The sequence below is a fragment of the Jatropha curcas genome, chromosome 11, assembly GCF_041381405.1.
Source record: "Jatropha curcas cultivar XTBG-Jc1 chromosome 11, XTBG_Jcur_1.0, whole genome shotgun sequence".
Lineage (NCBI taxonomy): Eukaryota > Viridiplantae > Streptophyta > Magnoliopsida > Malpighiales > Euphorbiaceae > Jatropha > Jatropha curcas.
This window is the reverse complement of record NC_143161.1, coordinates 6443717-6565160: the sequence shown is the minus strand read 5'-3', so window position 1 is coordinate 6565160 and position 121444 is coordinate 6443717. Positions and strand designations below refer to the sequence as shown.

The window sequence follows — 121444 nt, the reverse complement described above, 5'->3', positions numbered from 1 at the left end:
TTAGATTACTTGGATTATGTCATTAGATTATAGGTTTCAGAAGTTATCTATTAAATATTAAATTAAAAAATTAAGTTGGCCAATTAAAATATATAAAAATAAAAAAACTTCTAAAAAAAGATAAATAAAATGCTGAAAGAGAGTTACACTTTCTGTTCAGCGTTTATATGGATATATAGATAAATTACTAAATCAATTAAAAATAAGTTTTTAGTTACAGCGAGAATATTTTTGCTTCTTCTTTTTTTTTGTGAGTATTGGGAAGAGGATTTTGAACCTGAATCTATTGTCAGATCATATATGCACTTACGATTATGTTGTGCCTTCGTAATATTTTTTTACTAATTCACCAAGAATTTATTATTATAAAAAAGACCTCATAAATTGGCTTGATTTATAAAATCACCACATGCTTCAAATTTAGGCAAGTCTTATCCAAAAAGCATAATATCTTATACTTTCCTATTTTAATTTAATGTTATGTGTTTTCGAATTAGATTTATTTAGACACGGTCTGTGGACTCGTCTCATAGACCTAGTTGATAAAAGAGAAATTTTTTAAAAGTTGTTTCCATTTGATTTTTTTTTCCTTAATGAATAATTATAAATATCTTGATTTAAATAAAAAAATTATTTTTTATAGGCAAATTCATACATGGGTATTTCATGACCATACATATAAAAAAAGACAAAACAGTAACATTTAAAAAAGAAATTCTGAGAGGCTTGAGACCCGGTGTATTGCATGTATTTTGATTATGTACGAGCGACATAAATGAACATCATCTCAAGAGCAGAGAGTTCAATTATCAAAGAAGCTACTCCAAAATGAGATTTCTTAGCCTCCTAAATATTACACCACACAAATCTTTTACTATAGATTTTGATTGAATTCATTTAATGTATCTTTAGGACCTTAGATTAAACTCCTCCTTAGAAATGGTTTTGCAGTTTATAATGACTTTTCAATCTCTTGAAAGTAAAATCTTGCAGTTTAAAGACATGCGAGTTATCAATAATTATGTAATTTATGAACATTCTTAGTTCTTTTTAAATATTACTATCTCTGTTTCAAAATACTTATCACATGTGAGAAAATAGTGTGTTTCAAAATACTTGTCATATTTGTAATTTTATGGAGTAATGAATTTTTTTTTCATGTTTACCCTTTATATATGACCGATAATTATTGCTTCAAAAAACATTTTTTTTAAAAAAACTTAATAATTCATTAATAATAAATATAAGTACATCATAATATTCCGACAGGAATAAGAAATACAAATATAGAAAATTGAAATCTTCTATTTGGAGATGTTCTTGATTTTGACAGAAGAGGTTAATTTTTCAAATAAAAACTGGTTCATTTTCAAATAGGACGACAAAAGAAACCTTCCACAATATTGTCCCGAATATTATTTTTTCGAAAATTTGTTACAACTGATACCCGTAGAAGAATTTAATATACCAAACTTTAAAGGAGGAACGAGCTGCACTACCAACTTCCGTTGATAAAAAAAACTTACCTGAACTTGAAGATCTAAAATCTCCGACCACAAGCAACCAACAATCTATCTTGTCTTTCGAATTGCCTAAGAAATAAAATATCCACGTAAAACTCCTCAAAAATGAGGAATAACGCTATGAAAGAAAAGAAATTAATAACCCCGCTAAGAAAGTAGCAAAAATACGCAAGATCTATAGATTTAAGAGACTAAATTTAAATTTTGTTCTAAACGATTATAGATTTGAAAATTGTTAGAAATAAAACTAAACAAAATAAAGAAAAACGATAGAGATGAATGAAAAGAAACTACCGCTGACCAAAAAAGACAATCAGCGATGGTTTAGAAACAAAATATAAAAGAACACAAAAAAGAGAGAGCCAGAGATAGATAGCTAAGATATATTCTTTATTTTGATTCGCTTCAAAATTTTAATTTAGTGTTTAGATATATTAAAATTAAGAGTAATATAACTAATTTATTGTCACTTAAATAAATTTAATGATTTTTTTAAAGCACGAGAGATTCCAAAGGTAAGTATTTACAATTATCATCAAATTATGCTAAATAATCAAAGGATTCATAATATGGTTTGTGTAACATCCCAGGCTCTACCGAGATATTGTCCGCTTTGGGCCCCAGGCCCGCACGGTTTTGTTCCTGGGCCAGGGAACCACCTCCTAGCCCAAAACGCGTCTCGGGAACTCAAGGCCTGCTACTCCTTATGTACAGTACTTCCACCTTGTGCTTAGCCGATGTGGGATTTCGCCTAAGGTGCAGTCCCTGACATACACCCCCCCTCAGGGACTCAGCGTCCTCGCTGAGGTTTGCCCCACCACCAGCCATAGGGACAAGGCTTGGCTCTGATACCAAGTTTGTAACATCCCAGGCTCTACCGAGATATTGTCCGCTTTGGGCTCCAGGCCCGCACGGTTTTGTTCCTGGGCCAGGGAACCACCTCCTAGCCCAAAACGCGTCTCGGGAACTCAAGGCCTGCTACTCCTTATGTACAGTACTTCCACCTTGTGCTTAGCCGATGTGGGATTTCGCCTAAGGTGCAGTCCCTGACAGTTTGACTACTTTTGCGTTGACTATCAACCGACTGTAACCTTCGTCCTTTCTTCGGGCTTGGGACCGACTATGCTTTGGTTGTTTCGTATAGATTCCTTCTATTCTAAAGTAAAATATTTTTTGAAAGAAAAATTATTTGATTCTATATATATAGTACATAAAATCATGGCAACATATATATAGAAAGCGTTAATCTTCTTTTCATATTTGAGATTCTCAACTACTAGGATATATAAGAACTTCATTTGAATGATATATTCGATGATTAATAATTAATCAATGGAAATTCAAATTAAAAATTTTAACTTATCACGGTTTAAGAAAATTTAGTTTAATTAATAGAAAATTTTAATTGATGAAAAAATAAGTATTATCAAACAACTTCAAGCTTAATTAATCATATGCAAGAGCTCAATGATGAGTTTTAATATGGACTCCATATGAAAAGCCAGAATATAAATCTGAGAAGAACGAGAACCCTATTGAAGCAATAAAAAAAATTAAAGGAAAAATTATGATTTTATCAAATATATAATATTGCCTTACAATTTTTAAATACACAATTGTATCTTTATTTTTACTTTTGTTACACCGTTATATCCTTCTGTCAATTATTTATATTTTTTTCATTAAAAGTATAAATAATAATAAAAAATATTAGTAAATTTGGTAAGATACAAGGATAAAACAATATTTTTGAAGAGTAATATTACAAGTATTAGCGGAAAAAAGTAAGGAGAAAATAATAACCTTTGCTTGCCTAAAAGCCTACTACTTATTAATTAAATGTCTTCATGGAAATTAAATTATCCATTAATTATAACTAAAGCTTGCAAAGACATTCGTACACTTTTCTTGGTATTAGATTATGCTTGGCTGTTAAATCAATATTTCTATACTTTAACTGAACAAAAGCAACGAATCAAATCTCACTTTTTTTTCTTGTTTTCTCGGAAAAAGAAAGTAAATTCTCCATTTTATTTGAACACGAGAAAAAAAGGAATCAAGCAAGGAAGCAAACCGTAAGATATGGCCAATCAGGATGTTTCTCATGGTTAACAACTTTTTATGCCCCAACATCAACTCATGAATCTTGTTTGATTCACTGTATATTCTCTCCTCAACTACACCTATTCAATAATCAATGTCCATATTAAATAAGCACTATTAACAAAACTTAGACTATTTCTTTACTCAACTTATTAGGCACATAGCATTTTTTCCATAAAAATATGACATATATAACCCGCCTTGATAGCGTGAAATAACACTGCAAGTCATATAATAGGATAGTCATCTTCCTGACCCTCTAAATTAATAAAAAATTTTGTGGTTGAGAGAACTTGAACTCGAAACTTTCCACTCATGCAAGTGAAAAAACCAACCAGACCACACCTAATTGGCTACATTCAATAATTATTATTATTACTTTTAGCAATTGGAACATGTAAGGTTTTATGCAAGTCCGCTAAGTTAATTTGAAATATTACTTAACACCTATATTTAATTGTGCTATTACTCAAATTGTATGGGTAAGAAGACATAAACATGTTAACTTATGTTAAGTTTAACCCTCAACTACCCATAAGCAGCTCTTGTTAAGGCATGGAACTTCCTAATAACTGCCGTGAGTGTTGAGCTACATCTAGATTCCAAATTCTAGCAAAGGAGAAGATGGGGCACAAGTGTCTCAAAAAAAGCATATATAAACTTCCTTTTAACTATTTTGAATACGATATTAATTACAATGGAAGCAAAGAAGTTGATTCAATTGCTATACATAGCTTTATTCCATTTCTGATCACTATAAATATAGTATCATTTGCCATTGCAGCAACACAAGCTAATATAAATATATATTTCCTTCTTCTTTATCTTAAAACCCTAGAAACTTGCCCTACATCCTTAGCTAGCCATGGCCTTCCGGTCACTTCCAACTCCATCAGGCAGCGGCGGCCTTTCCCAACAACTGATCAAGGGTGACCGTAGCATGTTAGCATTGTCCGATGAAAATTCGATGCTGAAACAAATTCAGGCAACTCATGCTCCTGATGGTAGAGAATTTGATGTTAGACCTCTTCTGAACATCGTTGATGACATCCTTAGTCGTGCCACTCTTCATGGTGATAGTGCTTTGATGGTAATGTATAATTAGTTTTATAACTATTCATATATACATCAAGCTTAGTTTGGAAAATGTAAAATTTTTTAGATGACGGACCAACTTGACTCCTAAAATTCATTATACTCACAAATAGGTCAACATATTTTTATTAATTTTTACTAGTAAGTAATTGCTAGCTAATTAATCAACATTTGTGTTTATCATTAATGTAGGTTAACCAAACACATGCTGAAGTGGACGACAAGAACCGTCAAGCCAACTTTATTGCTATGCTTGAAGCATTGTCATTTGTTATAGACAGAATTGCTTCTGAGGTAAGTACTTATAAATTACTAATTAAAAAAAATATAAATTAATTATTTCGTTTTTACATTATATGATAAAAAATAAAATTACATAGACTAAAATTAATTAAATTTTCTTTAACAAAAATGAAATTTCAGATTTCTTACAAGGCTCTAAGTGGAGCAGACGCCCACGCAACAACTCTTTCATTGTTCAACATGTTATCAAGCTATTCATGGGATGCTAAGGTGGTGTTAACAATGGCAGCTTTTGCTTTGAACTATGGAGAATTCTGGCTTCTAGCACAGATTTACTCCTCAAACCCACTTGCAAAATCAATGGCGATCCTTAAGCAATTGCCTGTCATCTTAGAACACACAGGCCCTTTGAAGCCCCGCTTCGATGCGCTTAACAATCTTATTAGTGTCATGATGGATGTGACTAAGTGCATAGTTGAGTTCAAAGAATTGCCATCCTCATACATTTCTTCAGAAGTGCCTGCATTGTCTACAGCCATTGCTCATATTCCTACTGCTGTTTATTGGACCATGAGGAGTGTTGTGGCTTGTGCAACTCAAATTACTAATCTTACCACCATGGGACATGAGTACATTTTCTCTCCTTAATTCTCTTAATTAATTGTTAAAATGCAATTAGTACTAATTTTTTTGCATTTTATCAATTATTTCTGCAGGTTTGCCACCACAGAAGCATGGGAGTTATCCACCTTGGCTCATAAACTCCAAAACATACTTGAGCATCTAAGGAAGCAACTCTCTATTTGCTACCAACACATAGGTCACAATAAGGCTAACTCTCCTAAAAAAAGATATACCTTGTCCTTAATTATTTAATATAAATGAATTTGAAGTATAAATTTTGGTTTATGCAGAGGAGAAGAGGAATGTTGAGGCCTATCAAGCGCTTTTGAATCTTTTTGACACGATCCACATTGACAATATGAAGATCCTCAAGGCCTTAATATATGCAAAGGATGATATACAGCCACTTGTTGATGGCTCTACTAAGAGAAGGGTTTGCTCTTCACCTTCTAGTGTTTTATGTATATACCTAAATATTATTTGATTAATCTCAATTTGTATTTGCATATGAATATATATATATATTATAGGTTAACGTTGATGTCCTGAGGAGGAAGAATGTGCTATTGCTCATTTCTGGCCTCGACATTTCGCATGACGAACTTTCAATTCTTGAACAAATTTACAATGAATCAAGAATCCATGCAACGAGACTGGAGAGCCAGTATGAGGTGGTTTGGGTTCCTGTTGTTGATCGTACAGTTCCATATACTGATGCTATGCATAAGCAGTTTGAGTCCTTGCAAACTGTGATGCCATGGTATACAGTTTATCATCCAACATTGATTGAAAAAGTTGTGATTAGATTCATTAAGGAGGTTTGGCACTTCAGGAGAAGGCCTATTCTTGTGGTGCTTGACCCTCAGGGAAAAGTTGTATGCCCTAATGCATTACATATGATGTGGATTTGGGCAAGCAATGCTTTCCCTTTCACTAGCTACAGAGAAGAGTCTTTGTGGAAGGAAGAGACATGGAGGCTTGAGCTTCTTATTGATGGCATTGACCCAACAATTCTCAACTGGGTAATTTCACCTTTACTTTCGTTCTAAATTTATAAAATAATTAATCTGGTTTTTTCATGGAGATTTCCAAAAAGATTGATTATATGCAAAATAAGTAGTAGAAACTTTCTTGCTCAGATTAAAGAAGGAAAGTACATTTTCTTGTATGGAGGGGATGATGTTGAGTGGATAAGGAAGTTCACAAACACAGCAAGAGCAGTCGCACAGGCAGCACGCATCTCACTTGAAATGGTATATGTAGGGAAGAGTTGCAAGAGAGACAAAGTCCAAAGGATCATATCCACAATTACGGTTGAAAAGCTTAGTTATGTCTGGCAAGACCTTACAATGATTTGGTTTTTCTGGACTAGACTACAAAGCATGCTATATTCCAAGATTCAGCTAGGCAAGATTGACGAACATGACCCGATGATGCAAGAAATCAAGAAACTACTTAGCTATGACAAAGAAGGTGGCTGGGCTGTGCTAAGTAGAGGGTCTAATATTGTTGTCAATGGACATAGCACTACAGTTTTGCCTACATTGCTAGAATATGATATATGGAAGGAGAATGTGTCTCTCAAGGGATTTGATTTGTCGTTTAAAGAGCATCACGACAAGCTTCATGGTATTGCTCATCCTTGTTGTCGTTTTGAGTTTCCGAGCACCACAGGTAGGATCCCGGAGCGCCTGAAATGCCCCGAGTGCAACCGTAACATGGAGAAACATATCACCTTCCTTTGCTGCCATGAGGAGGAAACTTCAGAGCTACCTTATTAAACTATGCTGCTTTTGCTTCATTTTTTTATTGCCCATCGTTATGGCATTATTATTAAAAAATGATGTGTTATGTGTGAGGCACTTGCCACCGTTCTTTCTTCTTTGATTGCATGTTTTTGTCTTATAATAATATGATAGCCATAAGTTGGCATTTGAAGGCATAAATTAGAGTTTGTGATGTAATTTGTAATCTCTCTTTGATTATCATATATCGATTAATATAAATTTCAATGTTTTTGTTTTATGAAGCTTTGTTTCTGGTTGTTTCCTTCGTATTTTTTTAAATGTATACACATTTATTAATACGTTAAATCAAAAAAATATATATATATCAACTTTGACACTTTTGTTAAATTTGGCCAATATTTTTCGTTTTATCAATTATTATTCAAATTTATTTCTCTTTGATAATTACAGCCTCTGTTCAAAATAAAATATAAAAGTGCAGAATCATGTTTAAATTCTTATAGAATTAAGTTCATTTTAATGAATTATTAATGTGAAAATGTAAGGTTAAAAATCATTTATTTTCAATTTTTAGTGATTTTATTTTATTAAGCAATAAGCAAATCAGGGTGATTTTATTTGATACTTTCGGTTTTATTTTTTCAAAATAATTTAATTCTATTTTATTTTATTTTTTAATTAAATTTCAATTATTTAAGTTGAACTGAATTTAAATAACAAATAACTAAATAATAGAATCGAAGCAAAACTTATGTATATTATTGAAATTTTGATTAATTAGATTATTGTCATCAATTTTTTAAGGAAAAATTAAATTTCTTTTTAAATTATAGGCAAAGATTAAAACAAATGTACTTTTATTTTTAAAAACTAACTATGAATTTTTAATGTTTGATTCTGTTAATACATTGATTCATCTATTAAAAATACTATCTTTTAACTAAAAAATGAATCATTAAATTATAATTAAATAAAATTTATGATCTACGGTAACACTTTAATAATTCACTTATTTTCCATTAAAATTTTATTTGTTTTATTTTTGAAAAAAGGATCAAAATATTAATAAAATTATAATTTAAAGATTTCATAATTAGTTTTTAGAAATAGAGATATATGTGATTATGATATAGAGGCCAATTTATCTTTTTATTTTTCAATTATTTTTAAAGTTTTGACTTAATTGAATTGGAGTTTCTATGAAATTAGATTGGATTTTATTTTCCTCGCGTGTTTCGGTTTACTCACACGACACCGAATACTCCCAGCCCACACCGCTGTTGCACTTCCGCAGTCACCTCCACTTCGATGGCACTGTCAACCCTCCAAAAATTCTTCAAAAATTCACCACCTCCGTCAATAATCCTTGCTTCCCTCCGCAACCCATGTATCAACTCAACAAATCCCTCGCCACCTTCAATTATTGCGCCTCAAATCCAACAACTTAACAGCAAACCAAACGAAAACCAGACAATGAATGCCTACAAAGAAGAGAGCTTGACCCATTTTGATTCCTCGCCGTTTTCTTCGATCCATCCATTTGGGTTTTGTTCATACCCCATTTTATCAACTGGGTCTATCCAAGATGCGCCAACTAAGAACGAGGAGTCGGGAATTTGGGCTGATAGTGTGAAGAAGAAGAGGAAGAAGAAGATGAATAAGCACAAGTACAAGAAGCTGAGGAAGCGGCTTAGAAGACAGACTTAGAGTTGTTCTTTGGTATATCTTTGAGTGAGGGTTTTATTAATAATGTTAACTTTTTCTTTTTAGGGCGGGATCACTATATTTGACTTATTAGTTTTAGCGATAGTTGATTGATTTCTCTTGATAACATGCTTTTTTATGCAAAGATTAATCAAAATCTTAAATGAACAGTTCTATTTCTAGTCATTTGGCTCTAATGAGAAAGATTTTGCAGTTCAAGTTATCAGATGTATACTTTGATGTTGGATTAACTTTTAGCATTGTTGTTCGTGTAAATATGTTGAGTTAAACATTAAAAATTGGACATTTTTGGACTTCTTCGTGCTCAGGAAAGACTGATGCCTATCAAGATATATTTTAGAATGGTATTCTTGAGGGAAGCATTCAGGCCTTCTCTTTGTTATTCCAAGTATATTATAGGGTGACGGTGGAAGCTCAATTTGCTTTTTTGGGGAACTACATTCTACAATGTCAAGCTTTTTACCTTTTTCTTCTGTCTATCTGCATCTTATTTTGTTGGACACTGTAGTGTAAATGTTCTGCGTTTTCTGGTAATAGTTGAAGCCTTTATTTTGGTCAGTGCATTTTGTTGAATATTAGTGAACAAGAGATGAGAGTATGATGTCTATTACATGCAATGTGTTAAATTCCTTGAGATTCTATGGCGTAGCATGTTCAATCTGTAGAATATTTAGTCTGTATGCACACGTCGATAGGTCAATTGGCCTAACTAACAGATGGTGAGAATCTTGATCATTTTGATCAAATTTTTTACACTCTTTATCATTATTATGAGCAATAAATCCTTTGATCAAGAAGTTCCTGTTTCCTTTGTTTGAGCAGAAGGATACTGTTAGTACAGTAGCACTTAAAATTGGCAGAATAGGAGTATATGTTTATATTTCTATTAATTATGCTCAAGTAATCCTGAATTATAGCAGCATTTATTTGCTTAAGATCTTTTTTGTTCATGGTATTCTTGTTTTGTGCTTTCTAAAGGAGTGTATTTCTTTCATCCCTTGCCTATCTTAATAGTGGTTCTATATTCTCTCAGTTTGAAGGTAATACTTCAAAAGGGACTGAGAATTGCATTCTCATGCATTGAATTATGTGGAAGCAGTAGCACTGTAGCAGTGGCATTAATGGATGTACTGTAAATGCCTATATTCTGTTTTTGAATGAAGAAATTTGCTGGTTCCACTTCTATATCTTTGTAGTTTTTGTACAAATGTAACCTGTGTTTATTTTTGTAGCTCTCTGTCTGTCCCTCTTATTCTTTCACCTCTTTTTCCTCCTTTTTAAGTTATATTGGCAACATCAAGCATGGTTGTTTCCATTTGGGTTTCTTTTATTTTGACCATTCAGTGGTCGCTCTGGTAATAGAAATCAGTTTTCATGAGTACACAGGATTAGGTTGAAGCGTACATTTAGCTATTCTACTTTGTAGGATGTTTTATGAATGTTGCATCAGTTGCTTGTTAAACCAGTACTGCAATAGTTAGGTATAGTTGCTTTCTTAAAAGATATGAATTGAAATCTTGAAAATAAAACCTCATTTCGATTTAATCAGTACCTTGCATTCCTATCCAGTCATGTCAGGAAACATAATGAGATAGGTCATCACCTGTTTCTCTGGCTGTTACTCATAGATAGAAAGCCTTCTGCTTGGATATTTATGAAAGGTGTCTTCTTGGATCTTTGGAACCTAATTATGGAGCTAAAAATGATAGCAAGGCATCTCTATATTGCTTGTCTTCATTCTGGCAGTCCTGATGGCAGGAAAATCCTATCTCAATTTTTTTATTTTTTACAGACCAGTAATATTATAGAGATAAACTAAGATTCATTTGCTCAGAGAACAACTGCTTCCATTTATGAGTGAAAAATAAACTTTATTGACTATTACGTAACCTTACAAATTAGCAAGTTGCAGAAATCCATTTATGTGTGTTTTCAAAGTTGATGAGCATTTATCACACAGATAAACTCATATATCTGAGTAGTTGCTTTAGAAATAGAAATAGAATCTAAATTTCTCAGCATATACTAGGCCATAAAGTTTTGGTGAAGATGCTCTATTTGTGATTCTTTGTATTTCTCATTCTTTTTTATGCCCATTTTATAATTTGCTCCAAGCCCCACTGTTCTTGATGAAGGGGACAGCCCTAGTGATTATTAGCAAAGTCAAATTACACTGCTTGGTGCAGACCAGCACGACACAAGCTCTGCCGCCCAAAAATTGTTGGGTTATTGCTTCTGTCATGTAATCTAAATTTGGCAGAGAAATTTGAAAATTTGTACTCTTCTGCCTTGATTTAGAGCAGGGCATCAGAGGTTAGTGAACATTTTGTAATATAAACAATTAAACATGAATTTCTATATTTTGATATTCATTGGCTATGATTCTAATGTTAATCTATTTCTGATCAGTAATACCTACACGAATTAACATGTTTGCTAGCTTGTAAATAAGCCGAGCCGAATTCTGTTGAGCTCAAACTTGGTTTGGTAAAAGTATACTTAAGTTTGAGCTTATTTCATTTGCAATTTATCGTTAGAAAAGAAAGTCATCTCTTTATAAGTTTATGCTTAGACTCCTATATTAAACAAGCTCGATAAGTAGTCTTGGACTCTGTTCGACTCTGTTCTTGAGACTTATTGAATAAACTTTTTCTCAAACCGAACTGCGAGCAATTCATAAGCAACTTGATTCTTACAGTTTCGATTAATCTAGCAATACTTGATTTTGATAAGCAGGGCGATATGAACCACCCATGAATCTGAAAGAAGTTATGTGAGACATTGTTTGAACAACTTTGTTCCATAAAAGGGACATGTCTCATCATACCATCTCAACAAGAAGAAGAAAGAGTTAAGGTGAGTGAGACCCACTGCTTTTTTTGTCATTTGCTTAATATTTCAAGGACCCTATTTTCTCACAAACATCCCTTTTTATTCCTTCATCTCTCAACATCCTCTTGATTTATTTATATTTGCTCATTTATTGTATATTGAAAAGCCCTAGACTTGTCTTTGCACAATGTGTACTGCAACCAAACAAAAAAAAATGATCTATAATAGAAAATAATTTTGAAGGAAAACATTTTTCTCGGAAAATAAGTTTAAGGAGATTAGTTTATGATCTCCCTTTGGAGATTAATTTATTTTTTTCCCCTTGAAAAAAATTGTAATCTGAAAATTAGTATATGATTAGCTTTGACTGAGTGACAGCGTAATATCAGCAATCTACCTTTCGGAGATTTTTCATATCAAACTTTTTTCCTTCCTGGCTGGTTATGTTGGATTAGTTGTGTTGTGATGAGCTGGAAATCAACTCACAATTCGGTTTGGTTGCAATAAATTGCTTCAATCAAACCCAAAATTAAGGTTGCAATAAATTAGCACGCAACACTCTCTCTCTCTCTCTCTCAGAGGTCAGTTTAGTCTTTTTTTTTTTTTTTTAAATAATTTTTTTTAATTTATTAGAATGTCAAATAGATCGAAATAACATATAGATTATACATTAGGAATTGTTTTCCAGACTTACCAAATTGATGAAAAGTCTTATTATCAAGACGACTCAACTACATTAATAAAAATTGATTTATATTATTAAATAAAAAAACAAAATTAATTTCTACTAATAAGTAACAAAAAAAATTGAAAATTATAAAATAAACAAAATTTGAAATAAAATGAGAAGAAAGAATTTGAAAATTGAAATAAGTAAAAAAAAAAAAAATCAAACGTATATATGAACAAGAAAAAAGAGAGACTGAGAAAATAAAGTTAAATACTCTTAGAATGTTATTTTTAGTTTTGTATTAAATATGAAACCATTATTTCTGGGTAGCTCTTCTCAATTTCCACTTTTATTTAGGATTTAAAAATGAGATTTCTTTATGAAAAAAAAAATTAAAATCTTAATCAAAGAACGAAGAAACAAAAATATATATTTAGAGTCTTTTATAAAAAGAAAATAGTGAATGGATTTCGATTTTGAACCGCTAGCAATGCTCATTTTGTTTCATATGAAATAAAGATTGTAGTTTAACCAAGGGCCGGGTAGTAAAATAGTCTTCTACTTTTCTTGGGGAAGTAGGAAGGAGCGTTTGCGAATTGCGACTTAATTGGGTTCAAGGGATGGTACAGAAGGTGCACGTGCATGGCATTATAAGTGGTGGTCACCACTAGTTTTATAGGGATTGGAGTGGGGATTCACATGTTAAAACTTGGAGTTTAATGTCTATATTCTTGATTAAGCAACAAAAAAGAAATGGCATTTTTAGGGTCAATAAATTTTTTATTATTATTTTTCATAAAAAAATTTTAGGTTGTTTTTATGAGTTCTGCTCGATAAAATTAACTATTTTGATTATCTTCAGTTGTTTTAATAAAACACTAAAAGTTAACGTTATACGGGTTAACCTACTATATTACTGAACACTGTACAAAAATAATATTTAGCATTTTAATCATTTAAAACTAGGAGTGTATAAACTTCGGTAATCACCGATTTACCGAACCGAGCTTGTTGGAAAAATAAACTTTGGCTAAGATTTTTCTGACACTAAACATCTAATTTTTCCATTTTATTTTCAAGAGTGAACCAAACGGGTACTATTTTTGTTGAAATGGTAAGTCCCTCTCTCTTACAGAGAAAAATACACCAAACAAGGACAACAATTACACTCCAACTACTATGCTTTCTCTTCTTTTTTCTTAAATGCAAAATATATATTTACTCCCATTTTTGTATATGAAAAAGGATTTTAAGACCTCTTCTAGCTCTTACGGCATTTGTGTTTTATCTTTTTTAGGTACCATATTTGGTTTGGAAGGACCACTAGAACTAATATGGAAAGGATAAGAAATTTACAAAGTTAAGTTGATGAAGCATTGGGTAGGTGGAGTGGTTAAACCATAAGTCCTTTTGAGTAAAAACATTAAACCATGGAAAGAAAAAACTTAGAAACATATAAATTTAAATGAAGAAAGATCAAAGGTTATGATTACCTGAAAATGGTAATATGGTGAGATTGAAGGTGAAGCTGCCTCTCATGTCATTTTGGTTTTAAATTATAGGCACTGAATCCCCAAACAGCCGCCATAAACAGCTTCTTAGAATCAAATATACAACAAGAAGCCAACTTTTTCTGAAAAAGGGAAAAAAAATTAAAGAAGAACACTTATTTAGCCAACTGGCTCATAGTTATCATAAGAGGATCCAATGAATCTAGATAATCTCCCTCTCTTTTTTTTTAAGTCACCGGTATTCAGACCCTACTATTAGGAACCAACAGCCTAATTCGGCTCGGGGTTTAGACCTTATTTGGTTCAAATCGATCTATTTCCAGAAAGTTTACTTCCTCGGAAGTAGAGTTCTAGGAAAGTTACTTCCTGAGAAATATAATATAATTGTGTTTGGTTGATATATTGAAATCCCAAAAAATAAAACTAAGTTAATAAAATGTGAGATTGTAATTGACAAAAATACCCTTATCATATGTATGTATAAATAATTGAAATATTTCATAAAAAGAAAAATTATTAACCTAAAATCAATTTAATAAAACAATTTTTATACGATCTACCACCTTGTAATCAACATAACTTTTACTTACATACTATACAAAATATTGTTATAATTTTATTTATTTGGTTAACGTTATAATTACAAACAAAATAAGAATAATAATTCTCTAAAAAAATGACTAATAAAGAAAGAGCATGCGTTGAATTAGAAATACAATGTAGTAAAGTAAAAATAAAGTAATCATATTGTTGATGGACAAATACATGTAGAGTGGAAGCATATAAGGGTAAAATTGAGAATGAGAAGTTTTTGAGCGAAGGAAGTCCACTTCTTATGGGTGAGTAAGGGAAGCTACTTCCCGACTAAAGAAGTTGTATTTTTAAGTTCTCGGAAATTACACATTTTATGCCAACCAAACATGTTCAAAATATTTATTTTCTGGGAACTTCAATTCCTCTCTTTACTTACCCCCGATCAAACGTTACTTAAATCATAATTAAAGCTCATCGTCCATTCCTGCAGATGCGTTTAATGAGGATTCAACCCAAAAACTCTTCTTACCTGCCCGCCATGCATTGCCAACTGATCAGCCACACCTTGTATGTTAAATAATCTCTTTTTATTATAAGGCTAATCACTTAATAATACTTATTAAAAAAAAATTGTCTGACATCTAATTAAAGATAATTCTTATCACATTTTCCCTTTTGTTGTTTTAGTAATTGTTGTATGTTGAAATAGTTATAAAACAGTTGTTATCTGTTACTTATTAATATATTACCAATTTTAATAATTAATTATATATAGTGGTTTAAAATAAAAATATTCCGTAAAAATAGTTATCTAATTAATGTTAAATGTAAAATATTTTAAAATTTTAATTAATTATTGTTAAATGTTAGGTGTATAACTTATTATGAAACACTCTCAATATTAAATGTTAGTAGAAAAACTATAATTAACAGATTTAGGATTTTGCCCTAATTAAAACACTAATTGCTACTTTAAAAGGGTTCTACTCTCTCTTCTCAAAAAAAAAAAAAAAGTTATACTCTCCGTCTCATAACTTGTGTCGTAAATTAACTTGCATATGAATTAAGAAAATTGCGTTAATATAATTAAATTATAATTTTTGCTTCATTTTTTTTTAATATAGTCTTACATTTATATCCATAAAATTAATATGTTAATTTTATTTATATCAATATTTAATTAATGATAATATAGTAGTTTGAATATTATATTTATTGATAAATAAGCATATTAAATAAGAGTAAAATAGTAAATTTCAAATATTATTCACTTCTAAAAAAGAAATAATATGACACGGATAAGAAAGGAAAGTATAATAAAAATTATGGGAGAAGGGAGCGGTACATGATAAATAAAGAATATTTGTAATAAGATTGATGTTACTTCAGTAACAAATTTTCAGAATGAAAAAGAAGAAGCTAACAAATAATTATTTAATTGATTTTATGAATAAAAAACAACAAAATAAATGATTGATGTGTTAGTTCAAAGCAATTGGTGGTAAGTGAGTGAGTCAAACAAGGTTTTTTTCTTGGTGATCTTTTTATGTGGAAGTAATAATAATATAAAAACAAGAAGATGAAATCAAAATTTATAATGCAAATGGTTCATCAATTGTCAATCCCTAAATGAGAATCAACTTTATCCACATGGGTACATTGGTATATTGTTGTTAGGTACCAAAACCCATTTCCACTGTCCATCAAAATTTCTTGTCCACTATCCTTTATAGCATGACCCTACAAATAATTTAAGTTTAAATTCTTCTTTCTCAAGTAAAAAGCAAGTAAAAGCCTTTTCAAGTGCCCTCTAATTAGACACACCCCCCCACATTTTAAGCACCTAAATAGCTACAAGAAGAACAAAACCTCCTCTCTCTCTCTCCCTCTCTCTCTCAAAGGAAAAAGAAAAGTTTATTCTTCTGGAAATAGCAAAAAGGGGAATGCAATAGGATTTTTTTATCTAAACTAAGGTGTAGATTTCAGTCTTTCTCTTAAAACAGAGGACTATCCTTCAAGAAAACAGAGGAAACAGAGCAAAAAGAAAGTAAAAAACAGAGCAGGAGGGACAGAGAAAAGAGATGGGAGGGGTGACATCGTCCATGGCGGCGAAATTTGCCTTCTTTCCACCAAACCCACCATCATACAAGCTAGTAACAGACGAGCTCACTGGTCTTTTACTTTTGAGCCCATTTCCTCACCGCGAAAATGTTGAAATCTTGAAATTGCCTACTAGAAAAGGTACAGAGATAGTGGCAATGTATATAAGGCATCCTATGGCCAGCTCTACTCTCCTTTACTCTCATGGAAACGCTGCCGATCTGGGGCAGATGTACGAGCTCTTCATCGAATTGAGCATCCACTTGAGAGTTAATCTTATGGGGTAATATAACTGTTACTCTTACTACCTTTACCGCACAAGTTGAAGTGTTTTGATACGTGGCTTATGGAGCTTTTGAGCTTCTGGGGGAGATTTTTTGTGTTGGTTTTGTAGTTTTGGTATCTGGATTTTTGGTGTTTTTATGATTCAGATGAGTTGGCTTTGTGTTTTCTGGTTGATTTTAATTCTTGCTTTGGAATTAGTTTACAAGAAATTAGGATTTAGTTAATTATTTTTTAAGCTTCTGTCACCCTTTTTTTAATTATGATTTTCTATTTTAGCTGGAAATCTTTTAAATTAACTGAAATTGGATATTCTGTCTTTTTTTTCTTTTTATATTGTGATTATGTGTAGCTTCAAAGTTTTTCAAATACATGGACGTATACAAGGTTGTTGAAAAATTGTGTTCATAAAAAAGACCATTTAGGATGATGAAGATGGGTGGACTCTAATCGTTGTTTTCAGGCCTGGTTTTATTTTAACTCATGTCTTATGAATTTAGAAAAGCAATTGAGTTTTCTTGGCGTATCTGCAGAATTGGGGTAATTGTGGTTTACGTTGATTGCTAGTGCCTTTGATTCTGTTACTTGGTGAATTATCTCCAGCAGCATTGGAGATAGATCATTGCTCAAATGAATTAAGTGAACTAAGGTTTTAGCCCTGTTGGTAATTGATTTAATCCATGTGGTTACTCGAGTGATAGATTCTGCCAGCACCTTCAGCTAATAGCCCCTTGCTCTAGTGAAATCTGGTGATAGTGGTGCCTGAGTTTGATTGATTTTTTTTTTTTTTTTTTTTTTTTTTACCATTTCTGAAGATGCAGTACTCTATTCATATTGAATAAAATGTTATAGACATTTCTTTTATCACTGCATCTTTTTTATCAGAAGCATTTTCACAGTTTTGTATTTGCAACCTTTTTGCAGGTATGACTATTCTGGGTACGGGCAATCATCTGGAAAGGTTTGCTCTTTAAACACCTTAATACTTAATTAAAAGAAAAAAGATATTTGTTTATGAATTATCTGCAGATTTCAACCCCAGGCCCCTATCTGTGAGATACAAGTTTCATATGAAGCCCTGTTCCTGTATTGCAGCCAAGCGAGCAGCATACATATGCCGATATTGAAGCTGCATATAAGTGTCTTGAAGAAAGTTATGGCACTAAGCAGGAAGACATCATTCTTTACGGACAATCTGTTGGAAGTGGTCCCACCTTAGATCTTGCTGCTCGATTGCCTCAGTTACGGGCTGTTGTTCTTCATAGTCCCATACTTTCAGGCTTAAGAGTCATGTACCCCGTTAAGCGTACATACTGGTTTGACATTTACAAGGTAAGATATTTAATAAGCATGTTTTGTTTCATTGCTTAGCTGATGATTAAAAATTTTTATCATTTAACATAATGAACTTGTGTTTTGTCTTGTTTTTCTTTTTTCTTGCAGAATATCGACAAAATTCCACTAGTTAATTGTCCTGTTCTTATAATTCATGTAAGTGAGCTACTGCAAATCATAGAAAAATAACACAGAAGAACATCCTTAGCTCTTTTTTTTTTTTTTTTTTCCAAAAAAGTTGTATTCTTTTGCATTAGCATATAATTTTCTTAAACCTTTGTATCTTTATGTCACACTACAACAGGCACAAGTTACTTGATTTATCTCCCTCACTTGCTTATCTTTCTCTCATTATTGTTTCCTTCTTTTAAGGTGGAATGCAAATTGCATCCTGTTTGGGTCATCAGATTTAGAGTTCTGAATTGCTCGGGGAATTTGAAACTATCATCTAACCCAGAGTATATGTTAATATTCTGATTTTAGATTGTTAGTTCATCTGGGAATCTTTTTTAACTAAATGTTACTTGGTGTTCTTACATTCTAGCCATGAAATATTTTGTGGAACTTCTCCTTTCCTAGTATAGGGTTTTTGCATTATCCCATATTCTCGAATAAATTTGACATAACTGGACCTGCATTAGTCTTATTCTGCATTGATCTTATTATGGCCTATGCAGGTATGTCAAATTGAAACAAGAAGATGGCTGTTGTGTTTATGGCTTTTTTATTTTTCAGGTTTAAAGAATCACGTGCCCATTGAATGTAAATTAAGCCTTGAAGCCACATAGATTGTTTTTGACATAGACTTGAGTGAATTCCTTACTGTGAGAGCGGGTTTGTTAAGAAAAGGTAAAAATAAAAATATAAAGCATCCTTTAAGAGAAGGCATGTTGTGCCAAAACTTAACCCATACAGACCCACGGATGTCCTAATCCGCATTCCTATGCCTTTTGTTTGTACTCAGTGATAATGCAGTATGCTGGCATCACTGAGTTTTTGGTATTTCACTGCCCTGGGGATGCAAAATGATACATCTAAGTAGATCTTGTCTTGTCTGATATCTTAATATTTGAACCATTTGTTTCTATCAGCAGGTCAACAATGTAATTATTCCATTAAATATTGGAAAAACTCAAGTCCTTAAAGTCTTGTTTTTCTAAGTTTCATTTCTAAATTCTGACTCTATATGGTCATTCTCGAGGATTCATTGCATGAATTTAGATAAATAAGTTGTGATAAATAAATTGTACCATTAGCCAGTTATCTGCAATTTAGGAACCATTGTTTTATTTAAATATAGAAGAGTTCCAACGTTTAACAGTTGTCGATAAGCATAAGCTAATACTGTCATTTCTTTTTTTTGCATTTGATGTTTAGATTTAGTTTCCGAATAGTGTGTATCGTTTTTGTGATATGCTTCATATTTTGATTCTTTTGTATCTATGTGTAGGGAACTTCAGATGAAGTTGTTGATTGCTCCCATGGTAAACAACTCTGGGAACTTTGTAAAGAAAAATATGAACCACTCTGGCTCAAAGGAGGGAATCACTGTGATTTAGAGCACTTTCCAGAGTATATAAGGCATCTGAAGAAGTTCATATCAACTGTTGAGAAATCTCCTTCTCAAAGATACAGTTCAAGGAGAAGTACAAACCAATTCGAGCAAGCCCGCAAGAGCACTGATGTGTATGAGGTTTCGAGGAAAAGTACAGATCGGAGGGAGAAACCAAGGCATAGTACCGACAGACCCGAGAAACTAAAAAACCAGTCCAATCATGCTGACAAGCTCGAAAAACTCATAAGTCAGTCCAATAATGCTGATAAGTTAGAAAAATTACGGATGTCATTCGATCAACTGGAAAGGTCTCGGAGAAGTGTTGATTGCCACGAGAAGTCCCGGAAAAGCATTGACCACCAACTGGAAAGAGCACGAAAAAGTGTTGATAGGTTGGATAGAATACGAACTGGTTGATACTTTATAACCAACCAAAAAGTTATGCATGGGATTGGTGCTGTGGGCAATTTATTTGGCTTTTTATTTCCTAATTTATATGGTTTTGGGCTGCGTAATTGGCTTGTGTTGTCTCTATAATATAACTACGAGCATTAAATGAGAAAGGGTTTGGTGTTACATTGGTTTATTATCAATGGCTCTTGCAATATTTTCCATTTCATCATTTTTGCCGCTCAATAGTTTATAAGAGCAAATTGGTTTCAACTTTTTACACAGTTTTATGCTTGACAGCTCCTGGAAATTGTTGAGGCCGACCTCAATGATAATGCACTAACTGATTACAGTAGAATTTGACACATCTTGCATAAAGCTTTTTGAAACTTAAAGGCTCATCAGATTACAGCTATGCACATCACCAATTCATTTTATTGTATAACGTTGCAAAAATTATTATTCATTTTGCATAAATATTTCATGTCTACAATTTTTACTATTTGATATAACAGTAAAACAAGAAAATTAAAGGAGCATTAAGTGTTAATCTTAATTGCCTTCGACTTCAACCTTGAAGCTTCCCTAGTAGGAAGGCTGTAAGCCCGGTGAACCATCTTGCTATCTTGGAACCAAACATATCTGAAAATCCAAAATTCTACCCAACCTTTTCCTGTGCCATGACGCTCAACATAAGAAAATTATGCTGACATTTTATGCTAAAATGCGTGAAATATATTACTTTTTTCTTCAGGAAAAGTCAATAATATTGAGCTGAGCCTTCCACCAGGGCGAAGTTGGGTTTGTGCTCACTATATTCAACTATAGCAGATGGTGGAAGACGACCAATGCAGATCTCATGTACTGTTGAAAAAAGTGGAAACAACTCTAGCCATCCACGATGACTTAAAACTTCATACACCTCTCTTGCTGTTGAGACACCCTTCAGAATGTGAAACCAGTATTGAAAAGATAGTTAGCTTTAATAACTTGTTTTTGAAATCAAAGATCTGTAAGAACTTTTTTTTATAACTTCTAGGAAGAATACGCCTTTACAAGCAATGGAATGAGTTTAGCAAGTTCTTACTTGAAATGACTGCATCTACAATATGACAATAAAAGAAATTTTCCTTTCCAATATGAGTAATGCAATGTGTTTGTTGTCTTGTAGAGTGTTATGTGCTATTTATTGAATCTTAAGTGTAAAGGGTAGCATAGATATTACCATATACTTCCTATGTATAAATAGATGTGTAACCATTTTTTACATAAAATGAAATAAAAAAACCTTTCACTCATTACATAAAACAATATGGTATCAGAGCCTTGCTGACTTTTTTCAGCTCACATACCTAGAGAGAGAAAAACAAAATAGAGAGAGAAAAACCCTAGGATAGGCAACACCTTCCGGCAACTGGAAAGAGGGAGGTGTGTTACACGACCCACCTGAGGAGGAAAAGCACCAGCCGATCGGCCTATCCCCTGAATCCGTCAGCCTCCCAACACAGCGCATGTGCCTACGCGCCACCAGAAGAATCTGCCACCTCTTCCACTCGCCGGCGCAGGGCAGCACGTGACACAGATTTTGGCCACCACTCCGGCGACAGCTTACTCCGGCAGACTCGTTTTGGTTGTGCGCCTCCATCTAGCATATTTTCCTGGTCTGGTTTTCAGTTTTTCAAGGCTGTTCTTCCTATTTTGCCTGACTTCGAACTATTTTCGGATTGTTTTGTTTTTTTCAAACTCTATTTCTATGTTTTTTACAATGGGTGATGGAACAGTAATTGTAGACACTAAAGTTGTCCCTTCACATGATAACCATTCATTGCAAATTAGTTCGGTAAAGCTCAATAGAACAAATTACCTTGCTTGGTCAAGGTCTTGCTTATTGTTTATCAAGGCTATATTACAGATTCTAAAATCACACCCGCACCTCTGAGTGACACTTATGATAGATGGGACTTCGAAAACTCATTAGTTATGTCTTGGCTAATTAATTCAATGGAGTCTACGATTGCAAATGGGTATTTGATGTTGGATACCGTAGCAAAAATTTGGAAAATTGTGACTAAGACCTATTCTCATTATGGAAATTTTGCTCAAGTTGATGAGCTTCGCAACAAAGTCCGTGGCTTGAAGCAAGGGGATTTGACAGTTAAGCAATACTACACTGCTTTGAATGACCTACGGCAACAGCTAGACTACTATAAGACTTATCATCCCAAGTGCGAAGAGGATGTGGTTGGATACCAAAAGAAGGTTGAGACTAAGAGAGTCTATGAGTTTCTTGCCGGATTGCATGCTGAATATGACCCAATTAGAATCCAGATTTTGGGAAAGAGTCCTCTGATTTCCTTAGAGGAAACATACTCCTATGTTCAACAGGAGGAAAGTAGGAGAGGTGTGATGTTATCCACCGAGCCATCAGAGAGAGCTGACTTATAGCTTCTCAACCTTTACAGGTTATTCGTGCTTCATCTGAGGAGGATTTCTACCGATGTGACCATTGTGGAAAGTCATGACACACTAAGGATTCATATTGGAAGTTACATGGCGACCAACTACCAAACATGGTCGTGGTCGTGGGGGTAGGAGGCCAAGTTTTACTCGACATGTTGCTCATCAATCTGAGGCAATTGTAGCTCATGAAGTAGTCTCAGCAAACCCCAGCTGGAGGTTTATCTACTGAAGAGGTACAGACCTTGAGGCATCTTATGACAAAACTCAACTCTTCATCCACTCCAGAAGCTTCCTCTAATTTTGTGCATTCAGGTATGGCCCTTCTAGCTGATTCTGTTGATGATTCATGGGTAATACGGGTAATAGACTCGAGAGCAAACAAGCATATGACAAGCTCATCTAGTAAATTTGTGACATACTTACCTTGTTCTAGTAAAGAAACTGCACGTATTGCAGATGATTCTTTTTCATCCATTTCTAGAATAGGTTCTATTCAATGCACTCCTAACATCAACTTAAACTATGTTCTTCATATTCCCAGCTTTCCAATAAATCTTTTGTCTATTAGTGCTATTACTAACGCCTTAAACTGCAAAGTTGAGTTCTTTCCCACTCATTATGTTTTGCAGGATCTGAGAACAAGGGAAACGATTGGATTTGGTAAATTGCACAATGGCCTATATCTCCTTGAGAAAAGTAGCTGTGGCCTAGTCTCAAAAGTTCCCTAAGCACTATTAGGAAGTAGTAGTCCTAGTCAAACAACTGTTGTGTGACATAAGCGATTAGGACATCCTACTTTTGTTGTTCTTAAAAGATTATATCCTAACTTGTTTAGCCAATGTCTATTAGATTCTTTAGTTTGTGATACTTGTGAACTTGCTAAAATGCAAGAAACACTTACGTTTCCCATAATTAAAGAAATTCTATTTCTTTTATGATTATTCATTTTGATGTATAAGGACCTACTTCTACTGTTTCATTATCTGGATATAGGAGGTTTGTTACTTCTATTGCTGTTTCATTATCTGGATATAGGTAGTTTGTTACTTTTATTGATTGTTGTACTAGATTAACTTGGATTTATTTGTTGAAAACAAAGAGTGAAGTGTTTTCTTGTTTTCAATCCTTCCATAATACGATTAGGACACAATTTGGTGCCAATGTTAAAATATTGAGAACTGATAATGGAACAGAGTACATGAAGAACATGTTTCAAGCATATCTATACATTAGACTAGTTGTGTGAACACAAGTGCTCAAAATGGGGTATCAAAAAGGAAGAATAGACATTCGTTAGAAGTAACTAGATCTCTCTTGTTTACTATGAATGTGCCTAAAACCTATTGGGGAGATGCTGTTCTTTCTATAGCATATCTAATTAACAGAATGCCCCTTAGAACATTAAAACTTTAAGAGTCCTATAGAAGCCCTACAAGGTCATACCTCATATACTGTTCCACCAAAAGTGTTTGGTTGTGTGTGTTTCGTTCATCACAGACATGGAGGAAAATTAGAACCTAGAGCTTTGAAATGTGTGTTTGTTGGGTATTCTTCCACACAAAAGAGGTATAAGTGTTATAACCATCCATCTCCAAAATATTATGTGAGTATGGACGTTACCTTTAGAGAGTCTGAACCTTATTCCCCCCCCCCCCCCCCACTCCTTTTCAGGGGGAGTCTAGGATGGAAGAAGAGGAAGTAGGAATGACTCCTATATCTGTGTTTGTACCGGAACAATTTATGAACCTTGTTGATATTAATGAAGAGGTACAGAAAACAGATGAATCACAACCCAGAAGGGATCATCAAATTCAAAGAAGAAAGAGATTAGATAGGACAGATTTAAAGAGATACAGCAGAAGGGAGAAGACTAGTGCCATTGTGCATGATCCAAATGCCCAATCGTCTTCCTTGCAATCACATCCAGAAAATCAACGCGGTGAGCTTCCAATAACTCCTACTTTTCCTACTTCTGATACAACTTCTATAATACATAGTGTTGATTTTGACCCTGTTGCTAATCCTATTATTGATGACATTGATATTCCTATTGCTCTCAGGAAAGGTGTGAGATCTTATACTAAACATCCCATTTCTCAATTTGTTTTCTATGACTCTTTGTCTTCTTCCTATAGAACCTTTGTCTTGTCTATTTCTTCTGTTTCTATTCCACAGGATTGGCAAGAAGCATATTAGGATCCAAAATGGAAGGAACCAATGCTGGAGGAGATGAAAGCTTTAGCAAAGAATGACACTTGGGATCTTATTATTTCTTCAGTAGAAAAGAAACCAGTGGGATGTAAGTGGGTGTTTACAGTAAAGCACAGGACAGATGGCTCAGTCGAAAGGTACAAGGCTAGGTTGGTTGCTAAAGGATACACTCAGACTTATGGTATTGATTACCAAGAGACCTTTGCTCCAGTTGCAAAGATGAACACAATCAGAATTATACTATCATGTGCAGCCAATCTAAACTGGGACTTACATCAATCTGATGTAAAGAATGCTTTTTTGCATGGAGATTTAGAAGGTGAAGTCTACATTGATATCCCTCCAGGGTTTGATTATCAAAAAACCAAAGGAAAGGTTTGTAGGTTGAAGAAGGCCTTATATGGTCTCAAACAATCACCTAGGGCATCGTTTGACAGACTTAGTAATGCCATGATCTCCTTTGGCTGCACTCAGAGTAATGCTGATCATACACTGTTTATCAGACACTGCAATGGTAAGATCACATTACTAGTTGTCTATGTTGATGATATGATTGTAACAGGAGATGATGAAACAGAAGTTGCTCGCCTGAAGAAACTACTGGCTCAAGAGTTTGAGATTAAGAACTTAGGGAGTCCGAAATACTTTCAAGGCATTGAGGTTGCTATATCTGATAAAGGTATCTTCATTTCTCAAGAAATATGTCCTAGACCTCTTGGAAGAAATAGGTATGCTAGGATGTAAGCCATTTGATTCTCCAATTGAATTCAATCATAGATTGCAAGCATGACGTGGAAAGACGGTTGATATGGGCCAATATCAGAGGTTGGTTGGCAGATTGATTTATTTCTCACATACTAGGCCTGATATTGCATATGCCGTCAGTCTTGTTAGCCAGTATATGCATGACCCTCGTGACTCTCACCTTGAAGCTGTTTTCTGTATTTTGAGGCATCTAAAGTCTGCCTCTAGAAGGGGCATACTTTTTTTTAAAGCACGGTCATCTCAAAACTGAGGTCTATACTGATGCAGATTGGGTAGATCTCCAGATGACCAAAGATCGACTTCAAGCTATTGTACCTTTGTTGGAGGAAATCAGGTTACTTGGAGGAGTAAAAGGCAGATTGTAGTAGCTCATTCAAGCGCAGAAGCCGAGTATAGGGTCATGGCCCTAGGAGTTTGTGAGATGCTATGGGTGAGAAAGTTAATGGGTGAATTGAAACTTTTGGAGTCTGGAGCCTCAACCTTGTTCTGTGATAACAAGGCTGCTATTAGCATTACTTAGAATCTGGTTCAGCATGATAGAACGAAACACATAAAGATTGATAGGCACTTCATAAAAGAGAAAATCAACCAGAGTGTCTTGAGGTTTACTCATGTGACATCAGATAATCAACTGGCGGATATTTTCACTAAAGGGCTAAGTAGCAAAATCTTTCACAATTTAGTGTACAAGTTGGGTATGCTTAATATTTATGCACCAACTTGAGGGGGAGTGTTGTCTTATAGAGTTTAATGTGCTATTTATCGAATCTTGAGTGTAAAGGGTAGCATAGGTATTTCCATATACTTCCTATGTATAAATAGATGTGTAACCATTTTTTACATAAGATGAAATAAAAAACCTTTCACTCTTCACATAAAACAACAGTGTTCATACGAACAGTAAAGTCTTCTAAAGCATACGCAATTTACTGCATATCTCTTGTTCATAATTACATCTATCTTTGCAGTCAACAGAAAGAAAACATATATAGAAGCATTTGACAGGATACGAAATAGCTTCAGCATTTTAATAATTAGCTTAAGCCACGAAGTACCTGTAATTTTTGGCCCTGCAACATCTCTGCCTCAAGCTCATCAAAAGACCTGGAGATGAGGAACAGCAAGGTTAAGATTAATGTCTTAACGTCTTACCATTTTTCCATACATTTTGCACTAACTAGCAAAACTGCAAGAAGTTACCTCTTTCCCCCATTCTTTGCAAAGGCCTCTGCAACTTTCCTGTTTCTTCCTCCCACTGCCACGGATGATTTAATTATGCTCAAAGCTGCATTATACTTTACAGACAACAAAGAAATTTACATGGTTCCTTACGGCATGTTGTGATGACATCGGCTACACCACAGCTTTCGAAGAAAGTGCTGTCCTTAACAGATGAAAACAACAACTTGGAAAAGGCTCTCATCTCCCTTAGACCAATTCTCATTATTGCTGCCTAGTAATTAATGGAAATAGTTAAGGTGCAAAGAGAAATGCAATAAAAATTGGCATTAAACCTTATTACGACTGTTCATCATTTACCTTCGTGTTATTACCCATTTCCAGACCATCAACAAAGCCTGTCCCACCAGAAATCAATTGTTCCATCACTAAGAGAGGTACAAAAGCAAGCTAATATAAGAAGTGAATTCTTGTATACGAACCTGCTGCCAGTGCCACAACATTCTTCAAGGTCCCACATAGTTCTACTCCCTCCACATCTTGGACCTATGCAATCATACAAGAAAAAATGATAACACAATGCAATTAAGACCATCAATTTAAAATTTTGTGTTTTCAAATATAACTGTGCATATTTTTAAATGTTTCTGCATTATCACTTTATAGCACACAATATATGCCAGAAAATTTTTGGTGATTGATTTATAGATTTATAGGTCTGTTTACATTGATTATAACACCATATCCTATGAACGTACCGGAGTGACCATGAAATAAGGAGTACTAAATAACTGAACCCATTTCTCAGCAATCTCTCTGTTCCCTTTGTATCCAACTGTCGCCTCACTGAATTTCTCAACGGCAATCTGCAGCGAGAAGCATTTAATCTTTTACAAAAACATCAGTGAAAGAAAATGAATTGACTATAAATACTCCAAAATTGGTTAGTTACTTCATTTGCAATATTTGCCCCCATTAGCACACAACAGTTAACCCTAAGTTGCGACGAAATAAGACTGGAGATCATGCAAGGGCCTTCCATCTTGACCTCCATTCCTTTGATAAGTGAAATAGCCTCTACACCTTCCTTTATCTTCCCAACAAGCCTTTTGCATATACCCTCCATAAACTGATGTGGAGTCACAAATACCAACATGTTTGCATCCCTCACTGTATAATTCACATGTAAGATTTGCAAAAGACTGATAAAGTAAAAACCAGCAAACCAATGAAGTAGAACATATAAACCTCATCTCAAAGCGAGAAATTGAATACCTGCATTATCAAGATCAGGGTCTGCAACAACATTTTTACCAAGCTTTATACCAGGGAGATATTTAACATTTTCCTGCACAAGAAAATGAGATGTTCAAGTAAACAAAAATGATACACATGATCAATCAAAGTAAAATGAAGCTCACTACTCTTTACATTGGTTCGATTAATGACATCTGTTAGCTTCTCACCACTTGGTAACGCCTCTTCAAACACCCACATCCTTACTTCATCTGAATTCCAATGCAAAAAATTCAAATTCAGCCATTATTAAAATCTCAAATCTCCTTTAATTTGTTGGAGATATCTTTTTATTTTCTATATATGAGCAAAATTAAATTAAATTAATCTTCACTCAATTGGCATAATTTAAGGGATTCTTAATCATTAAATCACATAAAATTAAATGGCAAAGTACAAACTAAAAGGCATTGCCAAGGCAAGCATTTTCCTAAAATTCCGTTATATACCACAAGAATTCTAATTTCCTTTCGATTTATTTAGTTTTGACAATAAACAAGCACAAACCACAACAAAATATGCTGCTTTAAGCAACCCAAAATTCTAATTGCCACCAATTTGCGTGAAAGCTATGAAATTTGCAAATTGAAGGTAAATACCGTGAAAAGATGTGAGCTTGAGAGTGTTAGAAGCAATGAGCTTAGCAGCAACACTACCCCAATTGCCACTACCCACAACAGTGACTTTAGACATGTGAAAAGCACCAGAAGCAGCACCAGAGCCATCGTTGATGGTAAAAGTGTTACTTGGAGCACTTTCTTGGTATTCCATGGCAGCAGCAGCTGGAGGAGGGGCCATGAGGGAAGAAGGAGAAAGAGAAGAAAGGAAAAAACGAGAAATGGAGAAAATGGGTAATGATGACAGAGGAGAAGGAGAAGAGAAGAGAGGATGATATATGGGAAACAGAAGACGCATCCGGGCGAAGAAGACAGACCTGTTTCGTTACAAACAATGTGTTAGTTCTTTGCCAACATGTTTCAAGTCGTTGGCGTTGGCGATCTCTTCTATGCTACGTTTTAACTCTTCCCATCATTGTATTCTTCTTTTTTTTTTTTTTTTTACTATTGAACATATATATACTCTATTATTTAGCCATTTGGAACTTAATTTTGAAAAAATACAATGATTAAATCTTGAGATTATTTCAAGGGTTTCCCTCAAATTGTAGTTGAGAGTGATAATCTTTTGATTGTGCAATCAGTTTCGTTGTTTGGTTTCATCAATTTATAATCTTCAGTTTACGTTAATGTTTCTTCATGAGGTAAATTTTTGTGTTGATTAGTTGACAAAATATGTTTTTACTACAGATTCGAGTTTTCATATTTTAGTGAATTCTCTTGAGGGACTTCAATTACTGATTGCTTCAAAATGGTGTAGCTTATTGTATTTTTATCTTCTTTCCACCAAAAATAAAATAGTTAATCATTTTGTTATTTTTCTAATTTGATTTTCTTCAAGTCCATGATATTTGTTAGATATAATGAATTAATGTTAATGTTTATATATCAAACTTCATATTTGGTATTTGTGAGCCAAATTAGATAAATATCCAGTAGAAAATTCTACAAGCCATTGCGTTTTGTGTTTGCTAGAGATGTTGCTAAGTAACAATGTACTAGTACTAAAACCAGCAACCATAGAAGACAGAGACAAGAAGACGAAATAAAAAAAAATAAAAACAAAGGTTGTCCGAGTTCAATTTAGCTTTTCATGCCATATAATCAAAAAGAGACAAAAACTAGCTTAGTAAAGATTAAGATAAAAGAGTAAGTAGAAAGATGAGGATACAACTGATTAAAAAAAATCACAATCCATTGAAATTGAAAGAAACGCCTTTAGTTTACCTATTTCCTGTAATGAAGAAGATGTTGATTCTACACATTGTATTTGTAATGTCAATCGCTCAAATCCTAGTAGCATTTTGTTAATCCAGTCAAAAAGAAGCATATGATGCATCTTATTAGCATAATTCAAATACATACGTCTCATCCTTAAGAATCGATGTTCTTGAAATAAATCCCCTTTTCAGAAAGGTGTAACTGACAAGAACTTCCTTTCCAATCTGAGCTCTAAGAAAAATATCAATAACTGGCATGGACCTCGCTTTAATGTCCATAAATAGAAGAATCTTTATGGTGCCGCAGCATATCAGAGAAAAACGAGTAAAATATTTTTAGAAGAATTGAATAATCTTGTTGAATATGTAGGACTCGTTCCTGCACTTGAATGCCAAGGTAGTCTTTGATATCATCTTCAAAAAAAAAAAAAAAAAAATTTGCAGCAGCAGAAGCTAAATTAGTAGACATAGCATGTTTCAAGGAGCTCTATCAAATGGCTTCGTATCATTATAACAGACATCCCAGACAGCTTCCACAGCATCCTTTGCAGCAGCTTCAGAGCAGTATGGGTTAGCAATCACTGATTTCATTGCTCTTCTTTTCACGCATTCCTTCAAATTTAACAATGAAAATTTAATGAGACATTCTCAAACTTGAAGAAGTCACAAAAAGAAGGCGAAAAAAGCAAGAAAAATTAGAAAGGAAAAAAAAAGTGAAAAACGTGATGCATTTTCTTGTTTTACACGGCACATGTTTCCTTTCTGTGTACATAGGTGATGCATGCTTTGCTACTAGATATGAGAAAGAGCATAAATATACAGTAAGAGAGCGAAAGATTGCTGCCAATGGTTGTTCTGAATCTTCTGATGCTCAAATCCATCCATCTCAATGTACACTATAGCCAGGCCCTTTGTGACTAGATCTCATGGGTTCAATGCAAGGAAAGCTGTAATGGCAGAGGACCTTCACCTGACCATATTAATGGGGGGAGCCTCGTGCATTTGGGATACAATGTGAACCCTTTATCACCAGGCCCTCTTTTGGAGTCAGACCAGGCAAGTTATAAGAAAACAACAAAGTACAGTTTTTATCTTCTAAAGTAGTTTCATTTCATGTTCCAATAAAACATGAGAAAATTGGCATGCTGAATTGCTAATTTGAAACAGCATTACCGCCGATTTGCAAGCTGTCAATAACTATGTCGGAAGTTCATACGTTGAAACTGAACAACTGAATCCAATAGTGTTCAACTCTTACACATTTTATGAGATCTCCTGCTTTCTTTTGTGATGGTGACTTCATAATGGGAGAGATGCTAAGACATTCTCAATTTTCACAGGAAATGGATGGTTCAACTTTTTCATATTGACTAAAGGATATTATAAACTTGCGTACAAGTGAAAATAAACAAAAGCTTTTCCAAGAATCTAAAAACTCACTTGTCCATGACCTCTCATTTTCATGTAACCCCGCAGCAGTTCCCTTTTATAGTGGCAATCACCGCTTAAATGACTAGCACGAATCTGTATCCCATAAAGAATAAAGCAGGAAAAAATGTACCAGAATTTAAGAAAAATGGTAAAACAACTGCAAACAAAGACAAGTTAAAAATAAGACTAGGTAACCATGATGCACACCTCACTACAGGCATGATGAGCACAATTAGCCCAGTCCAAGTTTTTAGCACGACAATCATCATAAGCGTGAATCAGTTCATGTATAACCACTTGGTTGACCTCATCTTGAATGTTCATATGATTGCTACACACTATTATCTTACAAAGAATGACAAAAAAGAATATAAGGACCAAGCAATAATTATTACAAGGAAATCACAGAAACAAAATTAGGGAAAACCACTGTCAGGAAAAGATAAAAAGAAAGGGAAAAAAAAAAAAAAAAGTGATATGAATAAGCACAGAATTGTTACCCCTTTGCCGGAAATATAACCACCACTGATTTTTGAATCACAATTAATGGCCTTGATCAAATTTTCCTCAACTCCACACCCAGCTTTCTCCAAATGCTCCCTTAAAAATTTCGCCATTGGAGCTACAGCCCACAAAAAAGGCCCCACAACAAATTAACTCTATAAGCAGATAAACCCTAATAATAGACTAAAATGCAAGTAACCATTTCGCCTTTCCATAAATTTTGAAGTAATAAAATGGTTTGCTCGACTTCTAAAACCCTAAACCCAAGTCAAATCAATGAAAAATATAAGAGGAGGAAATGCAGCAGAGATTAGAGATTTTACTTCGGAGACTTCGACGAATCATGTCTTGGCATTCTTCAATTGTCCGGCCGCGAGATCCAGGGACTTGGGCGGGTTCCTCTTCCATGGACCTCTGTTTGGTGGTTACGCCCTAAAAGACGCTGCCTTTTTTCTTTTTTTTTCAAATCTTTCTGTAGGGATCACTAATACAACAAAAAAAATTAATAAATGGTACCTACGGGGTAGGGTGGACAGCGGGGCAGTACCCGCGAAAAATAAACCATCGAATCCAAACCCAAATTCATCTCAAATCTATTTAGAAATCTCCGCATATTATCCAAATCTGTTTAAATACTTATTTAATCACAAATTCATTTAATCCATAAAATATAAATTCCCATGAAACTCGAATCCGAATCTAAAGTGCAAAAAAATGAAATAAAATAAAATTTAACTTCAAAATAGTAAAACAACTTAACCTGTAATATTCAAATAATAAAACAAATGAACTTGTAATATTTTCAATCAATCAAGAATACATAGTAATATTAAAATAGAACAAAAGAATTGAAATTCAAACAAATATCTCAATTATCAATTAAACAATTTTGACAATCAAACATCTATTAAAATTCAATATCCATAATATCAACCACGAACTAAAAACTAACTAAAATATAATTATACTAAACTGTAACAAATTATCATAAAATGAGAACTAAATCAATATAAAACATAATAAAAAGTATTTCAAATAAAAAAATTACTAAATTAAAAAGTACATCAAAACAAAACAATACCACAATAAAAACATATTTGCAGAAGGCATAGATATATTTGTCTCATTTTTGCTACTATCTTCACAATCTATACTCTCAAATGTTGACATTATATCCTACAAAATAAAAACTATGTTTAGACACAATATATTTAAAATATATCACATATTTAAATAAAAAAAGTAATTTAAAACTAAAAGAAAAGGCAATTTAGAATATCAAATCAACTAGTTAGTTAGGCTTAACTAACTTAAAACTACCTACAGCAAATTAAACTAGCTGCAAACGAGTTTAGGGATAATAAACAAGTTCGCAAATGAAACTAGCAAATTCAAAGTCTAGCAATATGACTAAAATACTTACATTTTTAAGTTATCTAAGTCAGCCCTATATCCTTCTCAAAAAGAAACATCTAGCCCTATATAAAATCACAAAATACTAAAAAAAAAAAAAATCAGCCCCATTCAAAATACAAAATATCAAATCTTATGTTTATCCCATATGTAATTTGTGTTATTGCTTTTAAAAGCTTATTTCTAGATAGATTTGTATAAATATCTCATGGTAAAAGAGAAAAACAAGAACAAATTAATCATGTCAATGGTTTTACTTTTATATTTTGTACAAAAAGCAGATTCCTTTTAACGTGTTTTGCTTATCAAGTTTGATATTTGTAGCTAATCTTATTTACAATATCAAATCTTAAATTTGGAATCCTATTATGAAAATCAAACTTTGAATAATTTTAGTAGCAGAAAAATTAATAAACCATTCTCAATATATAACAATTATATGCAAATAATCTCATTATCAGTATTTCTAGACAATCTTAATCATTATTAACAAACCAAACTTTGATTTAACAAACCAAACATATCACATTTCACTTAACAAACCATGAATTGGCTTATATTCACCATAATTTGTCTTTTATATATATATATAAAAGACAATACGTTTCACTCGAGTTTGAGAGAACTTTTGTTTGTATGATTAAAATGCAAGCCTAAGCTAAAACGACCTTTTTTTTTTTTTTTTTTGGATTTATTTAAACCTTCTACATCAAAACTACGCATTTTGATGGTAAATTAATTATTTTTTGTTATTATTATTATTAAAGTTGTTATTATTATTATTATTATTATTATTAGTTATTAATTAAAATGCTATAATGCCATTTCAATTTTATAGTAATTGTAAGAACAAAATATTAGGTAAGGCATTAAGTTTAACATTTTTTATTAGAGAATATATTTAATAGGCTATAATTATATACTAATATATATGATGATACTAATAAAAAAATAAAAAATGTTTAACTAAGATCCAATTATAATTACGTTTATAAGCTCATCGGCAATATTTTATATGAGTCATATTCTAATTTATTAAAAGAATATTTAGATTTCATATTTCACATGAGTCATATTTTAAATTAAGATCTAATTATATTTATCATTAGAAGTTTACTAGTGATATTGATGAGTAGCTTTAAAAATTTTTAATTATAACATTCTTAGCATTTTATTCAATTAATAACTTTTTATTTTTAATAAATTTCATAATTACCAAACTATAAAAAATTCAATTAAATTATTAAGACATGACATGAATACGATATATATAATTTTGTTTAATATATTTTATGAAAAAAACTAAATTCAATTTATTAATATATTATAATTTAATGTATGTGATTTTATTAAAATTTAATTGTGCATTAGATATATTATCCAATAATATTGTATTTATTAATAAATGTTTAAAGTATAAATTGATATAGTTATCAATATATATATTTGTATATTTTTTACACAAAAATATAAAGTGCTTAGTGATAAAGTAACTTAATTAATATACGAAAGTTAATGGTTCGATGCTGCCGATCATCATAAAAAATTTGCTTTGAATCATATAGACAATGGGGTGGATATGGACAATTAGGTGGATAGTGGTTACTCGACCTTTTGAATTCGTACTAAATCTGGTCGAGTTCCTGCCGAGTCGGGTTAAATTGCTAAGTATAGTTGTGACGAATTTGTACCCCTTTAATTTTGACGAAGCCTCCAGTCAAATTAGACCATAAATAGTTTTCATTTTGCACAATCCAATAAATTTTTTAAATAAGTTATTTTTCAAAATACAATTTGAACCATAAATAAATTTTATATATTAATTTTTTATTTATTAAATCAGTGTTTAAACTAATTAATCAATTTTGGAGATTAATTAAAAATATCATTACAATCTCTCCACTAAAAAAAAAAGTTATCATTAATTATTGAATATCATTGAATATATTTCATTGAATATCATTGAATAAAAATTCGTTGACAATATATTTCATTTTTTCTTAAAATAGAATAAAATAAAATCACAAAATGGAAGTTCCATGTTTTTTTTTCTGAAAAAAAAGTTATCTTAATCATAAATATCACAATTACTGTGTGTAAATGAAGTCTATTGTGATAACTCAAACAAAATAAAAATTAAAAGTTTAGCATCTAATTAATTAAGATTAAAATTAGGTTAAGATGTTATCTATTTTCCTATCCAATTAATTACAACTAGTATTATTAATCCAACTCGGACATTGATCTGGCTAAATAATGAATGGATGGATTATTGGTTTAACCGGTAGGTTAATAATTTAATTAGTGAATCATGAAAATATTAATAATTATAATTTTAAAATAACTATAACATAATTAAAAATATCAGAAAATCAATCCAAATCAACAAAGTTGTGTAGGTTAATTGGTTTAACTATAGGTAAGTCGGTTCAATCTAGTTCTCTTTCTTAAATGTTTCTAAAACAAAATCAACTCGATTTTGAAAGTGATGAAAATTTCACGGTGGATCGGGATGAGAATGAATCTGAGAGCATCACAGAACTTTGTGGATATGCAAATTCACTGGTACTCTGGGTTGACCCAGCGGATTAGACGGACTTCTATATCTACCATTACAACCACTAGAAGAACTAGAATTCTTCTAAAAGAAATTACAACCACTAATCTTTTTTAAGTTATGTAACATAATTAATTAACTACCCAATAAACTCGGTCAAGCAATAGCCTTAAACTCTCACATTTCCAACAAAAATACCAAAAATACAAGTAAAAAAAAAAAAATAGAAAATGTCTTTTTTTTCTCCATTCATTTCCTTAACTTCCTTCTCCTTCTCTTACCCTATATAATCCGTTTCCCTCTCCTCTCCTTACCTCATTCTATAGTTGCGCAGTGTTTCTGTATATTTTCTACAGAGATACACTGCATCGTTTCTTATAGAATCCCAAAAAAAAAAAAAAGAAAAAAAAAAAGAAAAAATCATAAAAGTAATCAAAACCAAAAAGAAAATATATCCATAACCCTAAAAAAACCATAATGGCACGTCAAGTTCTTGTTCTTGCTCTTATCTTTATTGCCATTGCCGGTGCTTTCGCTGCCAAGGCACCTGCCGCCACTCCAGATGATGCTCCGTCAGGAAAGGGTGACTCTGAGGCTCCATCAGGAAAGGGAAAGGGTGACTCTGAGGCTCCGTCAGGAAAGGGTGACTCTGAGGCTGCATCAGGAAAGGGTGACTCTGAGGCTCCATCAGGAAAGGGAAAGGGTGACTCTGAAGCTCCGTCAGGAAAGGGTGACTCTGAGGCTCCGTCTGGAAAAGGTGATTCTGATGCTCCGTCAAAGTCTCCTAAGGCTTCAGCTTCGTCTCCTGACAGTAAAGAAAGTGAAGCCCCTTCCAGTGAAGCTGCTGATGCTGAAGCTCCCGCAAGTAAAAAAACTCCGGCCGGTAAAGCTCCAGAATCTTCTGATGGAGCTCCCACAGCTGAATCTCCAGAGGACTCATCTGAGGGTCCTTCCTCCGGTCCTACTTCTTCCGAAGGCCCATCTCCAGCTAGTGAAGAGAGTAGCTCCAGTCCTGCAGGATCACCTGAGGAGGAAATCTCTTCTCCTCCTTCTCCAGCCAGCGAGAGCTCTCCCGCTGATGCTGACAGCCCAACAGCAACTGCTGATGGTCCGGTTAGTGATACTCCTGCTGATGCTCCGGCCTCCGATAGCGGCGCTGCTACCATCAAATTATCCACTTTTGCTGGCATTGCTGCTGGTTTCTTGTTCTTGTCCTTTTAAATTAAGTCTTATATATGTAATCCGACCATCCAAAGCGGTTGAATATCCATAAGATTGGCTTGCGTGTTTGTTATAATTAATATGTTTACTGTTATTTACCTATAGGGTGCAATTTCTGAAAATTCTTTGTTTATTTTATTTGATTTCAATTGTTTTTCTCTGTAATTCATACATTTATTAATTTGTGCTTTCTGATCAATAAGCAATAACACTAAATATTAATTGATATTATTTGAATTATTATGTTTATAACACCTAATTTCATCCTTGTTAACATTTCAATTTTTACTTTCCAAATGATTATTATCATTAACCATGCACATAAATTTGATCAACAAATACAATCCATTGTTATACATCCAAGCACTAACCTAAAAAATAAAACAATAAAAACGTGGTGAATGGCGAAATTGCCCCCCCCCCCCCCCCCCCCCCCCCTTTTTTTGAGTAGGCTTGACAAAATAATTAAGGCCGAAAGCCTAACAGGCTCATCTCATAGGCAGGCCTCAATGTCTAAGCCCAAATTCACCCTTACATAAAAAATCTTAAAGCCCGAACCCAAGCCAGGACAGCCCAGTTTTACTATATATATATTTTTATCTTTATTCTAAAACTTATTTAAGTTAAAGCTTTATTATACATAAAAAGTCACAAGATACTATATAATACATCATAGATTAAGGGTTTCACTTGTCTCGAACTAGTGTATGGACTCACTCATGGATAGTAATGGAAATTTTTTTTTTTTTTTATTAAAACAGTGTATTTCTGACTATATAGTGGAAAAAAAATGATAAAGTAAAAATAATTTTTAAAAAATTTTTATTTTTATTAATTTAATCCATAAATGGAGTCTGTCTAGATAAGTTTGATCTATAAACTTTAAGCCAAGCAGTTTGATTCTTTTGGAGGTGCTTGGCTGCAACTTATCCACCCCTATATTATATATCCATGACCTTCCAAGAATTACCAAAAAGAAAAAGGAATATAAAATGATTTCTTGGGCATGAAAATTGGTCTATTTGATAATGAAGGTGTTTCTTTTTTATCCTGAGGTTTTTTGATGTCAGTCAATCAGTCAGTCTTTTGGTGCAGGGGATTTTATAAACGGTCTGAGTATATGGATGGCATCCATGTCTTTCACATGCCTTGTGTCTGCCCATCTTTGATTTATCTGGTTCTCTTTTTGTTCCTGTTAATAATATTATCTCTTTCTCTATAAAATGCAGAATATTTCAATGATTAAAATGTCAAACTTGATATGTTTTACACATTATCTTTTTACGCTTTCATTGTCTTTTTACTTTTAAAACTATCAATGTTCATATCTATTTATTGCAAATTTAAACTCTAATCCATAAAGTCTGTATTTAGTAATAATTTTTTAAAAAAATTTTAATGTTCGCTATTTTTTATTTTATGTATTCGGTAACATAACATTTGAATTAACTTTTAGAGATTAAAATAGATTTTATAAAAATTTTACCCTGAAATATTTATCTTTTAATATTTTATAAAATATTGTCCAAAAAGTTATTAGCTACTCAATCAGTCAATTAACCGCTAACAAAACAAATAATTTCCGCTGCTATATCCAAAAGTAATTAACCAAAAGAAAAAAGATCCAAACTGCAATTATTTAAGTAACCAATTTTGACTTGAAGCTGATGAAATGATGGAATGCGTTAATCTGCTTTGTACGAGCACAGTATTATGATGGATTGCTATACCCGTAATTAAAAGTTGTTAAAGGCTTAAACACAGTCGGGTGTAGGCCCCATTTTCCAGGTGTTTCTCCACAATTGACGGAGGAAAGCATATATAATTAGTATGAGGTAGTGGTGTGCGTGGTGGGGTTAGCTTCTTGTTGCATTTTTCACATCCCAACATTAAGTCAACAATGGCAAGTTGTTCCAAATCCAGGGAATTTTTGGCTCTTGGAGCTGTCATTTCTGCTCCTTTCCACATTTGTCTATCCTTACAAGTCTTTGATAATGACTTTGACACCTCCTTTTCTAATTATTACTCTAATTAGAAGCTAATTATATGGTGTTGCTAATCTTGGTTTAAGTTAAATAATTTTATTTTGATTGGACAATCTATCAATAGTTAATTATAGAGCAATGCATGAATGGGTACAGTAATTCATAGTTAAATATTGATAATGAATTACAAAAATTGTACGAAAATAAGTATGCCTATGCTCTTAGATTACCCACTTGTTTAAGTAATAATTTTTAACGTAGTGTTTAGTGAAGATCAAAATATATTCATTATTATTTATATTATTCGTCAGTGTAATGTTAATATAAATGTTTACAAGTTGAGAAAATAGATAATAAAATGTCACATGCATGCGACGATCAATTAATTAATAACTATTAAAATAAATAATATTATCGAATAAGACCTAGAATTGTATTATATACGATAAGTTACATTAATAATATATGTATTTCTTTATGTGAAATGACGGATAAACTTGTTATCATATAACTTCAATTTTATAATAGTTAATTTATGGTGGATGGATCTGCAGCATTTCACATGCTAACTGAAAAGCTAATTGTTGTGCGGATTGATTAATTATTTGATTTTGATTATATGTTATGTCCTTGCCCTTTAAGTGTTCAGGTTTTTATGAGTTCTTCTGGACTAAGTGAGTGGATTAGCCATAAATTTTGCTTGTAGTTGCTTTGTTTTTTCATCCCTTTAGTCACCATACCTCATTATAGCTAATTAATTAAGTTTTAATAACTTTTAAAACTTAAAAACCAACAATTCTGCTCTTGCTTTTTTTTTTTTTAAACCACGGTATCCGGAACTCGTTACTAGGGATTGCCTAATTCGGCTTGGGTCTTAGTCACAATTAAGGCTTCTTGTCCCTTTCTGCAAATGCGTTTAGTAAATATCGAACCCGAGAGCTTCCACATGTCCAACATGCGTTATCAACCAAGCCACAATCCGTAGATACTTCTGCCATTTTTTTAACAGAGGTCCAGTTCAAAAAAACTTTTTTCTTGTCAACAAATAAGATACACAAAAAAACTTCTAGTACACACTATATGAGTGACCAGTTAAGGCCTATTTCTCATTTTTGTGCCCTCTTTTTATAATTTCTATTGCTAGTACTCATACAAAGTTACCAATTTTCACTAGACTAGCAACGAGAACCCCTCCTGCAGCTAAGTGCACCAGCAGTTCTAGTCATTGAATCCACAAGTGTAGATGGTCTTGCACTCAAGCTAAAAGCCCTGCCATAGCTTGATGAAGCTCCAGCCCCTGATCGCCGGAAGAAGGCACCATTCAAAAATAAATCTCCCTCAGACCTCCAGTTCCAGTGCATCCACTCACTCTCCGGTGCATGCTCATGTTTAGTCACCTACAAGTTTTATATACTTTTTGTATTTAGTGGTACAATTTGTGTTGTATAATTAATACATAACGATCTATAAACCAAATTAATAAAATTACTTTTATTCTAATTATGGTATTTATGACCGAAAAAAAGGAAAACTAACAATTATTTTTATTAGTTTGTGATATGGATAGGTCCCAAAAGTATAGTGATTCTAAAATTAATATTATAAAATCTTATCCTAATTAATATTTTAAAATTACAAGTATAACCCTAATTGATGTATTAATTAATAATAAAGTAAGATGATTTGACAATCAAGATTTTCTTAATGTGTGAACTTACCTCTTTCTTTGACCTGTCATTAGGTGCAAGAAATCTATTCCCTTGGCTATTTATTGTAGGTGAAGCACTCCCACCAATGGCATACATTTCCCAGTGAGTATAGTCATTGTTCACCACATGAAAATATCCATGTCTACACCTGAAATTTTGATGAAGATAAACAAATCAAAACCCTTTGAAAAAAAGCTCTTCAAACCCGTTAATGCATGTATATAATTATGGATAGCCATTAGCAATACGCCAATAACTCAGCAGTGGAGTGTCTGCCTCGAAATAGCAAGAAATAAAAAGTTCTATTACCTTGGCATTCTCTGGACAAGCCCTTCTCCAAAATGATTAAAGGCAATTGTAATTTGCATATTCTTGTCTTGAGTATAAGAGTCACTATGGCCCAAAAGCATGACCTTGTCATGATGGGTCATGAAGTTGCTAGAGATGGTAATGGCTGTAGAGCCATGGATGGCATCGATGAGACCATCTTGACAATTGGACAACGAACAATGATCCACCCAAATATGCTTACTAGAAAAAATGGAAATCCCATCACCATCCGATTGAGTCCACCACCCAGAGTGGTGTGGAGAGTCTCTTATATTACCATTCCCTCCTCTCTTACAATCATGTATGTGCAGACCATGGATAATAATATTCGTAGCATAATGAATAGTAATGCAAGGTCCTCCTGCAATATGAACACTAGCCCCTCTACCATCGATAGTCTTGTAAGAGTTCATGACTAGTTCTTGTTTAAGCCGGATTACCATGTCTCTTTGAAAAATAATCCATAAAGGTTCATCTTGAATCACTGCATGCCTTAAAGTCCCTGGCTTGGGATTCACAGCATCCTCATCGCTTGTATCAGTAACCACATAAATTCTACCATTTCTTCCCCCTATAGCATTCTTGCCAAACCCAATAGCACAATCAGCTAATCTCTGCCGATTCCTTTCCCAGCTGGGGTCACAGCGCCAGCAATCATCGATGGGGTTGCCTGTTCCACACGATAAGTAGGCAAGGCTTCTCCTTGATTCATTAATGCTTCTACACAAACAAAATCCGACAGATATTTAAAACACTTTGTAACCTTACTATAAGTTCGAAAAAGTTACAAAATGAACTTTTTTTTTTATCGAGCTTCTAAGAGCTCATGAACGGCCGAGTCATTTAATTGTAGCCCTACTTAACAAAGTACGTACCTGTGTACCTCTTGTACAACCAGCTCAGGATCTTGAACCGGAGAAGAGAAAACAAAAGGTGGAGCTAGTGTGGAGAAGAAGAAGAGGAAAAGGATTGGAAGAGCAGACATTTGCATTTTCTTCTTCTTCTTCTTCTCTTTGATAGGTCAGGTTTGGCAGTGAATGGGGGTATTAAAGGAGTGAAAAGCCGGGAGTAAAGGCGTGATTAATATAAGGAGGTGGGGTCGAAGCTAATGGATCGTAATTTCAGGTATTGGTTTGGTCTTCATTTTTTGTTGGTAGTTTTAAACCGTTGTCAGGCAAGGAGGATAAAGGAATCCCAATAACAAGTCAATCTTTTTTGACTAAAAGGTTTATCGTGTTCTCATGCATACTAATTTTTAAGATCCCATTCATTAATACATTATCGAAAATTTTAATCCTTAATTTTTTTTTCTAACTTTTAAAAAAATTACATTAATAGAAAGACTTACACACACCACATTGGATATATGGACTCATGTATATACTAAATAAAAAATGATATCCTTTCAAATATTTTATTCTCATATTCTCTTTTTCATCTCTCTCTCTCTCTCTATATATATATATGTTTTTCCATATGAACTTTTTATAAAAAAATAATAGTAATTCACTTGACTAATGTTGCATTAATTTTCCTTTACACCATTTGATTTTCTGTGATTAAGGATTTGCATGCCTTATTTCTTTAATTAATTTATACTTTAACGAAAAAGATATTTAAAATCTTTGCTACTATTTATATTTAATGAAAATTAATTATTTCCCATCAGATTTTATTATCCTTTTATAATTATTAATTAAATCGAGACCGAAAATAACTTTAAAGTATTAAATTCTTTTAATTTGAAATAATTTTATTATCATTTTATATTTTTAATTAACTCATAGGTAATTATGTGAAATATTCTAATAATAAGTTTATATTAATAAGATATCAATTTATATTAATTATTGTATTTATTAAAATAATCCATATCAAATATCAATGTCTATTGATGTCTATGTGGTAAGTAAAAGCAAATAGGTTGTTTTACATGTATATTTATTATTTTCAAGTAAGGATTAATTACATGTTTAAAATTAATTATATATTTATGAAAAATATAATTATTTAAAACTGTATAAATGTTAAAATCCTAAAATTGAACGCAATATATTTGACTATTATTACTTAATTTATATGTAATAATATATCCTTCTTGTAATTTATTCGAATATAACTTTATTTTATCCTATCTTATATTATTTTAAGATAAATCAATTAATTTTATCTGTGAATGTTCTAAGTTACAAGTATTTTTTTTATCATTTAAAAGTACAACACATTGCATTTTATTATTTTTGATAAAATAGGGTATGTTGATAAAATAGAATTTTCACATTAAATTGTTTGGTTGGAAGATAATATTTATGGATTTAAAGCATTGATGTTGGAAAATAGAAAATCCGGTTGAATCAATTTAACCTTAATCCATCATGATACCAGTTCGATTGCTGATTTAATACTGACAATATTGATTTAAAGAATTTTTTTGAAAATGACGAAGTAGAGAAATAACACCTCCTCCTCCCCCAAAATAATGGAACTAACGGTCATAATGAAATTTATTAATTTTATAGATTTTTAAATTAATATTATCAACCAAATAAAGGAATATGGTAAAGAATTTTCCATTAATCCAAACGACAATTTCACGTGAAGGAAAACTTGCCAATTTTTCCCTCGCATCAGTTTTGAGAAAAACTGCGTTTCTGTCGTTTCAGTCATAAGTCATAACGATTGGGCCAACGTAGTCCAATAGACTTGGAAATAAAGGCCCAAAGCCCAACAAAAAAATTATTTAGATGAGAACATTAAGGCATTAATTTATTGTTTTAAATGAAAACATTCCGTATCCAGTTTTTCATTCCCCTTTGATAATATATTTGTTTTCTCTCAGCACGTACAGGCACTTCTCAATCTCAAAGTTCAAAAATGGCGATGCCAAAGAATAATGAGAGCAAAACTTCCATTAGTCAGAAAGACAATTCCAAGTCGAAATCTGCAACCACCTGGTTCAAATCGATGGTGCAAAAATTCATAGGAAGGAGATGCAAGAAACGCAGACATCATTATTCCAGCGATTTTAGGTACGATCCAAAGAGTTACTCCTTAAATTTCGAGAATGATGATAACCAAGATAGTGACTTGGTGTCGACTAGTTCCATTGCAAGGCTTCCTCCTTCCCCGTAAGCTGAAGCTATAACACCTTTAACAATATTGTCACTGACCAAGAAACAACTATGGATAATAAGGGCATCTCTATAAATCATCCTGTCATAACAAATTTTATTTATTTATTTTTTGTGTAAATCATCGGTATCCGGATTCTATTACCAGAGACCGCATGTAGCTCGAGGCGTAGTCACAGTTAAGATTTATCACTTCTCTCTGCAGGTGCATTTAATAAGGATCGAATCTAAGAATTCTTCCCATATGTTTAAACTACGGTGCAAATTAAATCACAACTCGTAGATTCATAAATTATTTTACTTACTGATAACATAACTAACTCTTTAAATAAACATTATTATGCATACAAGAGGTTCATGGATAATATTGAGGTCAGTTTTTGTTGTTATTTTTATTTTTAAATTAAATAGTTTTTTTAATTATAATAATGCAAATCAAGCTTCCCCATTAAAACTAGCACCATGAAGCACATGAGTATTTTGGCTCTCACGTAATCATAACGTATATACCGAATCTACCAGCACCACCGACACCCTTGACATTGTCCAGTCAATGAAGAATGGCCAATCCCCATTGATTGATTACATGGGCCCACAAGCGTCTACTTGATGACGTGTATCTTAATTCTTTGTTTTTTTTCTCTAGATTTCTTGAACTCTAATGGAGGAGCATTCTCAAGTTATAAAAATAGATCAAAACATATGCTACTCTTCAATTGCAAAAGGACAAGAATTATTATTAGGTTAAGGTTAATTAGTATAGCATTGGACAATTTATTTCTAATGAAGTTGAAAACCTCAAGTTGCTCCAATCCCTTTTTATTTAAGAATTTTTAAGGTACCAAAAACAGAATAAAGCACATGTACATCTTGAAATTTCAATAAAATAGAAAATTTTTAATTAAACTGAAAAAGAGACTCAAAACAACAGGGCATTTGGTCTAGTGGTATGATTCTCGCTTAGGGTGCGAGAGGTCCCGAGTTCAATTCTCGGAATGCCCCTTTAACTATAGCAAAAAGGTTTTTTATTCTGTGACGCAATCATGATGTATATGTATTTTAATATTGTTGATCGTAAATTATAATATTAGTAGCTGCCAAAGGGAAGAAGCATCTTGAAAATATCAAAAAAAAAAGTTTGAAAAGTAGTACTTTGCACAAGTAAGCAAAAAGGCCAAAAAAGTGCTCCTCAAGTAGGACCTACAGTACACGTAAACTTACAAAAAAAAGAAAAGTGAAAATATAGAAGTACTTTTTGTGATGTGGGACCTATCCAATTGGCAGTGTCCTTCACTTTCTTGTGTAAGTCAGTGCTACTTGGCCATGTGTCTATCTCTGCCCTTTTTTCTTGGCTTGTCCATATCTCGAAAGGGTCTGAACATTTAATCACACTAGCAGCAGGAATGATCCTAATATGGGACTTGAAGGATAAGCCTTTGGATTGGGTTATTGACCCTTTCATACCTTTCATAATGAGTTCTTCTTTATTTTTTTGATATTTTTAGCTAATTTACCAATCATACACCTAATTCTTGAGAATTTCTTCAGTTAACTTGGAAATATTGTTGGCAGCCAAGCCTGTCAATCTCATGATGTTAGGTTTAATGTAATCCAGGGAAATGTAAGCCAACAGGATTTAGATATACAGCCGTCTTATGGTCTGTTAGAAAAATTATATTTTTTGGTAACTTAGTATCTGTTTTAGTAATTTTTTATAAAATGTTAAAAAATTAAATATTATAAAATTAGCCTTTTATTTGACTAATCAAAACACTAAAAACTGTTATGAAATACAACTTTAATTCTCAATTTAAATAAAAATTTAGATAATTAAAAAATTAAAAATATTAATTTAATATTTAGTGGTGTTAATTAAAAGTAATACTCAGAAAATATTTGCTTACGGGAGAATACACAATAGTATAGCCATCTCATAATATTTATTAAATTTATGATAATTTTTCATACTTAATTAATATGCGATTATTATTTAAAAATATAACTCCTTTACTATATATATATATATATATATATATATATATATTAGACACAGTTGACCATAATTTTGTGCAGAGATGCAGAAAAGACCCTACGCCAAAAGTAAAATTCCCATGCCTTAAAAAAGGGTTATTTTGCAGCATGAGCAGGATAAGAAACACTGTATACCCATCACGTGATTTGCATTAAAATCCAAGGGCATAATAATAATGATAAATAAATAATATAATATTACATATTTACCCTCCAATATACAAACCCCATCATCTGGAAATCTCAGATATCAGCTCTATCCACTCCCTCACCCAATCTCTTTCTTCCACGTGTCGATAGTCCAACCCCATCACCATCGTCTCCTATTTTGATCCCCATTACCAGTTTGCCAACATTATTTCTCCAAGTGAATCAATCTCTTCCTGTTTTTTTTTTTTTTTTGAGAGTGGAAAGAGAAAAAAAAAAAAACAGATAAAAGCCAACAAAAGAAAACAAGGAAAAGAAAGAGTGAAATATGTGCAACAAGAATAGCCCCATTAAGCGAAGAAAAGCGCCACCACCTCCGAAACCAGCTAGAAAATCAAGAACCAGAACAAGAAAACCTAAATATCTTTCTTTAAAGCTTCAACTCTCATCTCCTCTTTCCAAGAAAACACAAAAACCTACCATCTCAATGCCTCTTAAACAACAGCTTAATCTTTTTCCTCTCCATCCAGAAAATCTCGTTCAAGAACATAATAATAACAACATTAAAGAAATTACCAACGACGATCAAGTCTCCGATCACGTAGCTTTTCTTTTCGAGACCGCAGCTGACTCCTCCACCTCCCTCAACGGCATTCTTGATTCCACAGCCACCACAACAACAACAACAACAACCACGACAGAGGAGGATGGGAGTGCTCCCCCGCGGCTTCCGCTTTCGCCGTCGCTGACTTATGTGTATATAGGGAAAGAGAGCGAAGACAGATGCGGTGACGTCAGCTCATCGCTGGTAAAGACGGCGATGAAATGTAAAGAAAGGGATGCAAGTGAAGAGAGATGGGTGTGTTACTGGGAATTGGTGGAGAAGAAATTAGTAGAGCAAGAGGAAGTGAGTAGTTGTTGTTATGCTGCTGCTGATGCTTTGGAGAAGATGGTGCAGACGCAGGCAAAAGGAGATGATAAGATTGGATTGGTGGGTTTAAAGCTTGATTATCAACAGATCTTGAATGCTTGGTCTGATAAGGGCCCACTTTATATAAAAGGAGATTCCCCACAAATTGTTCCTGATGTTCTTCATGCTCACACTGTAATGTTCTTCCTTTAATCTATCTATTTTTTACTTTTTAATTAAACACATGTTCTTCTATTCAATAATTAATTTTAACACATGTTTTGTTTAGTCCGGTGAACTAGGAAACATGAGTATAAGGAATTAATGATTTGATTAATTAAATAATAAGCAGTTCAAAACACACGCGCCGCTAAGTTAGGAACGCGCCGCCATAGCACAAGAGAGATTGTGAGTGGCAATAATAGTGGGGGGCAGTGTGGAGGTAATTTATATGTTATTTTTGGGTTATTGTTGGAATCTTAGATAGACCTGCCCAAAGGGCCATGCACCTGCGCTTTTTACTTTTTGGGGGCCCATACGACCTTTTCGGTCAGCTGGGGTTGTGGCCCAGTTTGACAAGTTGCTCATGAAATTAATTAGTTTTTGTTTTATTCTGCATCCAAATAAAACCAATTATTAAATTAATAATAAATATGATGGAATATCATTTCTCATACACATTGGAAATTATTTATTTAGTGTATAATTGAAATATATAAGGTGGATTAAATTTTGAATTTTGGATTTTTATATTACAACATACATATTCAATTATTTGATTAGTAATTTAATTTTTCTTTTTTAATTTCACCTCGGTTAGATTTTAAACTCGAGATCTCTTAATTTTGGAGATACTTTGTTAAGCTTTTAGATTGGAGGACTATAATAGAAACGTTGAAAGTTTCTACATATGTTTTTGACAGGCTTCAATGGATGGCTGGGGAAATTTATGGAGAGTGCCAGAAATGGAAAGCATAAAAATGAAGGATAAAGGGGAAGAAAAGGAAGGGTGGAAACTAGGGCAAAGAGAGGCAAGTGTGTTAAGATATAAAGAGAAAAGGCAAAGTAGGCTTTTCGCTAAGAAAATTCGATATGAAGTTCGAAAACTTAACGCCGAGAAACGCCCTCGATTGAAGGTACATTATATTTCTTTCAATGCATATCAAATATAAATCTTAAAGTATACCGACTTTAGATAAGTCATTTTTATGAATTAATATATTTTCTTTATTTCTCTTTCGACAGGGTCGATTTGTGAAGAGAAATGGGGAATAGGCTAATGAACAAATATTGACTTATAGAGTGCTTAAATTAGTTCTTTAAAATTTCTTTTTTTTTTTTTTTATCCATTTTGCTTGTGTTTATATGGTAGAGGTTCCTATAAATGCTAAATCAGTTGGAGAACAAAATAAATGGGAATCCAAAAGAAAAGAATGTACAAAATTAAGCTGTAGTGGTGCAATTGAAGCGATGAGAAATATCATGTTTCCAATAATATATTTGATCAGACAGTTCTTCATGATTTCGCTCTTAACGAAACTCCTTGCAATTTTTTTGTTCGGCTTTAACCGATTAATTTGAATTCGGGTTATGCAGAAGCCCATTATCGAGGCCATCCAAACCCAGTTTCCATTTATTTTGTTCATGGAACAGTTAAGATTTGTTTTGCTAGAAAAATAATTAGAACCAGCCCATAGTCAATCTTTTGGTCTGGTTTGCTTCTTACATCTAAAGGGGGAAAAAATTGATTTTGGGCTTTCCTAAGAATATCTGTTTGTTTTTAGTGCCCAGCAAGTCAGAAATAATTCAACTTTAAGTATTTTAACCAGTACTTCACTTTTAATTTAATTCAACATCAAATTTAAAAAAAAAAATTTTTTTTTTGATTTTCTATATTTTGTAAAATAATGAAATTATCAAATTTGACAATCTTTTTGTAGTCGAATATATGTACTTTTTTTATTTGTAACCTGAAAATTTTAATATTATAAATAAATAATTAAATTTAATTATTTTTTAAATATCGAAAGAAAAGGTCGTACGTATCCTTACCGTTAGTCTATGCGTTAGTATGCAAAACCTTAATTATCTTCTAATATCACTTAAATATTTACATGCAGGTAATCTGCTACCAATTATTTAACCTAATCTTACTTATATACATAAAATTCATTTCTGTTAGAAGGAAAAGTTACCTCCATTTAACAGAGAAACGGATACCCGATGGCCGGCCTGGCAGTAGCTCCACCGGAAAGGCAAAGAGTTCCTATCCACTGGAAAATTTTCTATGATCTCTTGAGTCGTAGCGAAAAATTTCTGCTGACAGAAGAAAAGAGAGAACAAACCGGAGATACACAAGCCTTTCTTGGATATGTTCAATTGTGCTCTCTGTCTTCTGTCAACAAAAGCTCATTAATGATTAACACAACAACAAACTTTCATGGAAGCTGAGTTGCTGCAAAGCTTGAGGTTATAGGGTATAGCAAAGTGTAGCTAATTAATTAAAAGCTTGATGCTACCTTACATGACAATTAATTGTAAGTCTCCTCGAGTACATATATATACATGTGAAATCTGTAGTTGGGCAAGCTAGTACACACAGGGTGAGCAAACATCGGTTCGGATTAAACTGAACCAAGATGAAAAATGTAAACTGAAATTCTCAGAATTGAAATCGAACTGAAGTTGGTATTTGAACTGAACTAGTCAGTTTCATCGGTTTGGTTTTAAGACTAACCGAATAATTTCTGCGAAACTGAGCTGAACTAAGAGTAAGTTGGGGGTTCAAATTGATTGACTTGATAAATCTGAACTTTCCTTGAGCAGGCAGACCGAACCAAAATGGGTCGGTTCAGACATTGGTTTGCACACCCTACACACACATTTTCAATTTTTGAAATGGTGAAACTGAGTAAAATCATGTCAGAACCGAAATTGGCCAAAAATGAGCATGGCCGAATTAATTTTGGTTTCTTGCTTTTTGAACTCAGAACTGCTGGTTTAGCGATTTAAATCCAACGACTCACAAAACTGGCCGGACCTAAATGAAATATATAAATTTGGATGATTCTGAGGACAATCAACTTATTAATTAATTTGTTGAAAAAAAATCAAGAATACGGGAGAGCAGGATGGCATAGTGATATGCAGAGAAGGGAAAAAGATAGGAAGGTTAGTTGCTTCTGTCTATGTCACATTGATTGAGCAATTACAACTTTTTTTTTTTTTTTTTTTTTTTTTTGCATATATAGCACTATTGTACATGAGAATTTACTTATTTAAACATTATTCATAACTCCATCCATGAATCAAATTAATAAAAATAAAATTTTTATTGAAACGAGTGTGTTTCTAACCATACACTGAAAGAATACAAATAAAATTTTTTTGCTATTTAAAAAGAATATAAATTATATTTAAATGATTACATAGTTAAAAATTGAACTTGTCGTAAAGCATCACCCCTTTTCACTAGGATAGGAGATCATTTTCAAATGTTATTTTCTGTTTATTAATAAATATATAGCCTTTGCTATATAATCACTTTAAAATCCTATGAAACTATAGAACATAATTAATTAAACCATAAAAGTCTTAGATGTAATTTCTTTTTTAATTTAATTGAGCGATTGAGATATTTTTTAAATCAGTATAATTAAGTCATAAAATGACTCGGAGGGAATATTTTATATTAAGTACTGATTCATTAAAATTATATTTTCTTATGGAACAAATTCCAATAAACATCTATATTTAATTTAGAAATTACCATTAAGTTAAAAAAAAAAAAAAGAAAATTTATCCAAAATTATCATAAATAAAAGTCGAATTACTGTTTATATAGTTTGCTTTTCCAGTTATTTAACTATAAGCGAAAGTATTATTATGTAGACCCTTAAATTACTTTTGGTCATAACTAGAATTTGCTAGAACAAAGACGATCCAATTAATCAAATCTAGAAATTCCTTTGGTTCAATTATTGGTGGAATAGAAGAAAGTAGAAACTTTCTATATCTAAAGAAGGTAGTAGAACTATCTTATTCATTAATTAATTTCTTTTCCTAAAAATAATTACTGTCCCAAAAACAAGAAGATCCACGAAACCTCTACCTTCAAACCTTCCCTTTAAATACAATAAACCCTTCTCCATTTTCTCTGCTACAACACTGAGCTAACCTATCTTTGATCACAAGAACCAGAGACTAATCAATCACCATGTCCCTCATTAATGAAATTTTTGATCCTTTCCTTTCGATGATAAACAAATGCCCTGTCCTTAACACACCGACAGATTGGAAAGAAACCCAGGAAGCCCATGTCTTCCTGTTTGATCTTCCAGGCCTGAAGAAAGAGCAAGTTAACGTAGAGATTGATGAAGGAAATGTGCTTCAGATAAGTGGAGAAAGACCTGATGAAGATGGTGAAAATGATAAGTGGCATCGTATTGAGCGGTGCCGTGGCAAGTTTCTCAGAAGGTTTAAGCTGCCGGAAAATGTTAAGAGTGATCAAGTTAAGGCTTCCATGGAAAATGGAGTGCTTGTTGTGACTGTGCCTAAACAAGAAATCAAGAAATCACAGAAAAAGGAGATTGTGATTGAGGGAAATTAATGAAAGGTTTCAAAAATATGTGTATGTGTGTATGTGCATGAGCTTGCTCTTTGTAATGTATGATATATGTGCTTCATATAAATAAAGTTATGGGTGCTCTTTTTTTTTTCCTTTCTTAGGGGTTTTAAGTTTTTAAAAATTTTGTACGATATTGAGGTTGGATATTTTCTTTTCAAAAAAAAAAAAAAGATATTATGAAAAAAAAATAATTTGGAAGTGTTGTTTAATTATTTAAAATTTCTATGATCAGGATATGCAAAATTCACTTTAATAAAAAATTTTAAAGTTGTGTTTTCTTAAATATTAATTCAATTCGAAATACTAAAAAACCTTAATTAAGTTTACTTAATTTACATTTTATAAAAATTAATTTGTATTTCTTAAAAGTTGAATCACTCATTTCAACACCCGATTAGTAATTTTTTCATTAAAGAAACTTGACAGTTAGGCAATCAAATTATTATTAGAAGCTTAAACTTAAAGCAAATCTAAGTAGATGTAATCAAATCGAAGTCTATGAACGCAAACTTCATAGATCTTCCTTATAGCTTAAGCATTTCTATAAACGCATATTCATTAAACTGCCGACTCCTACTTTAATTATTATATTTTCCTTACTTTATGTATACATTTTCTAGATTTATAACACTAATTATGAATACCTATCTGCGCGGCTAGATATATAAATATAAATCCACTTTTATGCTTTTCAAAAAAAAAAAAAAAAAAAATACAACAGTCTAAATCTTTTGCTCTCTAAACATTGCGTACTTTCTCCCTATTTTAAAATTTGTAGATAAAAATATAGTTTTGATTTGTATTTTTTATAATTTTTTTAAATAATAATTTTCACATTTTCAACCATTCAATAAGTATTTAATTCATTTAATTTTATTAGCTAAAATGTTTAATATATACAATTTCATAAGTTGCAGTCAACAAATCAAAGTAAAAAATTGAGAATGGTGCGAAATTTTTTGTAAAAAATACACAAATTAATTTATATACTTGGCCTATAATCTTAGGACAAAAGATTATAACTCCATTTTAAAATGCAGTGTAATTAAATTCATTTTTAATATATGAATATACAATAGAAACAGAGGACACCCTGAAAATGCAATATACTCCATTTTTAATCATATTAGTACACTAATTTTTACAAGCTAGTACAGGAAGCAGCAATTTTACAAACAAAGAACACCCTGAAAATGACTAGGATATGCATCAGCTTAAGCATAATTAAATAGGTCAAACTGCCACAATAATACAATTCTGTTTTGTGGTTAGTAATAATTAATTAAAGGACAATATATAATTAAGATATATTCCTCTTAATTAATTAGTTTTATACACTTATAGTACGACAAGGAAGCAAGCCATGGAGTTTCCTCTCCTTGATGGCTGGATCTTCTAACAAGAACAACTTGTCTTTGTCCCTAACACCCACCATGTGCAAATATTCACTATCTTCTCTCTCTTTTCCTTTGAACAATAGCCTTTGCTCTCTTGGCTCCATTCCAGTTACCAGTGACAATATCATCTTCAATTCCCCTGAACATTTCAACAATTAAGGAGGTTAAGGTTTTGTTTGACAACAGCTTTTTAAGTAGATTTTAGCGTTTTGATCAGCTTTTTAAGTAGATTTTAGCGTTTTGATCGGTCAAAATGCTAAGCGTTATTTTTTTTTATAGAGTTCAGTAATATAGCTGTTAAACTGACTAATCAAAAATTAATTAATTATTCTACATGACTTTATAAAGATGAAAGGGTATATATATAAGGTTAATTAATTATAATAAGAAAACTTACCAAAAGTTGAAGTTGCTTCAATGGATATATCATGCCATTTAGATAGAGTTGAGACTCTAACAATAATAAACTCTCCAACACTATCTCCACTTTCTCTCTTTTGAACAAGCATACCACCAGGCCTAAGCTCCCATTTGATTTCACTAATATTTCCACAAGTGTCTTTCTCACTTCCTCCTTTAGCATTACTACTATTGTTACTATTGCCACCAAACTTGAAACTGCCTCTACAAAACTTCTTTGACCTCAATTTGATCATATTTGCCTCTCTTTGAAATAATTTAACTTGCTCACGAAACTCAAAGTGAAGGAGGAAGAGAAAGAGTTTGAGACTAGCTGGTTATATAGTAGCAAAGAGCAAGCAAAAGGACAAAAGAAGCTTATGAATAAAAAAATAAAGCCACACTTACTTCGAAGAAAGAAAGAAATACAAGACTCCATAGATATAATAGTAGAAAAGAAATCAAAAGAGATGATGACACATGGAGTATAGTATGGGCATAAATAGTTTCTTGTGCTGATTTTAGGGAAGGAGAGAGAGTGGCAAAGGCATGCACATGGGGGTGGGTGCATAGTAACACGCTTGCTTGATTAGCGGACCAAACACAATCACATCATGTGGTCGGCTGGTCTTTTTACTAAGAATGCATTATGCATTTGTAATATTTTTTAGTTCAAAGGTTTTTTTGAGTATATAATCATGTTAATTATGTTTTTTTAGGACAATTATATCTCAAAAGCTAGCCGTTTTGGAGAGTCTAAATTCATGTAAACCGCTCACATTGTAACCACATGATATTATTGAAAGAAGCCACAATTGGCTCTGATATAAATTATTATGACATTGGAAGAACCATACTTCAAAAGTTAGTCATTTAGATTGGAGAGTCTAAGTTCATATAAACTGCCCATATCGTAACCACTTGATGTCATTTGATAGCAACTAGAAGAAGCAATAGTTGGTTCTGACACTGATTGTTATGATATTCGTAGAACCATACCTCAAAATCTAGTCATTAAGGTTGGAGACCCTAAGTTCATATAAACCGACTACATCATAATCACCTGATGTCATTCGATTGTAACTGGAAGAAGTGATGATTGACTCTGATTATGATATTGGAAGAACCATATCTCAAAAGTTGGCCGTTAAAATTCGAAAACCCAAGTTCATGTAATTCCCACATTGAAATCTCATGCTTTCAATGTGAAATCTAAGATAAGTTCCATATGTCATCTTGCAATTAGGGTCCTAATAAGCTAAAACTATGTTGTGAAATTGTCAATTTTATGCTTTTGTTTAGAAACCCCAAATTGAAAAATAAAAGGGCAAACCAAAACAAGGCTAGTCCTTTTTTTTTTTTTCCCCTCGACATTGAGCTGCTTGCTAGCTAGGGTGTTCACAACAATGGTCAAATAGAATGAAAATTAGGATTTTTATAGTTTGGATTATTTTTAAAAATTAAAAAATTAACATGATTAATAATTTTTACTTTTAATTTTTTTTAAATTGCTAAACTAACTTTGATTCTTTTTCAGAAAACCCAAAAAGAATATAATTTTTCCGTTTGAAATATTCTCAAAATCAGATCAAATTGAATTTTTCTTTATTTATGAATCTTTGAAGATAATATGTCAATGTATAATCTACACATTTAATAACTTAAGTAAAGAAGTGAATTACCGTACACAAAATTTATATGCACTACCACTTTACTGCTAAAAAAATTCAAACTTGAACAATTTTCTCCTCTTTTAAAAATTTTTAATATAAAAAGAACTTACAGAGCATTTGATTCAAATGATTCATGCAGCTATATAGAAGTTTCTATAATTACATTTCTCTTGTTTTTCTTTTCTTTTCTTCGCTGCTCATGATTTGTGAGGTTGAGCAAAGCTTGTTTGGTTCCACTTTGGCCCCAACACCCATTTTCTTCCGCCGAAATAAAAGGATGGTTGGTTGGAAATTGGAATATATGTTAATTTGATTAAACAAAAGAGAAAAAGTTTTTTGTCTTACTTGCTAACATTGGCTTTTGAATTTAATTAGGTTTAGTTAGTTAGGTATGCTTCGTAGAGGTGGTTGGTTTAGTCCATAGGGTATCAAACCATGTGGAAGTCTTAGTAAAATAATAGTCTCTCATAAATCTGGACCATTTCTTCAAACCCAAAAACATTATCATGGTTCTATTTTTTTAATGAAGCGAAGAAATTCAATTCTATAAAATATTTAAATTTCATCCGTCAATTCTGTTGATACAAACTCATTCATTTAACACACTAATTGATTCAAGGCATGTCGATAAAATTAAATATTTTAATAGCGTTTTAATTGTTTGAGTAACTAGTAGCTGTTTTAGTAGCTTTTCATAAAACGCTAAAAGTTAAACATTATAGAGTTAACTTTTTATAAAACGTTATATTAATCTATAAAAATTAGTCCAAACGTTATATTGCCGAACAATATAAAAATCAGCGTTTAACATTTTGATTAGTCAAAAAAGCTAAAAATTACTTAACAAAACTATTACCGGAACATTAAAAAAGAAAGTGTTTGTGCATAATTATTCTTCAAAGTTTTCTAATAATGAATAGTAACCTAACTTTTCCAGGACAAAAGAAAGCTCTTTTAAGGAAATAAAGGGATAAGTAACCCAACTCAGCCGCAAGATTCACCATATTCTGGATTGCATGCTTCCTTGATGTATTCTTTTATATTCAAAAGGTGAAGACTTTAGCAACTAAAGTTGCAAGAAAAATACAAAGAGGAAGAGAATTCAAAAGAAAGAAAAAAGAAGTAGAAGGTTCTAATAAATGACAACCCACATGTTTGTAGTGGGAAAATAATATATAACATAGGTAGTGGTTGGACATGAGCATATGTTCATCATATAATGGAATGGAGATAGCTAAAGTGCATTTGAAATGGGCCGTAATGTTGGAACGGAACAGATATTCTCCTTGTTGATATGGCAGTCAGTCAAGTGTCTTGTTTCAGTTAAAAGCAGTTGTTTTAGGCCATTGAATCAAGTCTTGTGGCCAGATACCAATAATGTCATTGTGCAACACTTTGATCCATTTGCTATCTTTATAAATTAAGAAAAAAAAAATATTATACAGTTTTGAAGAAGCATTAATCACATTATCGGTGTTGATTAATCCCTCTTCAGGGTCGTAGAGCATAACATATTTTAATTGTTCAAAATAACTCTGATCAATACATATAAAATCAAATTTATATTTTCACACTCCTCAACCGATATGTTATGACTTTAAAATTCTATTTTAGAAAAATAGAAATTCATCTTATACTCTAATATTTGCCTCAAAATATTATAATGAGATTTTAAGAAGAGTATCAATCTTTGAAGAGCACAGTAAATGATCCCATGAGTGAAAAGAAAATTAGATCTACATTAGATCTCACCTAAATTGTCTCATCTATTCTCCTGAGGAGAAGTTCTGCAATCGCCTAAATCTCAAAACATTTTTCAAACCAATCATAAATATTATTGAGGTAAGTAAACCAGCAAGACTCCCTTCCGAGAATTATATATAAGAATTTCATCTCGTACGATTCAAACAGACTCACTGTAATATTTAAATACATATTTTTGCCTCCAAAATTTAAATTGTATTTTAATTAGATTAATTATTATTACTTAAACCAAGGAAAACATTTGTAGGAACACGTGGGGTTTATGATATTGTCTAAGAAAGCATATGGGAATGCAATTATATATAAGGTGAAGAGCATATAATGCAAAGCACAAGATGGATGGTTTGGACATCTTCGATGAGATTTGGTTCTTGTTAGAAGATATTGCCACAGATTTTATGCGCATCCATACTAATCTTTAATCTTAATCTCAATCATATATATATATATGCATGCATGAATATATATTATTTGGAGACATTATCATTACAACTCCCTTCTCCTTCTTCTTCTTCATCTTCTTGCATGTCTCATAACAAATTGTAAAAAGCTAAGCATTTGTTTTTATTAGGTTTTATATATCTTATGATTAGATCTTCATATTACATGAATAGTCTGTCTCTCATTATCTTGTCCCTTTAATTTTCTTTTTAAATTATTAAAAATTAATTATTCAAGTTACAATTACAAAACAAGAGATGGGGAATATATAACTCACTTGCAAACGAATCTTAGCATTTATTTAAGAAAAATAAATATTATTTGTTTAACTAAATAAATTAAAAAAAAAGTGAAGGTGAAGGTGGCATGGTGGTTCAATTATTATTGTTCATTCTTTTGAAATTTTTAATAATAAATAGCTTATATAAATCTGTAAATTATTTTTTTAATACATAACAAAAAAAAAAAAAAAAAAAAAATCTTTCAACTACAAATTCAAATAGCAGTCACTCAACTAATAATGTCTATTAGCTAATTTAATCTCAGATCTTGCATTTTTAAAAAAAATTCATTGACACCTAATTAATCAATATAATAGCAAAATGCTAAAGAAATAATTCTGATGCGGTATTCTTTTATTATTAATAAAAAGATAATTAAATTATCTATCTTTATGAAATTGTACTTTTTTAATTCGAAAATATATTATGTAATATATATTAATTATTGGCTCTGTTTGTATTTGAAAATGCTTCTCTAGAAAAATATTATGAATTTTCTTATGCTAGAGCATTTACAAAAGTTATTCAATTCTCTTTTTCAAGAAAAAAAAATATATTTTCAACATTATGAATTTATTATAAAAAAAGAAAAAAAAGTGTAATGATTTACATTCTATCTGTAGCTGATAATCAGCATAACTAATTATTATGAATCAATTATCACGGTCAATCATCAATAACTATCGCAATGTATTAATTTTATATATCTTTTCATACTTAAAAATAAAATTTTAAATATTTTTATTCTTATAAATTAAAATTTATTAATATTTTTTAATGTTACAATCAAATAATAAAAATCTAGCTATATGTAAAAAATTATTTTCTTTTGAGAATTTTTTTTTAAAATAAATTTAAGTTATGGCCTGAAAATTAAACCAAAAACCTGTGTGAGGTTCCATTTTCAGTTTACGAGGGACATAAACATTCATCATGCAGGCCCATTAACGGAAGATGGGCTTTTTTACATTGTCCTAACAAATAAGGCAAGCCCATGTTCCATTGCAAAAATTAGTGTCTGCTTGCCAAGGAGGTAAAACAAAACCGACGTAGTTTGGTCACTGATATTTTCTCTTGTGACTGGTTCTTGTATTGCTGTAACGAACAACGATGTCCAAAGGACGGTTCTATTGAAGCCTCATATTTCCACTCAAAATCTCTACAGCCAAATCAGGTGCAATCTAATTTTCTATCTTCTGTTAATAAAAAACTGTATGAATACTGAGCCAAAGCTTTCACTTTTCTGTTTATCTTACACACAAAGTAGAAACTACTGTGCAGAGTCTTCCCTAAGAGTTTATAACATGTTTTATAGTTCTTTAACTGACATTTGCATTCTGGGATTTCTTATTTTCTGCTAAATTATATAGAAAATGCAAGTTTTGAGTATGTGGCCATCGAAAGGTGGCTTATCCATGGTGCCCCAATTGGATTTTGAACTGGGTTCTCATTATTTTCCTAGCATTAGGAGGGAAAAAAGATGGGGTCTTGTTGATATAGCTTTTCATGGTAAAACTTCTGGTCTTTTAATGGTTTCTAGCAATTCAAGGTATGATAGAAATGGAACTTGTGTAAACTCAAGTGGTTTTCTCTCCAATTGTAGTAAGTTAAAATTTGCTCTCTTTTGTGAGCCAAAGAAAGGATCTTCTGGGTCATCTGTTGCTATGGCTTCTGCATTGGAGCAACAACAGATTGGGAATAAGTTTCATGGGGGAGAATCTAGTTTAGATGATGGGTTTCCGGGGAAGAGTGAAATGGTTAATATTGATTCTCATAATTTAAATAGACTAGAAAATAGTGATGATGATAATTGTAACCTGGAAGAAAATAGCCATTTAGATTTTGGAAGTGAGGAAGAAGTTAGGGAAGAGAAGGATACGAGAATTGATGTTCGTGCGCTAGCCTTGAGCTTGCATTCTGCTGAATCGGCAGATGATGTTGAAGAGGTTCTCAAGGACAAGGGTGAATTGCCTCTTCAAGTTTATTCATCCATGATCAAGGGTTTTGGCTGGGACAAGAAAATGGCATCTGCATTTGCTCTTGTTGAGTGGCTCAAAAGAAAGAAGGAAACAGGCAGTATTATTGGTCCAAACCTGTTTATTTATAATAGTTTATTGAGTGCATTAAAACAGTCTGAGCAACATGAAGAAACAGAGAAAATTTTGAATGATATGGCTCAAGAGGGAATTTTTCCTAATGTGGTAACTTATAACACTTTGATGGGCATTTATGTGGAGCAAGGGCAACCTACTAAGGCCCTTGATATTCTTGAGGAGATACATAAGAACGGTTTTACTCCATCTGCTGCATCCTATTCTACTGCTTTGCTAGCTTATCGAAAAATGGAAGATGGGAATGGAGCTTTGGCGTTTTATGTAGATATAAAAGAGAAATATAAGAAAGGTGAGATAGGAAAAGATTCTGATGAAAATTGGGAAAAAGAATTCGTTAAGCTTGAGAATTTCATAATTCGTATTTGCTACCAAGTGATGCGGAGGTGGCTTGTGAGGCATGATAACTTTAGCATCAATGTTTTGAAACTTCTGACAGACATGGATAAGGCTGGACTTAAGCCTGGTCGGGCAGATTATGAGCGTCTTTTATGGGCTTGTACCCGTGAAGAGCATTATATCGTTGCAAAAGAATTGTACAGTAGGATCAGAGAAAGGTATTCTGAAATAAGTCTATCAGTCTGCAACCATGTCATTTGGTTGATGGGAAAGGCTAAGAAATGGTGGGCAGCATTGGAGATTTATGAGGATTTGTTGGACAAAGGACCAAGACCAAATAATTTGTCACATGAATTGATCGTCTCTCATTTTAACGTTTTACTTACTGCAGCTAGGAAACGAGGAATTTGGAGATGGGGTGTTAGGTTATTAAACAAGATGGAAGATAAAGGCCTTAAGCCAGGAAGTAGGGAGTGGAATGCAGTTCTCGTTGCCTGTTCCAAGGCTTCAGAAACTTCGGCTGCTATACAGATATTTAGCAGAATGATTGAACAAGGTGAAAAGCCTACAATTATTTCGTATGGTGCATTGCTCAGTGCCCTTGAAAAAGGAAAACTCTACAATGAGGCTGTACGTGTGTGGGAACATATGCTTAAGGTGGGTGTGAAGCCTAATGTGTATGCATACACTATTATGGCTTCAGTTTATGCTGGACAAGGAAAGTTTGGACATGTTGATGCTATAATTCATGAAATGACTTCATCTAGCATTGAGCCAACAATTATCACATATAATGCAATAATCAGTGGATGTGTGCAGAATAGTATGAGTGGGGCAGCATATGAGTGGTTTCACCGTATGAAAGTGCAGAACATCTCACCGAATAAGATTACATATGAAATGCTGATTGAGGCTCTTGCAAAAGATGGTAAACCTAGGATTGCATATGAGTTGTACTTGAGAGCTCAAAATGAGGGCCTTGACCTCTCGGCAAAAGTTTATGATGCAGTTGTTCATTCCTCACACATTTTTGGAGCTACTGTTGACATAAATGTTTTAGGACCTCGGCCGCCAGACAAAAAGAAGAAAGTGCAAATCAGGAAAACATTGACTGAGTTCTGCAATTTAGCAGATGTTCCTAGGAGAAGTAAACCATTTGATCGAACGGAGATTTATCCTGCACATTTACAGAAGGAAAATAATGATTAATTTAACTACAAACTTTGTGTCTTTGTATCATACTGTATTCTTTTGTATCTTTGTGTATTTGCTTTGTAGGCAACTGCAATGCAGTGCCAGTTTTAGGAATGATTTGTTTACTTATATGTAAAGTTATACAAACTTGATTACTGGACAGAATGTTGCTTGGAAGTATACTTCTCCTTTTCACTAGTTTATGCCCTGTGGATGAGAAATTATTGAGTAGGATAACATTGCTCCCTGCTCATAAACATAGGAAGGGTTTTCTGTCCTATCTAATAATTTCCCATTTTGTCCTACAAGACCGTTACGGGGATTGAAGTCCTTACTACCAATAGGTCGTATTAAAGTTGGGAGCTCCAGAACAAGTCTCCAGGTTGGAAATAAAATCCAAAATAACTTTGTTTTTAAATGTTCATTCTCAATATATTTATATAGACACACAAGTGGAAAAGTTAAAAACTATGGGACCCTAACGGTATTAAATTTTATAGCTTGTCCAGAGGGGCAGCTATTGCAGGATCTGGTTGTATCAGCATGGAAAAAGCCTCAGATAGTTCCTGATTAGGATTCTGATTCCATATGTGCAATGACTCATGAATTTGATGTTAATATAAGGGAAATCAATTATTATTATTATTATTATTATTATTATTATTACTATTTGACATATAAAAAATGTTTTAAAAATAATGGAATTATCATTTTTATTACCACCTAATATTTTTGTCATAATGGTGGCAATCTCAATTGCATCATGCTCACAACTCACAATTATGAATGAGCTGACTCATTCTCATCTACATTTCTCAATCATGGTATATAACTAATTATCTGTTAAGAATCTAACATAGTATAAATACATATCTATAAAGTATAAGGGCGAAAAGTTAGTTAGTTAATATGTACTATAAAACACTTCAAAGGATTTTTGAAAAAAAAATGCAATTTAAATTTAAAATTTAATAAAAGAATTCTTAGGCTTTTTATCCTAAAAAATTATAAATAGTATATTAACAAATTTTTCATATTTGAAAAATAATTATTTGTTAAGTTTGAATTTTTTTTATTAAGGATTACTTTAAATTAAATTAATTTCATAAACATAATTATTATTATTTTTTAAATTAATATTTTTTTAAGCGACTATTTTATTTATTATCTAAAAATATAACAAACTATTATAAATATTGCCTTTTTTTTTTTGGGCTTTCTTGATATGGTAACTTAGAGCTAGGAATCTAAAACATGCTTGCTTGTCTAATTTGTCCACAAAAACCAAATACGTTTAGCCATTAACTGTCTTTCTCAGACTGTCACAGGCAAACCTCTCTGTCTTGTGGATTTTGATGAAAGAGATAACCCAACCCATGCCCCTAATAGAAACCCTCTTGTCTGCTTCATAACAACACTCGCCAAGTTTGTGCATTTCTACAATCTCAACCACACACGTGTCTTCAAGTTCAAACGTGTATCGAGAATGTCGCAGGTTGTAATAGGCTACCACTTTGCTTTGCTTTTAATTAAAGCACAAGAACAGTGAGACCTCACTAAGCAAGAAAGGATTCTTTTTCTAATCTTCTTTTCCTTCTCCTAATCTTATTCTTCTTCGTCTTCTTCTTCTTGTTTTTTTTTTTTTTCTTCTTTTTTAGTTTTTTTAAGTTTTCTTCATTGTAACTGATCTTTCAGTGTATAATCTTAACTTGAGGCCTCTAATGGACGGTTATTCAAATTCAACCGCCTGGACCGTTCAATCAAGTTTTCTGATTTCTTGTTCATTCAAATTCCAAATTTTACTAAAAAATATAAGTGCAGTTTTTGAATAAAAGAAAAAGCTTCTTGCTTTTGTTTTTGGCCATCACTTGCAAGAACTCAAGCAAATTCTACTATTTGGGTATGTTTATGAAACGATTTTGATTTTAGACTTCTGGGTTTCTCGTTTTCTTTAAAAACAGAAATTGCTTTGCAAGTTACGGAGGCTAAAAATGGGTGTCTCTGGTGTTTTCAGGAGCAGTTAGGCTAGTTTCTGAGATGGTTTTGTTGTAAATTTGTAGAGATCTGAGTGGCTTTTACAAGGAGATATGGAGCCTCCAAGGGGAGTTTTGGCTTCTTGCTGGAACTTTATTCGCTTTCTTCCTTTCTTCATCGGGCTACTGCTACTGGGAACTGTTAAAGGTTAGTTACAGTGGCAATTTTGGGGTTCAGTTTTGCTTATTTCTTCTTCTGGTCTTTTGTTGTTGCTTCCTTTGCTGATCAATCTGCCTTACATGCTGTAAATAAATAATATTTGCTCATATTTTGGTTGCTTATAATCAGTACCTTGTAGTCATTTGATTTCTGTCACAAATATAATTTAAGGTATGTAGTTTCAGAAAATAGAAAGGATTAAAGTTGCTTGCAATTCCAATAAGTACATGCATATGATTTGATTTTAGTCAAGTGCTTACAGTGTACCAAACTATTTATTTGCAGGTATCATTTTCTGCCCATTGGCATGCCTTATCATGGCAATTGGAAATTCTGCTATCATAATAGGTCTTTTGCCATTGCATACTTTTTGGACATATTATTCAATTTTGAGGTGTTTTTTCTCGACTCTATATTTTGCTTTGTGCTTGGCGCTCATCTGTTTGTAGCGTTCTTTAATTCTTTTAATTTCTCTAATGGGCAGAGCTAAACAATTGGGGCCTATTTTGAAGATTCTTCTGTGCGTGACCCTACCAGTTCCTTTGATTCTGTGGCTTGTGGTTGGCATTGTAGGAAGTGTTATTGGTGGAGCAATGTATGGCTTTCTTTCGCCAGTATTTGCCACTTTTGATGCTGTTGGAGAAGGGAAGACGAATGGGCTTTATCACTGTTTTTATGTATGCGTTAGTTTAGTACCTTTTCTTTATGACTTTGTTATCTAGTTGTTACACCTTCTTTTCTTTGCTTATATCAATTTCACTGCTTTTGTATTTGCAGGATGGAACTTGGAGTACTATTAAAAGGAGTTGCACTATTGTTCGTGATTTTGGAGATGTTTGTTATCATTCTTATTTCTCATACATGGATGACCTGCGGCAGCAACCTGCAGATAAGAACTATTATGAGATCAGGTTTGCTTTCTTTTCTTTTTTTCTTTTCCTTTTTTTTGAAAAAAAAAAAAAAAAAAAAACCTTTATTCTGTTCCTATTTAGCTCATTTGCTCGGACAAGGCAATGAAGCCATTCTTTACAACAATTAAGTAGGCTTGACCTTAATAATTCTTAGCAACCTATATGGTGAGTGATAGCCTTGGAAAGAGTTTATCTTAGGACTGGAATTGACTTTGCTTCTGTAATTATCAAAATAATCTTACACTTACGTGGAAATTTAATATCTCGTATCATATTATGATAGGCCTTATATTTTAGTTTCTTCTTGATCTCTTCACCATTTGAATCCCCAATTGCAGTTGAATATTCAACATTAGGTTTATTTTATTATCTTTCCTTAGTGTCGAATGCAGGCTGCTTTCCAGCATCTAAGTCAACTGTCGCTTAAAATATCTAAATACAATCATTTTTAGAATTTAGAAGTCATGTAGAGGTCCAAATTTGATGCTCGCACAATTAATAAAATGAATTCACATCCAAAAAGTCAATAGGCCACATCTGGATGGTCTGAAGACCTTTATGCTTTAAGAGTTGGATATTGGATACAACAATAGTATTTAACATCTTTTATATTACTCTTCCATTTGGTGCTTGCAATAATTGGGTGCAAGTTACACACTGATGGAACCTCACTTAAAGGACTTAGTTTTGAAGCAATATTCCTTATAGACAGGATGCTTTCAAGGATTTCTATTGGTGGGTACAATAAGCTTCCAATTTATTTGCAAGAGCAAAATTATTTACAATACAGATTCAAAAAAGTCACGTAAGGCAGCTTGTGTTTCCAAAACCCGCTGCCTACTGAACCAAAAAACTTTTAATTGGGCCTCCTGTCTTTTAGAGCTGAGGGAGACAACTCTTACCCCTACATATCTCTTCTTCTTTCTCTTTGTAAAATCTGAAGAATAGATAGTGGAATTAAAATAACAAATTTTCTTTTCTGTAAATGAGTGTATGCCCCTCAATGCCCAAAGTTGATATATATCAGCTACACAGCCTTCCATGAATTTCCTAATGGGCTAGTTTCCAATGTTGTTGAGCTCAACTACCTTAATAAAATCTGTTGCACCAATTCAGCTGCATATTTATGAAGATAACACAGTGATATGTTTTTAGGGTAGTTTTTAATGTTGAAGCTGTTCCTTGTGCAACTTCCCTAGCAAACATCAGAGCAAAAGTCTTCCAAATTCCTTCCACCAAGAATTCACCTTTTTTTACTGGGTCATCTTTGACAACAGCTTAATTTTTGGACTTAAAGTAAAAGACATTCCTTGTCTGTTGACCTTTTCGGTACCGGTATCTTGTATGTGCATGCCATATAACAAACTATAAAGATTGTAGGAACCCAATAATTTCTGATCTTGACATTTCTTACAAAGTTATTACCCAATGGGTGGCATCATAAAGAATGGCACATGATCAATTTTCAAAGTGTTATTGTCCATAGGCAATAAGGCATGGAAATTGGGATTTCTAGCCTGAAACTTTGAAGCTAAAAAACGTAAAAAATTTTATCAAGGAAGACAAGTTATCTCCCCTTGCAGTTCCTTAATTAGTTATAACTTTGATGTTCTTGTAGAGATGGGCATTTATCAGCAATTCCTAATAAATTCTTTTGCAGATTACTTTATCTTCCCAGTGCTATTATTGCCAGTTTACTTGGTTTCCTGTTCGACTTTCCGCTGATTTCATTTATCGCTATCTACAAAAGTCCATTCATGCTCTTTAAGGGGTGGCATCGTTTGTTTCATGACCTTATAGGACGGGAAGGCCCTTTCTTGGAGACAATATGTGTACCATTTGCAGGTCTTGCTATCCTTCTTTGGCCGTTGGCTGTTGTTGGAGCAGTTTTGGGTTCCATAGTATCTAGCATCTTCCTTGGTGCTTATGCTGGTGTGATTGTTTATCAGGTAAAATTCTTAAGTCGATACTGATTTTAGTTTGGTTACTGCATTTTATACTTACGTAGATTCTATATTGAGTAGCATACAGGAACCTCCCAAATTAAGCCATTATGTTTATATGGGTATTTCAGGATAAAATAACTTACTATCATCTATTTTCTTTTCTTTTACATCTGATAATGATATTACACTCTCCAATTGTGACTTAGTATCAAAGGAACAAACTTAACTAGTCTTTTTAGGTTCCAAACACTGCTAGAGGAAATGTTGTACTGTGAATATGACTTCCTCAACCTGTTTACAATGTATTAAGCTTTTGGCTTGAACATGTGTTAAATTGCTTGACATCTTAACTGTTGCCTTGTCAGATGCACCATAAACTCGCATGTCAAACTATTTTGAACACCTGCACATACATAGTCGGTTGCAATCTGATACTTTTGTACAAGAATCTTGAAAGTTATCTGAGATACAGAGTTCTGTCTATTTCCCTCATATTGCGGGTGACTGCAGGAATCCTCATTTTGGTTTGGGCTTTGCTATATCATTGCGTCCTTGGCTATTTACGATGAATACAGCAATGATGTTTTGGACATGCCAGAAGGATCTTGCTTTCCAAGGTTTTTTTTATTCTTTCTCACATGCTTCATGGTTTTAATATGTTGTTTATGAACTCTAACAAAGTTCAATTAATTTTTATGTCGATAGGCCAAAGTACCGAAAAGCTCAATTGACAAAGAGCCCTTCTCGTGCCTCCTCTTTCTCAGGGGCCAATTCTTTTCGAAATCGTCTCAACCGCTCAGATTCACTTGTACCTATGGTGGATCTGAAACCATTTACGGTAGTGATTTTACATTTTCCTATTTTTCCCATTTTGTGAATTAGATTTTGCATTGGTCTTGCCATTTGATTTCTGAATGCATTTACTTTAGTTAATAGTTTCAGCACTGAATAAATGTGTGCACCATTTTTTTAGCTGCTTGATGGCTTATTTAAGGAGTGTCAACAATATGGAGAGATTTTTCTTTCTGAAGGACTGATCACTCCACAAGACATTGAAGACGCCAAGTCCAATAAGGTTGGCACGGTGGTTAGCATTGGTTTACCAGCTTATTGCCTTCTTCAGGCAATCCTACGTTCTGTGAAAGCCAATTCTGAGGGTATTCTGCTGAGTAAGTCAATTCTTTTCTTTGTAATAGTGGTACTTCTCTCTCCCTAATAGAGTTCTAGTTATTGGGTTGTAACAAATTAAAATTTTTCGAATGTCCTTCATTGATGTAGGTGACAATGTTACTGAGTTAACAACCAGAAACAGACCAAAAGAAACCTTCTTTGATTGGTTTTTTAACCCTTTTATGATCATAAAAGAGCAAATTAAAGCACAAAACCTTTCTGAGGAAGAAGAGGATTATCTCTGCAAACTAGTATTGTTGAATGGTGATCCCTTGAAGTTGAAAAATAGAAATATTGGTCCACCACCCGAGTCTGAGCGTAAACGCGCTGAACTTGATGCGCTAGCTCGAAGGTAACAATGCAAAACTTGCATACAAACCTCTGTCTATTATGCTGTTTCATTTCTGTTGCATCTATCTTGTTTGACAATTCAGGCTTCAAGGGATTACTAAATCTATATCAAGGTTTCCAACTTCAAGACGCCATTTTCAAAGTCTTGTCAAGAAGCTGTCCGAAGATCTGGACAAGAAGAATGGTGACAGAAAATCAAGCAATGGGCTGCAAGCACTAGGAAGATCAAAAAGTGCCTTCGCTCGTTTCTTATCTTTTAAAAACAGATCAAGCCAGAATGGTTCCGATCAAGAGTCACAACCGGTTAACGTGGAATATGTACAATAATGGATGTTAATAATGGAAATGAAATCGCAACATTTCCATTTTTATTTTTTGCTAAAGTTCATAATTCATGATTTTAATGTTCTCTTGGTTCTTTCTATAAGCGTCTGTCTCATTTGGATGCTGACAACATTAGGAGGAAATGAATTAAACATATGAGATGTAACAGAAGTTTTGAATTGTAGAGTTTCCCTTGTTATTGTGTCTTTTTGTTGTACAATGAAAAGACAATAATACGAGATAATATAGAATAACAATTCTAACAAATAGTAGCAAAAGATGCATGTTACTCCTCAAGTTCATGAAGTTTAAGCTCTGAAATGAGATTCTCTAAGGTAATTAGAAAGAACCTTGTTTGATGTACAAACTCGGTGTCTGATAAATTTACACCTAACCCAATTGACCAAAGAATTAGAGGAACATAACCCATGAAACCTTATATATATATATATATATATATATATATATATATATATATATATATATATATATATATATATATATATATATATATATACTTATTAGCTTGGGCCTTCAAAATTTAATTTTACTCAAATTGATGGTTAATTACAGAAGTTGATCAACTCAAATAAAACCCCCCACCATCTCCATTTCCACTAATCTTGCCCATGAAATGAAACCCCACTACTCTACAATCTACGTTTATATTAAACCCACCAACACAACTCACAAACTCCCAAAACCTACAACTTCCTTCACATTCAAAGCAACAAATTAATTAAGCTTCTCTCTCGCAGATACATTTATCTACAACAACAATGGCTTCCTCCTCTTTCTCCTACACCAAGCTAATGCTTCTCCTCTCAATCTTCTCTTCACTTCACTACTTCTCTGTCTTTTCATTTGAGTTCAAAGTTGGTGGCAACAGAGGTTGGGTTATTCCTCCTGAAAATGACACCAAAATCTACAATGACTGGGCCTCTGAGAACCGCTTCCAAATCGGTGACACAGTCCGTAAGTTAATACGGCAACTGCAATTTGTCAAAAGCAGCCTAAACGACAAACCCATTATCTATATCATCTTCATTTTCTCATTTTTTGCTTTTATTGCTTTCTTGTAGGTTTTAGGTATGAGAAAGATTCTGTACTGAAAGTGACTGAAGAAGAGTACAAGAAATGTAACTCAAGCCACCCTAGTTTCTTCTCTGACACAGGCAATACAGTTTACAAGTTTGAGCATGCAGGGCCATTTTACTTCATTAGTGGAGTTTCAGGGCATTGTGAGAAAGGACAGAGGATTATCATCAAAGTTATGGCTCATGAAGAGGATTACACTTCTCATCACGGACATGGTGATGATGCTGGGAAAAAATCTGCTGCTTCTCCTCCAACCGTTCTGCATTTCGCAGCACTTCCTAAAGTTGCCTTTCTGCAACTTCTTATGACATCATATGTTGTTTCTTGTGTGTTTTAATTACTAGGATTTTCTTTTGTTAAGCTGTTGTTTGTTTTTACTTATGTTAACTTGTTTGTACTTAAGGTGTACTTTGCAATGATTTTAGTTGTTTGTTTTCAGATTTTCATTACCTTGCGTAACCTTGATTAATTAGCATTAATATCTATTTACATGTATAATAATAATAATTTCCATAAAGCAACAGCAGCAACAACAAAAACTAAGCTTTAGTCTCAAACTACTTTGTTCCATATCCTACTTTGTTTATATCTAAATCCGCACTAATGACAAGAAATAATTATTTGCAAGAAACAAGAATGTAAAAAGTAGCAGCATCAGAAACGAAAAATGGAAACAGTCTACTAAGCTTAAAAAAAAAAAAAAAAAACAAGTTCTATGGAATTACACGATGAACATTAAAAAATGTAAGTTAATTGCAAATATGATGTTCACGACCAACTTTAGATTTTTTTGTTCTTGAGTTCCTAAATTACATTATAGAAGAAATTACGGTAGAGGAACATGAAATTAACAAATCAGTTTTAAAAAAAGAGAAAGAAAAGATTGGATATGGAGAAGGGGGATTTATAAAGATTTAAGCCAGCGTTATTCATTTCCCGCTCTGAATCTGAAACGAAGAAGAAAGCTCGAACTTTCATAGCTCAATCATCAAATAAAGTAATCTCCAATGCCTACCATATTAGTCTCAGAAACAGCAAAACCACTTCTTCTGCAACCAAAAAGGAAAAAGAAAAGAAAGAAATGAATAAAATTACTTATAAAGGATTTGAATGAAATTAATTTAAGAAAAATGAAGATCATACTGCAGTTTCATCCTGATAAGCTGCATCTTGATCAGGTTTATGGAGATTATTGTTGCGCTGTGAAGCTGCACCTGCACCTCCGGCTGCATTGGATTTTTTCTCATCTCTGGCTTTGCTAAATATTACAGTAAATCCTTCTGCAGACGCTGGATTATTCACATCCCATTCTCCGAATTTCGGCAATGGTCGACCCTTATCTTGCTGCTGTCACATTTTTACATTTCATTCAAGACCTCCATTAAAAATTTAACCTAGCAGTAGAATAGGAATCTTGGTTTTGGATTATATATGTCTCGATTATGAACAATTAATCTGCATGAAATTGTCATTGTTCTGTTGTCGAATGTCTATTTCATAATTTGAAAGATTAGGATCGAAATCCTAACAACTTTCTTTCTTTCTCATAACTATGTCTCAAAAGAAACAACAATTAACAAAAGGAAATTCAAGAAATGCAGCTCAAACTTGTTCATCATATGTATGAAAGCATACAATAAAATGATTTAACATGACAATCTTATATTATATATATAAAAAAAATTAACATCAATCTCATCTATATTTCAATACAAGAATAAGAACATGCCAAAAATGGATTCTTTGAAGATCAAAGAAGAAAAAGAAAGAGGAAAAGAATCTTACCGCCGACATGAAGGATTTAATGCAGCAAATCCCAGTAGAAAACTAGGAAAAAGAAAGAAGATTGAAGGAAAAAAAGAGAGAAAAAAAAAAAGAGAAAGGAGTAATTAGAGAAAGAATAGAAAGGCAAAAGCCAAAAAAGAGAGAAGAGAAAGATGAAGAAGATAACGAAGATTAAGGAATATGTTAATCATCACCTAATTATTAATACATACATACATACATACATACATACACGTACAATTTACCTTGTCATTCCTCAGCTAGCTTTCTATATGCTTCATGAACTAACCATTTATCTATATATATTTTAGTAACCATATCCTAAATACAACTCTATTTTGTTAATAAATAATAATATAGGTCTGCACAATCTACATTTCTACATATTTATAAATATATTTCCTTTTTTAAATAAAAATTTAAAATAACAGATTACATTATTTAAAGAGATTCTAAATCAAAAATAAAACTTAGGATACTTCTAAAAACTATGAATTAAAAATAAAAATCAGGATGAAATCAAGAAGAGTAGGTGGAGGCCATTGCTCCTTAAATTTTATAATTTAAAAATTTTTTTATTTGTAATTTTTTTAAAGAAATTTTTTGCCTCTAAAGTTAGAAATTTTGGGTTTGATGCTGCCACCAATTCTAGAGTACAACAAATAGAACATAATTTTTTGAAAAAAAAAAATAATCTGCAAAAAATTTTGTAACAATATGTCATTTACTTTATATGTATTATGTAATTAATAATTTTTCTGAATTATTAACATAAAAAAGTAAGAAAAAAAAGATGCAATAATGTTCTTATCACATTTGATGATAGAAATTATTTGCTTATGCCTATTATATGAATCCATTCTTGTACCAAATTATTAATTAATTCATTTTGTCTTTTTTTTTTTTTTTTTTTAAAAAGGGCTTTTGGATTGATGGATAATACGTATTGATTTTGAAAATTCTTTGGGCCATTACAATCACTGACCCAATAATACGTATTGATTTTGGGCCAAAGTGGGCCTTATTGCCTAATTGCTTTAGGGCCGCGTGGTAGTGACCAAATGGACAAAAAGACCATGTTGGGCACACGCCTAAAAAGATAGTATTGGAACATTGACTATTACTAATAAAAATAAATCATTGGTCCTTTTGGTATTTGAACCAAAACCACTAAATAACCAACTCCACGTCATATCCTAAACGAACGACTCAACATTCGCCACGTCACACAAGATTACAAAGTTCCAATTAATCCACGGCACCTAATAAAGACCCATAAACGTAAAGACATTCTTAACCTCTAATTCCCCACGGCCAAATGCCCTAATTACCCTTATATTCAACTTTTATTTTCCTCTGCTTGACATTTCTTCGTTGCCCAAAAAACCCCGCCTATCAAATAAGCGAATCGTTTTCTCTCTCTAAAGCCACCTCTCTGGTTCTGTTTCTCTCCCTAAAACAAAAATGGCTACTGGGCTGATAAGGAGAGGCGTTTCCATCGCTAGGGTTTCCTCATCGGCGCCGTTCACCGCTCGATTCGTTCCGGCTCGGTTTCATGCCTCCGAAGCCGAAGCACAAAAGGTGGAGCCGAAGGCGACCTCAAGCACCAACCTCAAAACCTTCCAAATCTACCGTTGGAACCCTGATAACCCTGCAAAGCCTCAACTTCAAGACTACCAGATCGATCTCAAAGAATGTGGGCCCATGGTTTTGGATGCTCTTATCAAGATCAAGAACGAGATCGATCCGACGTTAACTTTTCGCCGATCGTGTCGCGAAGGAATCTGTGGCTCTTGTGCTATGAACATCGACGGCTGTAATGGGCTCGCTTGCTTGACCAAGATCCCATCCGGAAATTCCTCGACGATTACTCCTTTGCCCCACATGTATGTTATTAAGGATTTGGTCGTGGATATGACTAATTTCTATAATCAATATAAGAGTATTGAGCCTTGGCTTAAGAGAAAGAACCCGCCTCAGGTTCCTGGCAAAGAGATATTGCAGAGTAAGAAAGATAGGGCTAAGCTTGATGGGATGTATGAGTGTATATTGTGTGCTTGCTGCAGCACATCCTGCCCTAGCTATTGGTGGAATCCTGAGTCTTACTTGGGTCCAGCTGCTTTGCTCCATGCTAATCGGTATTTTTCTCTTTTATGTTCTTAATTTTTTTGGCTTTTTGATTGGTTTATGTAAATGGGTATTCTCTATTTTGTTTGTTTGGTCACCATGGGCTCGTTGAATTTTGGATCGGGACTTTTAGGGGTTTAGGGTTTGTGATAAATGGAACTGATTTGGAATAATAAATCAAATAATAAGAAAAGATTTAGGAGTGAAATATTAAGCTGCTCTGAAGATGGTTTCTGTGCATTAATTACCAGTAGTAGTTTAAGTTGATTTAAGTAAGTACTTCTGAAATGCATTAATTTTCAGAAGTTAATGTTTGGGGGTGATTAATTATCATTAGTAGTTTAATGATCAGTGCTTCTGTTTGAGTTCTTTCATTGAGCAAATGTTGGTTTTTTTTGCTGGTTTCTTCAATTTTCCTCAAGAACCTAACATACGGTTGTGTTATTAGCAAGTTATGGCAAGCAAACACCAGTGCTTTTTTTTTTTTTTTTTTTTTTTAAATTTCATTTCCGTGATTTTCTTGAGAAAAAAAAAAATCAATTGTTAAAATTTATCGACTGTTTTTTATTCCTTTAGAAGTTCTAGCAATCGATTTAACTATGCAATCAACGAAGGAACTGCTTGCTTTAATAGTTTATGGCGTTCTGTGTTTGAAAAATCAAAGTTTGTTTGTGATAGTTTTCCTTTCACATTTACTGCATATGATCAGTTGTTTTCTTTGACAATTCTTAATTTATTGCCTTCAAAAGTTTTTGTTATTGTAATAATGCTATTTTGAAGCATTTACAGCAATCAAGTTCTTCTTTTGGCCATTCATTTGGGCAGAAGATCATCAGAAGCCATACCGTAAAACCCAAGTCTGTCATTGAGTTTCTTTCAGTAAACTTAATCTGGACATTTAATACCGGATGTGTTTCAGTGGAAACTCATAAAGCTCTAATTTTTAATTGCTGATTTAACCCCTAAATCAAATTTTCTTTTTGTGGGTAATTTCAGGTTTAATCATCAGCGAATTAATCTAATAATGTGTTTGTGTTGTGATGCTTGAGTGACTTGTCTCAACACCTTGAGACTTCAGCATGGGTCCTGCTGAATGTCAAAATTCTTATAGCATATTATGTGTTAGATGGTGGAGGAAATTAAAAATGCCTATGTTGAGTGGCTATTAGGTTTCTGAATTTGCATGTTAGATTGTTGTTTTTTTTTTTTCTCTTGTTTTCTTATGCTTCCCTTACTCTAAATACGCTTGTTGTCCTATAGTGTCTTATATACTCGGCAAGCTAGATTTGTTTTTTGTTACCAGCAATGTGTTTTAGGCTTTTGGCTAGTTCATGGATTGTTTGTAATATTAGTGGCAAGGTCTACAAAGGACATTGTTTTCATTGTTCCAAAGACAATGGAAGGGAACTGACTTGTGATTATGCTGGTGTATGCAGGTGGATTAGTGATAGCCGTGATGAATATACCAATGAGCGACTAGAGGCAATAAATGATGAGTTCAAGCTCTACCGCTGCCATACCATATTGAATTGCGCACGTGCCTGCCCTAAAGGCTTGAACCCTGGAAAGCAGATCATGAATATCAAACGGCTCGAGCTAGTTGGTGGTGTTTAAGTTTGTAGATTGAAGAGGCGTGAGGATGTGCATCTGACCAGTTATGTGGGATTTTTTTGAAGATCCATAAACTCTTTTATATTTCACTTAATAATATTTTCTGCCAATTGTATTGTACATCCCGTTGTATTTAAAATTAGGACTGGAATGTGTTGCCCTTCTTTCTGAATAAATATTAGAAGAACTTCAACAGGGCAAATGCTTTTGGATTGCATTTGCGATGACCTTAAAGTAGGCATGGCCACCGGTTCGGTTCTAACTGGAACCGAACCAGAATCAACCGTACTGTAGATGAATCGGAACCGGATCAGAACCGATAGTTCCTAATTTTGAACCGGAACCGGCGGTTTAAGGGCCAGTTAAGGTACATGTCAATGTTAAAATATGAACTGAAACCGGCGGTTTCGATCCGGTTCGAACCGGATGCACAAAAAAATTGTAGCTTAAAATTTTTATAAAAAAATTTATATCACTTGATATAATTTGGTTATAGTTGATTTGATTTATGGTGAAAATAAGTACAATAGTACATAAGTTATAAAAGTGGTGAAAAAAAAAAATTTTCAAGTGTACAAAAAAAAAAGTGTAACGGATAGTTTTTGATATAATAGGTGGTTTTTATTTATTTTTTGGTAAATAAATTTTATTCATTTTTTAATCATTTATTTATTTATTTATTGTAATTTACTAAATTATTCAAAAATATAGCTGTTATTTTTTTGTTATAAGGGACAATTTGGGAAACTAATAAATGAGAAACATCAATAAATATGATGAGTTGATGACTTTTTATTTTACAACCAATTATATCGTAACTCTTCTCTTATTTTTAATCAAAATTTTCTCAAATTTTCATAGTTCATTATTTTTTCTATTGCTTTATTTTCCTTGATATTGGAATTATCTATTATTTATTTTTTATTTTCTTACATCCAATTCCAAATTCTTTCTCTAATCTCAATTTTTTCCATTCATAAATTTACTTCATTTAATTTTTTTAATAATTTTCTTAGTATTTGAAAATAATAATTTCCAACTCATTTCATTAACTTTATATTCCATTTATAGTTTTCTATATTAGTGAATTAGCAAAATTTTTAAATTTAATGCAATAATAGTTCTAAGTTAGTTAATAGAAGTTTTTTTAAAAAATTTCATAATAATTTATTTAGTTAATAAAATTGAAACATTTTAAAATTATTATTTATTATGAATTCAAAATCAAAATTTTATTATTTTTTTAAAAATTTGTGTAATGCCGGAACCGATTTGGAACCGTAATTCGAGCCGTCGGTTCGCCGGAACCGTGTCGAATCGTGCCGGAACCGGAATCGGACCAAAACCGGAGGTTCAAGGGTCAGTTCTGGTTCAAAATTTTAAATATTTCGAACCGGCGGTTCACTGAACCGGCCATGCCTACCTTAAAGTGGTATATCGTTTTTTTTTTTTTTTTTTTGACAGAAAAAAAGAAAGGAAGTTTGTGGTACAAGAACTTCAATCTTGTTAATTTGGGTTCTTGGTTGGATAACAGGAACTAGGATTCACTAGTCATATAATAACAGTAGCGGCATGATTCCTGTGATTCATTTTCTACCCTCGAAAGTATTTAGTATTTAACACAGTTTTGGAATGATTTGCTAATGTATTTCACAGTTTAAGGTTAGGTTTAGCAGTTTCTGTTTTTGAACCTCAAGAATTTAACTGTGTAAAGTCTTGCTTGTTAATGTTAAAATTACACCACAAAGCGGCTGCGATGAACTCGCTGGGAATTGCTTGGATAATAATTTTCGCGATGTTTGGAGCAAGCAACCAAAACTTGAAACAAATTTAATTTTATAAAAATTTGTTGGTATCTGAAAATAGAAAATAATTTATCTTTTGCAGGATGCAACATCTTGGCTACAGCTTGTTGCGGTTGTGGCATTTGAGAAGCAGTCACCGTTGTGTCCAGTTCTGCGGGAAAGACCCTTGAAATTGCAGGTGTTTGTACGAAAGCAAATCCGGGTAGTACAAAAATTCACCCATGTTTGATTCGTTAAACATTTTGAATTTATAAAATTACAAATTAAACACTTTAATTTGTAAAATTAAATTTATTAAACACTTATTGGATATAAGAGTGGCTACAGTAACCACCAGTTTCGATTTTAAACCAACAGTTTCAATTTTAAAAAATTTGAAATCTGAACCGAATCGAAAATTAACGGTTCTAATTACGGTTACGATTCCGATTCCAGCTCTGGCCGGTTCTCTACTTGATTTTCAGGCATTATAAAATCAAAAGTTAGAAACATTTTTTTGTTGAAAATTTAAAATTTAAATATTTATGAAATAATTTTTAGAAAAAACTTAAAGAAAAAATTAAAAAAAAAAGTTTATAAATTCAAAATGTTTAACGAATCAAACATGGGTGAATTTTTGTACTACCCGGATTTGCTTTCGTACAAACACCTGCAATTTCAAGGGTCTTTCCCGCAGAACTGGACACAACGGTGACTGCTTCTCAAATGCCACAACCGCAACAAACTTAAAGAAAAAAAAAAAAAAAAAAAGAGGCTTGAACTTTTTTTTTTTTTAGAAAAAGAGTTTAAACTTAATTTATTTTTTTAGAAAAAGACTTGAACTTAATTTATTTTTTTTAAATGCAAAGGGAGTATTTATAGTAAATTTAAAAAATCAATTTTCGACAAATACCCTCAAAACTAGCAGTTATATAGTTATTAAGAGTGTTAATTTGGAGATTTTACAAGAATATTTTTTTTAAAAAAAAAAAGTTATTGAAACCGGGAAGAACTGCCGGTTCAAACCATTAGAGCCGCTGGTTCTAACCTAGTTGCAAAAACCGCCAGTTCCTGCTGGTTCACAGTTTTTCAAAAGTTGAAATTGAAACCCAACAGTGAACCCCCGATTTCAGTTTCCGTTTGGACCAATTCCGGCTCCAAACCAGCAATTCCAGTTCCAGTTCTAAAAAGGGAAAATGGCCACCCCTAATTGGATAGATCCTATGGAAGGCGGAAAATAGCACAACAGTCCAAACAATTTACAATTTGAAAAACAACCAAGCGTCAAGAGATCAACCAAATTCAAAGACAAGCATTTTAACGCAGAACAGTGGCTACAGAAGACCTGAATATTGGTATCAAACAGGCCATGAGAAATACTTGCACCATAAATTTTATTGACTTTACTTGTAAATACAAGCAAGCTCAAGTTTGAATTTCATCATTATGTCAGCTTTATCTTAGCAGTTAACTACAAATTCTCAAAAGCCCCTGAGCATTACATATATGCTGTGATCTACAACTAAAAGGGCAGAAACACACATCTGGGATGAAAATTATGATTGTAAAATGCTAACACAGATTATGTTCTTGACAGGCCAAGGAACACAGCAGCTGATGATACTTGTACCCTCAGATCAGCAATATCTACATCGTGGCCACCTTCAACCAAACCCCACTTGTCAACCTGCAAAAGAATTAACAAGGGTTCTCCATCAGAACAGCAAATAAAAGACACAGGATGGGGGAGAGGACAGAGTAGCAAAAACAAGAACCTGCAAATCTTCTTCAAGCCTGATCAACTGAATGGCTTCTTCAATATCCAATTTTCCACGAAAGATTCCAACAGCAATTACTAAAGAATGGGCTGCTGCTGCAATTGCATCAATTGATGCCAATTCAAAGTTGTCAGTTTTCTGTAGAAGATCTTCTATCGCCTTCACCAGACCCTCCTCTTGCTTGCCACCAAAAAAACTTGAATGCACAACAGGCTTAAAGCCAAATTCTGATTTCACCCAATCAAGTAACGGATCAATTTTTTCCACTTGCCGTTCTGAAAATTTACAAGGTGATTCAGATGATTATCATCATGAGATCAAATAAAGATCTATACGTAGTAAGTAATCATGAATAAAACTGTCATTTCCAAGATGCAATTATAACAAGCATGAATTGGATAAGGTTTGTGCCATTTTGAAACTAAAGAATGTTTTCTCTTTATATATAGCCGAGATTTATGCCCAAGAGGACATCAGAAAGGCAATGCAAGAATAATGTGCACATTTAAATTAATTTTAGAGAGTATTTTCGAAAGATATTTTCAACATCGATATTGAAAATGGCAAAAATCAACATCGATATTTTCAAAATTCCATTATTATGCAAATGTACACATATATGGAGAGGAGGGGGGAGAGAAAAGGGGCGGTGTTGTGGGTTGTCATTAGTAGGAAACCAAGAAATAACTCTCCCAACTCTTAATAGCAATAAATGAATCAACCACAGGAGACAGACATGAAAGCTAAATGCACTTGATATAGTTTCAAATTTCATTAAACATATGTAACTGGGACACGTCATAAGCCACATAAGTCCTGGTCCAAATATCCTTGGCTAGTGGCAACAAACATTTGCTAGTCATCAATAAAACTATAAGCCTAGAATCATACAAGTTCCCTTCTAAGTTTCTTGCTAACCTAAGTGGCATTGCTTTTATAATAATAGAACTATTGAGTTACTACAGTTTGCAAATCAAGTTCATACTAAATTAAAATTATAAGAATTCAATGTTCAGACAAAAGATACAAACACAGGCATGATGATTCAAAATAGGGAAATGCAGCTTTGATCAAACTAATAAATGATGCGCATACCATAGACGCCCCTTGTGAGATCATTATCTTCTGGAGCACGACAGAAAACTAAATCTTGATTAAATTTCTTCATCAAGTGTTCAATGATCTTTGGTCTTGTGAGCGGAACTCTCTCCAGGGCGGTACACGCAAGTTTCATAAGAGGCATCATAAAAGGCCTGATTCCATCTAGTTGCTGAAACAGGAAACGTCTCATCACATTCCTCCAATCATAAGAAAGCACAATATACACAAGTAAAACTACATTAATGAGAGAAAAAAAAATGGAAAAAAAAAAACTGCAATTTTAGTTTTATACCATCATTTATGTATTAGTCAAAAAGAATGAACTGAATTGCTTTCATTGAAAACTAGCAAATCAAAAGAAAATATTGGCATACCAAAAAAAAATTCATTTCAGATGCTACAGATGACCAAAAAAAAAAAAGAATACAGAGTAAACACTTGGCCCCAAAAATAAAGGGAGAAAAACTCAATTCACCAAAAGCCTAACTAAGAATTCAATTACAAATGAAAAGAATTCCTTCTTCATGTGTTTGCAAATTCAGCTTCAAGCAAGAGAAGACAACCCAATTCTTCGAGAAATCGAAAGACAATCAGAAAACATCCGATTCAGTCCATCCAACCATTAAATAGAAATTACATGAAATAGGTTTTTAAGCAAACCTGATACTCCCATTCAGCAGCTATGGCTTTAGCTAAAGCTAAAGTTGGCAACTTGAGAGGTCTTTTAGAAGGAGTCTTAAGTGTTCTGTAATCAAGCATCACAGTCCATCCATTTCCATCATCTGCTTCTCTCGTGGTCACTTGCTTGTAAAACCTCTTACCCACAATCGACCCTGTCATAAATGACATCGGCATTGTCACTGAAGAGGACGGTGCTGCATCAAGTTTAGCATTAGAATTCGGTGCCTTCAAAAATATGCTATCAGTAGTGGCGGTGGCGTTTCCGGTGAAGGTGAATGAGGAAGATGGGTCGTCAGATGGCGACTGTTGGGCGGTGGCGATGGAGGTGAAGTGGCGAGTGAGAGATGATGAGAGTGGACTGAGGAGTTTGGGGTTTTTTATTGATTTTAGTGTTCTGTTTATTAGCGAAGTAGCCATTTGATAGGGTTTTGGAATGGGACCTTGGAGATCTTTAAATTGGAAATGAAAGTGTAAATTTGATTATAGAATATCGTTAGGGTTCAGCAGAGAGAAGGGAGGAGGAGGACTGGAGGAGGAGGCCACGAAGCGGGTCGGGTCGAAAGACAATTTATGCTTTGAAGGCCCAAATTGTATATTTTTGGAAATCAAAAACATTTTTATTGCAATTTTGTAATTTTAATGAAATTCAAGTAAATTACTAAATTTTAGCATAGTACTATGTTAGCTAATGACTTATTGGGTATAAAATTCACTTGTAAATTATTCCATCGGTTGGTTAAATTTAATAGTTTTTTATTTTATTTTATTTCACTTAAATGATATTTTTAGAAAAATAAAATATCATTAATTATTTTATTTTAATTTTACCATTGTTCAAAAATATGCATTAAATTTTATATCAACTAAATAAGCACTAATGAAAGGGCATTTTAGTTAATTATTCACAACATTTTTTAGAATTAAGATAATTTAATTATTTTTTAATTTTTTTTGAAAAGTCGAAAGCCGTCAAATTTAACAGAATCGAGAGAATATTTGGTCATACACATTAGTACCTCTGTTTTACAATACTTATATATTTGAGAAAATAGTTTCTTTTAAAATACTCATAGTTTCAAGGAATAATAAGTTCTTTTTTCCTTATTTACCCTTTATATATAACCAACAATTATTGCTCCAATTTTTCATTCTCTATATATATATTACTACCTATTTGTGTTCTCAAAATCTCTCCGCTACTGTGATTGGATAAAATATGAGAATTGAAGAATCTAAAATTTAATTTTAGTGTTTGAATATATTAAATTAAAAATAATATAATCAATTTATTCAATAATTTATTAATCTAGATAAATTGATGGTTTTATTAAAGAATGTGAAGCCAAACGTGACAAGGGTTATGGAATAAATATAGTAATTTCTAAAATGATGCATATATATATATATATATATATATATATATATATATATATATATATATATTGCAAAATTTACCAACCTCTATATGATTATTTTAACACTTTTTGACTTTTTTTTTATTCCACTTAGATGACATTTTTATGAAATTTAGATAGCATTAGTATTTTATTTCAACTTTAATCCTTATCAAGGTTTCTCAATCAAATTTTCTTTTTTAATTATAAAAAATTAATTAAAGAGTAATTTATTGAATTATATTTATTTTTTTATAATTGAGGTGGTTGAATTATTTATTTAATTTTTATAAAAAAATTAAAAAGTGTCAAAATTAACGAAACTAATATAATATTTGATAAACTACATTTGACAAACCAATAATAAAACATAATAGCATTTCTAGTATAATGTTGCTTTACAAATCTATGAAGTTTTCAATATATCCATTCAGGACATAAAAAGCTATTAAGTTTTTCGTAACTCGCCACTAACTATTAAGTATTTTTGCATTAACTGTATTTTCTTTAAAATAAACTGCAGCTTTTATAAATTTATATAAAGAATAAATGAATATATATATATATATATATATATATATATATATATATATATATACTTCCAACCATCTCCCTTTCCCTCTCTTCTCTCTTCTACGTTTGAAACAAGACTTAGCAATAAATATGAACTATAATTATTCGTTCCGTTTTAAAATATAAGTCATTTTTAGCGAATATTTTGTGTCAAAATATAATTCGTTTTAAGTATTTTAAAGAGTAACAAATGATTTTTTTTTTCTAATGTTATCATTATTACATTACATACAATAATTATTTTTCACAAGTTGCTCTTGATTTTCAGTTAAGAGGTAATTTTATTAAATTACAACTGATTTTATTATAGTGTAAAAGAATTAATTATTTTTTTAATTTTCATATAAAATTTTATATTTTGAGAAGAGAAGTAATAGATAGAGTGCAAATTCCGAGTTTCCCATCCCTTGCAAGGTGTTAGTGCATTTACATTCCAAGAATGGCCCAACCACTTTGGAGTCACATAAGTTGATGAGTGTCCAACAAAAATGAGAAAATCTAGACAGCATTTAATGCTCCAAAAGAAAAGATAATCTGCATTTAGTTTTTGGTTATGGATGAATATTGCACACCATCTCCATTCACTTTGTTGATTCAAGAAAACACTTTCTACAGCTCAAAGATTTCTTGACGCCAACTCTCTCTTCTTTCTAAACATATATTTACAAACAATTTCATACTATAAAAAGCCTTACAAAGAGTTTGTTTCTTTCAGGAAAAGAGAGAGAGGGAGATATTAAATATGGCTGCCTGGAATTCAAATCCTCTTCATATAACCTATCAAGTCTTTGGTTGGATAGCCTTTGGTTCTTGGTCTGTCAGTTTCTATCCACAAGTCATCTTGAATTTCCGACGGAAAAGGTATTTCCCTTCCCTTCCCTTCCCTTCCTCACAAATTAATATAACTAAATCAAATTGTATCATGCAGTGTGGTCGGATTGAACTTCGATTTCGTAGTGCTAAATTTGACCAAACATTCAGCCTACTTGGTATATAATGCTTCTATGTACTTTAGCTCTGCTGTCCAAAAGCAATACTTGAATAAGTATGGCCATAAACAGGTCAGTTACCACTCGGTTTATTGCCATTGCAGCCTTTTTCTAATCTGAATTTGGGCCGACGGACTTCATGGAAAAAGGACTCTTATATGGTTCCATCTCAATGGCGCCATGACAGCCATTTTAATTTGCAGTTTTTAGTTTTTATTTATTTAATTTTCTTGAATTTCAGATGATACCTGTGGCAGTCAACGACGTTGCGTTTTCAATACATGCTGTTACGTTGACAGCAATTACATTGTTCCAAATTGCAATCTACGAAGTAATTAAGTGGATGTTTTACTCATTAATTTTTCTTTACAAAAGTATTATTCCCTAATTTTGGTGATTAATATTAGAATTATTAATATATTTTTTTTAACCAGCGTGGACATCAAAAAGTATCCAAGATTGCTATATTAATTGTGAGTATTGTATGGATAGCTGCTGCCATATGTTTTTTTGTAGCATTGCATCGCCACTCTTGGCTTTGGCTCACTTCCGTCTTTAGGTAATTTCATTATTTAATTATTAATTATATTTTAATTTTAATTTAAAATCATAATTTTATTCCAGCGAAATATTTTTTCAGTAACCAACCTTTTAATTTTGTAAAAGTCGCTCGCTGAACTTAAGCATAATACTAAAAATCATCCATTGGTCTCCTTTTAATCTTGTTATTTTAATTTCCATTGCAGCACGATTCAAATTTGTATGACAATTATCAAGTACATTCCCCAGGTCAGAATTATTTCACCCATAATATATATTATAAATGAACAAAATAAACATAAAAATTGTAATTATTCTTTGAAATTTGCAGGCAATAATGAACTTTATGAGAAAAAGCACAGATGGGTTCAGTATTGGGAACATTTTGCTTGATTTTTTTGGAGGTGCGACTAATTATGCACAAATGGCTACACAATCTATAGACCAACGTAAGTTTATGATCTTTTTATGTTTTTTACATCAGTTACATATAATTGTATAATATGTAAAATGTTATCATTTTTCAGATTCATGGGTCAACTTCTATGGCAACATTGGAAAAACTTTGCTATCTCTGGTATGCAACTTCATGGGTCAGCTCTTTTTACCAGTATTTCGACAAACGTTAGGAAGTAACATTTCATAATTTGTTCACTCAAAATATAAGTATAAAAATTAAAATAATACAAATAGTCTTTATTTTAGTTAAAACATTAAAAGTTATATAAAAACTCTTATCGGATAGAGCTTTGTTAAATTGAAAAATTGGTTTAGAACAGCAGTTTTAAGTTTTGACATATGTAATTAATTATGCAGGTGTCCATATTCTTTGACCTTCTCTTCATGATTCAACATTATCTCATTTATCCTGCGAAGAAGAAGAAGCTCTCTTCCCCTAAAGAGGATGCAGAGCTACGTAATAGCTCTTTGCGGTCAGAAAATGTATGAATGAAGATTTAACTCCGTCAATGTTGTAAGAGAAAGAAAAAAAAAATATATGTACCATGGCTATGTTTGCTTGATTCTGTAAAATAATTTACTTTTAAAAATATTTTTTAAATCATTTATTTTTTATTGTTTGAGTAATTTTATGGAATAAACACTAAATATTTATTTAATTAGCAAAAAGATTGTCATTAAAGATAAAAAAATTTTTAAAATAAATATCTCGCAGAAACAAATGGATAATATGTAGGCTAATTTTCCGTATCTAAATTGTCTTGTCTTCAGTCAATTAAAATCGGAGTTGATAAGGACAATGAAAGGGAAAAATGGCAATGAATGAATGTGGCCGTGTAGCCGTCCTCGTACATGGTTTGCCGCAGTGGCGTATGCTGCCAACCGTTTGGCCCTACAGTCAAATCCTGACACAAAACGGCACTAACTGTTGCCAGTTAATCCCATTCTAAAATTTTTTAATTTTATAGAATTAACATAAAATTATTTTTAAAAATTACTATCTCTCTTCCATAATACTTAATTTTACATTTTTTTAAATTATTAAATTTGTTTAAGTTATAATAAATTATTGAGTAAATAGATTATATTACTTTTGATTTAATTCTTTAAGAAACTATTAAATTAAAATAACAAATATTGGTCATATATAAAGGGTAAATATAAAAAAAAAATTATTACTTATTGAAATCACGATGTAACAACTAGGGTATTTTACTTTAATTTAATTTTAGGTGTGACTTAATTTAATTCAAATTAGATTGTCGAATTAATTTGATTCAAGTGACTACTCAATTTTTACTTCATTTAACTTTAGTTTAGATATCTTAATTTGATTTGATTTTTAAATATGATTTAATATAATGTAAATTAACCATTCAAGTTATTACCTTTATGTATATGCATTAAAATTTATATGTGGATAACGTTTAATTAATTTGATTCAAGTGTGACTTAGTCAATTACTACTTCGTTAATTTTAGTTTAGATATTTTAATTTAATTTGATTTTTAAATATGATTTAATAGAGTGTAAATTAACCATTCAAGTTTTTGTTTTTATCTATATACATTAAAATTTATACGTAGAGATGTTCTATGGACTCATCATAATAAAACGTATAATACGTGTCAAAATGATTTATACAAGGATTGATTTGAGATTTTACTTATACGCATGCCAAAATATGTGTTTATATGTCATTTGAGTTATAACTTTCAAGTGTGACATAATCAATGGTTACTTAGTTTAATTTAATTTCATGTGTAATTTAATTTAATTTGGATTAGATTATCTAAATTTAATTTGATTCAAGTGTTACCAAGTGTGATTTATTTAATTATTACTTCATTAAATTTCAATTTGAATGTCTTAATTTAATTTAATTATTAAATGTGACTTAATAAAATATAAATTAAACTTAAATGGGGTTAGTTTAGTGGTAAAGAGTATTTGCAAGACATGTCATTTGTTCAATCCATAGTTAAGTTTTCAATATATGTTTAACATACACTTCCTAGCGCAATAATACTTATTTTTCTAATTCATGATTAAATTTTTAATTCATCTAATTTAACAATTTTTATACACAAAATTATAGAAAATATTCACGATTTTTTTTTGCATTTCACAACTTAATTATTCTTTAATGCACTTATTAGCGTAGTGAAATTTATATGTAGAACTAATTTTTAAATATAACAAATATGACTTATTTCATTGTTACTTAATTTAATTGTAATTTAAATCTATTAATTTCATTTGATTCCAAATATAACAAAGTGTTGCTTAAAAAAATAAGTTAAAGGAAAATTAAGTGACTTATGATTATTTATGTATCATAAATCACTAATACACTTAAAAAAAATATACTTTGTTAATTGATGAGGTAAAAACAAAATAAATATCCAACATATGCATTGATAATCTCATTCATTCAATATTTTGTCTCAAATTTTAAATCTCTCTCTTTTCATGTCAAATTTACCAATTTTAAGTGAGGATAAGAGTGTTATTTGACATACTAAATTAAATGTATCATTTTAAATGTTATGATCCTGGATCACTGTGAGCCAAAAGCTTTTTCCTTTTTTCAAATGCGATAAATATTATGAAATGAAATAAAATATTTATTTTAATATATTTTTAAAATTTAATGCTCCAACTTTTTTTTTCACATTCGATTTTTATTTATTACCGCACCAACCAACTAAACTGAAGTACCCGCAGCTAGATAACGGTAGAGATGCAAGTAGAGGACTGGATCTCCGGTGATCACAGAAAAATATATAAACAACCCTTCTGAGCAACAAAAGAAACTTTGTTTTGGGGGGTGAAAAAGCTGTCTCCCTCTCTAGCCAATTTAGCAACAGAGCAACCTGCTGGAGAGAGAGAGAGAGAAAAAAAATGGCGTCTTGGAATTCGGTTCCGCTTGAAATCACATACGAAACCTTGGGATGGATCGCTTTCTTTTCATGGTCTATCAGTTTCTATCCACAAGTCATCTTAAATTTCCGCCGGAAAAGGTTCCCTTTCCTTTCCATCAGATTTCAATTCCATCGTTCGTATCCCATTTCCATTTATCTAACCACGATTTTCTTTTTTCTGTGCTTGTAACAGCGTGGTGGGTTTGAACTTGGATTTCGTGGTCTTGAATTTGACCAAGCACTCTTCTTACTTGATTTACAACGCTTCTCTTTACTTCAGCTCTGCTATTCAGAACCAGTACTTTGAAAAATATGGCTATGGGGAGGTTTGTGCTATATATATATATATATATATATATATATATATATATATATATATATATATATATTCTTTAAGCTTCTATTTGCTTTAATGCACAATAAAAGTTCTTTCTTTTTTATTTTCCTAGATAACCCCAGAAAAATATTTTATTTGGAATTGATTACATACTAAGTCTATTATGTAATCACTTGAATCAAAGATGTTTTAGTAATCAGAGTGATTGTTTCTCTTGGTTTTTGGTTATTGAAAAAAAAAAATTTTTTCAGTATTTGAACTAAATTTTGAAAGTTAAGTTATACAATTCATTTGAGTTAGAACTAATTGTGCTTATTTGTTTCTTAATTTTTTTTTCCCTTCTTATCGTAGATGATACCTGTAGCTGCAAATGATGTTGCTTTTTCAATACATGCTGTTCTCTTGACAGCAATTACATTGTTTCAAATTGCAATCTATGAGGTGAGCGGTGTAGTCTTCTGCAGTGAGTTAACATTTTCCTGTTTATCTTGTATATTGAAGCTTAATGCAATGACTTTTTTTTTATATATATATTCTGAACAGCGTGGAAATCAGAAGGTCTCTAAGATTGCCATAGCAATTGTCTGCGCCGTGTGGCTAACTGCTGCTGCTTGTTTTTTCGTAGCTTTGCCTAGCCACTCTTGGTTGTGGCTAATCTCCATCTTTAAGTAAGTTGCACTTTTGATTCTCAAACTTTACGTGAGCTGGATATCTTGATGAAAAGATCATATGTATGGGGTGGTTTGTGATGGATATCAAATTTCTATTTGAATATGATTACTTCAATTCCTGAAGTCCATTAATCAGAAAACCGTTCGAAGGTTACATATTTATAAAAAACCACTCTAGGAGGAGTATTTCTGTGTCATTATTCTAGAAAGGAAAACTTTTCAGTTCTTGCTAATGCTTCAAGATGTATCTTAAAATTGAAATAGGTACCTCTTTTTTTTCTGTGCTTTAAATTGAAACCCTTGGCTATGCCTGAGGATAAAGAAATAGAGTTTCCAAACTTTTTCTTCTTAATAGGAAAATGTACTGTCTCAATGTGGTAACTTTGCAGTTATATTGGTATTGGAATTGAATAAATTAACAACAAAAATGCTAATTAGTTGATGTAACTTTGTGGAATTCTGGTGTATATATTTACAAACTTTTCTTCACAGCCTCTTTTTTTAATTTATTTCTTTCTTATATGTCACGGGTTTGCATCCTGTTACCTTTTCTGTTGCAGCTCAATTCAAGTTTTTATGACAGTCATCAAGTACATTCCCCAGGTCAGAATTGTTTCCTTTTACATTTCCTTAGGGAATCCATTTGAGCCTACAGTAAAGGCCACCTAAGTTGGTGGTTAGTATAGCCTAATTGACCCATTTGCATTGGGTTGAATTCGAACCTGTCTGTATGCTTAGTTGCTTACTAGTAGCCATCCACCGCTAACATTGCAAGTGGTGCTAGCATTAACCCTACTGTCCGTTTAAATCAGATGAAGATAACATCATGTTATATTGTTGTTTTGATTTTTCGTCTAGGCATCATATGATTGCTCACAAATGGATGGTTTTAGTCAGCTTAATCTTTAAAAAATGTTAATTGATTTTGATTTGACTCTGGATTATTCAAATGGACTTGCTTATCAATCCTATTATAATGTAGGTACCAGGACAATTACTCTATTTTATTGCTATCTTCAACTCGCACTTGTTCCTTGATGCAATTGCGTTTAATAGTTGAGTCGCACTTAGTCAATCATGCTAGCATATCCAGGGACTCCTGGTTTTGCATTACATTTTTGTACATATAGTAATCATGCTTTATTTTCCTCCAAGAGTTTTCTTGCTGGCCTTCTTGTTTAAGTGATATTGTGATAAATGATAATAATACATCACTATCACTAAAGGATCTTTCCCGTTCTAGTAATCAGAGAATGTGTTAGTGTTATACTAAACTTATATTATCTAATAAAGCAAAATATTCTAATGAATTTGGTTGCTGATATGATTTGGCACCTCAAATGCTCTGAGATACAGGCAATTATGAACTTCATGAGAAAGAGCACAGAGGGCTTCAGCATTGGAAACATTTTGCTTGATTTTCTTGGAGGGGTGACAAATTATGCTCAAATGGCTGTGCAGTCTATAGACCAAAGTACATAATCTCTTCCTGAACTAAATATTCTTCACATCTGAAATGAGGCTTTGCAAATAACATAGACTAATCTCCATTGTATTTTCCAGATTCTTGGGTAAACTTCTACGGCAACATGGGGAAGATATTGCTATCATTGGTATGCAACGTTTCTTTTGCTCTATATTTAGGTCAATAAGATATCATTTGATGGTATTTTTTCTCTGCAAATGGTTTTGACATGATACATTTTGCAGGTATCCATTTTCTTTGACCTACTTTTCATATGTCAACATTATATCTTATATCCTGGCAAGAAAGCAAATCATATTCCCAAGCTCGATAAAGAGGGCGTGGAGCCCCTTATAGAGTCTTCAGATGATTCAACAGAAAATGTGTAATTCTTGGTTTGGCTCATAGTGTTAACGAGGAAACTTACAGGATTATTCAAAGATAGTCAGTCTGGTGGTTTCTCTTGTATTTTCCTGTTACTGTTGTACAAGAATGAAGTTGTCCAAAGGCATTATATTGTAAATAGTGGTTGTGACTTGTGACAATAATTCCTTGAAGTAATTTACAGTGTTTGATATGATCTATGAGGACATGAAGCCTGAAAGTTTATTTAAATATACAAATCCATAACTTTTTTTACAGCCAGCCTTAATAATGTATTGATGCAATTGGTTTGATGTATAAATGGATTCTTTTTAATTGATTTGATGTGCAAGTGGATTCATAAATGAACGTAGGTAAGTTTTTCTTCTGAAGATGAGTGGCATGGTGGATACTCAGAGGTCCAGGAAACGGAAGCTTCTGTGGTCGGCAATGTGGGTCAAAATCACACGGTGCCTGCCTTGGTGATTAAGTAGTCGGGAACCAAAGCGGAACTGTTCCTAAAATTTGGCATTATAACAAAAGGATCCAATCATGTGTAATCCATAGGACAAGAAAAAGAAAAAGAAAAAGAAAAATAATGAGAATACTTCCTCCTATTTGTTTTCTATTATTGTTTTTGTTTCCTTTTCTTTTAGGAATCATGAATTGATAATTTACTTAGTTTTCTTATTTTGCTCATATTTAATGGCATCTATACATAAAATTATAGTACTTCTGTGCTTCATAAAATATCTTTCAAATAAATTAATACTCTTTCTGTTTCATTTTGTTTACTTGTTATTCTCTTTTTGAATGTCTAATGTTTCTAAAGTTTCTAAATTCATATATTTAAACGATTATTTTTTTTATAATAACCTTTATTATTATTCATTAAACGAATGACTTGATTAATATCTCAATGAGTTAAAGATAAAAAGGAGTAAAATAATTTTTATTGACTAAATTCTTAATATGATTGTCTTGTCAAACCATATAAATAAAATGAGACGAAAGAAATACGTATAAATAACTTCAAAAATAAATCTATTAGCCAACTTTATTTGTTGTCTTGATTATTGTGTTAAAAATTTAAATTTTTATTAGCTGGTAGATCATTACCACAACAACATATTAGGAAAAGAAATAGAAAAAGAAAAAGTATTACTACTAATTTAACTATATTACTTGTTTTTTATGTGTAAGCCAAACTGAACTCATATGAGATAGAGATAGTCTATATGGTAAAATAAAAGTATCGTTTGGTGCATAAACTGAAGTTTAAATCTCGATTCAGGATTTTTGTGGTGCCATAAACTTTATATTCAAGTATAATTTATATTTTCACATTTCAATAATAATTATATGTCTCGTCAAAATAAAATATCTTTACAAGAATTCAATTATCTCTATACCTTATATTTCATTTTGAGATATGAAAATATAGAGTTACGATGAGTTTCGCAAAATTTACGAGCTATAAAGATAATTATAAAAAATATATATGCATTGATCTAAAAGGAAAAATTTATAGGAATAATCTTTCAAAGTAAAGTAAATTTTTAATAAATAATTTTAAAATAACTTTAATATATATATATATAATTTTTTTTTCAAGACACTTGTTAAAGGTGAGTTGTCATCCCAATTAGCTTGGTCTCCACGTACTATGACCAATCAAAACAACTTGCTTACAAGGCTTATCAAACTCTCTGTCCAAACGAAACTCCATAAATAGAAACACATAACATCCATCTCCGTCATCGATCATTTTTACTTCATTTCTTTCCTTTAGCCCTCAAAACCGCCATTAAACATGAAGAGAGAAGGTCGCCAACATGGGATGGTAAGGACTTACAGAATCTTACCATCTCCATGGAATCCTAAACCAGAATCACGATTCATCAACACCTTCAACTCACCGCCGACTGCCGGATTTTTCACCAAAGTCCAGTCTCGCCCCACCAACCACTCTAAGTTCACCGGCAAGTGCGGAAAGCCGCGTTGCAATGACTGCCATATGAACCCTTGCTGCAAATCGAAAGACAAAACCAAAGGTAATCATAAGCTAAAATCACATGATTTTGCTTCTAATTGCAGATTAATGACTTGGCGGGTCGTTGATGGAAGGCCCGGATTAAATTTTTCTGGGTTTTCTGCGTCTGAGATTTTGAATCGTTTAGCTATTGATGATAATGATGATTATGCTGACGATGGTGATGATGAAATTGATGGATATTATGGTAATTATTTGGAGGATTCGAATGAAATTCAAGAAAATGCCTGTGTTGATAATAATAATAAGGATGATGATAATGGATTAGTTGGAGAAGGTGATTATGATGATAATATGAGTTTTTGCGATGTGGGTTTCGTGTTAGATCAAGTTGAAGGAGAAGATGAAGGTTGGTGTTTAGTGGAAGAGAAATGTGATTAATTTGTTAATGTTTTAATTAATTAGCACTAATCCATTGTTAAATGATTCCTTTTTTTTTTTTTTTTAATTTGTTGTATTTTCATATATGTTGTTTTTCTAATGATTTCTCACAACTTACATTACATGTACCTACCTTAATTAATTAATAAAGGTAGGTAATGTATGTGTATGTAATTTACTTTTTCTATATAATTAGAAGAAAAGGAAAAATAAAATTATTGAATAATATTAGTAAATTTTTATTTAAGATTTGGAATAATTCTACACTCTTAAGGATTTGAAGGATAAATTTGAAACGTGAGCTAAACTTGCGATTCAGCGCATTGAGCTTGTTCGATTAAGGATATTTTTGATATTTCACTAGACAATTTAGAATAATAAGTTTATAATGCATAGAATGATTATAAATATTGTAATTTTCAAAATTAAAATTCTTAATAATGTAATTGATTAAACTTTAGGGACTAGATAGTAAGTACTCCATCAGAAAAATAAGATAATTTAACTGATAAATTTATTTTATTTGTTACAAAGTCTTCTTTTAGACGTTTCATACAGTTTTTTTTTTTTCAATGTTTTGGTAAGCTAAATTTGATCTATTTAATATTCTGAAAAAACTATTTTTTAATTTATTATAGGCAAAAATAAATAAATATTTTTTTATTCTATAATAAAATAGAAACATGAAAATAAAACGATTTCAAAAAGAAAAAAACAAGATAATAAATGAGGTTCTATATAATAAATTGATAAGCGATAACGCTAAGGTCAAGTAAAGTTCAGTTAACCAATAAGAAATAGGCAATCCAAGTCAACAAAAAGAGCACGTGAAATACACGTGAATCATAGCCGTAGGAAACGCCAATTCGTTTTAGTCCATGCCAAGAAACTTTCCATTTTCCATTAAATCCCCTTTCCTGTAACCGAACAGCTAACCACGAAACCCTACAATTCTTCCGATTCTTTTCTTTTTAGGCTCACTTCTAAATTTACCCGCCATTTCCACCTGAATCTCAAAATAATATATCCTCCGTCAAATCCTCGCCGGAGCATCCCAATTTTTGCACCGCTGCAACACCGGTGCTTCTTCTCTCTCTCTCCCTCTCGATCCTGCGATGCATTTTAAGTGATAGCGCAAAAAAAATTTTGTCCTGTAAGTGTTGATCTTTGGAACTGCTGCTTTCTTTTGTATTTGCTGAATTGGTTATTTTTACAGTGAAGCATTCGTATTGATTTCATAATAAATTTACGACCTTTCTTTGTGAGCTCAGTTTCTTTTGTAATTAATTTATAATGTAATGATCTTACTATTGGTGTACTCAAGATGATCACTATATTTAAATTTACTTTTTTTTCAATCTTTTGAATGATTTCAAGGGTTTTGATTTATAGTTATTAATGGGTGCGTTTTTTCTTACTGATATATATATATTTTCTTTTTTACTTTAAGATAATTATAATAAAGATCAATGGATAGTCATGAACCTGATACAGCAAGTTATATACAGAAAGAGGTTTCAGAAAATAATCTCCAAGCCTCACCTGTAGTGGAAATAGCTGTGGATAAAGAGCATCAAGGCGCACAAGTTTCTCTTTTTTGTGTTCACAAGAGTCTGGTGGTTGTTGAGAGTGAGCATGATTGTGAAAGTCATGGAGATGGTTCTCCTAATGACAAAAGTAGTGAGGACTGTGAAAGTCCAAAATCCTCTAACAAGTCCGAGACATCCATTGAGGATGAGCCTGAATCTCGGAGCCCTAATGTTCCCTTTATTGAGGAATCACAGAATGGTGCTGCTATAAAGGATGAGGAAGAAGTGTATTTGGTGCCCAAAGTTGGTATGGAGTTTGAGACAGAGGATCATGCATATAAGTGTTATAGTAGATATGCTGTTCTAGAAGGTTTTAGCATTAGGAAAGATTTTGTAAATAAAAGTAGGATAAATGGTGATGTAGTTTCCAGAAGATACACTTGTTATAGACAGGGTTATCGGCCAACTAAACATGTTACAAATGTGAGGAAACCCCGGCATGAAACTAGAACTGGTTGCTTGGCACATATGACCATTGCTCGCCAACCCAATGGAAAGTTTCGTGTTACTCGTTTTGAAACACAGCACAATCATGAGTTTGTGACTGCTTCTACAGCTCACATATTACCATCGCAGAAGAGGTTGACTTTTGCCGCAGCAGTTGAAGCTGACTTGGCTAAAAGTTCTGAGATGGATGGGGTACCAAAACTTGGAATGGGTTTTGACTCGGAAGGTCATGCATATGAATTTTACAATGCCTATGCTGGGGGAGTAGGTTTTAGTGTTCGAAAAGATTATGTGAATAGGAGTAAGATAGATGGTGCTGTGGCATCTAGGAGGTTTACTTGTTTTAGAGAAGGTTTTCGGCAGAAAGACAAACGAGATTTGAATGTGAAGAGACCTCGGAAGGAAACGAGAATTGGATGTATGGCTCAACTGGTCATTTCTCGTCAATCAGATGGTAAATATCGTGTCACGCATTTTGAAGAAAAGCACAATCATGAACTTGTTGCTGCGTGCCGGGTTCGCACATTACGCTCACAAAAAAGACTAGCTACAGCTCAAGTTGAAGGGAATGAAGTAGATGGTTCTACAATGCAGACAAAGTTAGTCTCTGAGTTATTATGCAACAAAATAGGAGACCAGGATGTACATAGATATCAATGTAGTGATTACAATAATAAACTACCTTTTAGACGAATGAGAGATATGAAAGAGGGAGAAGCAGAAAGGTTGCAGCAATATTTTCAAAGTAAGCAACTGAAAAATCCTTCATTCTTCTATTCCATGCAACTTGATGCTGAAGATCGGATAACTAACATGTTCTGGGCTGATGCAAAAATGATGGTGGACTATAGTGATTTTGGGGATGTGGTTTGCTTGGATACAACCTATAGACTGTACAAAGATTGTCGGCCATTTATGGCATTTGTTGGGGTGAATCATCATAAGCAAATGGTGGTCTTTGGTGCTGCCTTCTTATATGATGAAACCATTGAATCTTACAAGTGGCTCTTCCAAACTTTCATAGAGGCAATGTCTGGAAAGAAACCCCAGACAATCCTCACAGATCAAGATGCTGTAATTGCTGAAGCTATTTATTCGATGTTACCTGAGATGCATCATCGAATATGTGTATGGCATATGTACCAACATGCACTTAAACAGCTTAACCACTTGTTTGTGGGCTCATGTTCGTTTATAAATGATTTAAGGAGTTGTTTTTTTGAGCATGAGGAGGATGGGCCTTTCATGAATGCATGGAATCAAATGTTAGATGCGTATGGTCTGCGGGAAAATGAATGGTTACATCATATGTTTAAAGAAAGAGAGAAATGGGCCATACCATATGCAAGGCAAATTTTTTGTGCAGACATTACAACTGCGCAACTTCATGCAGATCTTACTGCTAGCTTGAAAAGATATCTAAAGTTTGATTTTGATGTGCTTTCGTTTTCCAAGCATCTTGGGAAAATGTTGAATGACTGGCATTACAAAGAGTTGGAGGCTAATTATGATATGAGTCGGCGATTGCCGAGACTAATGGGGGATGTGATTCTCTTGAAGCAAGCAAGAGATATATACACTCCGAAGATATTTGAATTGTTCCAGCAAGAATATGAGACCTCTTTGAATATTCTCATTAACCATTGGACTGAGAGTGGATCAATGTTTGAGTACAAAGCAAGCATATATGGGCAAGAACAAGAATACACAGTTGGTTTCAATTCGTCCAAGGAGATGGTAGCCTGTAACTGTATGAAATTTGAGTTTATGGGAGTTTTGTGCAGTCATGCGCTGAAAGTTCTCGACTTTAGGAATATCAAGTTGCTCCCAAGTCAATATATCTTGAAGAGGTGGACAAGAGATGCAAGGGTTTGATAGTTTTACGGACATTTCAAATAACCGCAATTAATCAGACAGTAGCCAATTATTTACTGCTTATGGCTACTGTTCCAGTGATGCTACTGTAAATAGATAGCGGCCTTTTGATAAATATTGTATTAACTAACACTTTATCCCATCTTGAATAACAATTAATGCATGAGAGAGAATAAAAAATTCTGAACTGTTTTAGTCTTCTTGCCCTTTCCTTTTCAATTCCCTTTGTTTTAATACAGAACTTCCGTATACTCGATCAATATCATGCATCTAACGCTAACTTCCAGAGTTGAATATTTTGAGTTCTTATCTATCATATCAAACAAGTTCAAGAAATGCTGGCTTTAGATTCACAGAGGGATTATCTTTCTACAAGTACAAATGGTAGCTTACTTTCTTAGGTTCTGCGTGGCCTAAAATCTTATCCAGTTAACATCTGGGGTACAATTATCTTTACAATTTCCTACATTTTAAATAAATGATTAAAAGAAGAGTTCCTCCGCAAAGATGAAGGAATTTGCTATCGTTCATAGTGAATGATACACACCATTCACTTTTCCATAATCCAAAACCTACAACTAATTTTTCTCTAAATCTAAACTTTCTTCGGCACTTTATGTTGTTCATACTGAATATTTGGAGAAGTATTCTCACGAGTGATTGATCTGAGTCGTGAAGTTAAAGAACGCAAATTGCCACCGTTCTTTCCCATTCCATGCTTAGGGCCACCATTCTTGAATGAATAACTCAGAGATGGTTGAGAGGTTCTCTGTATGATGCTAGGAGAGGGTGTCCTTGCAAGGTTAGGTGACTGAGAATGCGTCAATGGAACCTGTAAGCAGACATAGCGGAAACTCTGAATGTTGATGGAAAAAATCTTTCCTCCTATTAACTGAGCAAAATAACAAACTACTTGCAACCATTGATTCCAATTTATATAGAAGTACACAGCCATACGCAAAAAATACCTTTTCAATTGGATTTTTTTTTGCTCTCTCTCTATAAAAATCTGGCAGCGGCCTAGCCTTAAAGCAAAGGGTTTGACGCAGTTTTTTAATTTCTGTTTCTGCCTTCTCCTGTTCAAAAATACTCTAGATCAATAAAAATTGCTTACAATCAATGACTTTTGGCTCATTTTACTAGAATTGTCTCTAGAAATAGCAAGCAAGAACCTCAGTTGAAACCTAATTAAGCAAAAGAGAAGGAACTCCTTATATAATGCTCAAGAAGTTTGCTTCACAATGCTATATTTACCTTGAGTGTTGCTTGCAACTGAACCTTTTGTGCCTGGTTAGCGTTGAATTTCTCTTCAAGCTTCTGTAAGTAGAGGAAAAAAAATTGGTGGAATATCAGGAAAAGGCATCATATAATAGTAGCTAAGAAAATGCAGAAATCCTCCTATTTATTTATTTTTTTTTTTTTTTGGAGGAAAAAAATGAATATAGTTCTGCAGCTTGCCTCCTTTCTTCTTGCAGCTCTTTCTTCAGTCCTGAAGCTGAAAGGTGTAGTGGACAAATTTGGGGACTGAGATTTATTTTTGCGGGCGCTCATAAAATTTGAGCAACTGGCATACAAAATGAAAAACTATTAAAAATAACTCAAAATTCCTTCTAAGAAATTTCCACATGCATCTTCGAGCGATCTATATGTTTTGCAGTATAACTAAGTCTGAAATTAGCTAATTAGACAACTTTTAGCCAATAATTTTATATGGTTTATAGATGTCAAGCACATTACTCTGTTGGCAGGAAATGCCATCTTGAGCGGACAGTTTTGCTTCCAGATGCCAAGGGGTGAAGGGGTGTCCTTGCCCTGAAATTTTTAAATATCATAGAACATAAAGACCTCAGAAAATTGGAATTTCTTTGTTTCTTTGTCAAATTTGTTAACATTCATACCTTCTATCTTCTGACTGAGGAGTGGCTAGGGTATGTTTAGGTTCTCTTAGCACAGGTACCTGTAATTCAAAAATGAACCCCATTTTAGCTTGCTACATAGGGATTTTCCTGGTTTAATTAAAAATTGCAATGAAGAAGCAACAAAAATAGGAAAAATAGGCACCATTGTTGGAGTTTTTAGAGGAGTTGTGCAATCTTTTGATGCCTTATAATTAGAACCCATTATAGAATTATCAATTTTTCGAATAACTGATGAAGTTATTTTATTTATTCCTCTAACAGGAGTGAAATTCATTGACTTGTGAGTTGATTTCGGAGTAGATTTCTTCTTATCCAAGGCGTCTATTGTACACTTTTTGCTGATCGGAGTAGAATTGTTTTCCTTTTTTGCACGAACTGAAGCTGCAGGTTTAGCTGGTGTAGATGGCATCCTAGATGCCTTACCACAAATCTGTAGTTTCTTCTTGCCCATTAATGTCAAATCATCCCGAGTAGAAATAAAATCCTGCAAATCGAGAAAAAAAAAAAAAGGTAAATTAATGCCTGTTAATTGAAATAAAGAAACATAAGTTCTTTGCAATGACATTATTACCTTTAATAGAGGTTTCTCCATTAATTTAGATCCAGTAATCTCCCTTTCTTTCACTTCTTCCTCACTATCAGCAACACCAAACTGGGTTAAAGTTTCAAAGTTTACAGAGTCTTTCCCAACAGCTGGGTTTTCTGTCAATGTATCAACTTCTTCTAACTTTCTGCTTTCACATATAGGCATTTCAACGAGCAAGTTATGTACATCGTCATTCGGAAGAACACTTGCCTCGGCATTTATAGTCTCCTTGACGTCTACTTGTTTATAATCAAGACCTAATTGGGAGTTTGTATTCACCTCTCCTGAATCTTGGACTTGAACTGCATTATCATCTTGAACTTCAGTTTCATTTTTTTCCGCCGCAGAATTTGCTTGTTCAAGCAAAGCTGCAGCCTTTCTTGCAGCAAGATTCTTATAATGTGCTTCAAAGAATGCTTTCTTTTGTGCAACAGAGCCAGGACGCGAGAATCTTTCAGCTTCTTCAACGTATCTGTTATTAGAAAAGCTTGACCATTTTTCCCAAGCTAAGGATTCTGACATAAACCTTCCAAAAGAGACGGACTGCCCAAGAACATGAAGAGGATTTCCCTGCTAAATTACAAGAAACAAAAAATTTCACTTAGTTGTAATTAGTGACAAAATTTTAAGTTAGTTATTTTAAATTCCATCAAATTAAATTCACTGGAGTAACATGAATGGATAAGATTACATACCAAAACATAAAGATATGAAATTTCAAATAAATTTTATATACAAAAAAAGTATAAAGCTCAACTCCAAACTAGTTGGAGATGGGTTATTTCTTCTGTTTAAGACGAAAATTTGTGTGAAGTGTGGATCACAAAAGGCAGAAATCAAAGAACCCATTATGGATTTGAAAGAATTATTAGAACCCAATAATTGAAATTTGTTCGAAAGACAAAGATAAAGTGCAAAAATGCAGACTTTGAAGAACAAACCTCATTGGACTCATTAGGAATGCCAGCAACATAAGAGAAGGGCTGTTGTTGCATGAGACAAGTTGGTTCCCCCATGGCCTGTTGTCTTTTGGCAACTCAAAAAATCTTCCAAAGTTCGAGCTCTGTGGCCTTGTTCTATGCTAATGATAGCATTTCTATTGTGTACCGTTCGAATTTGAATTTCAAATGGAAAGTTTTTGGGTATATGCCGTGGAAAAGCAGGCAAATTTAAATGAGAAAAAGGAACCTGGAGGCTGGAGCAATCTTTTTTGTCTGGATGTGGGGTCTCTAACCCATCATATTATATAAAGAGCTCCAGCCTCTAAGCTTTTCTTTTTCAACTTCCTTTTGGGCCCACATTGTGAATTCCTTCAACGTCCATAAAGTTAGTTAATTTGAATTTCAGGGAATCCCATCGAGTTGGTGATTATGATTTTTTTTTTCACTTGTTAATAAGTTTAGAATTTTCCCCACTTTGGCTTAGGTGGGATTGCTTCACATTCCTTCAAGAGTTCAAATCTTGGAATCTATCACAGAGCACAATGGTCTATTTTTAATTAAATGATAAAAAAAAAAAAAAGTTTAGTACAATATGGTAGTATAAAATTAGTTTATTGAAACAAAATTGAATTTAGAGATTATAACAAATAAGCTGTTTGCTCTAGGCTCTAGGCTCGGTGTGCACACATAAAGATGGAATAGGAAGCAATTTGAAAAGTTGCTCAATTGCAATTATTTGTGGTAAACGACGCCGGACTTCAAATTTAATATTAGTGGGATTGAATACAAATTTTTATTTGTCCAAACACTATTTTTGGAAGTGCTAAATGTTTTATGTTGTGTGTTTTAAATACTTGTACAAAGTAAATTTTTGTTTTTTTACTTATGAAAATATCAATACTCACAAAAACTAGATACAATAGAAAATTAAAATCTCATAAAATTGAGAAGGAAAATATTTTATTGTGTTTAATGATTTGTATGATATGATTATTCATGTGTAGAGACGATAACCTAGCGTCAAACGAATTTAAATTTCATTTTGAATTTCAATTGTTTTTAGGTTAAAACCATTTCCAGTTTTTTCACTTTTGAGTTATATCGTTTTGAATTTCAAGTGAATAATAAGTTCAGTGAATTAGAAAATAATTTTAAATTGACTTTTAATTTAAATATGTATGACATGACGAATCAATACTAATACTTTATACTGTATTTTTATTGTATTTTAATATACATTATATTGGATATATATGTGAGAAATTATAAAATTTTTATTAATTTAAATTGGGTCAAATTGGTTGACCATCAGTTATGTAGGATTAGCTTAGGTTTAATTGAAGTTTAAAAAAAATTATGCTATATTTAGCAGGTTGAGGGTGTAATGTAATGTTGTAATGAAATTCACGCAATAATAATCACTTATTTGTAGCCTACGTAAGTCGTTTCCAACAAATCAAACAATGCAATTTCAATACATCGTTTGGATACAGCGTAATGAGATTGTCGTTCGTGTCATTTAAAGGCCATAAAACGTCGTCGTTTTTGCCTGATAAACCCTAATACAAAAATTGGAACGCCAAAAACCCTAAAACAGAAGGTCCAACTATCACAGAGAACGATAACAAAGAGGAAGAAGAAGAACAAATAAACTCATGGATACAAAAAAGAAAATGAAAGGGGAACGCGAAGAAGAAAAAGAATTGAACAAAAATTCAGAAATATTCGCATCCTGCTCTTTCTCCAGTTTAGGCCTTCACCCAACCCTGTGCAACGAGCTTCAAGGTCTCTCTCTATCTATGCAGATACGTTTTTTAATTCCTAACTTTTTGGGCAACTAATTATACATGTAAAACAGAAAGATTGGGTTTTGAAGCTCCAACACTGGTTCAGGCTCAAGCTATTCCTGTTGTTCTCTCTGGTCGTCATGTGTATCCTTTTTTTCTCTATATTATAATATAAACGTAGCAAGTTTATCGAACTTCATTATTTAATTCTCAATTTTCAGCTTCTGGGTTTGTTTCCTTTGTTTGTTCTTTAATGTAAAATTCATAGACTTGTTAATGCGGCTACTGGTACTGGCAAAACTGTGGCCTATTTAGCCCCAATTATTCATCACTTGCAGAGTTACAGTCCAAAAATCGAGCGTAACCAAGGAACTTTTGGTATGTCCGTGTCATTTCTTTTGCAACAATGGCTGATCAAGTCTTTCTTGAGCTAAAAATTGCACAAATAAGTTTTTGACTCTATGCCTATTTTGGTTCTGTCTACTTTCTGTTTTGCTAGTTTATAAGTCATTGCTTATCTCAATTTAATTTAGTCAGTATCCTGGTGGTAGCGTTGGTCCTTGTGCCTACGCGTGAGTTGTGCATACAGGTTTATGAGATTTTGCAGAAGTTGTTGCACCGTTTTCATTGGATTGTTCCGGGGTATGTAATGGGTGGTGAAAAAAGGACTAAGGAGAAAGCTAGGCTGCGCAAAGGTAGAAACTTTTGTTACTTTATTACCTTGGCTTTGAGATCCATTTCTTACAAGATTGTCATTTCTTGAAACTTTGTCATTTATTGCATTTGCATTTTGAAATGACTAGGACTGAAAGCGGCTCTTAGGTTTTTGCAGAATTGTACACAAAAACTTGCCTTTTAGTGGGAAAACAAAGAGCTCAAATACCCAAGCTATATGCCTATTGTTCTCCTAAAATTTGAAGACTTAACCTGTTCCATGAAAATTATGATATACGTTATGTATGCTTGACAAATTGTTTTGTAAATATTTTGATTTGATTGTCCTTTCTGTTATCAAAAAAAAAAAAAAACTATGCTTGAAAGTTGATGAAGGCTCATTAATTGAAATTGATTGAAATCAGCAAATGTTTATTATACTTATGCATTTGCTCCTTCTTTTGATTGAATTGGACATAGACTTCTGACTATGAAACATTTAACTTAGTCAGGCCATTTACTTTAATTTAAAGGTTTGCAAGTGAATCCTTCCTTAATGCATGTGCAATAGGTAGCTTTTCTATGTTGAAAAGAGTAATAAATATTGCATTTTGGCTCATTTCAGGTATATCTATTCTTATTGCGACTCCAGGGCGCCTTTTGGATCACTTGAAAAATACATCATCATTCATGCACTCAAATTTGCGATGGATAATATTTGATGAAGCAGATAGGTATGTTTTACATATATGGTTGAGTTACTATCTTTTGCAAAAGATGTGTAGTGCTGTGCTCAGGGTAACTTTGGGTGAACATTTTTACAGAATCTTGGAATTAGGATTTGGCCAGGAAATAGAGCAGATACTGGATTTGCTGGGCTCTAGGCTAACTGAACCTGTTGTCAAGGGAAATAAAGTCTCCAGCATCTCTACTTCTCAGAGGCAAAATCTGCTATTATCAGCTACCTTGAATGAAAAAGTAAACAATCTTGCTAAAATAAGTTTAGAAAATCCAGTTATGATTGGTCTTGATGATAAGAAGATGCAACTGGATCAGTTAATTGAACATACTGAATCTGTAGAGTCTAATACGGATGATGAACTAGAATGTCCCAGCAAAGTAACAAACCCTTCAACTGGAGATTATAAACTTCCGTCTCAGTTGGTTCAGAAATATGTGAAAGGTATATGTAAATAGAATGTTTCTCCTTCTGAACCTTTGTTGCTGTTTCTGATATGAGAAACCTGACTGAAATTCTGCGCAGTGCCCTGTGGTTCGCGGCTTGCAGTACTTATTTCCATTCTAAAACATCTGTTTGAGAAAGAAACTTCCCAAAAAGTAAGGTTACGTTTCAAGTTTGTACTGTTCACTGATATAATTATTGTTTTCCCTTTTGCTCTTTGAATTTCTATTTGCAGCTTTTAGTTGGCATTTTATGTATTGGTATATCTTTGTGTTGCAGCATTTGTCACTGTCATTTTTTCCCTTCGAAGTAGTATCTCCACATGAATTAGTGAGCCTTAATATTGTTGAGCTAAATTTATAATCTATAGTGAAAACATTCAGTTATGATGTTGAGCAATAAAGGAGTATCGTTTCAAGTTTATTTATCACTTCATTATTATAAGCCTTGCCTCTATTATAGCTGTTCTGTAGGCGGTCAATTATCTTAGAAGTTAGAAACTAATATCATCAATTTATCACAAGTATCAGCTTTAATATTTTCAAGCTTCGACTTTAATGCACTTTCTAGATAATTACCCAATCCTCTTACACCATGAAGAGTTGTATATTCCTGATCCTGTTGCTTTTTGCTTCTTTCTGTGAATAGCTTGTGCTGGAATTATGGGCATGTTTTTCTCCTCTCTTGGACTGTTCATACATGATCTACTTATAAGTTTTTGGTTCACTTGGCTTGTCAAGTTCGCTCACATACTCAATTTACAGATTGTGGTGTTCTTTTCAACATGTGATGGAGTGGATTTCCACTATTCTTTGTTAAGTGATTTCCGCTATTCGCCCAATTCGCAATCGGAAGCTGAGGGTTCAGAGATGTTTTTGAGATGCAAAATTTTTCGGTTGCATGGAAGTATGAAGCAGGAAGATCGACGAAGCACATTCCAAGCCTTCAAAACTGAGAAGTTGGCTCTTCTTCTGTCCACAGATGTAGCAGCTAGAGGCTTGGATTTTCCAAAAGTTCGATGCATTATACAGTATGATTCTCCGGGAGAGGCTACTGAATATGTGCACAGGTTTTGGAGACTCCTTTCTGCTGTAGTTTGTTTGCATATTTCTATTTCTTATCAGCTGTTTATATGTGCTCAGTACATGCATGTAGGCATTCTGGTTAAGATTGGATGGACAGTCCAGCATGATCTGACCTATGATCATGGTGCAGGGTTGGTAGGACTGCTCGGTTGGGTGAAATGGGGGATTCCTTGCTATTCCTACAACCAGTTGAAGTGGATTATCTACAAGACCTGGGGAAACATGGTGTGTCATTGACAGAGTATCCCATCCTCAAAGTGTTGGATAGTCTTCTGTTGCATGGACAGACTCATCGCACCAAGAAGTTTGTTTCTTTGGAGTTGCATCCCTGGGTGTTATCAGTGCAGAAGGCCCTTGAATCATTTATTTCAGTGCAGGTATGAACTTCCCAAGATAATTTTGTGTATTTTTTTTCTAATACTTCTTTCCTTCATCTTATTGCAGAAATTCTGACTTTGATTGTGCCTAACTTTTTCTTTCTAGTTGTGTACTGAAGTTTTCAATCCTTATAATTTGTGCATTGACATCTGCTTTTGTTGACAGTTGTACTCCTTCCCAAAAAATTGACATCCCTAATGTTAGTTAACATTTGGAAGCTCATTAAACTGCTAATCTCCACCTATTTGCGGTCCAGGGTATATTTGAGTCTGATTTGCTCCTTTCATGCTATTATTTCCTATATCAAACCCCTACTAGTCTAGACTTAAGGCTTTTTTGTTATTGTCTGTCTTATGTTTGTTTGTTACTTAATCAATCAAATGATTTTAAAAGTTCTCAAAATTTTTTACCAAAAATTTTTTTCTTTCTCAAAATCCTTTGTTCCTCATTTTATGCGGTGCTTATTTCTTGCTGTTATCGAACAGAACAGAAATGGTAATAAAGAATTCATAAAATCGACCCCAACTACTTTGGGATTAAGGCTTAGTTGTTGTTGATGTTGTTTGCTCCTTTCATGCTCAAAATTGATGTGTTGCTATATATCTTTCCTCAGCCAAGGATGAATAAGTTGGCCCAGAATGCATTTATCTCTTGGGTCCGCGCATACACAGCCCACCGAGGAGATTTGAAGAGAATATTTATGGTGCAGAAACTTCACTTGGGGCATGTTGCCAAAAGCTTTGCCTTGAAGCAACAACCATCCTTGGTTGGAAAATCATTCCAAAAGCAATCAAAGAAGAGGAAGAGGGATCAGAAGCAAAAAGGCCTGTCAAAAAAGAGGAAGATAACCGGTAAAACATGAATGCAAAATGTGAGGAAGATAATTTTAGGACATGGCAAATTGGCAGACAGATGCTGAACTCTGTTGCCAACTATGGGCATGCTTACCAAAACAGATTTGGCTGCCATTTACTGCTTAAAACTAGTAGTTGGCAATTTGGTAACTGGCCATGAAGTTATGGGAAGAACTAGGCGATATTTCTGCATTTTTGTGTTCTTCTGCAACTCATTGATGCGAAGCTTATGGATATAGTCTACCGAAGATTATTTTTGACTCAAAAATCATACTAAGTATAGATGAGTTTTGACTTGAGACTTTGTATTAGATTTGATGATTGTATTTTTGCTAGATAGAGATTGTACTATTGCACTCTTCTAATTTTAGACGGCTACAATGCCCTGAGTTTTCCCCAACCAATGGCAAATTGAATTCCTTTTTTATTATGACAGCATTATTGGCATTGTATAAGGTTGTAAATGTATCAGTTTCAGTCATTGCTTTGCGAATAAACACCAATGAACACCGAAACCACCGGTTTTAGCAGCTGACAAATCGGTTAACGGCCAAAGTTCGAACATCTGTTGATAATTGCAGATTTAGTTTCATGGTTTAAGAATGGTGGAGAAGAGTAGACTGGATAATTGGGTTTCAAGTTCCTCCAGACGAGTCCCTTCTCGAGCATACATTGACATAGATGTTTAAGACAAAAGATTAATTAAATTGTATAGGATGGGTGAACGTATCCATTAGAATCCTTCAACCAAGTCACATCATATCCGATGTTCCTTCAGGTTGTCTTCTTCCTTACGCTTTGTCATCGATCCAGTTTCAACCTTCGTAGTAGTGGTATCATCAAGCATTTCTGTACTTAAAATGAAATAAAATTTTCTTATGTTAACAATAGAAGGGAAAACGAAAATTACTAAAAAAGGTTTTCTAAATTGCTCAGTTGTCACAATGGAAAAATTGCCATCCCTTCAGTTTCCATGAGATTTTCCTTCTTTTAGCACATTGAGAGAGGACAATGACAAGTCAAAAGTTACAACAGTGGAAAGAACAGCCAAAACTTTTCTGATGTGGTGTCATCTCTTCTCTTGCAAAAAATATTCTTAGTACTGTTTTGCTGTATCATTATACGACTTCTTCAAGTTTCCTTGAGACCATGATGCTGGAATGTCCAGTCTTGTATAACTCACTTGAACTACAATTTAAGGTTATAAAGATGATTCAGCATTGCGAAGAAGCCTTTCACGGCCATTCATATCCAAGAAACCAGTATGTGATCTTCTCTTGCTTCTATAACCTTTTCCCCTGGTTCCCTTACTTCTATGACCTGAAAACACCATGAACATGACTATCACGAAACCAAAACCGGAAAGTGCCCATAGGACAATAACCCAGAATCTCAAAGAACTGAAGAGTCCGTCTGTTGTAGCAGGTACGGATGAATCCTGAGAATGTATTATTGTTACAGGGTTGCTCTTAACGGCACTACTTTCATCGATTATGCCAAATTTCCTTGAATTTACAGCATTTTTTCCTGTATCCGAAATTGAGTTGGATAATGAGCTAGGATCAGGGCAATTTTTCTTCTTGTGATGCAGAAGAAGTGCTTCATTTAATGTCTTTCCACATTCTATGCTAAGTAGGTCTCTGTGTAAGATGTCTCCATCAGTCTCGTTAAGTGTTGAAGGATCGGGAGGATCTGGAAACTTAGCCCAGCATTTATTGACCACATCAGTATCTCTCCAGTTTGCCTTGTCAAAGCTCCAATTCCCAACTTTAAATTCCAAACCATAGTGGAAAACTCTGTAGTTAACACCAGGCTCAGGGATATATCCTGGGTATATTAATATCTCCCTGCTTATAACATGCCGTAGTTGCAACTGCATGTACAAAGAATAAGTGAATAAACGGTAAAATAATTTTTTATTACTAGAGCAGAGTAAAATCATCAATTTCAGAAACAGAAGAAACAATTCTATTGATGTTTATATTCTCTAAAATAAATAAAAAGAAGTCAGTAATGGACATTGAACATGTACCCTGTCATGATATGGAACACTCACATACAGGATTTTTCTCTACAATATTCAGTTGCTATGTCCATATTACAATACTACAATCGACATATGGAAGGCATTTATTGGAAAGTGACATACCTCTGCTGCACCAAAAGAGTAACCATACATCTCACTAATCCAGCCAGACTCATATATATCTCCAGTGATATTTGTGGCATAATGAGCTTTGTCTGCCCGGACCTCCTCAGTTTTATGCAACCACAGCATAGCAAATTTTCGGAGATCTTCTATATGCATGATGATTACACCCCCAACCTTGTCGCAAGCATCAGGATGGCTTGTATGGAGTTGTGCAAGCACATTATCACAACCAATAAGGTAGCTGACATGCATAAATTTAATTATCAGCCACAAATATCATTTCTTATGCAACAAAAAGCCCACAAGTGGCTCCATCCCTCATCTCTCTCATGCACACATTTCTTATGAAGTATACACAAGCTTAAGGAAATTGAAACTTTTGACTTACTCATAGGGAGTTGAAACTGGATGGCCTCGTGCTGCTTTGAATTCCCAGGGTGTGATTGGACCCCTCAAGATCATATCAGCATCAAGAATAACTATGAACTCAGCATCTATGTTCGCATGATTAAGCCAATGAAGTACAGCAGCTGGTTTATTAATCGCCGGATACCTGACAAAGGCAAGATTTAGAATTGTATTCGTTGGAATCTGTTTTCATCTTTTTGGATTCACCGTACTTGTTAGGTTAACGAAGGTGGCTGAACTGACTGGTGCAATAACACAATCTCAGGCATACATGTAGAAAAGAACTGGTTCGGCATTTTAGGACAGCCACTCTGGGGACATACCAAAATGTACCAAATTCTAGATTTGCCCCTCCTAAAACTCTTCCTGGCCAGCACTAACCTATTTTGCTCAGAGTTGGATAAAGTTTTGTCAAACATTTCCATTAAAAAGTTCATAATTTGAATATATAGCACTTTATGAGTGCCTTACCAGGCTTTTTAGCTAAAACAAAATCCTAGGATGGTTTACTTCAGAAAACATAGTTCCTCAACATTTTATTTAAAGCAGCATTTGACATGACAGAAAATGAAAGGCAGGAACACCAAGGGTACACGCATTATGTCAAGAATCAAAATGGTGACATGTATGTGCTGCAATTAACCTAGAAAGACCAGCAATGCAACTACTGAGGGCAAAAGAAATAGATATGAAGATAACAAAATTTACCAATCGCCTGTTAGTGGATGTCGGCTCATAGAAGGAACATAATGGGTAGGAGCCAGATCGTGGCCTGTATACCGCTTTAATTCTTCATCCGTACAACTGAGAAGCCGTGTGATATTTCCAGGCTGGCCACTTAAATGGAAACTATGCACAAGGCCTACAGTCTGCCAATCAAAATAAGGAGTACATTCTGTGGAAAATATGGTGTGGATTTTTGGATGAGGTTTCTGAGGTTCATCAATAACCTGTCGCTCTTTTGCAGCCTCCTTAGTTTTTACACTGTCAGGAGTAAGAAGTTTCGGCCGAGTTAATTCAGCAAAAGTTTTGCTCTTTAAAAAGCTCAGGTATTTTGACCATTTTGGTTTAGAGCATCCATCCGCAGCATGTTGCAATAAGAGACCTTCATTTAAAGTATTGATACACTCTATACTCAAAAACAGTCCTCGCCTTTTATTTGGATCAGATTCCATAGATTTTACCTGCAAAATGCAAGACCATATGTTTCAATATTACCAAATCCAATATTTAGCCATAAAACACCAACATATTGAGAATGAAAATGTGATATTTTGATGTAAGATAGTACTTGATATTGAAACAAGCATGGACAGGTGTTGACCATCTAGTCAGGGCTATTCAAAAGGTGACCTTACTGACTTGATGTGGAAACTTTGAAAACAAAGAACGGAAATGCATAGAATATGCTTTGAAAACACTGAGCAAGTTTCTTTAGAATACAAGCAGCTTCATTTGTTAAAAGACATTACTAATTTTGCATCTTGGCTCATATACCTCTCTAGGGTAAGGAGGCTCAGGGAAAAGCCGATCACAATCATAAACAATATCATCTTCATGGTGATCCAATTTACTGAAAGACCAATTTCCCACACTAAATGGCAAACCATAGTGAAGTAGAATAGGTTGAACGCCCTCTCTTGGAATATAGCCTGGGTAGATCATTAAGTCATCATTAATCTTGTGTCGTAGTCCAACCTGAAAATTAGCAGTAACCAAAATATAAATATAACAATAGAAATTTCTAGTCCAGTAGTAACAAATAAGAACACAGCTTTGCTCAGGGAACTAAAGAAACTGACTCACTTCTGCAGCACCAAATGAGTAGCCATACATCTCACTTATCCAACCTTGACCATAGATGTCGCCAGTTATATTGGTTGCCCAGTGGGCTTTATCTTCACGTACTTCTTCTGTCTTTGAAAGCCACATGGGTGCTAATGCTCGAAGATCATCTATATGCATGGCTAAAAGCCCACCAACCTTGTCGCAGAGTTCTGGGTGCTTTGTGTGCAATTGAGCCAGAATGTTGTCACATCCAACCAAGTACCTGAATGGAAATTGATCAAATAATTGCAATTAATACAAGGAATATCTACCATAATTACTTTAAAGGTTACAGGCAAGACATATTTATTACTCAAATTAGGGAATGAAATAACAATTTTATAGAAAAAACTCTAAGAATGTCCAAATTCATCATCCAAAACCCGGACGAAAACACTCCAATTCTAAATTATTTATGTTCCTCTGAAAAGCGTGATTACTGCGAGCTGGAAGAATGTCAAGTGCAAAAAGTTAGACAAAATATAATGCAGAAGCGTCCAATGTAACTGGCAGGCCAGCCATGAATAGTGGACAATGTATTGGGAAGAAACTTGTTTATAAATATTGCTTAAGCACTCATCAAGGGAGAAAACTCATATTTAGTGCAAAACACCTTTGATTGAGATAAAAATTAGTACCCATAATAGGCTGCAACAGGCCTGCCTTTCTCTGCACCAAGTTTCCAAGGAATAATTGGACCTCTAATGATCATGTCTGCATCTAGAATGACAACCCAATCGACATTATCTGCATCTTTACTATGTTTCAACCAGTGAACAATTCCAGCAGGTTTGTTGATTGCAGGGTACCTGAAAAAAAAAAAAAAAAAAAAAAAAAAAAAAAAAAAAAAAAAAAAAAAAAAAAAAAAAAAAAAAAAACAAAAGTAGCACTTCATTTTTTTTTTCTGTCCAGTGTAAGGAAACTCCAAAAGAGCTTCAACTTTCATCTAAGTTTTAGAGAAAACATGTGTTTCAAATGCAAGCAAGCAGAAATATAGCAAGAAAAAATGTGCATTGGAACTTGGCAAAGACATGATCAGAACTAATTGAATATTGACTTAACGGCACATAATGAATTTCAAAGTTAGATTCTTTGGCAAGGACAATATTAAAATGCCAATAAGAAGGACCCAGAATGAAGCAGAAGAATATAAGAATCAGGAAATAGAGGCCCAAAAGTCAAAAAGAAGCTTAATTCCTTGAGATTATGAGAGGTATTAAAGCTAAGAACAGCCATCTGACTTCCATCCATGTTAGAAAAGTTAAAGCTAATTCTTAATGAAAATATTGTGATGGCAATAGAAGAGGGGCAACCACTTATGAACATTGCAAATGAAGAAGGGGTACAATTAAAAGTCTCAAAAAAAAAAAAAAAAAAAAAAAAGACAACAAAACAATTCCAACCAACCCAGAAATAAGACGCAGCAAACTGTTTCGATCATGCTGTTTTATCCAAGCGTCTGTTATTTGGTCTAGTGTTGAACTGCACTGATGCATCATTAAAAAGCACAGCTAGCTTTTGCACCTTTTATTTTGTTCAAAATAATATCCAACCAAATATTACATTAATGACAAATACTTTGACAGCCTCATTCATTTAGAAAAATCAAACCTTCTCTGGCGTGTTCTCTAATAAGTTGATGCTGTCCCAGGCAAGAGTAAAATGGAATACTAAAATGAAATTTGAACCAACTATAAATAGAAAGCTCATAGTTTTGATTTGAGCAAATAAGCATTGAATATCTAAACAAAAAAGAAAGGTGCCCATTTCAATAACCTCTAATCCAATCCCAATTTCAACGCAAAGAAACAACTGAATAACTTTTAACATATAAAAACAAGTCATAGAGACAATGAAACCACCCAATTGGTAATCGAACCACAATGATCACTCAACTTTGACTTCAATACTTACAGTAACAACCAACAAATTACACGTAACTTTAAAAAAATGAAAAGAAAAAAGAGATTGAGACTCACCAGTCGCCAGTTCTGGGGTGTCTGCTCATGGAGGGCACCTCCAGAGTAGGAGCCAAATGCATACCTCTATAATTCTTCTTCTCCTCCTCCGTACAGCTCAGTAATCGAGTTATGGGTCCCGGTTGCGCGGCCTTCTTGAAACTATGCATGAGCCCCACCGTTTGCCAATCAAAGTAATTCTGACATTCAACTGAGAACAGAGTATGGATCCTGTTCGGTGCCTTCTGACCCGTTTCAGAACCCGACCCACTACCAACCCAAAACCCCAATTTTAACAAAACCAATATCAAAACCATGAACTTTGCCATCGTAGCTCAAATTCAAGGCCTGATTCGAAATGGGTTCTCTCGAAGATCTAAATTTCATTGATCTTGACAGATATTCAAAAAGTCAAACCCTGAAATTCTTCATTTTTTTCATCTAAACACATAAATAATAATAATAATGATTAGGTAGTAATGGTGAGTACGGAGTAGGAAAAGCTTACTGTTCCTAGTAATGATTGATAATACTCGGGGTTTAATAAAGTAGCAGTCAACTTTGCAATTTTCTTTGATCAATTGTCTTATATTAAAGATTTGCAAATGATTCTGGAGTTGAAGTAGGCATAGCGAGTTTATTGAACTGCTGTTTTCGGTTCACCGAACTGAAAGTTTAAATTTTTTAAAATGTTGAATTTGAGCTGAGTTTTGAACCGTCGATGTTGGTCCAGTTTCAATTCCAACCGGTTTCGAAGTGGTTCCAATGAACCGACAGTTCCATTCACGATTTTCGGGGATATATGTTTATTTTTTTTAAAAAAATCGGTTTTAATGTTATATCTTTCTTTCATACATATTAATATGAATTTAAAAAATATTGATAAATTTTATTTTAAATAAATTTTAGAATGCTTATACTCTTATATGAATAAAATTAATTAATTTTACAAAATAATCAAATAAATTATCACTTTATTTTGTTTAAATATTATTAATTAAATAAATTATAAGAAAATTTTGAAAAATGCTTCAAAAGAATGTAATTTTGAACTTAACAAACGATTTAAAAGCGTAAAAAATAGTTAAAAATAATATAAATTTAGATTAAATATTTTTCTCTTTTTTTTGCCATTTTATTTTTAGATTTTTAACTTTTAAAGTAAAGTGTATTTAAAAAAAAATTCTTAAGTATATCATATTTTAAAATTCACATGAACTTTAACCGGCTCTTGAACCGCTAGTTCCAATTTAAAATTTTAAACAGCCTGTTCAGTCCGATTTTGATTCATCTACAGTATAATTCGATTTTCATTTTTATTCCGGTTTGAACCAAATCGGTGGCCAGGCTTAAATTAAAGAATTCTTTTTATTTTCGGCGCAGCCAGTAGCTACCGGCCCACCTGACAGGAACAATTGAAACGACATCGCTTTGTAAGATTGATTCATGTGGGTTTTTTTTTTTTTTTTTGTGCATATTGTTTATTATTATTATTTATTGAGAATTGAAGTCTTCAAATTCTCAATAATGGTAGGATCGGTATAATTTTCCAAAATCAATTAAAAATAGTAACATACATAGTATGTAGCTATATTTTCTATTAATTTATTAAAATCAAAATTCAATTACAAATCGTGCATTTATATAAATTTGAATTCAATCTCAAGATATAGTTGTGTTAAGAATTTATTGTAAATATTTTTTTTCAAATATAATTAGGATTGTAAATAAATTAAATCATTTATTAGTTATTTAAATTTATCTCAAAAAAAATTCACTTGCTTAATAAATGAGTCGAGTTTAAACATTAAAATGGAAGCTGGTGAATTAATTCACGAACTTTATAATTGAGCTAACAATAATTCAATAAAGAAATAATTATCTATATATATATATATATATATATATATATATATATATATATATATATTAGTTCAATACTTTTCAAAAAAAAAATCATTATTAGTATTAGAGGACAAAAATAACAATTATTATTTAATTAAATCAAAAAGACCTTAAATTAGGTAAAAAAATAAAATTTATGAAATATCAATAATTAACTTTAAATTATTATCTAATTAAATTTCAAATTTTCATTATTTCAGAATAAACATAACAATTTCACTTTATTGTAAAAAAAATTAGGAAAAACTATTTTAAATAAATTTATCATTTAATAATAATTTATTTCGATTTTTAGGAAAATCATGTTTTCAAATTAATAATAAAAAAAAAATAGAACATGCTAATATGAAAAAACGGATTAGACTGCAATTGACAAAAGCAAGCAAAATTTCTAAAAACAAGTCGAGGAAGTCCACAGTATCTGACGTGGCAACTTTTGATTGGTTAAGACATATGGCACTTTCCTTCTTGCAAATTTCTCGATTTAGGGAGACAGAAACAACCGCCATAGCTATTGGTTAAATGCTCATTATCTGCGGTTCTGGAGAGCGAGAGATGCCAAACGAGATATGGGGAAGTGTTCAAGACGGCTGGTCGTTTTTCTATTTCTATGGGTAACAAATTCTCACCTTCTATTGACAGTTTCTTCTTCTACTTCACCTCGGGTACTGCTTAAACAAAATCAATATATACTGCTTCAGTTCTCTTGTTAGTCTTATTGCTTGTCCAACAAACCAAAAGCCCTAATCTTTTGGTGCTTCTTTTTATCTTCTTCAGCGACAAATTAGAGCAGTAATTGATTTTCTTTTTTATTGACTTCAGGGTTATCAAGAATCTGCAGGTGCAAGGTAATATCACTTTGATGCTTGTTTCTTTAATTGAAATTAGGGTTACCATTTCACCTGTTGATTGGATTCTTGAATTTGTTTTCTTTTGTTTATGGGATTAAATGAATGAATGAATGAATGAAACTGCTATGGATGATATCAATCTTTTACCAGAGTAATTAGGGCGGTGTTCTTTTCACAACGCTATAAAATAATTATGTTTCCTTTTCAAGCTTTAGTTAATGTATAGAATTTGATGTTTAGAACACTGAAGCAAGAGCAGGGACATGCCCATGAAGTGCATTGTTCAAGAGAAAGGAGTAGGGCAGCATGGAAAATAATTGAGGAGGTACTGGAAGTGATCAACTCTAAATTGAAGAAAAATGCTTGTTTTTTTTAACTGAGGGTTTTTATTTATTTGTTTATTTTTGGAGCAGTATTTCATGCCTTTCGTAGAGAAGGAAAGATATCACATTTCAACTAGGTGTAGGCTTCACCCAGAAAATGACTTGTTCAGAGATCAGGAAGAGCACAAGATCCATCAGGATCTACATGATTGGCGATGTGGGTATTGTAAAAAGGTTTTTTATGATGAGACGTATCTTGATAAGCATTTTGATAACAGACACTATGATATATTGAATGTGGTAAGCTTCAGTAAAACAGTTTCCTTTTTTCTTTTATGGTTTTTGACAACATTTGCTTGCATTATGGTTCCACTTTGTTTTGGGTAAATTTTTCAGTTTCATGTATTAATTTATGAAAACAACAGATCATAGGCCATTGAAAGTTGACTTGATATTATGTGGGATGTTTTCTTAACATGGATGATCCCATGCAGCATGCTCAACCATGCTAAGTTACTTCTCCAGAATATCTTTCTTATCTGGAAAATACATGTAAAATATATTAACAAAGATTTTGAGAAACTTTAGATATGGTTTTGCTTCTTTCTTGGATGTTCTCTGAATCGCATGTCTAAAACAGGTGGCCCATTATGTTAAAGAAGTCATGCCTGTAGCATCATGGAAGTCTATCGGTGAATTTTGGTTATTCTAGTGTGACCCTGTAAAGTGGATATGACTTTCCAGCAAAATTAGGCCAAGGAAATAGCAAAATATCGGTCCATCTTACTTTTTTTTTTTTGGCAGAAGAAGGAAAGGATTTGTTCTCTTTTCCATCTTTAGCTTTAGGATCCTGAGTTTAGATAATTTCCATGACAGAGGAAGCTGAAGTATGAAATTTTGAGAAGAACATGTCACCTTTGATTTGTCTTAACCTCTTAATTTAGCCCATGGAAACCTTGAATTGTGGTAGTTCTGGTCTCGTATTTGTCTTACCCTCTTGCAACTTAAATCAAGTTTTCATATCTTGACAGAGCTGGTGCACTGGTTTTACCTGAGATTATGTTTATGTTTCAGTTTGTTTGCCAAAGTTTATATCTATGCCGATGGGTTTATGGCTCTGGTTTCTTTTGAGGAATTGCCGACCACCCTTTTAATATTGTAAGTTGTAATTGAAACATCTGATGCTTGTGCTGAACCAGAGTCATGGTAGGTGCTTGGCAGATGTATGTGGTGCACTACATTGTGACCTTGTGATGGATTCTGCAACACGAAAGACCAAGTGTAATCCTGCGGCAGCAGCAAAGAATAAACATCTATGTGAGGTGGGCACTGGTAATACTTGCATGTTTGTGAATTATGTTTTATGTTTTGTCATATCAATATGATGATCCAATGCAGAGTCTAGCTGATAGTTGTTTTCCAGCCAATGAAGGTCCTTCAGCACATCGCCTTAATGGTAATTTTTCTTCCTTTGTGTACTTGGAGAAGTTGTCATGTACTTAGTAGCTTGCCGAGCTTATCATGTTTTTAACTGATAAGTTTGAGTTGACAGAGTTGTTCTTGCGTCAATTTTGTGATGCCCACACTTGCAATGGTCGTCGGAAACCATTTCCCAGAGGGGGCGAGGTAAATTTCAACTTCTCTGGCTTGTTTTTGTTCTGTTTAAGGAGATATCAAGTAACGACAAAGCTCAGATTGATTGGTGATGAAGTGGCAAAAAGCATTTTTGCAATCCCTCTTTATTTTCAAGCCTATAGCCAGTTAAGTATTTAGTTAATGAAAACCTTTCATCAGTTGACTCATGCCTATATCAGACAACTGAAACAAGTTAGGTCTAGTTTACTGGTGAAGTGGAATATTTCACTGAGCCACACACTGGCGTTGACATTGTGGTTAGAACCATGCATGAGACATTATTTGGCATCTTATTGACTCATGATTGTGTTATTCAGCATGCTACAAACTCGGAACTCCATGCTTGATTGAGGTTTGTTGATTATTCTGTTATTTGCTTATTCCTTTGCTGTTTCTTTCGTGCAGAAGCAAATCAGTGTAGTGTACATTGTAATTTCTGTCATGATTTTGATGCTGCTGTTGCTTTACTATACCTTCATGTACTTGTACAAGAGGTATTCATTTCCTGAACTCTCGAATTTTCGTGAAATTTCTTGCTCCTTTCAAATTGCTTCAAATGTTTAATTATTTTGCTGCAGGGGAATAAAAACGGGCACTCAAGGGCTGCGGCGCATATCAAAGGGTGGACAGAACAAAAAATCTTCATAGACTGTCCATTTTGGTTTTGATGTTTGATGTACCTTCAATTCTTACAGAAAAAAACTGTCCATTTTTGCACTTTAGGCATACTATCAACTGTAATTTTCCGCACCCTGAATCATGGAGTGGGGAAACCAGATAGGGAAACAAGTGAAGAGTGTAGCATAGACCGTGAGTGATGTAAAGGAACATGTTAAGCGACTTACTTTTCTGAATACAAATGCTTTTCTGAATACAAATGCTTTATTCATTGGAACTCTCATTTTTATGATAACAAAGATTTAATTAGGGTGGAAAAGTTGGAATTTGAAAAAATAAAATAATGTTTTGGAACTATGGTCTAGGAATTAGACACTCAATGTGCTTCTATTGCACATTAACACTTCATAGCTTTAGCTGGTAATTCTTATTTGAGGAATAGGATATCATATTCCTGTACTGCTACTGAAACATATCAGTCGCTCATCTCTTTTTTTGCTGCGTTCTTTGTTTTTTTTTTTTTTTTTTTTTTTTTTTTTTTGACCTTCAACATGAGAGCATAAATTGACAACCCAACAACCAAGTTTATATATTTGAAGGTAAAATGGCTTACACAAGTATAATAGGTAAAAACTGAGTAAAACAATTGTATTTCTAGGACTTCATGCATAAGCATGTTTTGATTTTTTTGGCCTGCTTCAAATATTACATAACATTTGAACTTCTCAGCATCAGAGCATGAAGGAAATCTTTTATCAAGTATGTGCAGCTTTTTGTTCATTATCCAACATGAATAACCAACTAAGACGATCAAAACAAGCTGTCCATCATTTTCTTTTTGGTGGATCCCGGCTAAGTCCATGCTTCCTCAGTGTTTTGATATAATTTCTCATCATGGTGAACTTATTGCTACCAAGGTGATAGAAATAATCCCACGTATAGATCCCAGTTTTATGCAAATCATCAAATATTATCCTAAATCATGCAGTCAGAAGCAAACTGACATAAATAAACAAAAACACGCTGCTACAAGTAGGTTTGTATATATGGAATAAAGACAAAAACACGAGCTTAAGCTGGAAGTACCTTACCCCATAATTCCCTACAGGTTCTGCAGACATGATACCCACATGACGCCGCCCAAAAATCACCTGATTAAGAAATGCCAGGCACTCAAACAGTTAATCATACTTAAGCCACAAGCTAGTTCATGCCAATACGAAAGTATATTTTCGTTTCTTTTACTTGATGTTTACAAAAAAAGGAATGAGTGGATGCTGGTGAAGTGAATTAACCCAATATGTATTCATATAGTAGGATTGCTATTACTGTTACTACGTCTAATGCTAAGTTGAAACTTGCCAAAAATTACTAACTTAAAATCTCTTAACCAACTGTTGTTATTTATTTTAAATTCCAAGCATTCAGATGATTAAGAAAAGTAACATGTGAAGTGGTAGATAATTTGAATGAAGAAATATATTTTATATAGGAATTAAAGGGTAAATAAAAATAACTGAACAGAAAAACAATAAAATTTAAAATAGGCAAAGAATAATAGTTCTCAATTCTGATGAAGCTACCTTCTCACCCCCAATTGACCTAGTTTTCCCATCAACAGCTGGACTATGTATTCTTAAAAATTCAGATGATAGATTAAACTTGCTACCATTGGCAAATTCCACCTCTACCTGTAGCAAAAGATTGAAAATAGTATAAATCTGAACTAAAAAAAAGCTAAAATTCCATAGAATAGCCAGACAACAAGCATGCATAGAAGATAAGAGGAATATATATAATGGTAATTGCCGTACTAAAATAAATTAATTTTTGCAAGAAACTTCCAATACACAAGAACAGTCTGTCATGGGCAATTAGCTTTGTTCACAAGCAGAAAACTACATGACCATTTCACAAGAGACAGGATCAAACATCCAAAAGAACTCAAGCAAGCCCACAGCTTCAGATAACTGTACTCCAAATTTGAATATCACAAATGCAAATCATATATCAAAACAAATAGGAGCGAAATGTTACAAATACTCATTCTCATTCTCATTTTCATTTTAGAATCATCAATAAAAATGCTCAGTATCAAGTTTAAATCAGCATTCAAAAAAAAAAAAAAAAAAAAAAAAAAAAAACAATACAATCTTAAACAATCGTAAACCAAAATTTGATTAAAGGGCAGTGTACCAATAAAATGAGAATCAGCTGTAAACTACAAGCTTAAACAATTGATCAAATAAAGACTGAAGGGCCAAGTGGTTTGAAATCAAATCATTTGGAATAGCTAATAAACCGATTACCCCTTACACATAGAACCAACAAAACCCCAGAAATAATAATAAAGAACCAAACCAATCCAGCAAAATAAAAGACTATACAACTGGAAAAATTGAAATAGAAAGAAAAGCTTACACATTTCGGTGCTTGCAGTGTGAATCTAGTGAGGCGTGGGGGATCCAAGCTTGTATGGATCAACCTGATTGCTCGCTGTGCTGCTAACATCATTCCCTTCTTCCTCGGATTTCTTCTGAATCATAAATGTTGTTACAGAAACAATAGCCCATCTTAAGTTTGTAGAGTTTCACGGACGCCTACCTCATCGGGCTTCTTTCTGAAAGGCAAATTGTTAGTTTACATAAACGTAGGCTTTTTGTGTATGGGCTTTGCTTTGTTCAAGAATTTGAACTCTTTGTGAACTTTTAGGTTCGTTAGTAATTAACCAAATTAAAATGTACAATTCATTTTAAATAGATTTTTATATTTATGGAATTCAATTGCATTTTACATAATAATTTAAATTTGCATTAATTTAACTACATAAAATATCCTATCCTAGCCATAATCACGAGTCAAAATGATGGCTTCAATTCACAAAACCGACAATTCTGATTCTTTAGAGAAGAAATTATAATTCATCTCATCTGATAATTTATCATTCAGTGAATATTGTCCGAATCTAATATAAGTAGAGGGGATAAACTTTGACTCATTTAAAGATGATTTGAATATAACATATAATCTGCTTGATTTATATGATTTTTTTAACCTAAGTTTAGTCTTTTTAATTTTTTATTTAATTTTTTTTAATAGAATTCAATCTGAACTCAGTCTGCGACTATACAAGATAAATAAGTATTTAAGTTATGGGATGAATACAAGTATTAGAAAGCGAACTCATATCCGACTCATTGCCATATTGCATAGTGTAGAATGGATAAATTATTTGTTTATGGTTAATAAATTATCATTAAGGAACTATAAGCATGGAAATAGTAGCTTCTTATTAAAGTTAGGTTGGTAACATGTCTACATTTAAACAGAACTATAAGCAAATCAAGAAAATTTCAAGTTTACAATTTTATTTCTCTTTCTCTTAAAATTTAAAATTTAAAAACCCTTTTTTTTTTCTACAAGGCAGTTACGGTAAGCTCTCTTTTCTTTTTCTTTTTTCAAATAATCTTCTGTATACAAATTTGAGTTATTATCGCTTAAATATTATGATTTATTATTATCCGTATTTTGTGAAATTTAACACGTTCTGAAATTTAATTCTGAACCAATAAATTTAATTACACCCAAACTTAACAATTTAAAAATTTTGATACTGAAATATATAAAGAAACAAACAAATAGGGTATTGAAGAGCGGGGAAAAACTGTTTTACTTAGAAATGCATAATATTTTTCTCTAAATATTTAAATGAGTCATAATCTGAATTTCAACAATTTGGATTATAGAAATTCTCACATCATCAACAACAAATTCAAACCTATATTCTATTAGGTTGTCACAATCTCAACTCCAACAAGCTTGAAGGGATCTTTGTAATTGGGCACCT

General features: G+C 32.8%; 24 protein-coding genes and 1 non-coding gene across 36 annotated transcripts; 16 read left to right on the top strand and 9 right to left on the bottom strand.

Moving 5' to 3' along the window:
• The first annotated feature begins 4407 nt into the window (after nucleotides 1–4407).
• Nucleotides 4408–7613, top strand: SEOR1 (sieve element occlusion amino-terminus protein). The gene is made up of 7 exons (XM_012216161.4): nucleotides 4408–4716; nucleotides 4914–5015; nucleotides 5145–5593; nucleotides 5681–5784; nucleotides 5879–6021; nucleotides 6119–6610; nucleotides 6728–7613. The coding sequence occupies exons 1-7, from the start codon at nucleotides 4492–4494 to the stop codon at nucleotides 7367–7369; spliced, it is 2157 nt and encodes a 718-aa protein (XP_012071551.1). The 5' UTR covers nucleotides 4408–4491; the 3' UTR covers nucleotides 7370–7613.
• Nucleotides 7614–16418: 8805 nt separating this feature from the next.
• On the top strand, nucleotides 16419–20473 carry LOC105633537 (alpha/beta-Hydrolases superfamily protein). The gene is made up of 5 exons (XM_012216148.4): nucleotides 16419–16991; nucleotides 17915–17951; nucleotides 18086–18322; nucleotides 18434–18481; nucleotides 19776–20473. The coding sequence occupies exons 1-5, from the start codon at nucleotides 16690–16692 to the stop codon at nucleotides 20295–20297; spliced, it is 1146 nt and encodes a 381-aa protein (XP_012071538.1). The 5' UTR covers nucleotides 16419–16689; the 3' UTR covers nucleotides 20298–20473.
• Nucleotides 20474–20717: 244 nt separating this feature from the next.
• GPDHP (NAD-dependent glycerol-3-phosphate dehydrogenase family protein) lies at nucleotides 20718–29155 on the bottom strand. The gene is given in 11 exon segments (NM_001308820.1): nucleotides 20718–21213; nucleotides 26762–26810; nucleotides 26907–26961; nucleotides 27039–27159; nucleotides 27246–27283; nucleotides 27368–27431; nucleotides 27644–27751; nucleotides 27838–28055; nucleotides 28161–28233; nucleotides 28317–28393; nucleotides 28781–29155. Coding segments are annotated over 11 exon segments (1302 nt in total). The 5' UTR covers nucleotides 29097–29155; the 3' UTR covers nucleotides 20718–21030.
• Nucleotides 29156–29975: 820 nt separating this feature from the next.
• On the bottom strand, nucleotides 29976–32441 carry LOC105633518 (Ku70-binding family protein). Its single transcript, XM_089715853.1, has 5 exons — nucleotides 32277–32441; nucleotides 31950–32071; nucleotides 31657–31794; nucleotides 31459–31542; nucleotides 29976–30630 (listed from the first exon to the last, which is right to left on the bottom strand). The coding sequence occupies exons 1-5, from the start codon at nucleotides 32359–32361 to the stop codon at nucleotides 30496–30498; spliced, it is 564 nt and encodes a 187-aa protein (XP_089571979.1). The 5' UTR covers nucleotides 32362–32441; the 3' UTR covers nucleotides 29976–30495.
• A 3803-nt stretch (nucleotides 32442–36244) lies between these two features.
• On the top strand, nucleotides 36245–37370 carry LOC105634531 (uncharacterized). Its single transcript, XM_012217399.4, has one exon. The coding sequence runs from the start codon at nucleotides 36401–36403 to the stop codon at nucleotides 37142–37144; it is 744 nt and encodes a 247-aa protein (XP_012072789.1). The 5' UTR covers nucleotides 36245–36400; the 3' UTR covers nucleotides 37145–37370.
• Nucleotides 37371–40146: 2776 nt separating this feature from the next.
• LOC105633508 (pectate lyase) lies at nucleotides 40147–42215 on the bottom strand. The gene is made up of 4 exons (XM_012216112.4): nucleotides 42044–42215; nucleotides 41148–41888; nucleotides 40848–40986; nucleotides 40147–40526 (listed from the first exon to the last, which is right to left on the bottom strand). Exons 1-4 carry the CDS (start codon nucleotides 42157–42159, stop codon nucleotides 40305–40307), a joined length of 1218 nt encoding a protein of 405 aa, XP_012071502.1. The 5' UTR covers nucleotides 42160–42215; the 3' UTR covers nucleotides 40147–40304.
• Nucleotides 42216–45229: 3014 nt separating this feature from the next.
• TRNAP-AGG (transfer RNA proline (anticodon AGG)) lies at nucleotides 45230–45301 on the top strand. Its single transcript has one exon. It is a non-coding gene; the product is annotated as a tRNA-Pro (tRNA).
• A 1412-nt stretch (nucleotides 45302–46713) lies between these two features.
• LOC105633500 (uncharacterized) lies at nucleotides 46714–48906 on the top strand. Its single transcript, XM_012216101.4, has 3 exons — nucleotides 46714–47582; nucleotides 48311–48523; nucleotides 48633–48906. The coding sequence occupies exons 1-3, from the start codon at nucleotides 46806–46808 to the stop codon at nucleotides 48660–48662; spliced, it is 1020 nt and encodes a 339-aa protein (XP_012071491.1). The 5' UTR covers nucleotides 46714–46805; the 3' UTR covers nucleotides 48663–48906.
• Nucleotides 48907–51346: 2440 nt separating this feature from the next.
• LOC105633490 (17.8 kDa class I heat shock protein) lies at nucleotides 51347–52107 on the top strand. The gene has a single exon (XM_012216088.4). The coding sequence runs from the start codon at nucleotides 51604–51606 to the stop codon at nucleotides 51994–51996; it is 393 nt and encodes a 130-aa protein (XP_012071478.1). The 5' UTR covers nucleotides 51347–51603; the 3' UTR covers nucleotides 51997–52107.
• Nucleotides 52108–53085: 978 nt separating this feature from the next.
• Nucleotides 53086–54199, bottom strand: LOC105633480 (Ubiquitin-like superfamily protein). Its single transcript, XM_012216079.4, has 2 exons — nucleotides 53809–54199; nucleotides 53086–53550 (listed from the first exon to the last, which is right to left on the bottom strand). Exons 1-2 carry the CDS (start codon nucleotides 54065–54067, stop codon nucleotides 53345–53347), a joined length of 465 nt encoding a protein of 154 aa, XP_012071469.1. The 5' UTR covers nucleotides 54068–54199; the 3' UTR covers nucleotides 53086–53344.
• Nucleotides 54200–59009: 4810 nt separating this feature from the next.
• Nucleotides 59010–61811, top strand: LOC105633470 (Pentatricopeptide repeat (PPR-like) superfamily protein). The gene has a single exon (XM_012216068.4). The coding sequence runs from the start codon at nucleotides 59343–59345 to the stop codon at nucleotides 61626–61628; it is 2286 nt and encodes a 761-aa protein (XP_012071458.1). The 5' UTR covers nucleotides 59010–59342; the 3' UTR covers nucleotides 61629–61811.
• A 1162-nt stretch (nucleotides 61812–62973) lies between these two features.
• Nucleotides 62974–68775, top strand: LOC105633435 (putative membrane protein At3g27390). 5 transcript variants are annotated; one of them, XM_012216019.4, is made up of 11 exons: nucleotides 62974–63108; nucleotides 63674–63794; nucleotides 64092–64200; nucleotides 64291–64483; nucleotides 64584–64717; nucleotides 66378–66666; nucleotides 67174–67280; nucleotides 67369–67501; nucleotides 67637–67832; nucleotides 67942–68185; nucleotides 68268–68775. In XM_012216019.4, the coding sequence occupies exons 1-11, from the start codon at nucleotides 63100–63102 to the stop codon at nucleotides 68509–68511; spliced, it is 1779 nt and encodes a 592-aa protein (XP_012071409.1). In that variant the 5' UTR covers nucleotides 62974–63099; the 3' UTR covers nucleotides 68512–68775. The 5 variants fall into 5 exon arrangements, with proteins under 5 accessions (XP_012071409.1, XP_012071421.1, XP_012071428.1 ...); XM_012216031.4 differs by lacking the exon at nucleotides 62974–63108 and adding an exon at nucleotides 63152–63513; XM_012216038.4 differs by lacking the exon at nucleotides 62974–63108 and adding an exon at nucleotides 63152–63513 and having other exon boundaries at nucleotides 63634–63794.
• Nucleotides 68776–69134: 359 nt separating this feature from the next.
• LOC105633424 (early nodulin-like protein 21) lies at nucleotides 69135–70052 on the top strand. The gene is made up of 2 exons (XM_012216010.4): nucleotides 69135–69483; nucleotides 69591–70052. Exons 1-2 carry the CDS (start codon nucleotides 69288–69290, stop codon nucleotides 69941–69943), a joined length of 549 nt encoding a protein of 182 aa, XP_012071400.1. The 5' UTR covers nucleotides 69135–69287; the 3' UTR covers nucleotides 69944–70052.
• A 283-nt stretch (nucleotides 70053–70335) lies between these two features.
• Nucleotides 70336–71549, bottom strand: LOC105633409 (RPM1-interacting protein 4 (RIN4) family protein). 2 transcript variants are annotated; one of them, XM_012216001.4, is made up of 3 exons: nucleotides 71392–71549; nucleotides 70750–70953; nucleotides 70336–70655 (listed from the first exon to the last, which is right to left on the bottom strand). In XM_012216001.4, the coding sequence occupies exons 1-3, from the start codon at nucleotides 71398–71400 to the stop codon at nucleotides 70632–70634; spliced, it is 237 nt and encodes a 78-aa protein (XP_012071391.1). In that variant the 5' UTR covers nucleotides 71401–71549; the 3' UTR covers nucleotides 70336–70631. The 2 variants fall into 2 exon arrangements, with proteins under 2 accessions (XP_012071391.1, XP_012071395.1); XM_012216005.4 differs by having other exon boundaries at nucleotides 70750–70950.
• Nucleotides 71550–72761: 1212 nt separating this feature from the next.
• On the top strand, nucleotides 72762–75249 carry SDH2-2 (succinate dehydrogenase 2-2). The gene is made up of 2 exons (XM_012215992.4): nucleotides 72762–73529; nucleotides 74955–75249. The coding sequence occupies exons 1-2, from the start codon at nucleotides 72856–72858 to the stop codon at nucleotides 75130–75132; spliced, it is 852 nt and encodes a 283-aa protein (XP_012071382.1). The 5' UTR covers nucleotides 72762–72855; the 3' UTR covers nucleotides 75133–75249.
• Nucleotides 75250–78283: 3034 nt separating this feature from the next.
• On the bottom strand, nucleotides 78284–81042 carry LOC105633390 (ATP12 protein-like protein). Its single transcript, XM_012215983.4, has 4 exons — nucleotides 80453–81042; nucleotides 79787–79961; nucleotides 78689–78966; nucleotides 78284–78600 (listed from the first exon to the last, which is right to left on the bottom strand). The coding sequence occupies exons 1-4, from the start codon at nucleotides 80888–80890 to the stop codon at nucleotides 78496–78498; spliced, it is 996 nt and encodes a 331-aa protein (XP_012071373.1). The 5' UTR covers nucleotides 80891–81042; the 3' UTR covers nucleotides 78284–78495.
• Nucleotides 81043–83072: 2030 nt separating this feature from the next.
• On the top strand, nucleotides 83073–84993 carry LOC105634521 (cystinosin homolog). The gene is made up of 8 exons (XM_012217390.4): nucleotides 83073–83301; nucleotides 83369–83501; nucleotides 83671–83760; nucleotides 83864–83988; nucleotides 84176–84218; nucleotides 84301–84418; nucleotides 84497–84546; nucleotides 84786–84993. The coding sequence occupies exons 1-8, from the start codon at nucleotides 83183–83185 to the stop codon at nucleotides 84915–84917; spliced, it is 810 nt and encodes a 269-aa protein (XP_012072780.1). The 5' UTR covers nucleotides 83073–83182; the 3' UTR covers nucleotides 84918–84993.
• Nucleotides 84994–87211: 2218 nt separating this feature from the next.
• LOC105633373 (PQ-loop repeat family protein / transmembrane family protein) lies at nucleotides 87212–90464 on the top strand. Its single transcript, XM_037638384.2, has 8 exons — nucleotides 87212–87451; nucleotides 87546–87678; nucleotides 88041–88130; nucleotides 88233–88357; nucleotides 88921–88963; nucleotides 89717–89834; nucleotides 89924–89973; nucleotides 90071–90464. The coding sequence occupies exons 1-8, from the start codon at nucleotides 87333–87335 to the stop codon at nucleotides 90212–90214; spliced, it is 822 nt and encodes a 273-aa protein (XP_037494312.1). The 5' UTR covers nucleotides 87212–87332; the 3' UTR covers nucleotides 90215–90464.
• A 1392-nt stretch (nucleotides 90465–91856) lies between these two features.
• On the top strand, nucleotides 91857–92848 carry LOC105633366 (histone-lysine N-methyltransferase trithorax-like protein). The gene has a single exon (XM_012215955.4). It carries the CDS (start codon nucleotides 92002–92004, stop codon nucleotides 92620–92622), a length of 621 nt encoding a protein of 206 aa, XP_012071345.1. The 5' UTR covers nucleotides 91857–92001; the 3' UTR covers nucleotides 92623–92848.
• Nucleotides 92849–93371: 523 nt separating this feature from the next.
• Nucleotides 93372–96745, top strand: LOC105634511 (protein FAR1-RELATED SEQUENCE 5). Its single transcript, XM_012217380.4, has 2 exons — nucleotides 93372–93775; nucleotides 94073–96745. Exon 2 carries the CDS (start codon nucleotides 94092–94094, stop codon nucleotides 96531–96533), a length of 2442 nt encoding a protein of 813 aa, XP_012072770.1. The 5' UTR covers nucleotides 93372–93775; nucleotides 94073–94091; the 3' UTR covers nucleotides 96534–96745.
• A 115-nt stretch (nucleotides 96746–96860) lies between these two features.
• LOC105633338 (TPX2 (targeting protein for Xklp2) protein family) lies at nucleotides 96861–100259 on the bottom strand. Of its 5 annotated transcripts, none has more exons than XM_012215918.4 (9): nucleotides 99980–100259; nucleotides 99024–99611; nucleotides 98595–98936; nucleotides 98432–98490; nucleotides 98271–98345; nucleotides 97992–98097; nucleotides 97788–97850; nucleotides 97502–97624; nucleotides 96861–97365 (listed from the first exon to the last, which is right to left on the bottom strand). In XM_012215918.4, exons 1-9 carry the CDS (start codon nucleotides 100052–100054, stop codon nucleotides 97129–97131), a joined length of 1668 nt encoding a protein of 555 aa, XP_012071308.1. In that variant the 5' UTR covers nucleotides 100055–100259; the 3' UTR covers nucleotides 96861–97128. The 5 variants fall into 5 exon arrangements, with proteins under 5 accessions (XP_012071308.1, XP_012071316.1, XP_012071323.1 ...); XM_012215926.3 differs by having other exon boundaries at nucleotides 99024–99608; nucleotides 99980–100258; XM_012215933.3 differs by having other exon boundaries at nucleotides 97502–97609; nucleotides 99980–100257.
• A 1299-nt stretch (nucleotides 100260–101558) lies between these two features.
• On the top strand, nucleotides 101559–106320 carry LOC105633330 (P-loop containing nucleoside triphosphate hydrolases superfamily protein). Its single transcript, XM_012215909.4, has 10 exons — nucleotides 101559–101764; nucleotides 101838–101910; nucleotides 102035–102144; nucleotides 102318–102461; nucleotides 103046–103154; nucleotides 103245–103603; nucleotides 103685–103758; nucleotides 104368–104672; nucleotides 104819–105065; nucleotides 105680–106320. Exons 1-10 carry the CDS (start codon nucleotides 101635–101637, stop codon nucleotides 105926–105928), a joined length of 1800 nt encoding a protein of 599 aa, XP_012071299.1. The 5' UTR covers nucleotides 101559–101634; the 3' UTR covers nucleotides 105929–106320.
• A 506-nt stretch (nucleotides 106321–106826) lies between these two features.
• On the bottom strand, nucleotides 106827–112831 carry LOC105633322 (peptidyl serine alpha-galactosyltransferase). Its single transcript, XM_012215897.4, has 8 exons — nucleotides 112287–112831; nucleotides 110946–111116; nucleotides 110287–110530; nucleotides 109978–110178; nucleotides 109189–109664; nucleotides 108461–108625; nucleotides 108070–108313; nucleotides 106827–107793 (listed from the first exon to the last, which is right to left on the bottom strand). The coding sequence occupies exons 1-8, from the start codon at nucleotides 112592–112594 to the stop codon at nucleotides 107122–107124; spliced, it is 2481 nt and encodes an 826-aa protein (XP_012071287.1). The 5' UTR covers nucleotides 112595–112831; the 3' UTR covers nucleotides 106827–107121.
• Nucleotides 112832–114640: 1809 nt separating this feature from the next.
• LOC105633316 (zinc finger (C2H2 type) family protein) lies at nucleotides 114641–117857 on the top strand. Of its 3 annotated transcripts, none has more exons than XM_012215885.4 (9): nucleotides 114641–114784; nucleotides 114993–115018; nucleotides 115262–115346; nucleotides 115435–115644; nucleotides 116544–116666; nucleotides 116743–116800; nucleotides 116897–116970; nucleotides 117385–117473; nucleotides 117558–117857. In XM_012215885.4, the coding sequence occupies exons 1-9, from the start codon at nucleotides 114740–114742 to the stop codon at nucleotides 117625–117627; spliced, it is 780 nt and encodes a 259-aa protein (XP_012071275.1). In that variant the 5' UTR covers nucleotides 114641–114739; the 3' UTR covers nucleotides 117628–117857. The 3 variants fall into 3 exon arrangements, 2 of the variants coding, with proteins under 2 accessions (XP_012071275.1, XP_020534969.1); XR_002284347.3 differs by having other exon boundaries at nucleotides 114669–114835; nucleotides 116897–117104; XM_020679310.3 differs by having other exon boundaries at nucleotides 114693–114835.
• Nucleotides 117858–118161: 304 nt separating this feature from the next.
• Nucleotides 118162–120238, bottom strand: LOC105633300 (Myb domain protein). Its single transcript, XM_012215873.4, has 4 exons — nucleotides 120019–120238; nucleotides 119181–119288; nucleotides 118684–118748; nucleotides 118162–118572 (listed from the first exon to the last, which is right to left on the bottom strand). The coding sequence occupies exons 1-4, from the start codon at nucleotides 120109–120111 to the stop codon at nucleotides 118425–118427; spliced, it is 414 nt and encodes a 137-aa protein (XP_012071263.1). The 5' UTR covers nucleotides 120112–120238; the 3' UTR covers nucleotides 118162–118424.
• Nucleotides 120239–121444: the final 1206 nt, after the last annotated feature.

Coding starts and splice junctions, on each gene's coding strand:
- LOC105634521 (XM_012217390.4), top strand. CDS start 83,183: ATGGCTGCCTGGAATTCAAATCCTCTTCATATAACCTATCAAGTCTTT. Junction 83,502..83,670: donor ATAAGTATGGCCATAAACAG/GTCAGTTACCAC, acceptor CTTGAATTTCAG/ATGATACCTGTGGCAGTCAA. Junction 84,419..84,496: donor TACACAATCTATAGACCAAC/GTAAGTTTATGA, acceptor ATCATTTTTCAG/ATTCATGGGTCAACTTCTAT.
- LOC105633490 (XM_012216088.4), top strand. CDS start 51,604: ATGTCCCTCATTAATGAAATTTTTGATCCTTTCCTTTCGATGATAAAC.
- LOC105633409 (XM_012216001.4), bottom strand. Junction 70,656..70,749: donor CTTATCAGGATGAAACTGCA/GTATGATCTTCA, acceptor TTTTGGTTGCAG/AAGAAGTGGTTTTGCTGTTT.
- LOC105633390 (XM_012215983.4), bottom strand. CDS start 80,890: ATGGCTACTTCGCTAATAAACAGAACACTAAAATCAATAAAAAACCCC. Junction 79,962..80,452: donor CTGCTGAATGGGAGTATCAG/GTTTGCTTAAAA, acceptor TTCCTGTTTCAG/CAACTAGATGGAATCAGGCC. Junction 78,967..79,786: donor TCTCACAAGGGGCGTCTATG/GTATGCGCATCA, acceptor GTAAATTTTCAG/AACGGCAAGTGGAAAAAATT.
- LOC105634531 (XM_012217399.4), top strand. CDS start 36,401: ATGGCACGTCAAGTTCTTGTTCTTGCTCTTATCTTTATTGCCATTGCC.
- LOC105633373 (XM_037638384.2), top strand. CDS start 87,333: ATGGCGTCTTGGAATTCGGTTCCGCTTGAAATCACATACGAAACCTTG. Junction 88,358..88,920: donor TGGCTAATCTCCATCTTTAA/GTAAGTTGCACT, acceptor TTTCTGTTGCAG/CTCAATTCAAGTTTTTATGA. Junction 89,835..89,923: donor TGTGCAGTCTATAGACCAAA/GTACATAATCTC, acceptor TGTATTTTCCAG/ATTCTTGGGTAAACTTCTAC.
- SEOR1 (XM_012216161.4), top strand. CDS start 4,492: ATGGCCTTCCGGTCACTTCCAACTCCATCAGGCAGCGGCGGCCTTTCC. Junction 4,717..4,913: donor ATGGTGATAGTGCTTTGATG/GTAATGTATAAT, acceptor TCATTAATGTAG/GTTAACCAAACACATGCTGA. Junction 6,022..6,118: donor ATGGCTCTACTAAGAGAAGG/GTTTGCTCTTCA, acceptor TATATATTATAG/GTTAACGTTGATGTCCTGAG.
- LOC105633537 (XM_012216148.4), top strand. CDS start 16,690: ATGGGAGGGGTGACATCGTCCATGGCGGCGAAATTTGCCTTCTTTCCA. Junction 17,952..18,085: donor ACGGGCAATCATCTGGAAAG/GTTTGCTCTTTA, acceptor CCTGTATTGCAG/CCAAGCGAGCAGCATACATA. Junction 18,323..18,433: donor ACTGGTTTGACATTTACAAG/GTAAGATATTTA, acceptor TTTTTCTTGCAG/AATATCGACAAAATTCCACT.
- LOC105633518 (XM_089715853.1), bottom strand. CDS start 32,361: ATGGAAGAGGAACCCGCCCAAGTCCCTGGATCTCGCGGCCGGACAATT. Junction 32,072..32,276: donor GATTCGTCGAAGTCTCCGAA/GTAAAATCTCTA, acceptor TGTGGGCTGTAG/CTCCAATGGCGAAATTTTTA. Junction 31,795..31,949: donor GTTATATTTCCGGCAAAGGG/GTAACAATTCTG, acceptor ATTCTTTGTAAG/ATAATAGTGTGTAGCAATCA.
- LOC105633366 (XM_012215955.4), top strand. CDS start 92,002: ATGAAGAGAGAAGGTCGCCAACATGGGATGGTAAGGACTTACAGAATC.
- SDH2-2 (XM_012215992.4), top strand. CDS start 72,856: ATGGCTACTGGGCTGATAAGGAGAGGCGTTTCCATCGCTAGGGTTTCC. Junction 73,530..74,954: donor GCTTTGCTCCATGCTAATCG/GTATTTTTCTCT, acceptor TGGTGTATGCAG/GTGGATTAGTGATAGCCGTG.
- LOC105633424 (XM_012216010.4), top strand. CDS start 69,288: ATGGCTTCCTCCTCTTTCTCCTACACCAAGCTAATGCTTCTCCTCTCA. Junction 69,484..69,590: donor CCAAATCGGTGACACAGTCC/GTAAGTTAATAC, acceptor GCTTTCTTGTAG/GTTTTAGGTATGAGAAAGAT.
- LOC105633338 (XM_012215918.4), bottom strand. CDS start 100,054: ATGGGGGAACCAACTTGTCTCATGCAACAACAGCCCTTCTCTTATGTT. Junction 99,612..99,979: donor TTCCTAATGAGTCCAATGAG/GTTTGTTCTTCA, acceptor CTTGTAATTTAG/CAGGGAAATCCTCTTCATGT. Junction 98,346..98,431: donor CCTCAGTCAGAAGATAGAAG/GTATGAATGTTA, acceptor TAAAAATTTCAG/GGCAAGGACACCCCTTCACC.
- LOC105633470 (XM_012216068.4), top strand. CDS start 59,343: ATGCAAGTTTTGAGTATGTGGCCATCGAAAGGTGGCTTATCCATGGTG.
- LOC105633316 (XM_020679310.3), top strand. CDS start 114,740: ATGGGGAAGTGTTCAAGACGGCTGGTCGTTTTTCTATTTCTATGGGTA. Junction 114,836..114,992: donor CTTCTTCTACTTCACCTCGG/GTACTGCTTAAA, acceptor TATTGACTTCAG/GGTTATCAAGAATCTGCAGG. Junction 115,019..115,261: donor CAAGAATCTGCAGGTGCAAG/GTAATATCACTT, acceptor TTTGATGTTTAG/AACACTGAAGCAAGAGCAGG.
- LOC105634511 (XM_012217380.4), top strand. CDS start 94,092: ATGGATAGTCATGAACCTGATACAGCAAGTTATATACAGAAAGAGGTT.
- LOC105633300 (XM_012215873.4), bottom strand. CDS start 120,111: ATGATGTTAGCAGCACAGCGAGCAATCAGGTTGATCCATACAAGCTTG. Junction 119,289..120,018: donor CACTGCAAGCACCGAAATGT/GTAAGCTTTTCT, acceptor CTTTTGCTACAG/GTAGAGGTGGAATTTGCCAA. Junction 118,749..119,180: donor GGTCAATTGGGGGTGAGAAG/GTAGCTTCATCA, acceptor TTTCTTAATCAG/GTGATTTTTGGGCGGCGTCA.
- LOC105633322 (XM_012215897.4), bottom strand. CDS start 112,594: ATGGCAAAGTTCATGGTTTTGATATTGGTTTTGTTAAAATTGGGGTTT. Junction 111,117..112,286: donor CACCCCAGAACTGGCGACTG/GTGAGTCTCAAT, acceptor TTTTTTTTTCAG/GTACCCTGCAATCAACAAAC. Junction 107,794..108,069: donor ACTCTTTTGGTGCAGCAGAG/GTATGTCACTTT, acceptor TTGTACATGCAG/TTGCAACTACGGCATGTTAT.
- LOC105633480 (XM_012216079.4), bottom strand. CDS start 54,067: ATGATCAAATTGAGGTCAAAGAAGTTTTGTAGAGGCAGTTTCAAGTTT. Junction 53,551..53,808: donor TGAAGCAACTTCAACTTTTG/GTAAGTTTTCTT, acceptor TGAAATGTTCAG/GGGAATTGAAGATGATATTG.
- LOC105633508 (XM_012216112.4), bottom strand. CDS start 42,159: ATGCAAATGTCTGCTCTTCCAATCCTTTTCCTCTTCTTCTTCTCCACA. Junction 41,889..42,043: donor GTTGTACAAGAGGTACACAG/GTACGTACTTTG, acceptor TTGTTTGTGTAG/AAGCATTAATGAATCAAGGA. Junction 40,987..41,147: donor CTTGTCCAGAGAATGCCAAG/GTAATAGAACTT, acceptor TCAAAATTTCAG/GTGTAGACATGGATATTTTC.
- LOC105633330 (XM_012215909.4), top strand. CDS start 101,635: ATGGATACAAAAAAGAAAATGAAAGGGGAACGCGAAGAAGAAAAAGAA. Junction 102,145..102,317: donor GCGTAACCAAGGAACTTTTG/GTATGTCCGTGT, acceptor TCCTGGTGGTAG/CGTTGGTCCTTGTGCCTACG. Junction 104,673..104,818: donor GCTACTGAATATGTGCACAG/GTTTTGGAGACT, acceptor ATCATGGTGCAG/GGTTGGTAGGACTGCTCGGT.
- LOC105633500 (XM_012216101.4), top strand. CDS start 46,806: ATGTGCAACAAGAATAGCCCCATTAAGCGAAGAAAAGCGCCACCACCT. Junction 47,583..48,310: donor ATGTTCTTCATGCTCACACT/GTAATGTTCTTC, acceptor TGTTTTTGACAG/GCTTCAATGGATGGCTGGGG. Junction 48,524..48,632: donor AGAAACGCCCTCGATTGAAG/GTACATTATATT, acceptor CTCTTTCGACAG/GGTCGATTTGTGAAGAGAAA.
- LOC105633435 (XM_012216019.4), top strand. Junction 63,795..64,091: donor GCTACTGGGAACTGTTAAAG/GTTAGTTACAGT, acceptor ATTTATTTGCAG/GTATCATTTTCTGCCCATTG. Junction 67,502..67,636: donor TGGATCTGAAACCATTTACG/GTAGTGATTTTA, acceptor CCATTTTTTTAG/CTGCTTGATGGCTTATTTAA.